The sequence below is a fragment of the Poecilia mexicana genome, unplaced genomic scaffold, assembly GCF_051168715.1.
Source record: "Poecilia mexicana isolate PSO_F unplaced genomic scaffold, ASM5116871v1 scaffold_11, whole genome shotgun sequence".
In the NCBI taxonomy this organism is placed as follows: Eukaryota; Metazoa; Chordata; class Actinopteri; order Cyprinodontiformes; family Poeciliidae; genus Poecilia; species Poecilia mexicana.
This window is the reverse complement of record NW_028263380.1, coordinates 24,703,813-24,825,708: the sequence shown is the minus strand read 5'-3', so window position 1 is coordinate 24,825,708 and position 121,896 is coordinate 24,703,813. Positions and strand designations below refer to the sequence as shown.

Genomic DNA, 121,896 nt, shown 5'->3' with positions numbered 1-121,896 from the left:
AATTTTGTCTTCACAAATATTGTGAAGACAAAAAATTGCTACAATGTAGGAAGAACTCAGCAGAATGGAATATAAAGAGAAAGCAAAATGTAATAAACTTGAAGACTGCTTTTGAAATCTGCAAATAATTTTCTGTTTATTCATTTCCGACAAAATTCCCCTAAAAATGTATTTGAAAAGCTACGAGTGCGGGTAGATGGTGGAGCCAAGAAACAATTAAACTAAGGTAACAAGGAATAACTAGAGACAAGAAATAAACATAACTAGAACACTAAGATTGTAAAACAGAAATAAGACTGACTTAAACAAAGAAAGAGACTACGAAACAGAATAATTGAACGTAAATTAAGGTATTAAAGATACCTTAATTTACTAAAACGTTTAGTCATAAATCAGTTTCATATTTCTGGAATGCAAGTGCGGGGAAACCGATTTTATGTTAAAACGGCCTGCCATACCCCAATTCTGTTTAACCCCAGTTACCAGTGACGCTTACTGCCATGACGCTCCCTTTGCCTCAGGTGAAAGCTGAGTACCGCCGACCTGTACACAGGTGTCCTTCTTCCTTGTTTTCAGAGTATAATCGCTCGGAAGGAAAATCAAGAAGCTTTAAAATGAATCTATAAAAAGCAACATGGCCGAAAAAACGGCCTTAATTTTTTTTCTTATTCTGGTAGGAATACAAGGTTCTATGGCAGGTGAGTTGGAAAACTTAAAGATCTAGTTATAACAACTTTATGTTAACTTAATTGATAACAGTTCCTGGAATCGGGTCTTGAGTTACAAACATTTTATTCATTCATTTAAAAGAGAATTGAGTAAAATTAAATTAAGTGTACCGGCTTTTAAGTTATTTTCGCTATTACTTGACCATGTTGTTATTGCAACCATTATGATTTACCATTGTCCAGACGATTGTCTAACGCTACAAACAAAATGGCAACATATTTAGTCATAGCAGTGGATAACATGTAAAATGGAGGCTAGTGAGTTAGAATGCCGCTGAAGGAGGGGCACTCCAACTCCTCCTTCATGTTGTTTCCTGTAAGAAACATGACTGCCTGAATATTTATATTTCAAGCATACAAGGTTAAACATATTGACTAATCGTGATTAATCATATCTCCAGAGTGTGATTAATATAATATTTTTTAAATCGCTTGACAAACTAGTTTTAATCTGAATTTATGGACAAATAAGGAAAGAAAAGACAAAAAACTATATATGTTTGACATGTTTTAAGAAAAAAATTGACACATTGAGTTTGTGTTCGGTATGAGTAAATACAGAATAATGTTAAATGTGCTTGCAGTAATCCACTCTCTGAAGTATTTCTACACGGCATCTTCAGGAATAGAAAATTTACCATCGTATGTGTCTGTTGGATTTGTGGATGATGTTCAGATAAGTTACTGTGACAGCAGAACAAATGAAAACGTTCCTAAACAGGAATGGATGAATGAAGTGAGTTCAGAACATCCAAACTACTGGAAGGAGGAAACACAGACATGTCTGGCTAAACAGGAAATCGTCAAAGCCAACCTAGAAATTGCCAAACAACTCTTCGACCAGATTGAAGGTTTGCTCTTGATTCTATTATCATGTCAGTGATTGTTTTACGCATGATTTTAATTATTGTGCATCTGAAGATATTTACCTATGTGTTTAATCCAGTAAATTTCAGTCCAATAAGTATTTTTCTGTGTTCCTCTGAAATTAATTCTTGAAAACTATTTCTATTCCAGTTCCTGTCTTAAAACCCATAACACTACATTACTGGAACATAAAGCAGTAAATATTTAAATATTTGTGGCTATTGTCCCATTATAAGTAATAAACACATGATAAATTAAACATACAAAGTTCGAGGGGGCCATAAATGCAAAGTTAGCTTTGTGCTCAAAGTGTTTATCTTTTTCATTTACTTGTTCAAATGTTTAGGAGTTTATTTTTGATAAAGCAGTATTAAACTGAAACAGGCTTAAGACAATTTAATTGAATGTAAACTCACTGATGTCTCTTTGTCTCAGGAGTTCACGTCTTTCAGCAGATGTATGGTTGTGAATGGGATGATGAGACTGGAGAGGTCAGAGGTCATGATGTGTTTGGTTATGATGGAGAAGATTTAATCACACTGGACCCATGGACACAACAATGGATTGCTCTAAAACCACAAGTTGTCAACACCAAACACAAGTGGGAATATTATACAGGACATGAGAATGACTATTTAACTGGAATATGTGTTGAGTGGCTGAAGAAATATGTGAACCATGGTAAAAATGTCCTGATGAAAACAGGTATTACAAAACGTCATGTAGCTTAAAATACACAACTACATTTATGTGTGAACCATGTTTTGTATGAACACACCTACATCACATTTTCCATGCAGTAATTGACATTTGCAGCAAGGTTTTATTTCATTGTCATAGCAGTCATCATCTTTTTCCTTCCACATTAAACAACCTTGTTCCAAAATCCATCTACCAAGTTTTCACTGTATATTGAAATATTCACTGTTTATATAAATTAGTTACATAGGAACTAAAAATGGTTTCTTTATATATCCTCTAGTTCTTCCATCAGTGTCTCTTCTCCAGAGGTTTTCCTCCTCTCCAGTCAGTTGCCTTGCTACAGGTTTCTACCCCAACAGAGCTGAAATGTTCTGGAGGAAAGATGGAGAGGAGATTCATGAGGGTGTTGGTAAAGGAGAGATCCTCCCCAACAATGATGGAACCTACCAGATGAGCGTTTATCTTGATCTTTCATTTGTCCCATCTGAGCAATGGACGAGGTATGAATGTGTGTTTCAGCTTTCTGGTGTCAGAGAAGACCTTGTCACCAGACTGGAGAAAACCAAAATCAAAACCAATGAAGGTGAGAATACAAGAAATGTGAAAAATTTAGGATATACACATTAATGTAGAAATGCTTTAGTTCTTGAATATATTAGTGCTGTACAATGTTTTGTTTTTTGGAGTTTAAACTTTTAATTGTACTTCTATTGCAGTCTCACATACTTCTGTGTAACTGATTTTCAATGGAAACTTGAAAATGTTTCATTCAAATAATCACAATAAACATTCAGTCATATTTAATAAAATTTAATATTATTGAATGTTTAGTTTATTTCAGAAACTTAGTTCACAAGATGAAACACGTTATAGATAATCTACACATAATTCTGTTTTCAAGTTTTTATTTTTTATTATGTTGATTTTCTGCTTCTAGCCAATGTAAGCTATAAGCTTAATTTAAGATTAAAATATTTAATCAAAATAATAAAACATTTTTAGCAGAAATGTGGGCTTAATTACAAGTATGTTTAATACCTACTTAAAGAGATCCAAGATTAGTTAAACGTAATTTTCCTATAAACTAAAATATTGCTGTTTGTGATACGCCAAAACTCATAATTACTTCAACAATGTACATCTTTTGGGTTACTTCAAGCTGCAGTGTGAACGCAGCCTTAAAGCCGTTTCTACGAGTAAAACTGATGAAGGCTCTAACAGGTGATTGTTACCATAACAACCTAAAAACAAATGCAGTTACGACAGTTTTTATCCACAAAGAGCCTAAACCTCGCTGCTGCTGGCTAGTGAGCGAAAAAAGCTGGGAAAAACATAAGGGACACTGAACACTGGAAGCTCTTTTTTATGTAATAAGGGATCTATTCCTTGTGCTGCCAGGAGTTATTGCTAGTGCTTTGGTCCAGTCTTCGGTCTGAAGACTGGACCAAAACACTAGTTGCCAAAGTAACAGACTGAAAACTGGACCTTAAACAGCTGTTACTGGACCAGACATAGAGCTTTAGAAGTACTTACCAGATCACACAGTTGGACCAGAGGTACAGGTCATTCATTGTATCATTTATGAAGCTCTAGGCAGCAGCAGCAGTGAAACACAAGCTCATACAGCCAGATCTGTGCTCTTCCTCTATTTGGTCCTTCTCCTCATCATCATTATCTCTTCTGATTTCTACAGTATGATCAATTTCAATGCGCTCTGGTTCAATTTGAAAAGGCTTAAAGACATTACTCATCACTGTTTTGGGTGGACCGAGTTAGATCTGTTGGACCTATAGAAATAATTTACCCAGAATGCATTGCAGCGTGAACAACATGGCAGTGATCATGTGACCATATATTTTTTAAATGTATAAGAACTAAACAGCCTATAGTATTATTACTGTATTGTTTTTACATATAAAATAAATATTTATTAAATAAAGTCTATTGTTGCAACTAATCATGGATCCCTTTAAAAGTTATTTTCAAGGGGCACTTTTAATTTGAAATTAATCTCATTGGAACATATACAGCATTCTAGTTTATTGAATATAATGGTATTCCATAACAAAGATATTAATTAAATTATTAACGGCATAGCAGCATTTAATGACTTAGAGTCTGAATATGGAAACTTACTCATTGAAGCTCTTTATTTCAGTACATGGGAGTTTGTTTAATTTGGAGTGTTTTAATTGTTTATTTTGTTCACAGACAATTCAACCTTCATGCACATCATTATTATCGTGGCAGTGATAAACTTTGGATTCATTGCTGTGACTGGATTAATTCTATTCAAAAAGAAAACTGGTGAGAAATCAGTTGTCTTTTTGTTGTCTTAAATTGTAGATTTTGAGTTGAGCTGATAAAATACCAGTTAACTTAAAATTCTGAGTCATTTTGGTAACAATGTAAAACTGATATAATGAGAAAAGAAAAATCTGAAACTCTTTTAACAGTTATGGAAGCAAAAGCATTGAAAGTCTTTCAATAAGTTGCAGAAAAGTACAAAAATTGTTGCTTTTGTGTCTTAATGATGTTTAAGTTATAGATTCCATAGAGGTCTTGTGTCTGCAGGAGTTACAACAATAAGTACTTATTTTGGGACATTTATAGAACCACAAGTAGTTATTGCGCACATCATCACATTCAACTCATTACAGTTGAATGTGATGAGTTGAATGTCCCAAAAGGTCACAGGACAGACTGAAGACAAAAGTCAAATACAATTTAAATATTTTGCTCAAAAATGTAATGAATAGGTTGGTGATTCCACAAATGCCTGAAAATGCAAGTATGTCCAACACAGACTGAGACCTAATTCACTAAATGCATTTCAAATTTAATTAACTACAGCAACAGTGAGTAAGAATGAAGTGGTACAAAACTACGACAAGGGAACATAATTAGCATCTCATAGACAAACAAACCTTCTGATAGTTTATGGAAAATGGTAAAAAAAATGTTTTTAAAAACAAAAAAATGTTGAATGTATGGCAAAGAGGGAAGAAACTTCCCAGGTCAGAATAACTCATGAGCTCTAATTGTTTTCAACATTAATAAATAATTTTATTTAACTACAGTAAAGCTGCTAAAGGCTCTCACAAATACTCAGATAATCTAAAACTACTGAGGTAACAGTAAGTTTAAATTATGATATCAGAACTTGTCAAGGGTAATTAATGACTTAATATTTTAGTTTTATAATTTGTGAAAATACTTGAGTGCTTAAATTATTCTATTTGTTGCAGAGATAGCAATTTATCTTATAAACAAATCATTTATCCATCTTTTTTGTTTGTTTCAGGGCGTAAACCTGTCAGTAAGTATTTAAAATGTTTTGTCAGATTTTTGTACTTAACTAAGTATTAAGTGTCTCAATTTGCAATGTTTTCTGAGGCCCATAGTGCATTTTCAAAACTCATGTGAGACTGGATAAAATGAAATCTCAGTAATAACTTCCTTCACAATGTACTGTAAAAAAAAATTGCATTGATTTTTCTGCAGCTGAACTACATCAGAAAGACAAATAATAAGACAATAAAAGCTGGGTAGCTCTTGTCCCTCAGCCCACTTGACACGTTGAGAGGCTATGATACCTAAATTCTGAACACCATGGAGTGCATCGCAGTTTTCCATGTCTGGCATATAACCATTCATTTTAGCTATTAGCTATATTGATCCTGTGTTCAGACAGAGGGATAATCAGTAGCTTAGCATCATGACCTGTTTGTTCTGAAGATCCTGCAGCTTCCACTTCATCTTCCTAACATGAAACATATTTACCAGGTTTAATGTTTGTTGTGAATTGACATTACAGACAAACAAGGTAATTAGTCCAAGTTTGTCGTTTATTGAATGTTCAGAAACTACAGCAGGAGTGATGCGTCACAGCAAAGGTAAACAAAGGTAAAATAATCCAAACAGGTGATCAACTCAAAACCACTCCTACCTTTTTACTCTCCGTCTTGCTCTATCATTTATGTACACCCGTTGCCATGGCAACCGCCTGAGCTCCGCAAGCCAAGCAGAGATTTAGTTAAAAACATAACATTCAGTCTGTTACGGTATTACGGACTGAATATCGTAATTGGACGGATGGCTGCCATCCAATTTGTGATTATTAATCACAAATTAATAATTTTGTGATTATTAATAAACGCTCCCTGAATACTGCGGTGGTTGATTAGTTATTTTGGTAATGGAACCAAAACGCACAGAATTGCGCAACACCTTGTTGAAACAATAATTACTGAGATCATTATTGTTGTTGGGTCATTAATTTGAACACGTTTTGTTGATTATTTATTCTATAATAACGTTATGAACGTTTTGATAAGGAGTCAGAGGAGGACGTGCTGGTCTCAGCCTCCTGGCGGCGTTCAGTTTGTCACCTAATGCCGAGATCGACTCAAAACCTTCCGCGATCGACCTATTGTTGCACCGCTGCTCTAGCAAAGCACGAACAGTTCAGAAACAATATGAAATGGGGAAAAAAAGCTATTAACTGATTAAGTCGTGTTTTAGGTTGTTCTTGAAAAACTAATCAGTCACGGCTGCACAGTGAACCCATTGATTCTTTACAGCAGACAGCCGCTCCCCCCTCTTGCAGGTACTGCGTACCCCCACTAAATCTTTTAGGGGTACGCAGTATCCGTCCGAACCCCCCTACTTTCACCCCTAATTAGGAGTTTCAGTATTTTAACCCCATATAGGGTTTCTCTCGGTATATTGTAAGCCTGGAGGGCCACCAGGCTTTACTAGTGCCCCCACCAGGCATAGCATTATTAATTTATTAATAATGCTATGCTTTATGATTCATAATTTTATGATTTCATAATGCTTTATGATTGTCTTCTTTTTTAAGACTTTATAGTTAGTGTTTAGGTATTCTTACAGTATTAATCTTCAAGTCTTCCAAAAATGCATAATTATCAAATATTTTCAAATTTTCTCTCAACTTTAAACATTTTTTACTCAAAAACATGATGGACAGCTGGATGACTGTCCTAGTGCCCTGAGCTCCCAGCTTAGCAAGTTTTCTGGGGGAAACCCAGAAAACTGCCATATATGAAAGTACACTGTACATTCATTTGTGAATCTGTAGATACAGGTCTGTCTGATTTGGCAAGAACCTTCACCAAAACTCAACATAATTCTGGTGTAATTAAATGTACTTAAATATGGGTTTGGTTCCCATGTTCCATAGGTGGTTCAAGTTTTGTTTATCAAACATTTACAGAACGCAATGGAACTGCCAGAAGGAAACTACAGAACTTCTCCCCTTGAAGACATATGGGCCAGTGATCCAGAGGAGACAGACATCATGTGAACTAAAGAGACTTTGCATCTGGACATAACCACCACCGCCCCCAATGCCTTCACTTATGACTGTTCCCAAATCCATGAAGCCACAAGTCAGCAATGCCAACATGTGTTGTTCTAACACTCCTAGAAAACATTAAGAAGACTCTGCTGGTTCACAGTCTAGTGCTATAATATGCAACCACTTTTCATCCCTTGGACCTTGAACATTTAGTCTAGGGTTTTACATTTGGTTACATTCCAGTCTTTTTCAATGGGCTATGCTATTGAAGCACCTGAATCTATTTTTGACCCAAATTTTGTCATTTTTTGCTATGTAAAAGGTGGAGTAGCATAAAATAGAGAGCAGTTTTCAATATATTTAAAGATACATTTTTATACATCAAACAGTGGGGTAATAGTGGCGATGGTGGTAGGAACTTGCACTGCAATTAGCGAGTTGCTGGTTTGATCCCCACCCTGCCACTTCCATTATGTCCTTGGGCAATAATCTGGCATTTTGAATTGGAATGACTGATTTCACTGTAAAGCATCTTTGACTGTCCTGAAAAGTGCTGTATACGTCTGATGTCATTTCATGTAAGTGGATTATTAGCAAAATGTATAACAAATCTAAAAGGTTGCTTGCAGTATACTTCAGCGTACATTTTTGAACAATAAAGGATTCTGGGATTCACTTCTAGAAAACTAACAGTATGCCTAGATGATTACTTTCAGTATATTTGAAAGTGCACTTCTTAAAAGTAAAAATAAGCTTTAAGTTTTAGTAAAAGTAAACTCATAGCATAGATCAAGGGTACAGGTATAGTGTACACCTCAAAATATACTTTAATAAACTTAAAGTGGTACAAATTAGTCCTAAGAAAGCATGCTGCTTGGGAAATATACCTTTCAATACTTGAGTATCCTTAATGATCTCATAAAGGATAGTATTGAATACTTTTTGGAAGTATTCTTTCGAAAAATACTACTTGTTGGTAAGAAAATTACCAAAACATTGCTCATTTGAAAACAAACAAAAAAAACTACATATAGGTAAGAGTATAATTGATGCTTAAAATGTTATCAATTTGGTATTTTTGTTATTTCTAGAAAATCCAAGCTATACAACTTCCTGCCTGGAACTACCATAATATTCTAAATTATTCAGACAGAGTGATGTTGGTGTAACAGGACTGACTGAAAATGTTTTCAATTGTATAGGTTTATTTTGAAAGAAATGTGTAGCACAGATGAAATATACTAACAAGCAAAACAATATATAGAAAAAAATTCCCTTCTCACCCTCCACGGGTGGTCTCTCTCTCTTTCATCCTCTGAGCTCGGGTCCTCTACCAGAGGCCTGGGAGCTTGAGGGTTCTCCTCCAGTATCTTGGCTGTGCCTAGAACTGCACATTTCTGGACTGAGATGTCTGATGTTGTTCCTGGGATCTGTTTGAGCCACTGCTCCAGTTTGGGGGTGACTGCCCCGAGGGCCCCGATGACCACAGGCACCACTGTGGTCTTCACCTTCCAGGCCTTCTCCAGTTCCTCTCTGAGGCCCTGGTATTTCTCCAGTTTCTTGTGCTCCTTTTTTCTGATGTTGTGGTCACTTGGTATTGCTATATCCACCACAACGGCTTTCCTCTGTTCTTTATCCACCACCACAATGTCCGGTTGGTTCGCCATTACCATCTTGTCTGTCTGGATCTGGAAGTCCCACAGGATCTTAGCTCGGTCATTCTCCACCACCTTTGGGGGTGTTCCCCACTTTGACCTCGGGGCTTCCAGTCCATATTCTGTACAGATGTTCCTGTACACTATGCCCGCCACTTGGTTATGTCGTTCCATGTACACTTTCCCTGCCAGCATCTTGCACCCTGCTGTTATGTGCTGGACTGTCTCAGGGGCCTCCATGCACAACCTACACCTTGGGTCATGTCTGGTGTGGTAGATCTGAGCTTCTATTGCTCTGGTGTTTAGGGCCTGTTCCTGTGCAGCCAGGATGAGGGCCTCTGTGCTGTCCTTGAGTCCAGCTTTCTCCAGCCATTGGTAGGATTTCCTGATATCAGCCACTTCAGTTATTTGTCGGTGGTACATCCCATGTAGGGGCTTGTCCTCCCATGATGGTTCCTCCAGCACCTTGTCCTCTGTTCCCCATTGCCTGAGACATTCGCTGAGCACATCGTCCGTTGAGGCTTTGTCCTTGATGTATTTATGGATCTTGGATGTTTCATCCTGGACAGTGGCTCTCACACTCACTAGTCCTCTGCCTCCTTCCTTACGGCTTGTGTACAGTCTCAGGGTGCTGGATTTGGGGTGGAACCCTCCATGCATGGTTAGTAGCTTCCGAGTCTTAACATCCGTGGCCTTCATCTCTTCCATTGGCCAGCTAATTATTCCGGCAGGGTATCTGATTACTGGCAAGGCATAGCTGTTTATTGCACGGATCTTGTTCTTGCCATTGAGTTGACTTCTCAGGACTTGCCTTATTCGTTGGAGGTATTTGGCTATGGCTCCTTTCCTTGTGACCTCATCGAGGTTGCCATTTGCTTGTGGTATTTGTAGCTGTGCTCTATGTCTGCTATTGTTCCCTCTGGGAGTGAGACCCCTTCTGTGCGGACAACCTTCCCTCTCTTTGTAACCATCCGGCCACACTTCTCTAGTCCGAATGACATCCCAATGTCAGTGCTGTAGATCCTGGTGGTGTGGATCAGTGAGTTGATGTCTCGCTTGCTCTTGACGTACAGCTTGATGTCATCCATGTAGAGGAGGTGACTGATTGTGGCCCCATTCTTAAGTCGGTATCCGTAGCCAGTCTTGTTGATGATTTGGCTGAGGGGGTTCAGGCCTATGCAGAACAGCAGTGGGGACAGAGCATCTCCTTGGTATATGCCACATTTGATGGACACTTGTGCAAGTGGTTTGCAGTTGGCTTCAAGGGTGGTTTTCCACAGCCCCATCGAGTTTGCAATGAAGGCTCTTAGAGTCCTATTGATGTTGTACATTGCTAAGGATTCAATGATCCAGGTGTGTGGCATTGAGTCATAGGCTTTCTTGTAATCAATCCAAGCGGTGCACAGGTTGGTGTGTCGAGTTTTGCAGTCTCGGGCGACTGTGTGGTCTACAAGGAGTTGGTGTTTGGCTCCTCTGCTATTTATGCCGATGCCCTTCTGTGCCGTGCTCATGTATTTATCCATGTGCCCGCTTATCTTAGCCACTATGATGCCTGACATGAGCTTCCATGTTGTAGAGAGACAGGTTATCGGCCGATAGTTGGATGGGACTGAACCATCTGGGACTGACTTAATCCTCCTGGCTTCATTCTCTCTTGTGTATCTCTTTAGGCGTCTGGCCAAGGCTTGGAGCCTTTGTTTGACAGTTTCGAGTGCTTCAGGTATGGGCATCTGGCTGTACTTCTTGGGTACTGATCTTTTCATTGCACCCCTTAGGAGCTCTGACAGTTGGCTCACTTCCCTCCTTGTTATCTTGATCTTAGCCTCTAACCGTCTTTTCCATGGTGGATATTGGGTCTCATGGTTGCTCTTGTAGCCAAGTATCTCAAGGATCACTGATGCTGAGTTGTATATCAGTTCATTGGTTTCAGTTATGGTGTTGGTAGGGATCGTTCTCAATGCTGCATTCACATCTTCAATGAGGCTTTCTGATGGTACTTCACTCAGCCGTTGTAATTGGCGTCGGGGTTGTCTGGTGTTCATTCGGGCCATGATTCTCTCTCTCAGGTCAGTTGCTGTCTCGTTCAGCTCAGATGGTTCGTTCATTACTGGGGCTACATACCCAGTCTCTGGGCGGGTAGTTGTAGTTAACTCCCTTCTGACCTGGCGTCCTGGCTCCTCCCCTTTGTGTTGTACCTCGTCAATCTCAAGTTGTGATAGCAGTTGCCGTTTGCGGATGTTGGAACACTGAGCTACTAGTTGTTTGGCAGTTAGTGTCGACTGGGGATGTCGAAGTAACTATTCCTCCCACAGTCTTTGCATGTAGCCCCTCTGGCTAGGGTTACTTGAGTAGTAGCATTCTAACAGATCCATGTTTTCATCTCTCGCCCATTTCCGTCTTGTTCCAGTAGCCCATTTTTCATCAAGGTGTGCATGGAGGCCCCTGAGACAGTCCAGCACATAACAGCAGGGTGCAAGATGCTGGCAGGGAAAGCGTACATGGAACGACATAACCAAGCGGTGGGCATAGTGTACAGGAACATCTGTGCAGAATATGGACTGGAAACTCCAAAGGTGGTGGAGAATGACGGAGCCAAGATCCTGTGGGACTTCCAGATCCAGACAGACAAGATGGTAATGGCGAACCAACCGGACATTGTGGTGGTGGATAAAGAACAGAGGAAAGCCGTTGTGGTGGATGTAGCAATACCAAGTGACCACAACATCAGGAAGAAGGAGCATGAGAAACTGGAGAAATACCAGGGCCTCAGAGAGGAACTGGAGAAGGCCTGGAAGGTGAAGACCACAGTGGTGCCTGTGGTCATCGGGGCCCTCGGGGCAGTCACCCCCAAACTGGAGCAGTGGCTCAAACAGATCCCAGGAACAACATCAGACATCTCAGTCCAGAAATATGCAGTTCTAGGCACAGCCAAGATACTGCGCAGAACCCTCAAGCTCCCAGGCCTCTGGTAGAGGACCCGAGCTCAGAGGATGAAAGAGAGACCACCCACGGAGGGTGAGATGGGAATTTTTTTATATATATATTTTAGGACTTTTAATGTTTCATTGTAAAATGTGATGTACAGTGATGACAATTAACAAATGCTGTTTGAAGTGTTCATATTTTTTATTTAGTCTTTTATCTCATATATCTTTCATTTCCAATTATTTGAAGGACTTATTTACAGACCTTTCATTGTTTGCAGAAGGTTTTTTCACAGAAAATCTTGTGCATTTCATTTAAAGATATAATTTTAAAGGGACAGAAGGACATCCATTCAGTGGAATACCCACAGAATTGAGGAAGTGATGCCGTTTCATCCTTCAGTACAAAAACAAAGTTTATTCATGAACATGCAGGCAAGAAAAAAAGATTTAGTTAATATTTAAGTGTTCAATTTAGCAAAATAAACTAAATTATGTTCTCTAAAGGACAAATGAATCTTGAATCACCAGTAAGCAAACTGTTAAACAAGAAAAAAAAGAGCCTTTAAAGAATGAGACAGGGCATTATTGAGGAGTATACAGGAGCATCTCAAAGTCTAGCTTAGAGACAGCAAGGAGAAGTTCAGGAATATGCTGGTGAGTAAACTACAAAAGAACACTTATCAGATATGTGTGGTCAGGGACAAAGAAAATTATAGTCTTCAAGCAGGAGGATCAGATAGATAAAAGTCTGAAATTAGCAGATGACCTGAAGACATTCTTCAAAATGTTCAGTTAAGGAACAAGCTCATCGTCCGCCTCTGCCGCCCCCCAGCAAACAGACATCCCATCCTCCTTTGACCCATAGCTTTCCTAGTTAAGAGGTAAAGCTGACATAATTCTTTTCCTCAGCTTCCTTGCTGACAAGCATATAGAAAAGGAATTGGATGGAACAAGGAAGAACTAAAGTGGTTTGTGGTCTCTGGGGGAGATGGACTCTGTAGCTTCAACTGAAATTTAATTGATGTGATGGTCCCCCACACACTTTCAAGGTGGCACTCTGCTCAATGCAAAAACAACTACGGCCAGAGTTGAAGGGGGCCGGACTGGTCCCTGAAGTGCAAAAATAACTATAATAAATGTAAGATCCAGAAAGAGCAGAAGAATCACTCATAATGACAAGAAGTTCAGATTATTAATGAGAATATTACTCCTTCTCTCCAACCTGTTATGTGACACATAGCAAACAACTGGAATGTAAATTTGAGCAAGTGATATTTATTAACATGTGATTATAAATATGGTCATATAAGCACTTGTGCCATGTGCATAAGTACAGCAACGACTCTGACTGTAATTTAGATTTTTTTAGTTCAAACGCAAGAAGAAATGTACAAAATCAGGGCCAACTAGAGACCTTTGGAGGGGCAGTTGCAGAAAAAGGGGGCACATTGAAGAAGATCTGAAAACACTGGTCAACAACATAGCAACAACCATATTAATAAAAAATCTAATATTTAATTGGATCATACTATGTCATTGTCATCATGTGGGGACAATGCAAATCAAATAAATTTTCCCTAATAGGTGTAATTTTGCTGTTTCTTCTGCTGACAGACCTGGAGGGTTAAGGTGATCTGAGACTGTAGCTGTTAAACAGACCATAGGAGAGAAGCTGGTTATAGAGCTATGAAATAAGCAAACTTGCTGGTATTTTACAAAATAAACACTAATAATATATGACTGTTTAACCATAGCAACTTGGCTGCAGACTGCTTTAAAGATTGAAAAAGCTCAGAGGGATAACTCTACATAATTTTTTGATTTTAGCACTTCTGAGAGAGATTATTGTCATTCAATTTTGTCATTCAACAAGATCTTGACCATTAACCTGGCCCCCCTCTCACTGATTTCACTAATTCTACATTTAAGCACTGTAAGTGATTTAGCTAATGCTTAGAACAGATAAATGTGTGGATGTGCCAAAACTTTCTCCAGCTGAACAGAAACAACACTGAAGTTATTATCTTTGGACCTAAAGAGGAGCGAACTAGAATCAGTGCACAGCTTCAGTTATTACAACTGAAAACCAGCGATCAGCCCGAAACCTGGGAGTAGTGATGGACTCTGACCTGAACCTTCAGAGCCACATTAAGACAGTCACAAAGTCGGCCTTCTATCACCTGAAGAACATCTCCAGGATTAGAGGACTAATGTCTCAGCGTGATCTAGAGAAACTCATCCATGCGTTTATCTTTAGCCGCATTGATTACTGCAACAGCGTCTTCACAGGTCTGACTAATAAATCAATCAAACAGCTGCAGTTCATCCAGAACGCTGCTGCTCGTGTTCTCACTAAAACCAGGAAGACAGAGCACATAACACCAGTTTTAAAGTCCCTACACTGGCTTTATAGATAGATAGATATATCTATATAAACATGTCTATATTGTGTCCCAGCTATCAGTCGAAGCTGACGTTAGCTTCTGAATGTAGCACCTAATTCGGAAAATAGGTAATTTTTCACTATCTTGAGCTTTTTTAATGTGTTGTACTTTAAAAACTATAACACCTAGACATTTCAAACCTAACTGTATTATTCTGTACTCACAGCAGAATAAATAAAACATTTGTGAAACCTTCTAATTGATTTGTGAAATTTGTAAAATATCAATAATAGATTCCAGAACGCCTTAGATCTGAATTATTAAATTAGTATTATTTGTTATTTTAACTTTCCGTTGTCTTTCTCTTTTTTAATCTTTATTATAGTTGGAGTTGGACAGGAGTTCTGTTGGATGACTTCCTGGAGGGATGAATAGGCCGAGCTAATGTTGCCATCAACTTTTTTCCTGCTATTAACTTTTTTTTTTTTTTTTACTTTTCTTTATATGTAAAGTATTTCTATCAGTTGCCCTTTTTCCATTTTGTATTCAGTACTTGCTCTACTTTTTTTTTATTTATTTTTACCTTAATGCTTACCTGGTCAGTTGAGGTGGAAATGTTCATCCTCTTGGTTACTGACAAATGTCAGAACCACATGGACTGAGCTGGTTACGTCAGATCAATCTGAATCTTCATTTCTCATTAAAGAACTTCTTGTAATTTTAAGACATTGTTATAAAATTGCACCATTATTCTGCTGTAACAATGACTGCATTCTTGCAATTGTATCCTGACCGTAATGCTCCCTTATAGAACTTAGAACAGATGATTGAAATAAAGGCATGTTTTGAAAATATTTTCTGTGATTTTATTATAGAAATTGAGGACGGGAGGAATAGATTAAAATCAAATCTGGTATGAAAAAAAGTCTTGTAAGTCATATCATCCAGCCTTATTCAGTATATTAAATTATATGACTAACTACATATTACTTAATATTCACATTTCTTTGCTGGTATTACCTAAATGTGTTGCATTTTAACATCTCACTTTAATTCCTGATCTACATGCAAATAATTGATCAAATGTAAACACAGAGAAAAGGGAAAAAAGGTTTGTGAAATGTAGAGTATTACAAATGAGATTCAATTTTATTGTATGTACAAACAGCAAAATGAACAGTGAATATATAATATACTTCCTAGCAGCTAATCAGACATCAGACTTGTTTGCCTTTACTGGTAATGAAAACTCATCACTCTGGAGGAGAGGAAGACTGGCTCAGCCCCGTCCAGGATGACTGCAGTGTCAAAGTCTGCAGTGTCTACCTGCAGACTTTGTCTGCCAACAAAGTCTGCAGGTAGATTTTTGCATATCTGGTGCTTCAGTTTCAAGATCATAGTTTAACCAAGTACTATAAATAAAAAGTTAGTCCATGTTGTGATGATCCGGCAGACCGTGGACTGATGGATGCCGTCAGCTGGTCCAGGTGCTTGGATCCAATGGAAAGGTAATCGGCACAGCGATCATGGCTCAGAAACACATCACGAGGTGTTGCGATGCAAACCTGAAAAATTAAAAAGAAAAAAAACTAATAAGCTTCCATATTTAGCTGCACACCGTAATCAAAACTAATAAATCCTCAGCTCTTTGAGAGTTTGCTTGAAAATAAATTGACAGTATCTCAGGAAATTAAATGTTTAAGTGAAATAGTTCTGGTATCACAAAGAAACTACAAAAAATGTTTCAGAGGTGTAACAACACTGAAGCTACTGAGTAAGAGTGAACTAAAATACTACTTAGAAATGCATGTTAAAATCTGAATACTCATTTGAAAGTGTGCAGCTGAAATTAATTTAAACTACTGGCAGGCAAAACAAAAAGCAGCGGGAGGACATAACTTCATAACCTCATTTTCTAAGCAGAATCTCAGAGGAAAAAAGGAGAAATTACGTTGTGTAACGCAAGAACAGATTAAAGCAGCCAAGTGGAAAAATTCACTCTAACGTGGATTATAATTATGAAACAAACAGCAAAGGTAGATGTCATATTTTCGGGATTCTGGAAATACGTGATTTGAACCATTTGTTCTGTGTGTGTGTTTTTTTAAATGTGGATCGGTGCCACTTAAACGGCTGTAAAGCGAAGGTTTTGGACCTTAATCTGACTGACTACTTGTGTGGTTTGGATCGAGCTGTGTTGCTGCCCTTGGTTGTTCTTAAATTACCGTCCTCGGTATCAGAGGGGCATGTTAAATGTATTTTGTATAATTGTCATATAAACAAAAGCTAAGGAGTTGCCTAAAAATAATTTCATACTCCGTATAACTCAAACGCACATAAACACACGTATTGACTTACCTTGTGCCGAATCGGTGCCTCAGCGATCTTATGTTGAAATGGCCTGCCATACAGTGACGCTGTTTAATCCAGTTACAAGTGACGCTTAAGGCGATGACGCTCCACTTGGCTCAGGTGAAAGCTGAAGAACAGCGTCACACCTGTCATTCTTCCTTGTTTTCGAAGTCCAGTCGCTCAGAAGGAAAATCAAGGAGCTTTATAATGGATCTATAATAGGCAACATGGCCGAAAAAACGGCCTTTATTCTTCTGATTCTGGTACAAGAGTCTACTGCAGGTGAGTTAGAAAACTTAAAGATCTAAACAACGTTATATTCTTGTGACATTTAATTGATGATAGTTCCTGGTATCGGATCCGGAATTTTCAACATTTTACTTGTTCACATAAGAGTTGTCTAAAATTAAATGTCATGAACTGGCTATTAAGTGGTTTTCGTTTTTATTTAATTCTATGTTGGTATTACAACAATTTTGATTTCACAATATCTAGAATAACTTAGGCTACAAACAAAATGGCAGCACATTAGCCCATAGTGTTGTTAACTATGAGCAGGTTAGGTCACCTAGTGAAAAGGACTCTAGTCCATTTTACATGTAGATGATTACCTCTTTAATCATTGTACACGTAAATGATTAAAGAAGTACATTAAAAGACAGTTGGAATCAGTTTAAATGTTCAGAATAAAATATTTAGAAGGTAAAAGATAATCTTAAAAATGATTGGCATAGTGTTAATCCTAAACAAAAACCCTACCCAGGCTCAAGTGATTTTACTGTGGTATAATTATTTTAATAATGGAGAAAAACAAACCAAATCTCCGGTCAGTTCTCTACCAGCCACTTTTTAAAAATGACATTATGTTTAATCATGTTGTTGTAGGTTTACATATGCCATTTTCAGGTGATGATGTTTTCTTCCTAACCTGTCCGCTGTGTTGCTTGGCCTTCATGATGCTGTTTAATGATGTTTTATTTAATAAAAAAATTGATTAACTAAAAGAGGCCTGCCACTGCACAATTAAGAACAACTTTGTGTTGTAGTGTCATTTAAATGCCAGTAAAAGACATAAACTTGTTGCTATACTAAAGAGTTGATGTGGAGATAAAAACGAGTTAAGTAATTGTAGTGGCACTTTAAAATTCTATAGTTGAAGTATAAGTAAAAAGAATCATAAAACAATTACTCAGCAAAGTAGTATTTGAAAAAAGAATGACATGAGTACTGAGGAGCTTATTGATTGTAGTGTAAATCTTAATTTATGTTTCAGAATTTATGGAATCAGACTGATACAATCGTAAAATATTAAGAAATGTGTTTTTTTCTTACAGTAATCCACTCTCTAAAGTATTTCTACACGGCATCTTCAGGAATAGAAAACTTTCCATCATACTTGTCTGTTGGATTTGTGGATGATGTTCAGATAAGTTACTGTGACAATACAACAAATGAAAACATTCCTAAACAGGAATGGATGAATGAAGTGAGTTCAGAACATCCAGGTTACTGGGAAGAGGAAACAAAGACATGTCGGGTTAAGCAGCGAATTGTCAAAGCCAACTTAGAAATTGCAAAACAACTCTTCAACCAGACTGAAGGTTTGCTCTTGATTCACTTTGTACATATCACATATTATTTAAGTTTCCCAAATTGTACATTTTCATGTCAGTTATTGTTTTACGCATAATTTTAATTATTGTGCATCTGAAGATATTTACCTATGTGTTTATTAATCCAGTAAATTTCAGTCCAATAAGTATTTTTCTGTGTTCCTCTGTATTCTGAAATTAATTATTGAAAACTGTTTCTATTCCAGTTCCTGTCTTAAAACCCATAACACTACATTACTGGAACATAAAGCAGTAAATATTTAAATATTTGTGGCTATTGTCCCATTATAAGTAATAAACACATGATAAATTAAACATACAAAGTTTGAGGGGGCGGCGCAGTTGGTAGAGCTGTTGTCTTGCAGCAAGAAGGTTCTGGGTTCAGTTCCTGGCTTGGGATCTTTCTGCATGGAGTTTGCATGTTCTCCCTGTGCATGGGCGGGTTCTCTCCAGGTTCTCCAGCTTCCTCCCACAGTCCAAAAACATGACTGTCAGGCCTCTCTAAATTCTCCCTAGGTGTGAATGTGTGTGTGCATGATTGTTTGTCCTGTCTGTCTTTGTGTTGCCCTGCAACAGACTGGCAACCTGTCTAGGGTGTACCCTGCCTTTCACCTGGAACATTAGCTGGAGAGGCAGCAGCACCTCCTGACCCCACTAAGGGACAAGGTGTAAGAAGATGGATGGAAGTTTGGGGGAGCCATAAATGCAAACTTAGCATTTTGCTCAAAAGGAGTTTATTTTTGATAGAGCAGTCTTAGACTGAAATACACTTGGGACAAATTAATGGATTGTATTTTAAATTCACTGATGTCTCTTTGTCTCAGGAGTTCACGTCTTTCAGCAGATGTATGGCTGTGAGTGGGACAATGAGACTGGAGAGGTCAAAGGTTTTGATCAGTTTGGTTATGATGGAGAGGATTTTATCATACTGGAATCAAAGACGCAACAATGGATCACTCTAAAACCACAAGCTGTCAACACCAAACGCAAGTGGGACCATGATAGAGATGCAGTAGAACATGAGAAGTTCTACTTAACTGGAATATGTGTTGAGTGGCTGAAGATATATGTGAACCATGGTAAATATGTCCTGATGAAAACAGGTATTACAAAACGTCATGTAGCTTAAAATACACAACTACATTTATGTGTGAACCATGTTTTGTATGAACACACCTACATCACATTTTCCATGCAGTAATTGAAATTTGCAGCAAGGTTTTATTTCATTGTCATAGCAGTCATTATCTTTAGTTACAAACAATTGATGTTTATCTTTATAAAGGAACTAAAAATATATATTCTTTATATATCCTCTAGTTCTTCCCTCAGTGTTTCTCCTCCAGAAGTCTCCCTCCTCTCCAGTCAGCTGCCTCGCTACAGGTTTCTATCCCAACAGAGCTAAAATGTTCTGGAGGAAAGATGGAAAAAAGATTAATTATGGTGTTGGTAAAGGAGAGATCCTCCCCAACAATGATGGAACCTACCAGATGAGCATTTATCTAGATTTTTCGTTTGTCCCACCTGAAGACTGGACGAGATATGAATGTGTATTTCAGCTTTCTGGTGTCAAAGAAGACCTTGTCACCAAACTGGAGAAAACCAAAATCAAAACCAATGAAGGTGAGAATACAAGAAATGTGAAAAATTTAGGATGTACACATTAATGTAGAAATGCTTTAGTTCTTGAATATATTAGTGCTGTACAATGTTTTTCTTAGCAGTAAAAACATTAATTGTACTTCTGCTGTAGTATCATATACTGTTGTGTAACAATTTCCAATGGAAACTTGAAAATGAAACAGTGAAACCATTACAATAAACATTGAGTCATATTTAATAAATTAGAATTTTATTGAAAGTTCAATTTGTTTCAGTAAGTCAGTTCATGATGTGAAATACATTTAATAGATAATTTACACATAAATCTGTTTTTAAGCCTTTATTTCTCCAAATTATGTTTTCTTCTTCTTGCTAATGCAAACTATAGACATTTAAGATTAAAATATTTAATCAAAGTTATAAAAATTTTTTATTAAACTGTTAATTTTAGCACATAGAAGTTTGTTTAATATGGAGTGTTTCAATTGTTTCTTATTTTGTTCACAGACAATTCAACTTTCATGCTCATCATTATTATTGCGGCAGTGATAATCTTTGGATTCATTGCTGTGACTGGATTCATTGTTTACAAAAAGAAAAATGGTGAGAAATCAGTTGTCTTTTTCTTGTCTTTAATTGTAGATTTTGAGTTGAGCTGATAAAATACCACTGTTAAGTTAACTTAAGATGCTTAGTCATTTGGTAAAACTGATATAATGAGAAAAGAAAATTCAGAAACTCTTCACAGTTATGGAAGCAAAAACCTAAATAATTAGAATAAAATGGTTACTTTTGTGTCTTAATGATGCTTAATTTACAGATTCCACAGAGCTCTTATCTTGGGATATTTATGGAACCATAAGTAGTTCCTGCTCACATTAACACATTCAACTCATTACAGCATTGATGTCATAGACATTAAATTAGTTTCAAACAGAAGGTCCCAGCACAGATTGAAGACAAAAATCAGATAAAATTCTAATATTTTGCTCAAAAATGTCTTGCAATGTTCTGAATAGGTCAATGAATCCCCAAATGCTAGAAAATGTAACTATGTCCAAGACAAACTATGAGCCCATCAATTTTCTTCCGCTTATCCGGGATCGGGTCGCAGGGGCAGCAGCTTCAGAAGGGAGGCCCAGACTTCCCTCTCCCCAGTCACTTCTTCCAGCTCCTCCAGGGGAACCCCAAGGTGTTCCCAGGCCAGCAGAGAGACATAGTCCCTCCAACGTGTCCTGGGTCTTCCCCGGGGCCTCCTCCCGGTGGGACGTGCCCGGAACACCTCACCAGGGAGGCGTCCAGGAGGCATCCTGACCAGATGCCCGAGCCTCAACTGGCTCCTCTCGACGTGGAGGAGCAGCGGCTCTACTCTGAGTCCCTCCCGGATTACCGAGCTTCTCACCCTATCTCTAAGGGAGAGCCCAGCCACCCTACGGAGGAAACCCATTTCGGCTGATTGTATCCGGGACCTCGTTCTTTCGGTCATGACAAAAAGCTCATGACCATAGATGAGGGTGGGAACGTAGATCAACCGGTAAATCGAGAGCTTCGCCTTTTCACTCAGCTTTCTCTTCACCACGACTGACCGGTACAGCGCCCGTTTCACGGAGACGCTGCCCCAATCCGCCTGAGGGTGTAGAGCTGGTCCAGTGTTCCACGACCAGGACGAAAACCACACTGCTCTTCCTGAATCCGAGGTTCAACTATCCGATGGACCCTCCTCTCCAGGACCCCTGAATAGACCTCACCAGGGAGGCTTAAGAGTGTGACCCCCCTGTAATTGGAGCACACCCTCCGGTCCCCCTTTTTCAACAGGGGGACCACCACCCCAGTTTGCCAATCCAGGGGAACTGCCCCCGATGTCCATGCGATATTGCAGAGTCGCGTGAACCAACACAACCCTACAACATCCAGAGCCTTAAGGAACTCCGGGCAGATCTCATACACCCCAGGGGCCCTGCCACCGAGGAGGTTTTTGACCACCTCGGCGACCTCGTCCCCAGAGATTGGAGAGCCCAACCCAGAGTCCCCAGGCTCAACTTCCTCAACAGAAGGTATGTTGGTGGGATTGAGGAGGTCTTCAAAGTATTCCGCCCACCTGCCCACAACGTCCCGAGTTGAGGTCAGCAGCAGACCATCCCCACTATAAACAGTGTTGGTGCTGCACTGCTTCCCCCTCCTGAGACGCTGGATGGTGGACCAGAATCGTATCGAAGCCGTGCAGAAGTCTTTCTCCATGGCCTCTCCAAACTCCTCCCATGCCCGAGTTTTTGCCTCAGCGACCACCCGAGCCGCATGCCGCTTCACCCGCCAGTACCCATCAGCTGCTTCTGGAGTCCCACAGGCCAAAAAGGCCTGATATGACTCCTTCAGCTTGACAGCATCCCTCACCGAAGGTGTCCACCACCGGGTTGCCGCCGCGACAGGCACCAACAACCTTGCGGCCGCAACTCCGATAAGCCGCCTCGGCAATGGAGGCACGGAACATGGTCCATTCAGACTCTATGTCCCCCACCTCCCCCTGAACGTGTTCGAAGTTCTGCCGGAGATGGGAGTTAAAGCTCCGTCTCACAGGGGACTCCGCCAGACGTTCCCAGCAGACCCTCACTACACGTTTGGGCCTGCCAGGTCTGACCGGCTTCCTCCCCCACCACCGGAGCCAACTCACTGAATACATTTCAACTTTAATTAACCACAGGAACAAATCAAAGGATGTCAGGAAGTTTGTAGACAAACAGGGCTGCAGATCAGTACTACAAATTCAGTCTGCTCTACAAATCTGGTGAGGCATTTTGAAGTTTAAAAATGATGTTAAAGAGGTTTTAAAGGACAAGTAAAGCTTCCATTATTTACAGGAGTGACAAAATGCTATATGTAGTATTTAAATAATACCAACTCATCAATATCCCATGTATGACTCTGTACAAATTTATTAAAAGGTGAAGTGGCAGGTGGGTAAAGAATAATAAAACTAAAACATCTACAAAACTGCAACAAGGCAACATAATAACATAGGCAACAACAACAACAACATAATAATAATAATAATAATAATAATAATAATAATAATAATAATAATAATAATAATAATAATAATAATAATAATAACCAGCATCAGAAATAAACTTTCTGATATATTATGGAAGAAAGTGAAAGATATTTAGCAGGGTATTTATTGAACGTATGTAAAGCAGGGGAAAAAATATCCCGGGTCAGAATAACTTAATTGTTTTTAACATTAATAAATAACTTTATTTAACATTATTATAGTTGTTGTAGACATAACAATTTATATAATCCATCCATCCATTTTCTTTACACCCTTGTCCCTCAGTGGGTTCAGGAGGGGTGCTGGTGCCTCTCCTGCTAACGTTCCAGGCGAGAGGCGGGGTCACCTGGACAGGTCGCCAGTCTGTCGCAGGGCAACACAGGACAAACAACCATGCACACACACACTCACACCTAGGGGCAATTTGGAAAGGCCAATTAACCTGACAGTCATGTTTTTGGACTGTGGGAGAAAGCCAGAGTACCCACAGAGAACCCACCATGCACAGGGAGAACATGCAAACTCCATACCGAAAGACCCCAGAATCCAGAACCTTCTTGCTGCAAGGCAACAGCTCTACCAACTGCATCACTGTGCAGCCCCAATTTACATAATAAACAAATAATTTATCAATCTTTTTTTTGTTTGTTTCAGGATGTATACCTGCTGTCAATAAGTATTTAACATCTTTTGTCTGATCTTTGTCTTCTTTGTCTCATTTTCCAATGCTTAATGTTTTGTGTGGCCCGCATTTTTAAAACTCACGTGAGAATGAATGAAATCTCAATAATACTTCTTGTCACACTGCATCATGAGAATTGCAAGACTGATTTTATGCAGCTGAAACACATCAGAAAGAGTGATTTCACATCTTTGTTATTTAACAGTGATTTAAAAGTTTATGATCTTATTACTAGATAATAAAAATGGAGGAAGGCAAATGAAAGAAGACGGTGGTGTAAGTATGAAGAAGAGGACAAGAATCATATGCATGACAAAAACAGCAACCCCTGTGCACAATTTACAAGGACAATTTTTTGTGTAGTTGGTATTAAAGTAGAGCATTGAATGCATGTTGTGTTCATTTCCCCCTTAAAAAACCACAGGTCACCAAACTCAGACCCAGAGATTTAGTTTCACTACTAAAGATTTGGTCTGACAGGGCCAGTAATAGACCTCGCTTAAGGCTTCAGTTAAATTAGAAAAAACTGAAAAAAAGGTCAAATAAAAAATTACATTACACACAAAATGTTTTTGTTTTCTAGTTCATCAAGACAACAATACTTCGAAATCAAACTTAGAGACTTCATCTTTAACTAGTGGAAGTTCAGCCGACACCCAAGGCAGTTCCTCATCAGATAAAAAATTGCTCAAAGGTAGGATCCCATTTTTACAACTTATTTCTTTTTCAGTGCCTTGTACGTATAACATGGAACCATGTATAAATAATATTTCTGCTTATTGAATTGTTTCAACAGCAAAAAAAAAATGAAAAACAAAAAAACTAGCAAATGAGGACTTTGGACACCAAAATCAGAGTTTTCCTGGATTTCTACATCTAAATGAAGCATCTGATGTACATCTTCAGTGATCTCCATATTATTTGGCCTTTCTATTCAGATATTGTCTACAAGATGTATTGAAAAGGACAATTTCACATTATTTTTCCCACAATAATGACATAAAGGAGTTGATTCTGTCCTGCTCTGCCAGCTGATTTTTTGTTTGAAAATGTTGAGGCAAAAAAAAAAAAGAAAGATAAAACATTCAGTCTGAAGCATGAGTTGTTTGCAAGTGGTTCTCCTTTTGATAAACATTTAAGTTGTTAAATTGATAAAGTTGTTAAATTTGTATTAATTCTCCTAAGGCTAACTTTTTTAAAACTATGTTTCAGATGTTAAATGCTTAACCTGTTGTTCACAGGTTGTCATTCACAATGACAGGGGTGTCAAACTCCAGTCCTCAAGGGCCACTGTCCTGCAGTGTTTAGATGTGCCACTGGTAAAAAACAGTGGAACAAAATGGCTTAATTACCTCCTCCCTGTGTAGATCGGTTCTCCTGAGCCTTGCTAATGACCTAATTATTCTTTTCAGGTGTGGTGCAGCAGAGGCACATCTAAAAGTTGCAGGACACCGGCCCTTGAGGACTGGAGTTTGAGACCTCTGTCACGAGAGGACCCAAATTTGGGTCCTCTCGTGAATAACAGGTTAATAATGTATAGCTGGTGAGGCGGCACTTTTTGGGGGTTTGTTTTTTCTTTCAGCAATGTGAAGTCAAAAATGTGTACAAGTAGTACAAATTTTAGAACCCACATTGACCCACAAATCTTTTGTATAGATGTTTATTATAAACTGAGCTTTTTTTTTTATTTGTTTGTGGTTCTTTGTTTTTTTTTTTTTTACTACTATAACTACTGTATACTTACTATTCCTTGTATTTGAAATCAATTAAATGCTTTTATAACAATATTTTGTTATATTAACATTTTTAATCCAGTTTTAATTATTTAACCTGAATGAGATTTTCTTTCTCAAGAGAATCCTGGCTAAGTCTGGCATCAGCAGAACATTCACAATAAAAACAGAAAAAGATACCAAATAAATGACAAATAAATTAAAAGATTCCTCAGTTAAAACATCTTTAGACAGATGATCTTTCTCATAATGGTTTATTGACACTGTTAAGGTAATGGAGGGACGTGTTGCTGAGTTTCCTCCTTAAAATAACAATATTTATAACTTTTTGCAGAGTAAACAAGCAAATCTGCATGTCTTATTCGCAATATTTTTTTTCTTGGTTCTCAATAGAAAGTACACCTCTTAGACATTCTGCTCACAAAGTAGCACAAATATGCAATATTATCTGGATACTAAGTTAGTCTGGATTTCAGCTTACTTTGAAAAGAGTCATCGATGGCAGTCCACCATGACTGTTTATCAAAACCAGGTAGAAATATATAAATTCCTTATCTATTTGTAGGGATAGATAAGGAATAGCATCTTTCAACTTTTAGATACATCCATGTTCCAGAAAACCTGAATCAAATGGTTGTTGCCTGGTTATTTCTCCTTTGTTGACCAACAATAGTCCACTGGTAGCCTCTAGGTCAGGGGTGTCCAAAGTCAGTCCTCAGGGCCATCCTGCATGATTTAGTTTTCTCCCTCATGTTCAACTCACATGGATTAAGTGATAGATCATTAGCAGGTCTCTGCAGATCATTAGCTGTCTGAGGAAGTAGTAACTACCACCAGGGAGAAAACTAAAACATGAAGGATACCTGCTGTAGAATAACAGTATAAGTTATAGCCATTATCAACCCAGGGTTTGACCAATCTGGCATGAAGTCTGTTTGTGATTTGTATATTTGATTTAGCTCAAAGTAGAACTGCATATTATTTCTTCCTTTTTAAAAAAATAAACACTTTCTTGGTTGTGTATAAGCAAGTGATTTCTCTCAGATCAACAAAAGATGCTGCACAGAAATGTTTTTCAGAAAGCTTTACATCTGTAGGTTATTACTGAACGTAAATATATAATATTGGTGCGGCAAAGGAAAACAGGCGTTAATAAAAGATGAATGGTGGAAGATATTCAGATGACTGAGAAAATATGTTCAGTCTTTTAATTATTCTGAAAAGGAACTGAGGAAAGGTGAAAACTAAACAAGAAGACAGGAAACAGATTCAGACTGGTCTCCAACAAAGTGTAGCTCTTCCTAACCTCCTCTCTGACATGTCTGCATATAAACTGGTTATAGGTGGATCCTCGGCCTGATCATGTAGGTAAAATCTTAGTGAGGTCAAGTTATGGCCCAGACTTCATAACCAGTCAGCTGTGTGAAAAAACATCTGATGCCATGCTACCTCTGGATCTTCTACTTATTAAACACTTCAGTTTTCTTCACTCATCCTCAGACTGCAGAGTGACTGTAGAAGAAGAGACTTGTTCCTCTCCATAAAACCTTAATGTCTGCTGCTTACAGTAATGTTAAGGAAGAAATATTATCTAAAATAGTTAACTTGAGAAAACAGTTGGCTCTCTCTCTTCCTTTAGATCCCAGGTCCTCTCGGCGGGCCACGTGTAGCCACAAGGAGAACAACAATGCGTGTTGACGTCACAGAGTTACAGAATTTAATCCAATAAGAAACAACTTATGAATTAACAACAAAACTGCAGAACAACAGAAACATACATTCATTACCTGAGACAAAAAGATAAAAAGAAAAGGCAAAGACGCGTCTTTGGAGAGAGCTGGTGCAAAAAAGGCAAAATAGTGGCAGCAATCTGACTCATTACTCCCATGGACAAACTTTTATATGTAGGTGTGTCTTTCCTTTTTAATATATTCAATTAAGGCGTACCTCCGCTTGACCAACTGGAAGCTATTTTGGACACTCAGAAAAACTTAGAACTTCCCCTAATGTACTGCTGTGAACAAAGGCCATTTGCTCTTTTGTTTAACCAACGAAGAGGAGAGCCTCTTCCTGAACTCCTGCGGTTTTAAAACCATCTAAATAAAAGATATACAGAGAAAAGGATTTCACAGATATGTGTGAAAGCCGAAGTCTCTCCCGCTATCTCTCCCTACATAGATTCTCAGGAACAGACTTAAATTCTGTAATTAGTTTAAGGAAAGTTTATGTTAACAAACCCAGTTTTTGCTCCTCTGCACTCAGCACCCCAAAAGATTGAGTCCTGCCTTAAACCAAAAATAACACATAAAACCAACAGAACAAAATGAGGTACAATTCCTTTTTCTAACCTATGAAACATAATATTCAATCCTAAGTATACAGGTTAACACAATCATTTTCCAAAACCCCATTTAGCATAAATCCTGAGTAATTTTCTAATACTAAACAAAACATTTTCATTTAATTCTAACATTCAGAAATAACACAGTTTTCAAATCCATTTATCATCGTCTAAATTAATTCTACAACTAAATAATACAAGTTCCATCAGAGAATGCTACCTATAACTAAGAAAAATATCTTGTAAATTAAATGTTAGTGGTTTAAAATGTTCACACAACCCAGATGTTCACAGAAGGATTCTGATCTTCCTGTGAACTCGGCAAGTTCCTGTTTCCCAAGGTAATGTAAATGATACTGGCCTCTACTTTCCTGCATATGTTAATCCATGGCCTCCTGTCCTATGTGTTACAACCACAGGGGTCCAAGGAGAAGCTCTACAGATCACCCCATTTTCCTTGGTAGTTTTGAATACTTACCCAGCCATAGTTTAATTTTAAATCACTAACAGAAACCTGTTCAAAGTTTAAAGATTTGTTCAAAAAGATTAATCTGTATTAAACACTAAAAATAATCATTTTTCTCAACAGTCCCCCTTTTGAGGTCTGAGACATACAGACCTCACAAATAAATTGATTAAACCTTTTAATAGAGGAACCAAAAACTATTTAGTACACTAAAAACTAAAAACATTAGCCTAATTATATAACAGTCCCCCTTTTTAAACCGGACCTCTCCTTTTTTCAGCCAAAAGCATGTCCAGCGCCATCCGATTTTGAATTGTCATTAAAGAAGTAGGGGCTAACTGATCCTTCAAACCTCCAACAGCGTCCTTAGTCAGGTTTGCTAGCCTCAAGAAATTATAGTAGACATAATTAATCCTATCAACATTCAATTCAATTCCATGATATTTAGTGAGGCACTTGTCAACAGGAGATCTCAAGGAACGCTTCACACAAGCAGTCACATTTCCGCCAGACAATCTGCGCTCGACAGAAATCGGTCGGAAATCAGATGTCTGAGAGGAAATGATTCCACCCGTGGATCCTCCTAAAGCCCATATTCCCAGCAGAATGAGTCCAAAAAGCACACCTAGCAAAAGCTTCCACTGCCAGTTCATGTGTCTTAAGCTGAACTCCATCACCTGAACCTTTCAATTGTAATCCTGCTATCCAACAATTTAATGCTCACCTGGTGAACCACAAAATTTGAACAAGTTAAAACTAAAACTGAAAAATACCTATTTTAAAATATAAGAAAAAATCATAAAACCCAATTATCTCAAGACAAACAGAAACACGGTACAAATAACAACCCAAAACATAGAATGCAAACATAAAACAACACTATAAAAATTACAATTTTTTTTTTTTCAATAATAGAGTCTCAGAGTTTGTGTCTTTTCCTCTTTGTTAGTCCGTAAAAAATATGAATTCTTCGTCAGAAAACGATACAAAAATACGCGCAAAAAGAAACGAAAGTTCTTTAAGAGTTCGCAAAAAGACGAAAACACGCAATAAAGAGACGATAAGTTAATGATGATCCTCTTGTAGCCTGATCCTTCGTGTATCCGTTTTCCTCCTCGGTTTTAAACCTCAGGTTTCCACCTGAGTGTCCGTTGCTCACTGAAAATTGGATTATTATGCCAATATAACAGTGAGTTTAAGGAGAGGGTGCAATCTCCTTTTCTCAGTAGAAGGACATCGGAACAGGATTATTATGCCTGTCCGAGCCTTTTAAGCCTTGAATTTCAGGAATATGAAGTGGTCGTGGCAGGAATCCCTGCTACACTCCTGCCTGGAACTGCAGATCTTCCTCCGCGCTGGGATGGGCCTGCAGATGCTCCTCGACCGCAGGTTGAGACTGTAGATCCTCCTGGATGCCTCGTAGCGTGCGTTGTGGCTCCTCAGCTGCTGTACACTGACTCCAGTGAAACCAGGTGTCTCCTTTCCCTTGCAGACGGACCGCATGAGACGTCCTCTCCACGACTCGGTATGGTCCGGTGAAGCGAGATTCAGACCACTTTCTTTTGATGACCTTCAGGCGCACCCAGTCAATTCCTGGAACTGGTCCTGAGCCTGGACGTTCCTGTGTCGTCTGATATTTTGCAAACTCCGCTGCCAGGATCTGTAACTCATTAAAGAAATCTTTATGAGATAAATGTGCAAGTTCACCTTTCCATCCTGGAATGCGGGTTGCAGGTCCTGGAAACATCCTTCCCGTCTGTAGCTCATATGGAGAGAACCCTGTTGATTGGTTAATGGACATTCGGACAGACATCAAAGCAATAGGCAAAGCATCTACCCAATTTAATTTGGTATGTGCACATACTTTAACCAATTTTTGTTTAATTGTTTGATTTAATCTCTCAACCTTGCCTTGTGATTGAGGGTGATATACTGTACCGAATGAATGCTTCAATCCGAGCATCTACTCCACTTTCTGCAGATTCTTGGTTCCTAAAATGAGTGCCGTTGTCTGATCTTACCTTCTCTGGAAATCCATGGGTCGGAATGTAATGATTGATCAGACACTTTATAACAGCCTTGCTGTCCTCCTTTTTTGCTGGCCACGCCTCTGGCCAACCCGAGTATGCATCCACACACATTAATACATACCTGTATCCTCTAACGGGTGTTATCATGTCTGTAAAATCAATAATAATTTCTCTTTAAAACTTTATTCCTAATTATAATTTATTTCCTTATTTTAAGTCTCCTCCAGTAATTTTCCTTTTGTATTATAACTTAATAACCTTAGCATTTTAAGAAGCTGCTCCTTCAGAACTGTATTTTGTCAATCCTTTGGCCCTCTTTTTATATAAGGCCTACATGAGAAGTTAATGTTTCCCATTGTGTTGGACCCAAACCTTAACCATATTTTAGAAGCAGTTCCATAATTGTTAATTTGTAAATCTCAAATTTAGACCAATTTAATTTCAATCATCATATTTTCTACTTTAAAACCTTAAAAATTATCAGCCTGTTTTACGAGTAAAGTTAACCGTGTCACTAAATATCAAAAATGATTTGCTTTATTCCAATCATAGTTTTAAATCTTCCTTAGTAGATGAAGCGTAACACACAATGCAATTCAGCTATGATTAAGAAAAAAATATGTAATTGTTATAGTTAGTCCCTGCCCATTCTTTTCAGGCAGGAAGGGAAAAACACATTAGCATTTTGTGAGACAAACAGAGTGAATCATGGAGGAAGTTAATGCATTTCCGAGAAATGCAGAATCGTAACCGTTGGGTCACACGAACCCTCAAGCTGCATTGTAAAACCTCCGACACCAGGAGATGGGGTGTCCTCAACACTTAGCATTTCACTGCATGGGTTCAGGACGTGAAGGCAACAGGGTGCATCAGTGCTATAACTAAATTAAGGAGAAAAAATGGCATCACTCACCACAAAAATTTAAAAAGAACTTATTCACCACTACCAAGTTTTGTTGTTGTTGGCATCCATTTCGTCTCCAACCTGCAGACTGAAGGGAACCCCAGGAGTGGGCTTTGGCGCTCAGGTCACATGATCAGAGGTGAGAATCCAGGATCAAACATGAGAATACACAACAGGACCACTGCTGAGCGACTTGCCAGGCCCCAATTCTTTATCTGCTGAATCAGAAGGTGTCCAGAGTAGCAGTCATTCCTGCAGTGCAGAAACATCTGGATACAGTCCCTCTTTGATGAACTTTGGTCAGCCTTTCGTGGTCGACAGAGCAGGACGTAGAAACCAGCAGATCAGTCATCCTCTGAAACCCCCATCTGGGTTTGGACAAAAGGCTTTGATCTTTGTGGTCCCGACTCCCTGCTGATTCCAGGCCGTAGAGGACTCTCACAGATAACGCCTGAGTCCCTTTTGTTTTCAGCCAGGTGTGAAAAGCAACACTCAAAGCAGACATCTGTTGCCAGGTCCTGTGAGCAGCACTTTGCCCCCACGCGTCAACAGTTCATCTTCACTGACCTTAGTAATCGTTCAATAGCTTTTGGCTTTCATACAGCAGTCCAGCAGAAGATGGGCACAGTTCAGCATCATCATGTCCTTGTTCAGCAGCAACAACAGCCTGATGTGGTAATCAAGAAGATCCTTTCTAATCACATCGTCCCATGATCTCTGAGCTTGAAAGACCCTGCCCCCAAGATCGCCATCAAGTCAGAAGGAAGGAGAACTGCCAGAGAAAAATAATAGAAAGTAATTAAAAATCAAAACTTATGTATGCCACATTTTGTTTACTTTCACTATTAAAAATAAAATTTAATTTTATCTCGTGATGCATCCTCCCATGTGGCTCTAGATTTGTTGTTGTTACAGCACAAACGGCCAACTGCCTCAAATCCTGAACTGCAAAAAGAATAAACATATAAATGTATTAAAACATTCCACCATCAGATGTGCCAGAATTAAGTAAATAATGACACTTACTGTTCAAAATCAATAGACGTCAATACCTCGATGATATTCACTCTGTTTATGCCGAATATCAACTACAAATTTTAAAATCACAACCTCACAAACTCATTAAAGAATTAGAACAAAATCTAGAATGTCCTAGTACTAACACTTATAAAAGTTGTGATTGAATTGCACTTTGTCAAATAATTATGAATTTCATATTGTTCTACTAAATACCAAACATTCTTATCATTGTCCCACACTTCAAGACAAATTCCTATTTTAAAATTTCAGAAGTTATTCACATTTTATTTGAATTCCATAGCAGTTTTAACCAAAATTTTCTTCAAAATTCACAATTTACACCCAACTGTATATAATCAAAATCAGCAGTGATGCAGAAATCTACCAACAATTTTAAATGAAATAAAAATGACATAGATGTTGTTTAAAGCTGTTCAATTCTAGATGATCAAATCTAATTTAGTAGAAGCTTCTATATAACATACACCATATTTTAATCAAGCAGGAAGGCAATATGACTCTACATTAAAGAAATCCATAATTCACTATTGTTGAATGAAAAAAGTCAAAATTATTGATTAACTAATTTACAATTAACCGTATCCAAAAATTTACCAGGAATTAGGGTCTACTTTTCCTTCTCCCCCTGTTGATATAATAAAATTATCATTTTGAAAACAACATTGAATCTATGTCACTGTTATATAATAATTTGCTGAAAAACCATTTCTTCATTTCTCCAAATCTTCCATCCAGTATTCAAAATAGACAGGGATGTTTCAAATTTCAAAGTTCTATTTGTAATATCTTAACTTTATAATATCCCCCTGTGTTTGTCTTATTTCAAAAAGAAAAACAATTTCCAGGTGGAAAACAAAAATCGAAGAACTTTCCCCCATTGTGCTAAAATTTCAACATGTCCAATCAGTTACCCATGTGACATATAAACCAAGTTAATTTAGTTAGAAGTTAGGTTAGTTTGTTAGTGTTGTTAGTCAAAGTGGATGAGACAGTTTCCTAATAACTACATTTACCTTCTTTAAGCCAAGGCTGAATTCTTGTCTCGTATTAATTCTACTGCACAAGCAGATGATTCAGCTTCAACCAGATTGTGATACCAAAATATGTAATCCTCACCTTTAAAATTGTCCGCAAAGCAGTAGTAAAAGTATATTTATGAAACAAAACCTTTACTGTCCCTAAATAGTTTAAAATAAGAAAAATATCACACAGCTACTCACTAAAGTGACGTCATATTTACATAGCGCTTCCTAAAACCCATCAATGGCCATCTGTATACACATTCACTCTCATTCACACTCAAGCAGACTCTTTAATACCCCATTGTAAGAAAGATGCAGGATGTTACCCCAGATCAAGCTGACCAAACTAAGTGAGGTGTGATCTGCCCCCAACACTGCCGTGAGAGCAGGAAGAAGACCCCATTCTCAGTATTTGAAGGGAGCTGTATATTAGTTGACCCATAATGTAACCAATATATTTTCGAATTCTTCAGAAACTCTGGGAAAACACATTAAATAGTGTAATTCACCCACAGCAACTGAAAAGATTCCCATGTCCACATGTAATTTGTTCGTCACACTCCAATGTGTAAAATAAAGATATTCGTGAACCATAAAGTTAGAACTCCCCAATTTGTACTGGTTCCATCTTCCAAACACATATTTACCCAAATTTCAAACCACAAATCGTCCTATAGAAAGTTTTAAACACAATTATTATAAGGCCATGCCTGAAAGAAACATAATTATCCAGTAGTTCAAATGTAGTTCAGTTCTGAGTGAACCCATTTCAAAAACTCCATTTTATACACACAACCGTATTTCATGATAGCCCACTGTTATTAAATGGCTACCCAGTAACTAGACCCCCTGTAGGAAAGTCCCAAAAACCGTTCATGTGGTCATGTAATATGCAAAATGGGCTGCACACGAAGATCGTCCTACAAGAAACAAAGTCATTCATTAGTGTTCCAACATGTCCTACATTAACAGTGCAGAAAACACTGTCAAGCAGAAAAACATCCATATGTTCTCGTTTTTTTCTCTTGTTCCAATCAGTGAGGGTGTTCCATCCAGTGTCAGGAAACCTAGAAATTGAAGTGATTGTAAATGTTACAATATTATAAAAAAGCAATGAGATCATTCCAGTGCTCCAGCCTGGAACTGATGCCACACATTTCTCCCGCTGAGAAAGTAAAAACATCTGTAAATCTGTTAATTTGTACTTTTCATTACAACATAAAACACAGTTCCAAAAGAACTCCCAAAATGCAAATGGAGTGGTCAATCAGGCCCCCGCTGTGAAACTAAAGACTGCAAGATCTGTAGAAGAAATCTCTGTCCCACAGAAACCATGTGCTCCAACAGGCCATGTGTTAACATAAATTTAGCAATATAACATACAGCAAAAACATGTAATAACATTTCATAAAATATTCTCATTCACCATCCATGGAATCAATGCAGCATTCAGCGGTTGTGGTGCTGGTGAGTTTAACAACACACCTTCCGCAGGTGCTGGCAGTTTATGGGGACATTGTTTGATCCAATGTCCCAGTTCACCACAAAAACGGCAGGGGCAGCGATGCATACTGCTCCTTCCGCCCCACAGTGAAAAATAAAAACCTTCACATCCAGCCGCAATCAAAAACAATTAACAGTAAACACACAAAAAGGTTAGTGAGACGCACAAAGACACAAAAACAGGAAACTCATTCAGACGAAAGAAATCCCTACGGACACCGGTGTCATAAAATAACAAACGTGTGGGCCTCACTCTTGTCCCTTCGTAACGCTAGTCGTCACAGGTGGATTACACACCCAAAATTGTTCCAGTCCTTCCGAGTCGAGTGCAGAACTCGAGGGGGACCGACCCTTCAATTTAACGTACTCTTTGAACCTCAACGAAGCAGTACAACCAGTGCCAAATCCGAACAACACTCAGCCAAATCCGAACATGTCCCTTTAGAGTGGATCAAACTCTCAGGCTGATACAAGCCTGTTCCTACAATATCAGTCCTTTTACTCCTGGCAACTCAATTCAGAGTCCCAGAGTAGGGTGATTCAACCCGCTTCAGTCCTTTTACTCCTGGGAACTCGATTCAGAGTCCCAGAGTAGGGTGATTCAACCCGCTAGGCCTATTAATCCCAAACCAGTCCAATTATTAGTCCACTGGAGATGAGTTGTAATCCCCTGGCCGATTCAAGCCAATGCTAATTAATACACAGACACCCAAATTCTTTTAAAGAGGTACGGGACGACTCTCAGGGCCAAGAATTCAAAAGAAACCCAGCTTTAGCAGAGGTAGCGCAAAATCCTGCTGCTTGGAACAGCCACGAACCCCCGTTTATGTGTATTATTCAAACTACAGACTCTTTGAGGAGGGATTTTATATACCGCTGCAGTTTCTAAATTCTGTGATGCCGCACACACCAAGAGCAATCAGTGACGGTCCAACGACACAGCGCTTCAGACAACCAAAAAACAATTAAATAGTGTCTTACCACACCGAAGCGTTGGGCCGAAACGGATCAATCAGGGCCAAACAGCCGCCCGCCGAGACTCTAGAACCGGCACGAGGCCCCAAATGTTAAGGAAGAAATATTATCTAAAATAGTTAACTTGAGAAAACAGTTGGCTCTCTCTCTTCCTTTAGATCCCAGGTCCTCTCGGCGGGCCACGTGTAGCCACAAGGAGAACAACAATGCGTGTTGACGTCACAGAGTTACAGAATTTAATCCAATAAGAAACAACTTATGAATTAACAACAAAACTGCAGAACAACAGAAACATACATTCATTACCTGAGACAAAAAGATAAAAAGAAAAGGCAAAGACGCGTCTTTGGAGAGAGCTGGTGCAAAAAAGGCAAAATAGTGGCAGCAATCTGACTCATTACTCCCATGGACAAACTTTTATATGTAGGTGTGTCTTTCCTTTTTAATATATTCAATTAAGGCGTACCTCCGCTTGACCAACTGGAAGCTATCTTGGACACTCAGAAAAACTTAGAACTTCCCCTAATGTACTGCTGTGAACAAAGGCCATTTGCTCTTTTGTTTAACCAACGAAGAGGAGAGCCTCTTCCTGAACTCCTGCGGTTTTAAAACCATCTAAATAAAAGATATACAGAGAAAAGGATTTCACAGATATGTGTGAAAGCCGAAGTCCTCCCGCTATCTCTCCCTACATAGATTCTCAGGAACAGACTTAAATTCTGTAATTAGTTTAAGGAAAGTTTATGTTAACAAACCCAGTTTTGCTCCTCTGCACTCAGCACCCCAAAAGATTGAGTCCTGCCTTAAACCAAAAATAACACATAAAACCAACAGAACAGAATGAGGTACAATTCCTTTTTCTAACCTATGAAACATAATATTCAATCCTAAGTATACAAGTTAACACAATCATTTTCCAAAACCCCATTTAGCATAAATCCTGAGTAATTTTCTAATACTAAACAAAACATTTTCATTTAATTCTAACATTCAGAAATAACACAGTTTTCAAATCCATTTATCATCGTCTAAATTAATTCTACAACTAAATAATACAAGTTCCATCAGAGAATGCTATCTATAACTAAGAAAAATATCTTCTAAATTAAATGTTAGTGGTTTAAAATGTTCACACAACCCAGATGTTCACAGAAGAATTCTGATCTTCCTGTGAACTCGGCAAGTTCCTGTTTCCCAAGGTAATGTAAATGATACTGGCCTCTACTTTCCTGCATATGTTAATCCAAGGCCTCCTGTCCTATGTGTTACAACCACAGGGGTCCAGGGAGAAGCTCTACAGATCACCCCATTTTCCTTGGTAGTTTTGAATACTTACCCAGCCATAGTTTAATTTTAAATCACTAACAGAAACCTGTTCAAAGTTTAAAGATTTGTTCAAAAAGATTAAACTGTATTAAACACTAAAAATAATCATTTTTCTCAACAGTAATTAAGGTATTGATTGCCGTTTCCTTTGTTTTCTTCTGCTGTTTACATTGTATTTTATGTGTAATGTAGTTCTGTTTTCACTGTGTTCATGTGTAAGAATCCTACACAAACCTACTGGCATGATAAAGCTACAGTTGACCTCTGACCTCTTTTAACTGCTACTTGATTAAATATGAAACCAAACTGTAGATTTAAAGTTCATTTAATCTCCACTCTGCTCCATTCTGCTGCACTGCAGGGTCTTTCTTTTAGCAGCCCACAGATTATAAAATTTGTCATTATTACATTCACATCAATAAGGGGATCTCTTATTATTATTATTTTATTATTATTATTATTATTATTATTATTATTATTATTATTATTATTATTATTATTACTATTAATAATAATAATAATAATAATAATAATAATAATAATAATAACACATTATTGCACAAATATATTCATACTTAGGTAAGCGCAAAAATAATTTTTGAAATCTTCACACTAAGATTATTCGCACAAAAAATGAATAAAACCATTAAAAACTACTCAACATTAAGGTTGATTAAGGTATTTCTTTATTAAGAAATACCTTAGTAAATGAAAACAGATGTTTAGCATTTTAAAAGCATTAAGAAAATATATTTAATGGATGATTTAAAATGTTTAAAACCTGATGGAAATATCTGGTCAAACTGGAGCCTTTTTTGAAATTATTCTATTTTTTATCTTTTGAACTAATGAGAAAATGATTGTAATTCAAAATGCTTTAAATTAAATTCACTACAACAACATACACAAACAGAGGACTAATTGTATTTGGTTGCTACGTTGTTCATTTTTCAGGTGTTTAGTTTACTTGAGACAAAGAACTCTGTCATAAATTGCATAGTGATGAATGAATCAGCAATTTAACTGTAAAGTATTACACTTTTTAAGAGTTATAGATATAATAGATAGAAAATTAAGCGTTTTATCAGTTCTGTAGTGCTCATCTTTTCTTGTTCTGTAGATTGATCGAGTAGACCTTGTTTTCTCTCACCCAATAATCACTAGGGTTATTGTCTGATAATAGACATATAAGATCAGCATTTCTAAAATTTGTCTCCTTAAAATGTTGAGCATTTTTTATTTTGGAAAATAAAATATAAGAAGGGGAAGGGAATTTATATATATATAAATTCCCTTCTCACCCTCCGCGGGTGGTCTCTCTCTCTCTCTCTCTTTCATCCTCAGCTCGGGTCCTCTACCAGAGGCCTGGGAGCTTGAGGGTTCTGCGCAGTATCTTGGCTGTGCCTAGAACTGCACATTTCTGGACTGAGATGTCTGATGTTGTTCCTGGGATCTGTTTGAGCCACTGCTCCAGTTTGGGGGTGACTGCCCCGAGGGCCCCGATGACCACAGGCACCACTGTGGTCTTCACCTTCCAGGCCTTCTCCAGTTCCTCTCTGAGGCCCTGGTATTTCTCCAGTTTCTCATGCTCCTTTTTCCTGATGTTGTGGTCACTTGGTATTGCTATATCCACCACAACGGCTTTCCTCTGCTCTTTATCCACCACCACAATGTCCGGTTGGTTCTCCATTACCAACCGGACATATATATATATATATATATATATATATATATATATATATATATATATATATATATATATATATATATATATATATATAATTTGTTTTTTTATGTATATAAATTTTATATATAGAGAAATTCCGATTCACCAAAAAGGGGAGTGGTTATATTGAAACCACGCAAGTAATTTGCGTTTGATACTTTCTCCAAAAAATTCTGTATCACCAGAACAGAAAAAAGTCAGGTTCCATCTTTCCATTAAAGTCGATCTGACAACGTCAACTCAATTTACTTTCACTTTCGTTACCAAACCTCTCTAACACTGTTTAACCCAGTTACAAGTGACGCTTACGCCCTGACGATCCCCTTGGCTCAGGTTAATGCGACGTCCAGGTGCATACCTGTGCTACTTCCTTGTTTTCAGTCTCTTCGCTCGGAAGAGGAATCAAGTAGCTCTAAAGTGGATGTGCAAAAATTGACATGGCCGAAAAAAACACCTTAATTCTTCTGATTCTAGTAGGAATACAAGGGTCTGTGGCAGGTGAGTTCAGAAACTTAAAGATCTAAAGATCAGCATTATTTTAACAACTTTGTGTTATTTTGAGGTTTAATCGATGACAGATCCTGATAATGTATCCTGAGTTTTAAACATTTTACATATGCATTTAATAGAGAATTGTCTAAAATTAAACAAAGTGAGCCATGTACTAAATTGTTTTCTTTGTATTTAACCATTTTGTAATTGTAACCATTATGATTTGACATTTTCTACCCTAGCTCGTTGGATAGGCTACAAACAAAATGGCAGCACGTTAAGTCACAGTACCGTGGTTACTTATGGCTTAGGCTACATGTAAAATAGACGCTAATGGGTTTATCAGGTTTACTCCACAGTGCAATCAACATTCTGAATAAAGTTTGCTAAAATTAGGTCTTTAAATTTTCACCAAAATCTGAAATTTATTTTAGATTTTAATGCTTTTTGAGCACAGTATGAAAAGTATAACTCATGATTTCACATTTGCTTGAAGTTAACAGAGCTCCACATTTTATGTAAAGGTAATAGAAAAACTGTAAGTCTTTAACAGTCTTTCACAAGTTGATCTCAAAGGACTATTATAATGTGGAAAACAACTTACTTTGACAAGCAAAAGATTAGATGAAACACCCAGCTTTTAAAAAGTATTATAAGACAAGTACTATGTACTCAACATTATATAAGTGTCCACTGTAAAAATATAGAAGTACTATCAAAAAGATGAAAATGTCATGTGTTGCGTTAGCGGTGGCAGATGCTGTGAACCCAGGTTGTGATTAAGAAAATGATGATTTTAATGATGATTTGCAGCAGACAGTTCAAAACCAGACAGTCCAGCACAGAAGAACAGAAAGCAATGTTCACTACTGGTAGCACAAAGGATGAAAAAGGCAGCCAAACAGAACAGACAAAATAACTATACAGCTTCGACATACGACCAGGTTGACAAAGACACAGGTGACATTAAATACACAGAGGGTAACCAAGGGAACAAGACACACCTGGGAACAATCAGGGGCAGACAGGACAACACAGAGACTCCACAGAAAACTTAAGAAACACAGGAAAACTCAAATCATGAAAAACCTTCGGAATAATCTTTTAATGTAAAGTTTGGTTATCATTATTATTCTTGATGTTGTTTGGTTTAACTTGTAGAAATTTTTTTAATCATTTTGTTGTTTTGTCTTTTCCCAGTGTCCCACTCTCTGAAGTATTTCTACACTGCGTCCACCCAAGTCCCAGACTTCCCAGAGTTTGTGGTTGTTGCGTTAGTTGATGATGTTCAGATTGCTTATTATGACAGTGTGATTCGGAGAGCAGAGCCCAAACAGGACTGGATGAGGGAGATCACTGATCAGGAGTACTGGGAGAGAGAGACGGGAAACTTTCTGGGTAACCAGCAGATCTTCAAAGCCAACATTGAAATCTTAAAGAAGCGCTTCAATCAAACTGGAGGTTTGTGCTGATTTCACCTTTTATTAATAATTTTTATTGTTGCTAATGGGCAGAAAGACACACTGTTGCTAAACACACACAAACTGGATGGATGGATGGATGGATGGATGGATGGATGGATGGATGGATGGATGATGGATGGATGGATGGATGGATGGATGGATGGATGATGGATGGATGGATGGATGGATGGATGGATGGATGGATGGATGGATGGATGGATGGATGGATGATCCAGTGGGCGGCGCAGGTTGCTACAATCGATAGTAACCACACATACACACTCACTAAAAGGAAACAAATGTATAACACAGTATAACACTTTCATTCTATTGGCTGAGAGGTTGCCAGGCAACAGTACTGTTTTGTTCCACTGTGAGCAGTAAGCAGAGGTTTGCAAGCAGAGCCTTGATCTGAGCAGAAACAAGTTTTGAGCGCTAGGAGAAAGGTTTGAGAAAGCTCAGTGAATATTTGGAAGAGAGCAGAAGTTTTGAGTACAAGCATTACAAGTTTAAAGAAGAAAGACATGAAGTCCTTCTTTCAAACTGAAAATGTAAGCACAAGTATTAAAAGTTTTGAGAAAAAAAAAACATGCAACATTCAGACAGAAAACGTGTTCTCCAAAATTCCCCCATACTTCTCCATGTTTGGTTCTGGGGATAAAAATAAGAGGAAACGACTCGAAAGATAATCTTAGCAAATAAATGATTAATATTGCACGCTGAAAATGCAAAGACAATATATTTGTGACATATAGTCCTGTCAACTAATTACAACTAAAGGTAGATGTAAAAGAAACTGTCAGTGTTCTAGAGATATTAACACAAACTCATGGTTTCAATTTCATATGTTTTATTTTTTGCATGAACTGTCTTATTGCACTAGATCACACTGTTAGAAGCAACTGGCTGTGTTGTAAAGTCACTGGTGTTTCTGTCTCTTTGTCTCAGGAGTGCACATTGTTCAGCACATGTATGGCTGTGAGTGGGATGATGAGACTGCAGAGGTCAAAGGTTATGATCAGTTTGGTTATGATGGAGAAGATTTCATCACACTGAGCCTGGAGACAAAATCCTGGATCGCTCCAACCCGACAAGCTGTCATCACCAAACAGAAATGGGACAATAATGTAGCTTTTGTAAAGAATGAGGAGTCCTACTTAACTCAGATTTGTCCTGAGTGGCTGAAGAAATATGTGAATTATGGGAGGAGCTCATTGATGAAAACAGGTATTACAAACGTTATGTAGTTTGAAATACACAACTACATTAATGTGTGAACCTTGTTTTGTATGAAAATGTCTCCATCACGTTTTTCAAGTAGTTATTGGACTTTGCAACATGTTTTTACTACGTTGTCGTATCATTATCATTTTCCTTCCACATTAGACGACCTTTCACTTTATTTTGAAATGTAATTGGTGTAAATAAATGAGTTGCAAAGAAATTATGTTTTTATTTATTAAAAATGTTTGCTTTATTTACTCTGCAGAGCTTCCCTCAGTGTCTTTGCTCCAGAGGTTTTCCTCCTCTCCAGTCAGCTGCTTCGCTACAGGTTTCTATCCTGACACAGCAGAAATGTCCTGGAGGAAAGATGGAGAGGAGATTCATGATGGTGTGGAAAAAGGAGAGATCCTATCCAACCATGATGGGACCTTCCAGATGAGTATCAACATTTATCTGGAATCTGTTCCACCTGAAGACTGGACCAAGTACGAATGTGTGTTTCTGCTCTCTGGAGTCGAGAGAGACGTCATCAGACTGGAGAAAACCAGAATCAGGACCAATGAATGTAAGTAGTTTGTATAAATTGCCTCATGTATATATAGACAAATATATACTGATTACAATGTTATGTCTGCTTTTCTTGTGTTTTTAGATTTACATTCAGTTTTAGTGTTATTCTACTATTACTATCTACTTCAGTTGTTTGAGCTTCTTTTATTGTTAATCAAAACCCGTTTTTAACAAAAACTTTTATTAATTTTGAGGTTTTAGGTTTTGTTAGACTTTCTATAACCATTCAGTGCATTATTTAATTACCATCTTTATAAAATTTGCAAAATCTCTGTGTATTATAATTTACTTAACATCTAACAATTATAGTAACTGAAAGTAACCAGAACAAGCAAAAGATGAACAAAGCTAAAACCTGGTTTTAGTGTTTAGACAAAATGGGATAAAAAGGATTAACAAAACTTTTCCTCCGCATGAATGTGACCTGGTTTTTCTTCTCAACAGTGAAAAACGTCTCAACAGTGAATAGAAACAGTATGATCATCCCTGTTGTCGTGGTTTTCCTTTGTCTCATTGGTTTGATTATTGGATTCTTTCTTTACCAGAAGAATAAAGGTGAGAGACGGATATGGTGTTTTCCTTTCTTGTGTATTGATTGTTGTTCTTTACCCAGTGAGAATTGGCCTTGGTTAAATGTTAAAGCTTTATATAAACCTAACTTAGAGATGAGTTAATGCCATGTCCATGTGTAACTTTGAATAGACCTATATACTTCATCTAGGTTTAGACCACAAAAACTGAAAATTATATTTAAAAAAATACTATAAACCCTCAAATCAAAGACGGCTTAATTTGATTCAAGATGAATAAACTTAATCCTTTTTACAGTTGTGATATAGTGAAAAAAATGAGAATACTGGGAAATATGATGAGATATTAATTGTCCTGTACTGGAAGGTGAAGACATGCATTTCATTCTAAACATGTAACATTGTTCATCTCTGGGACACAGAACTCGTCTCCTTACTGAGCAGTGTAACGGTTGGCCTTTCCCTTCGTGTCTTTACTTGCATAAATGAACAGATTAACGAGGCATTTCAAGCATCAGAACCACAACCATAATTCTCTTGCTGATATCTTGGCTGATTTCTTTTGACCTTATCATGTCAAACAAATCAGTGCATTTCAGGTGTGGCTTTGAAATAAGTAAAAACATCCACAGGTGTGACTCCAATTAACTCAAATGTATCAGTTAACCTATCAGAAGTTTCTAAAGCTATAGTATAATAAAATCACCTGACCTTCCCTCATTGTTTAAAGAGACAGTGCTCATTCTGTATGTAAACTGTTTACTCTGAAGATGTTAATAGATTAATCTCTGACATATTTTGTCTCTCAATATTGTGATATTTAGGAAATAGAAATAATTTTGGCAGTTCTGACCTGAAACAAGATAAACTGGGTTTGCTATAACAATAGACAGTTAGGGGACAAAGGACTGTCTTTTTATTTGATGTCTGTAAGATTTTTGGCTTCAACTGTTGGATAGTAAGATGTATTTTTAGCAGAACATTTAATGAATGTGAAGTAGAACATGAATTCCAAGTCAGAATAATTCATATTAGATTTTAATCGTTTTCAATATAAGTAAATTTATATTGAACTTTGTCTGAAGAGGAGCAACTACAAATTGTTCTCAATTATCAGATAATTTAAAAGTACAGAGGTAATACTAGGTATTTATACAGATATTGTGAGTCAAATATAATTAACTTAATACCTTATTTGTAGAGTTAGTGAACAGATTTAAGATAATTATATTAAACATAATTATTTAATCTGTTGCTGTCAGTATTTAAAATGTTTGATCACATTTTCTTTGTCTAATTTTGTAGTTTCCTCTGGTCTTTGTGATGTTTGGCACTTATTGTGTTTTCAAAAATTGTCAGACTAATCACATTCTAACACCTGTAACTCTGTGCAATAGGAGTTACAGGACTGTATGAGATGCTGCTGGAGCCAAACCACGACGGAAAAATTTATGATTAAAGAGTTTATTATAAATGTTTGCAATCTCCTTACTTAGGTCAAAAAATAAAATGGGAGAGAGGAGAGTAAATGAAGGGAGACAGTGTTGGAAGTACGAATGCCTGGGCAAGAATTAGATGTGTAGAAATAACAACCACACTGCACAAAGCTTTCAAAGTTTGATATTTAACACTAATATTTTTTACGTGGTTTGTTTTTGGGAGAGAAATAAATCTGTGTTGTGTCCATTTGTTTCTGCTGAACAACCACAGACCACTGAGCTCAGGACCAAAGATTCAGTTTCACTAAAGTTTTTTAGTGAAACTAAACAATAACAATGTGAACTTTGTCAAAGAACCTGAAAAACTATACAAATGTACTTTAAACACAAAATATTTATTTCCTAGGTTCTCAAGACACCAAGATGTCACCATCTTGCCCGGAGGCTTCATCTTTAACTAGTAAAAGTTCAGACGACAGCCAAGGCAGAACCTCAGACAAATCACTGCTGTAGCAAAAAGGTCCCATAGCTATAACTTGATTCTCTTTCACTGTATTGTATACAAACATTGTATAAATATTTCTGCTCATCTGTCTCAAAAGAAAAAAGAAACAAATGTGAACTTTGGACACCAAAGCACCAAAACCAGAGATTTCTTGAGTCTCTGCATCCAAATAAAACATCAGATGTAAATCTTCAGTTATCTATTTTATATTGTTTAGCCTTTCTTTTCAAATATTCTTGCTATTTAGTTTCACATTGCTAAATCCAACAAAAGTTTAATATTTAAAAATATATTTGGCTGTAATTATGGCAGGAGGGATTTGATGACGTTTTCTGCTGTTCAAGCATTTTGTTTAGTTTTAACAAGGTTAAAGCTTTAAAAAAGATAATTTACAATATGTGTTGTTGGAAAATGGTTCTTTATTTGATAAACATAAAAAAAGTAATTTATGATGTTAAGTTTGTATTTTTACAATAGTGTATTTTCTGCCATTATGTTTTTAAAAATATTTGTATTCTTGAAAGGTAAGTTTTTGATGAGGTGGTAAATTTTTTCAAATACAAAAATGTAATTTAATTAGAAAGTAGAAGATAATGGGGAAGATACTGAACAGTTTCTGCCTCTAAATAGAATGTACAGAGTTATTCAAAGAAAGTAAATATGAATGACCTGTGTATCTAGAAGTTGTAAAACATTATTAATTGATTTTCTTTAAAATAGAAAATATTGGACTATCTGCCCCCAAGCAATGTTTTTTTAACTGTCTTTGTTCAGACTGATTGCATCTAGTTTTACCCTCTGCTGTTATCTGTATGCTGTTTTTGTGTCCTATATTTTTATCTTATGTGTTTTTATTCATTTTCCACTGTAAAGCACTTTGTGTATAATAAAATGTAGACAGGTGATTTAATTTTCAATTAGCTCTTACTCTTATTGAACTTCTCTGTCCTGTGGAAACTGATATGAAATTGAAATGTAATTGTCTGAAACAGTTGTTTCTTATTAAGAACCAACAAAGGAAGCAAATTAATTATTGATTTTACTCAATATTGTCTCAGATCAGTAAAGATCCCAGGTCGTTATTCTGCTAATGAGATTGTTTCAGATCACTTATTGGACATTATAATGGCGACGGGGGTTCTGTGTAAAGAAGAAGGGAGATTTTAGGATTCGACTCCAGCATCCTCTAGTATCCTCCAGTAACATGTTTATGTCTCCTGCAAAGCACTTAAGGCACAGTTGCCTATCAATCTATGTATCTGTGTATGAACTTCTGCTTTTGTGTTAGTGATTGGGCGAATGCTGCTATGGTAAAATGCTCCATCAGACCATTCACATTATCTTATACTCCACATGTATAACTGAAACACAGAAATGTGACTGAGTAGTTGATTTTAACCGATCTGAGCCATAAATACTTCAGTTTAAGCCTAATTCTGTTACTCCAACCTAATTATGATGGATCATCATAATTACGTCCAAAAACCATGAATCCCATAGTACTTTGAGGAGGAGGTTCTTGATGCAATCAAAATAAAAAGAGTTTTCCGGTTTCAAAAATAATTTTCTTGTAAAAATAAAAGAAAAATCTCTGAGTTGACTTCATACATAAATTCAAATATTAAAGTTTTGTGGTAGAAAAACAGTTTCACTCCTTCACCAAACAATCAGATCAACCACAGCAGCTGCTTCTGCTTGTTAATCACAGCAAGAGGCTGACCTGACAAGGAGGAGGGCCAAAGCAAAATAAATCAAAAATAAAAATAGATCATAACTTTTTACCATTAGCATAATTTTGCATAAAGAACTATCATTTAGCAAATAATAAATTAGACTAATTCTTAATCAGGGCCAGTACCAACTGTAGCACTGAAACTGTAGTTCATTATCAAATAACAAAAACTTCCAGTAATTCTCCAGAATGTGTGGAATTTAAATATTCTGTTTGGCATCCAGTATGAGTGTAGTTGATTAAATCCTAAGTCTTTTTTGAAAATTAGAAGAGCTTTAAATTTCTGCTTTTCCAATATTCCTTAAAGTGTTGCCATGGTGACACTCATTGCTTGTTCTCCAAAACTGTCTTTTTCAATTAAATTCAAATTTGCTGTAGAAGCATCTATCAGAAATGGTTCTGTTTCACTTTTCACAGGAAAATTAGTCTCAAACACATAAGACTCAGCACCGACACAGTGAAAGTAGAAATTAAATCTGGCTGTGGGTGAGTGGAGCAGCTCAAAATACATTAGTTCTGTCTTTATGAACTCACATGTGACATAAAACCCCCATAAATTAAATAAAAAGTTAGAAATATGAACATTAACTCATATTTTGCAGGAATTCATCTCTGCCATGCAGAATCCCCTGATTAGATTCTGGATTACAACAGAAAATCTCCTGTTCTGCACTTTATTTAATTTATATACTTTAAATACTTGATAAAGTATTTTTGAGTCTAAATTTAATTGAGTCCTACAACAATTAAACTGCTGTAAAAAAAGATGCTGTGATGTTGAAGATGATGATGACTGCAGGATGAAACTGGATAAGGAAAAACACAAACTGTCAAATTATAACAGCAAAACAACACTAGCAACAGTATTAGCTCTTAGAAAGTAAATGATTCTGATCTCAGAAACTAGAGGCAGATTTATAACAAAATGAAAACAAATCTAAAAGCAGGAAGCAGAGCAGAGTGAAGGTAGAGAAATCCAAACAATCTTCGTAATAGAGGAAGACAGAAACATGAAAGCTGCTGAAACAGAGAAAAAAAAAGTTCATACCGGTCTTTACAAATCTGTACAAAAAGTGAACAGAGAGACTGGTGATCAGTGGAAGATCAGGCGTCGCTAAGAAATATATCAGGGAGGAATCAGGTCCAGGTTGTGGAAGTTTTTAACAGGCAGGGAGTGAGAAAGACAAATTGTCATGCGATACAGAGAAAAAAAATCACTTTCTTCCTACATAGAGATAAAGTTCCTGCAGAGAAGACAGAGACTGTTTCTGCTGTATCTGATGTTTTATGCACAAAACCTGGATCTCCACTGTCTGCACTCATTTCTATGTGTTTTACTGTTTTATGCTTAAGAGTCAACAGAATGACCTTTGGTAACTGTTACTCAGTTTATAGTCCAAAGCTGTGAGCAGACCTCAGCTACAGTTCATCCAGTCACTCATAAACTCACATTGATGAACTGAAAACAAACATCAGAGACTCACAAGTTAAAATAGGAAACTAAAGAATAACTGCAGGAAAACAAAGACATGCTAATAATAAAGTGCTAAAGGAAGAACTATAGCACTATATGTTCACATGTTCTGCTTATATCTGCTAACATTACTGTTAATAACTTTTAGTAATTATAATGTGTAAAGCATAAATTAATTCCTTAGAAAGCTTTTTTAGCAGGCTATAAGTGACAAAGGTACGTAGAGTCAACATGTGGACTTCATTTTCCTCTCTGAATTATAACTGTCTTCTAACTAGTAATATTATGTTCAAGCCAAACAGAAATAAAACAAAAATAACTGTTCCTCCAACATTTATGATAAAACCAAAAAGAAAAGTTCCCCAGATTTATGATAATATCATCTTCTTCCAACTCTTGTCCAAACAACAGAGTCAGGATTTACTGTCACCTTCATTATAAACGTCATCATGTTGTGTAACCCAGGTGAGTGACGCTGACAACCCGGATTCTCTCATTGGTTCCTCTGAAAGGTGAACTTTACATTCCCAACTGTTCTTCCTTCTGTTTTCCAGAGTCTCTTCAGAAAGGAAGAGGAGGAAAAATGTTTTCAACTCTTTATAGAAATGTAGACATAAAATGGCTAAAATGAGCATCTGGTCTATTTTCCTGTTTTTACAGGGAATTCAAAGCGCAATATCAGGTGAGTCAGAAATATATAAATATATTCAGCCTCAACTTGTGTAGTTCTGAAAGAGGTTTCTGATGTGTGTTTAATATTTAACTCCTTTTGAGAAAATTGATTGTTTATAAATTAAAAACATTTTCTTAAATAGTTTTCTTTAAAAATCTAATTATTTTTCATCACATTTAGTGTTTTTGTGTAATTATTTAGGATTAATCAATGCATCTGTGATTTTTTTCTTCCAAAATAGAAACATATTGCTCTGCTGCACCATGTACATTATATGTGTAATGGGCTCTTATGAGTTAACCAGTTTACAGTGTTGTGTAGAGCAGAGTTTCAGTAGAAATATTTATTCTTATCGGTTCTGTTCTGCTGTGACTCTACGCAACATTTACGGTCCAGAGAAATAAACTCGTGGTGCTTTCAAGTGCACCTTGAACCAAAGGTTAAAGGTTTATTATATTACATTCTAACAATTACTTCCTGAAAAACACCCGATAATGTTCAAGCTATTTTACAAAACCAAACTTAAGTCATTCTGTCAAAGAACCGAAGCTGTTTTGGAAGCAATAAGTGGTCAGACTAAGATTTGGTTTAGATTTTTTTTTAGCTCAATTTGTTTCTCTGCATTGGTAAAAGGAACCAATCTGAAATATCCACAAAGTTCTGCAGAGTGGTACCTTTCTAAAAGTACTGACTGTAAATCATAACTGTTAGCTTTTTATTGGCTGTCACTAATAGTTTCCTATGATATGAATGAGGGTAATTCAGACATGATTCTAACATTCAAGTCGTTGAGAAACTGGAAATTGTAGTTAAAGACTGACTTAGTGACTTAGACTCATGTAGCTGCCAGTTACAGATTTCTTTCTTTTTATAATCTCAGTTATAAAGTATAATTTATAATATTAATACTAAAATTAAAAACATGTCTTAAATGTCGAGGCAGGCATATTTCCTTTCTCAAAAAATGAGAACAATATTTCACTACCCACCAGTTAATTTATGCATTTATGCATTTATTTAAGACATTTAACCAAGAAATGAATTATCCATTCATAATAAAAAGTAGTTCTTACATATATGTATTAAGTGTAAATGCAGCACCTTATTACCTATTACCAACACAAATACATGCAAATACACGACTTGTTTGGTGAGTATCAGATTGAAAAAGGATATGAAGCAATACCCATTTTCAGACTGAAACCTGTAGAAACCTGTCATAACCTGTAGATTATGACAGGAATAATCTTTCTATTTAATATATATATATGTGTGTGTATATATATATATATATACATATATATGAAATGAAATGAAATGAAAAGTAGCAATGTATTTCATAAAAGTTTTTTTATTTTAAAAAGGTACTTTTAATTTAAACAACAATCCCCACCAGAATATATATTAAAGTTTATTGAAAAGGATTTTAATTAGATTAGAATGTCCTTCTATAGTGGAAACCCAGGGTCTGTTGAATTAACAGTTAAGATACTTAAAGTTTAATTTTCACTTGCCATCTGGTATAAACCCCTGATTAAACAGGTTGGTGTTTCATTTTCGGTGAGGTTGTTTTAAACCAACTTTAAGAAACTGGTGACTAATTTAGGGAACTTTGTAGCTGACCTGCTTCCTCATTTTGTCAAACTGGCTTTAGAAGAAGGGAGGAAATCACAGGCTGTTATTCAAAATGTGGAGTCAAAATGGCTGCAGTGAGGATATTAATCCTTCTGATTTTACTGGAATTAAAAGAAACAGAACCAGGTGAGTCACTAATCTATAGATCAGACATCTCTAACAACCATTTACTGATGCGCTGTCCTGAAAGGTGAATATTTAAGTCCCTTACTTAAGGAATCTGGTCTAATGATAGATGAGGTAATTTTTTCTATATTATTATTGGTAAATAGTGGCATATTTAGTCAAAGTGGGGAAGTACAGCTGAAGTTTATATGGCTGTCTTTTAAACACCTTTCTTGTCCGAAGCTGGTGAAATTTTGTCTTTTTTTATTCTGAATATTCAGTGTCTCCTCATAAATATGTACCCAACCTGTCACTGTGTTGTCCTGTCAGATTAAAAGACTTGCTACTGATTTCCAAGGGGTGTGACCTCCAGAAGTTGTCAGATATTTTCAGATAGAGTAAAGCAAATAGAGTGAAGCATTTTCTCTCAAGAAGACCAGACTTGTAGACATGATTAAAAGCCAAACATCAGTGTTTCTATAATAGTCCTTGTGTCTTTCTACTATACTACATATGTAAAAGTTTTACATCTTGCTATGCTTTTGTTTTGTCTTTTAGTATGTTTTATAGTGTTAAAGACTCATTGAAGAGTCTGAATGTTACAGAGTTCAGAATTTGCTTATACATATCACTTGCCTCCATCCAAATAAATGATAAAGAAAGAAATAAACATATAAGTCCCAAAAGGACCTGATGTAGTTTTGGTTCCTCTCTGGTTGGCAAAACAGAAACATTTCTATAAGGAAGCAGAAAATCTAAAGTGAATGTAAACACATTCATTCAACTCTAATTATTTTTCACTCTTAAGTCATTTAGGTTAATTAACTTATTATATTTTAATAGAAAGTCCACGTAAATCCAACATGCAGTTTTCAAAATGAGGATTTAAATTCTTAAGGGGAAAAAGCTTTCCAACCCAATCTGGGTTTAATTGAAAAGCTTTTTGCCCCTAAATTTATTACCATTTATGCTTCTGTAATTGGCTATAACTGCCACTGACCATTTGCAATGACTAAAAAAAACAGATTTTTATCACTGTGAAGGAGTTTCTTTGCAGAATTGTTTTAATTCAGGCAGAATGGGGGATTTTCAAACATTTAAGTTCATGCCACAGCATCTCAGTTGGTTTTAAGTTACTACTTTGAGCAGGAAAGTCCAAGACTTTTGTTTTTTAGCACTTTTAAAAGTGGACTTCCTAATCTGGTTTGCATTGTTGTCTTTCTGCATAAAGTTGAGTTTAAGTTTACAAAATGATGGACGGATGTTCTTTATGAAGGAGAAAGTAGAATTAATGGCTCTAATCAACTACTGACAGTCACCCAGGTAGAAGCAGCCCAAGACCAACACACCGCCATCATTATTGGCTTGTTCTTCATGAAATGGTATTTCAGAAAGGTTCATTCAATGCTTATTCATTAGTAAGCAAGTCAGGCAATTATCTTTTTGTTTTTATATAACTTTTTTCCTTACAAAGACGCGAAAGCAAAAGTAGGGGACAAATGATTTTTCACAGCAATGTATGCTGAAAACCTATTTATCAATTAGAAACCAAACTGTTCTTCCTCTGTAAAAATATTCAAAACTTCTAAAGAAACCTAAATGCCTTTAATGCAGCTGGAAGCTACTGTTTTTATGTGTTTGAAATGAATTTTTAAATACTGGATATTTTTGTGAACATTATTAACATGGGACACATTAAACACACATTAGTTAATGGTTTTAATACTGCTTCAATTTTAACCCACTTATGTTGTGAGTCTTTTATTACAGCGATCCACTCTCTGAGGTATTTCTACTCAGCATCTTCAGGATTACCAGACGTCCCATCGTACATGTCTGCTGGTTTTCTGGATGATGTTCAGATCAGTTACTGTGACAGCAGAAACAACAGAAACATTCCTAAACAGGACTGGATGAACAATGTTAGCTCAGATAATCCACATTACTGGGAGGAGGAAACTCTAACATGTCTGGCTAAACAGGAAACTCTCAAAGAAAACATTGAAATTGCAAAACTGCGTTTAAACCAGACTGGAGGTTTGTTCAAGTTTCACTTCTTACATGTCACATGATTTACTTTAATTGCTTTTGCTAAAGTTTCATTAAACTGATTTTTAAATAATGTTTCCAAACTCCTTTTACACTCTTCAGAAATGTTTCTGAATAAGGAAAAAAAATTTTCTTGACATTAAACTATTGACATTTTTACAGTAAACATTAAATTTAGACATGAGAAACTGTGTTGTAAACTTACTGACTGGTGTCTCTTTGTCTCAGGAGTTCACGTCTACCAGCACATATATGGCTGTGACTGGGATAATGAGACTGGAGAGGTCAAAGGTTATGATCAGATAGGTTATGATGGAGAGGATTTCATAGCTCTGGACCTGAACACATCATTATGGATCGCTGCAAAGCCAGAAGCTGTGGTCACCAAACACAAGTGGGATAAAAATAAATACGCTTTACAATATGAGAAGTTTTACTTCTTAAAAGTTTGTGTTGAGTGGCTGAAGAAGTATGAGAGAAGTGGGAGGAGATCTCTGATAAAAACAGGTATTACATCCAGTTTCACATACACAACTACATTTACATGGTCTCGACTCTCAGGTAAATGTTTTTTGTTTTGTGTTTTTCATGTTCCTCAGTTCTTCCCTCAGTGTCTCTCCTCCAGAAGTCTTCCTCCTCTCCAGTCAGTTGCCTTGCTACAGGTTTCTATCCCAACAAAGCTGAAATATTCTGGAGAAAATGTGAAAAACAGATTCATAAGGGAGTGGAAACAGGAGAAATCCTCCCTAACAATGATGGGACCTTCCAGATGAGCGTTCACATCGATCTGTCATCTGTTGCACCTGAAGACTGGAGCAATTATGAATGTGTGTTTCAGCTCTCTGGAGTGAATAGCATCATTCATAGACTGGAGAAGACAAGAATCTTGACCAATGAATGTAAGTAATTATTTAAAATGCCACATTTATTTATAATACTTGTTAATTAAAAAAATCTGTCTACCTTGTTTGTGTTTTTAGATTTACCTTCAGTTTTAGGGCTTAGAATCAAAAGCAGTTTTTCTTTCTGAGGTTTGTTTTAGATGGATGTACTGCAAGATAAATGTTAAAACAAGTGATTTGCTGCTAATACAATCTACTCCAGTTGTTTATGCATCTTTTTATTATTAATCAATGACAAATTCAACAAAACCTTTCCAGTTAATTAATGTTCATATTTCAGGTTATATAAGATTTTAATTAACAACATTATAACACTTGAAAGTTGCTGTAAATTATTAATGAAATAACAACTTACAAGTATAGTTACTGAAAGAAAATACATTGAGGGCTGGAAACTGGAACAAAAGATGAACAAAACAAAAACCTGATCATGGTGTTTAAATGAACTGGGATGAAAGATATGAAAGAACCTGTGACTGTAAACCAGGGGTGTCCAAAGTCGGTCCGGCATCCTGCATGTCTTAGTTCTCTCCCTGGTTTAACACACCTGGATCCAATGATGTCTCATTAGAAGCCTAAGAGGAACATTGACCTGCTGAAAAGGTTGTTACTCCAACCAGGGAGAGAATAAAACATGCAGGATGCCGGGCCTTCAGGACCCGCCCCTGGTTTACATGATTGTAACCTGGTTTGTTTTCTCAACAGCAAATATCATCATTGTGATCATCCCTGTTGTTGCTGCTGTGGCTGTTCTTGGTCTCATTGCTGTGATTGGATTCATTGTTTACAAGAAGAAGAACGGTGAGTTGGTCAATTTCTTTCTTTGTTTTTCTGTATTTTGATTGTTGAGCTTTAACAAGTGAGAAACAGACCTGCTTAAACATTGAAGCTTTATATCAACTTTAGACAGTGTCACACTGATGTTTAGCCATCATTTAGACCTACGGATTTGTTCTGGGTTTAAACCAAACAACACTTTCTAGTCTAAAAGTAATCTAAATTTAGATTTAGGGCCATGCAACACAAATGTGGAAGTGACAGAAAACTTAATAAAACATTCATAGCTGCATTTGAGTTAGTATGAAAAAATTTGATCCTTTTTTCAGATGTGATATTATTGCAATTAGGTTAAGTTTGCATAAAAAGGATCAGCATTTTCTTTATTTGAGAACTAAAACTTTAAAGGATAGCGGTAAATATGATTATAATATTTGTACTTGAAGACTGGAACCTGCATTTTAATTTAAATCATCCTTAAACATTTGAGCTGCACATCCTGCTGTTTGCTGAATATGACCAGATATGAAGTGCCATTAGTTTTCTTAAAAATTCAAATGTCAGTTAATCAGCATCATAATTTCTAAACTGAGCTCCTCTGTGACTGAGTTTGTTTGTAACAGATTATTCAGAGCTCATAGATTATCTCTGAGGCAGGTCAGAAACTGATCATTTCTAATTGTAAAAACTGTTCTCAGTTCACACACAAGAATAAAATCAGACCTGCTAAATCTGCTGAATTAATAGATTACTAGTCCAATTAATGACATTCTATAGTATTACTGGTAGGAGACAGTAGCTAAGGAATAGTCTTTTTTTTAATTATGATAAATCTGATGATGTCAGCTAAAACCAATTGTTGATGTCAAAACGTATCGCATTCAAACCAAATATCTACCAAATCTAGCCTAGAGGACAATAAATTATTTGGATGCAGGTTCATCTAAGAATGATCACTGGGTTGTATCTGTAGTAGAGAATGGCAGAATTGAAAGGATTTTTTTAAGGCAAAATTTAAAGTTCTTTCTATTTGTTTCAGCCAAACGTCCACCTTTTCGTAAGTAAAGCCTCTCACTATTTAATCTGTTTTTATCCTCAACTCTGTAATTTCCTAAAGTTTTTCTATTTTATATTGCATCCTCAGAATATTTTCCATACATTTTACATCGATTTATAGCAGAACATTTATTCACACGCTTTCTGACGTTGCAGCTGTGGTGAACGGTCTGCCTCCAGAGGAAACCCAGTTTCTGCCACACGCATGAAAAAGCAGAAACAGACAAATACAAACAAGTGAGTCGCTGAATGTTGAATAAAGCTTATTTTATTAAACATAAGACCTGCATGTAAAAACATTTTAATACCTGTAAAAGTTGGAGGAATGTTTGAAAAAAGAAAAAAACATTGACAGTTTTACATCGGACATTTTTAAATGTAAAGCTCTATTCTCTTAAATTTCCACTTTTGGAGGATGTGTCATGATCCGTGTTTATTTTTGAGATTTTCTGTGTTCAGTCCCGTTTTCCTGTAAGTCTCTGTCCTGTCCTCCCCCTTGATTGTTTCCCAGGTGTGTCTCATCCCCTTGATTACCCCGTGTGTATTTAAACCCACCTGTTGTCCTTGTCTCTTGTTGGATCCTTGTCATATGTCATGTGTTGCCTGTTTCTCCATGCTGTTCTCCGTTGTTCTGAGCCTTGGACTGTTATCATTAAACTCATCATTTTCACCATAACCTGGGTCTCTGCGTCTCTCCTCACCACCTACCACCACTACTTACGACAGAAGGATCCGACCACACTTCGGTGAGGAACCTTACCAACAGCATGGACACCAGAACTAACCCTTGGTGGGGTACACGTTTGGTGCTGACGTCGCCATGCACCGTACCGCCCATGTGAGCTTCACCTCCTGTGCCATGGGTGGCCCCCGGACTGTTTCTCTGTGTTTAGGTCCCTGTTTGTATTTAGTTTTGTTTCTGGACTCTGGCCCTCCTGCAGTCACCCCTCCGCCCACCCTGTTGGGTCGTTTTTTGTTTGGTTCTGTTTCTGGACTCTGGCCCTCCTGCCGTCACCCCTCCGCCCACCCTGTTGAGTCGTTTTTGGGTTTTGGACTTTTCTGTTGGGCGTCTGGTAGCCGCCCCTTGAGGAGGGGGTACTGTCATGATCCGTGTTTCTGTGTGTTTATTTTTGAGATTTTCTGTGTTCAGTCCCATTTTCCTGTAAGTCTCTGTCCTGTCCTCCCCGTTGTTTCCCAGGTGTGTCTCATCCCCTTGATTACCCCGTGTGTATTTAAACCCACCTGTTGTCCTTGTCTCTCGTCAGATCCTTGTCGTAAGTCATGTGTTGCCTGTTTCTCTGTTGTTCTGAGCCTTGGACTATTATTGTAATGTTTTAAAGAACAGAGGAGGCTCCGGCCATTTCCGTATCTCTTTATTGTTGTGCTAGACCCAAAGTAACCACAGAGTGCCAGCTTGCACGTGTCACAAAAAAGGACTGTACCAACTCAGGTAAACTGGGGAGGAGGAATACACCACATTATCCCCCTTTTAAAATGAAAATAACATTTTTATCTAATTAACTAAAATATACTAAGGTCACTTATTCCAGCTTAAGTGCATTTCCATGAAGAACCAAACAATAACCCAAATATGTATTTACTCGATAAATCAAGACATTTTTCTTTCTCTTTACCTCTGCATCTAACTCAAATGTAACCCTTAATACAACATGAATAATAATGGAACATAACATGCAAAACTATTGTGCTTAGATGAACACAAGGCTATTCAAGATATCGTTTTGGTGTCTTCCGTGGTCATGTTGAATGCCTCACCACCACTGAAGGACCTGGGGAAACAGGGGGTTGCAGCACAGAGTCCAGAGCACTTTGTTCAGGTGTAATGCTTACATCACTTTGCTCTTGTGTTGGTGTTTCAGAGTCATCGGTATTTGCCAAAGCTGCCAAAGCTACAGCTTTGGCACGAAGCTGATCCCCATGTCTTCTGTGCACAGTGTTTGAGTAGTGCTCTTTCACTTTATAAGAGACTGGACCAGTTTGTCTTAGAACCTGTCCAGGTATCCACTTGTGAACTCCTCCCCCAGTGTTGCGAAGATACACAGCATCATCCACAGAAAAGGAACGGTCCACAGCTGTGAAGTCATGTTGAGCTTTTTGCCGATACTGTTTCCTGCGAACAGTCTCCTTGGTGTCAGGTTTGATGAAATCCAGTCTGGTACGAATGTGTCTGTGCAAGAACAATTCTGCTGGAGACTGACCCGTTGTACAATTTGGTGTAACACGGTACTGCAGCAAAAACAATGAAAGTTTGTCCTCAATGCTGCATGAGTGGTTTGCAAGCTTTTTCATGCCTACTTTGAACGTCTGCACATACCTTTCAGCCAAATCGTTTGTGGCAGGATGTCCTGGTGCACTTGTGTGCAAAATGCCATTTTGTGTCACAAATGTTTGGAACTCTGCAGAAGTGAAGGTGGTGGCATTGTCTGTGACTATTTGTTCAGGAAGTCCATATGAAGCAAACAGTCTCTTCAGCTTAGTCACTGTGGCTTGTGATGTAATGTGTGGCATACGAAATACCTCCAACCACTTTGAATATGAATCGACCACGATCATGAACATGCTATCGAGGAAAGGTCCAGCAAAGTCAATATGCAGTCTTTTCCAGGATTCACCTGGGAACTACCAGGGATGCAGTGGAACATCCTGTGGCATCTTCTGTTCCATCTGACACGTTTCACATGTTTTGCAGACCTGTTCCAGGTCATGATCCAGATTTGGCCACCAAACATTTGCGAGCTAAGGCCTTGGATTTCACAATTCTTTGGTGACCAGAGTGAATCTCATTTAACACAGCCTTTCTCATTTTTGAGGGTATAATCACTCTGGTTCCCCACAAAACACAACCCATCTCTGTTGAAAGCTCATTCCTCTTGTTGTGATAAGCCTTTAAACTCTCATCTGTAACAGTAGGCCAGCCTTCCATGACATACTGGTAAACCCTTGACAAGTCTATGTCTGTACGTGTGGCCCGGGCGACCTGGATTGCATTTAGTGGAGCTCCTCGCAAATGCTCAGTTAGCAGTGAATGTACTGTTGCCGAACTCGATGCTGTTCCGGTGTCGCTCGTTTCTGGCAGAGGACAATGAGAGAGCCCATCTGCATTGCTGTGTTCTGCTGATTTCTTGAAAACGATGTGGTAATCATATGCTGACAATATGATAGCCCACCTTTGAATGCGTGCTGCAGCTAGGGTAGGTAGGTTCTTGTGCTCACCAAAGAGTGTCAGCAGGGGGCGATGATCTGTTGCTAAAGTGAAATGCCTACCCCATAGGTACTGGTGAAACTTTTTTACTCCATAAATCAGTCCTAGAGCTTCTTTTTCTATTTGAGAGTACTTTTTTTCTGCTGGGGACAGCGTTCGGGAAGCGTATGCAATTGGTCTCTCCTCCCCACTTGGCATTGTGTGCTGTATAACTGCACCAATGCCATATGCAGAAGCATCACATGCTAAAGTGAGTGGCAGGTTGGGGTCAAAGTGCGCCAGGACCCGATCACTTGTCAGCAGACCTTTGCACCTGTTGGACGCTGCCTGCTCTGGTTCAGTCCATCTCCAAGTCACACTGTCTTTCAGTAACTTGTAAAGTGGAGCTAGGGCCGTGCTTTGCATTGGCACAAATCTCCCATACTAGTTAACAAGCCCCAGGAACGCTTGAAGTTCTTTCGTTCTTTCACATTAGTAGGAGCGGGAGCATCCTGTATCACCCTCACTTTTTCCTCTGAAGGGTGGACTCCATGTTCATCCAGGACATGTCCCAGATACTCAATTTGTGGCTTGTTAAACTCACACTTGGAACGTTTCACTCGCAAGCCATTTTCCTGAAGGCGTCGCAGAACCTTTTCCAGGTTGCATAGATGTTCTGCTTTTGAGTGTCCAGTGATAAGCAAGTCATCCAGGTAGACCACCACTGGTAACCCTTTCATTATGTTTTCCATAATGCGCTGAAAAATAGATGGAGCTGTGCTGATTCCAAAAGGAAGCCTGTTGTAAACAAACAGTCCTTTATGAGTATTGATAGTTGTGTACTTCTTAGAATCTTCATTCAACAGTACTTGTTGATAGGCTGCTGCCAGATCTATCTTCGAGAAGTACTTTCCCCCACTGAGAGTCGCTAGAAGTTCCTCCAAACGGTGGAAGGGGGTATGTATCGGCTTCAAGGGCTTGGTTCACCGACACTTTGTAATCCCCACATAAGCGGATGGAAGCGTCCCTCTTTAGCACTGGCATTATGGGTGCTGCCCACTCGCTGTCTCACAGGTGTAATGATGTTACATTTTTCCAGTCTTTCAAGTTCTTTCTCCACCTTTTCCTTCATTGCAAATGGGAGAGGCCTGTGTTCACAAAATTTAGACGGCACCTCAGGTCTGACCACGATGGTAGCTGTAATGTCTTTCAATGTGCCCAACTCATCCTTACATACATCACTGTAAGCATCCAAAAGCTCATTGAGCAATAAGTGTTTTAGCTGACCCATGTATCTGCTGCCAGTTAAGCTGGAGTTTTGTCAACCAGTTCCTTCCACACATTGAAGCACCATGTCCCCTAATCAACAGTGGCAAATCTATGACTTGGTCTTCATACTCCACTTTTGCTACAAAGTGTCCTAAAACACTTATACATCCTCCATTGTAAGCTTTGAGCTTCACTTTAGCTGGCTGCAAAGGCAGGTGAGAGAACTTCTTCAAGTATGTAGGATATGAAATGACACTCTTTGCTGCTCCTGTGTCAATTTCCATTTCCAAATCAACATTGTCAACTGCAAATGTTGCTTTATATCGTTCATCATCCTCAGCATTAACAGTCAAAATGGCTAACTCCTCTTCAGGGTCTTCCTCAGCTGTCACATACTTTGTCTCTCTGCTGCTCCTGTTTGGCACAATCTTTTCATGACTCTTTTGCACTTTAGCTCGACATGCTTTCCTAATATGTCCAATCTTTCCACAATTATGGCATTTAGTCTCTTTGAAATGACATTCATTTGCACTGTGATTTTTTTTTTCTCCCTTGCATATGTAGCACATATTTGTTTTTACGGGCCTCACCTTGTGAATGTTTGCCTCACTAGCCCATTCACCTTCGGCGCCTCTCAGCTCTCGAGTGTCTCTGTCTGCAGTCTCCATATTGAGAGCAATCTCAAAAGCTTTGGCGAAGGTCGGTCCTCCGAAAGCAACCTCCTCTGGCATGCTTCGTTTTTAATTCCACTTACGAACCAATCCCCGAATCGCTGAATCCAGCGACGCACCAAAATCACAGTTAGCTGCTTGTTGTTTTAGCTCTGCGACATACTGGCCAACAGTTTGACTCGCCTTTTGGTTGCATCTATTAAAACGGAAACGTTCAGGAACCAATAAGGGCTTGGGTTCATAGTGTTCTTTCAAAATGTCCACAATATCGCCAAAAGTCTTGTCTTTTGGTTTTTCGGGCTGTACTAAGTTTCGTAAAAGTCCGTATGCTTTAGCACCCATTACACTTAGCAACACCGCCACGTGCTTTTCTTCGTCAATGTCGTTAGCTTCCAGGTACTGCTCTAGCCGCTCAATATAAGCTGTCCACGGCTCAACCTCCGGTCTGAAGTCATCTATCTTGCCAACCTGAGCCATTGTACTCACTAGTACTGACACTTGACGTCTTCTCTCCAAAAAATATCCTCGTCGCCAGTTGTAATGTCTTAAAAAACAGAGGAGATTCCGGCCATTTCCGCATCTCTTTATTGTTGTGCTAGACCCGAAGTAACCACAGAGTGCCAGCTTGCACGCGTCACAAAAAAGGACTGTACCAACTCAGGTAAACTGAGGAGGAGGAATACGCCACAGTTATCATTAAACTCATCATTTTCACCATAACCTGGGTCTCTGCGTCTCTCCTCACCACCTACCACCACTACTTATGACAGGATGGTTATTCAGTTTTACTCCTTGGAAAAGATAATGGATATGACCCAACTATTTTCTAACTGAACATTCTGCCTTTGTAAAGCATACATAAAAAAGGTGCATATTATTATTATCAGTAGAATGTTTTTATGGATCATATAGAATAACTCAACGTTGATAAAAACTGATTTGTAATTTCCATTTCCATAGCAAAACTATTCAGTAGTGTAAAATTCTTCAGTTAAAAGAGAGATTGCTGGGTAAATGAAGGGAAAAATGACCAATTATAAATATGTATAAAACAGTTTAGAAGATTCGAAAACTGAACGAAGAAGCTTTAACATGGAGCTTCAAAAGATGTGGTTGGATTTTAATTAAGCCTTAGGAGTCTGGGGTCTAAATGGCCATCCCCGCGAGCAGTCTCTCTTCTCAGTGCGTCAGAGCTCGCTCTGAAGCCATGTAGCCATAGCTAGCAAAACTACTACCAACACTGCACACACCACGAACTCTAACACACTTATAGTGTAAAAAACCCATTGAAACACTCTTAGTAAAATCCACAGCATCACTGCGCCCTAGTCTCTTCCCTTACCCAAAACTCTCCACAGCGTCTCACATCACGTGTCTCCGTTCTACCTAGCAACAGACCAACAACATATTTTCATTGGTTGTTTCGACATGTAAATAAATAACAATGGCTCTCCTTGTGTATTTGTCTCAATAGAAAAAAGAAACAAATGTGGATTTTGGACACTAAGGCACCAAAACCAGAGAATCATTGAGTCTTTCCAGTCAAATTAAACATCAGATCTACATCTTCTGTGTTCTGTTTTATATTGTTTAGTCTTTTTCTTCAAATATTCTTGCTGTTTAGTTTCACATTGTTAAATCCAACTAATGTTAAATATTTAAAAAATATATTTTGCTGTAATTATGTCAGAAGGGACTCAACTCTGATTCTGCTGTTCAAGCTGTTTTTTTATTTAAAAAGATTAAAGCTTTTTAAAAAGATCATGTACAACATGTGTTGTTGGCCAATGTTTTTTATTTGATAAACATTCAAAAAGTTATTAATTTCATGATGTTATTAAATTTGTATTTTTACAATAGCCTACCTTCCGTCTCATGATGGCGTTTTAACTACAATAAATTAAACTATAGAAAGACATCATCCTGATGCTACTAGCATGCAGAGGCACTAGCATAGATTTTTAGCTTAGATCACTCACTGTGATCGTTAGCAAGTGTTGATGATAATATTAAAGCTAAAACAGTCTCATAATTCGCAAATGCACATGTAACACAACGTGGTTACAGGTCATGAAAAAATAAATTTAAACTGACAGCTTATTTGTAGAAGACTATTTTGCAAACAGTTGACAGACACTTCATACAAAATTCAATACAACATAGTTTCGGCTTTTTGGGGGAGGAGGGTGGCCAGGGTTAGCTGGACTGATTGACACTAAATTTATTTATTTTTACAAATGTGAGCAAGGTCTGGATAGTGGTTGACCTCTGATGACCCCTGGAGAACATTTTGCTTAATATCTTTAAAATGGTAGCGGCACAAACAAAACAGTTTGCTGCATAAACCAGCACAAATGTTTGACATCACTTTTATCTGTTTGTACAGCTAGCATAGTTAGTCAGGGCTTGCACAATCGCTGACTTTGCGTAAAAGCATTTGAATGAGAAGTTGCAAAACTGAAGCGATTTGAAGAAAAACTCATAAAAATTGGTGAAACTGAATGGAAAAATACATAATTTGTTTTACTGGGTAAATATTCCAATTGATATTATTTATCAATATACTTTATTTTTTCCAATGTCTAGTCATAATCCAATTTTATATTTCTGGAATTTAAAATCATTCAATGTGTCTTTATGTAGAATTATGAGTGGTCAGAACAAATTAATTGTAGTCATACAACTCAATGGTAAATCTCAATGGCAAGTCGTTTATACCAGTCAGAATGTAATAAAAATATTTCAAAGAAGTATTTTGTCTTGTCAAAACATAAGAGACATTTTAATTTACTGACTAATATGTCAAGTAATAAAACTATTTCAAATATCCGACGTTTACCAATTCTATGTTAGGACGGCCTGCCATACAGCACGCCTCCAGGAAGTAGTCGTTTCTCAATTGTCTTTATTTATTGAAAAATTGTAAGCTTTACAAACACTCGTACGAATACAAAAATCTGACAGGTGACACAGAAACATGGGAAAACAGAATATGTTTCTGCCGAGAATCCATACCCTTTAGCGCAGGACTATCGCGATTCGCTGGTTTTTACCAAGCGACGGCAAATGCAGCTGAATGACAAGATGGGAAACTTTGTGTTTCTGCTTCTCCTGGGAATCCGCAACACTGCAGCTGGTAAGTTAGCAGTACGTTTTTATTTTTCGATGTGGATGCTATAAATAATTTTAAAAGGGAGAATTTTAAGAGTTACGAAAACTTTGTAAATCAGAAGTTTACTACTAGGCTATCGTTAACTTCTGATTTACAATAGCTCATAACCGGTCAGTTCAATTTACGTTTTCCAAACACATTTAACATGCAAGCATTTGAAAAAGCTGATGTTTAACATTTGTTATTTACAATTTGGTAGTCCATTTCTGCAGTATGATGCAGGAAGCTAGAGCACAAAGAAACAATGATAGAGGAAGAGAACTCAGAAATATGGTAAAGTGAAGAAAAAGACAATGGGCCATAAATAGAGGTTACATTTAGGTAACTGTAGATTATTTAATTTATTGTTTCAGAAAGGAATAACGGGTACTTAAGGCAATTTTGTTGTAATATTCTACATATGTCATATAATACCCATATCAGCTTATTATTCAGAAAATATAGTTTACAAAATCATAGCCGAAAGTGGCCTATGTAACAGAACTCCTAATTTTAGAAAATATTTAGATCAGACTGAAGATAATTCTGTTAAGATGTCCAGTTAAGTGTCTTTTCATAAAATTAAGCCAAAATGTATCTCATGTAAAAATAATGCAGATGTTTGAGGTGCTTCTTTTTAAATAGGGCAAAATTACATTAGAAACTATCAAAAATTATTAAATCTAGAAAAGTATTTTGCTGGTTTTTTTATTTTTTTCTTGTTTTGGTCAAATTTTGTTCCAACTCCACATATGAAAAATAGACTGATTTATTTTTTCTAAACTTGAATAAACTTAATAAACTTAAATTGAAGCTTTCTGTAAAGGTAAAATAAAAATCCCTAAACATTTTGCATTTGAAATGTAAAACCCTAAAAAAATAGGTAATAGGTCTTTCTCTGAATTCGGTGCCTTTTGTGTCCCACAGGTTTATCTCAAAAATTTTCATATAATGCAAACCACATTTTTTGAGAAAATCAAGAAATGGAAATATCTGTGTGTCTTGGTAATATACAATGCAAATATATTTTAAAAAGCATGTTTTAAAAATTTTATGGGTTGTTGAAGTGTAGAAGTCAACCAAATGAGCTTGTCCCCACTGACCAATGTTCATTTTTCACAGAATATAAAACAAATAAAAATAACCAGTAACTGCAAGTAATTTGTACCATTATCAAATTTTTTAGGTATACTTTAACCCAAATAATAGAAATATAAGAAAAATACATGAAATATGTATAAAATAGCACTTTTTAATCCTGTCCCTCAAGTTTTGTTCAACCCCGTAACAGCATACCAATCCCTCCTTTTTGTAAATAATGGTTAAGTCCCATTTCCTCTGTGCCCTGGAAGTGACATCAAGTCTCTTCCTGTTCATACTGTACAGAGATTTAAGTGAAAGTTTATTACCTATTTACCTATTTACCTATTTTTTTATCCAAATACCGTCGTCGTCAAGCTCAACCTTTCAACCCTGTTACAGACGTAAATTATATTTATTGTTGTTGGGGAAAAAGTAAAGAATGGTCTTTGAAAAGTATATTAATTTCTTGTTTTCATCATATCATATGTTGCTCAAGACCAGCCAGAGAGTGCAACCCCTTTACAGTCTGGTTAACCTTTGCAATAGGTTCAGCCCTGTAACGTGATACACTGTATTGATTTTTTTTATAGTAACAGCAAAACTAATACTTGTTGGACTGCATGTAAAGTTTAAAGAATGATTCAAAAACATGAAAAAGCCTGATTTAATTTTTATTTTTAAATGTATTTTCATGGTTTATGAGAAGCGCTTTTACATCAAGTTGCAATATTCTAAGTCTAATTATAATTCAGAATTAAATAAAATATACTTACAATTAGTTATTTTAATCAAGGGACAGGTGATCTCAAAGGAACTGGAAGAATTGGTTTAATTATGTTATAAAGTTAAACTCATAGAGGAATGAAATTGTCCCGTTACGGAGTTGAATTTAAAGCAACCCAATAAAGAAATGCATAATACTGTTTGGAATTTTATGCATAAGGTGGGAGACATATTTTCTTGGACGTTCAAAGACTCCTTCAATGATCCAGTGATCAAAAACAAAATGTTTTGTGGTATATTTTTAAGAACCTGAGATCCCAAAATGCACCGAATTCAGAGAATCACCCTAATATCTGCTGATTACTACTTAGAGCACTATAATTAAGATGAAGATAATTAAAGATAGCAGTTTAAAAATACAATTGTATAAGAGTATGTATAAATACTTTACTCATGAAATGTTATATGTTTTTTAAATACACCACTCAAAAATCACCAACTTTGAATGATCCTTTAATGTAAAGGTTAGTTATTATTATTATTATTATTATTATTAGATGTAGTTATTGTTACTTGGTTTGTCTAAGTTTCAGAAAATGTTTAATTATGTTATTGTTTTACAAATTCTCAAATCATTGTCTTTTTTTCAGAGTCCCACTCTATGAAGTATTTCTACACTGCAGCCTCTCAAGTGCCAAACTTCCCAGAGTTTGTGGCTGTTGCTTCAGTTGATGATGTCCAGATGGTTCACTATGACAGTGACAGCGGGAAAGCAGAGCCCAAACAGGACTGGATGAAGGAGAACATGGATCAGGAGTACTGGGAAAGGGAAGCTGAAAAGTTTTGGCGTCACCAACAAACCTACAAAGTCAGCATTGAAATCTTGAAGCAGCGCTTCAACCAAACAGGAGGTTTGTGTTAATTTGATCAGTTACTGATCATTTTTGTTGCTTGTGGGAAGTAGGACACACCATCATACACACACAGAGACATATAGTAATCCGATATGTAGAGACTCTACTGATCAGTGTAATAAAAATACTGTAGAATCATGGCTGAAATTTACATTGATTAATGCGACTTTTCTTTTATTAGCCAATACATTCACCTGTTAAACCATTTCACCACTGAGATATTAACCAGTAATAATTGTTAAATGATGAATAAAATTATTTAGTATCAAGACATAAACCTAGAAATGGGGATTTTAAAACACCAGTTATATCAACATCACAATAGTTATCAGTGATACTGAACATTATGTGTATTGAGAAACCACCATTCTCAGCATTATGTTCTATATTTTAACCAGTTCTTTTTTTTATTCAATTTACTGCTAAAGAATACCTAAATCTGAGTTACCCAGATTCCAGACTCCCTTGTTGAAAAGGAAAGAAACCAGCTCTATTTCTGAGGACATCACAAGGTTTGACAAATGATGGGGCCCTAAGAAAGACTGATGGAGGCCGAGCACACAGGGTGTTCACGCATCCTTAAAAGGTTTTAAATTCATGTGTCTAAAAATAAAGACTTTGAGTTTCTTAAAGTTGTCACAGAATTCAAGTTGGTCTTCAACACATTAATCATTGGTCTTACAGTTTGTTGTGGCAGGACTGTTTAATATTCTACGGAGCAGCAGTTGGTGCAACACAAACTCTGAAGTCTGAGGTTTACTGGATTTTAAACATGGTGGTCTTACAAAAGAAGAATTGTATTTCAAAAAATGTGGTTCTATTGAGGAAATTACTGCTGAGAAATGGAGAAGTAGTAGAAGATGGAGATAAATGGGAAGCGAGAATCACAGCAGATGCAGCAATAATGGCAAATATGGAAAAAGATTAGAAGGAACAGTAACTAATGTTTTCAGCTGAAGTAAGAATGGGACAATATCTTAATCTCAAAAGTAGCACCATTTCTTCTTCAGTAATTTTCCATCCAACACACAGGATGTGATCGGAACATCAGTGACAAAAGTTGAACAATTTTCAGCTTGCTTGTATCTCGTCGCTATCCTGTGTGAACACATCTACGAGTTGGACATTTCACAAGCACTGATTTCACCCGTCACCTGGCTATGGGAGGGCAAGCAACTTTTTCCTTACTGCACAAGTTCCATAGGAAATTAATGGATAAGTTGAGAATATAACAATCTCTCCACATTGAGTTACTAGTGGACATTTTCTTCATTGAGAAAAAGATCATCAGAGAAACTAATAGCTTTAAGTACAACACCCTATTCTAACACACTGACTCAAATTATTCAGATGTGTTTCTTTGTGAATATGAGGTAAATTTAGAATGACAGACTCGGGCCCTAAAACAATCCGCCTCCAGCCTTTGTTTATCTGGGGAAAGTGATTCATGCATGAAATTCAATGTGGACCAAATAAACCCCAGTGTATTTGAACTCTGCAAAAAGAAGCAGCTTAACCGAACTTCTTCTACCATGGATCCTGATAAAATATCTACACTATAACAATTAACAATTACAAACAAATCTTCAAATTCAAAGTTTATTTTATATCAAAACAGTGGGAAACTCTTAATATTCATTGTTCATAATGGGAAGCAAACAGTATTTGATATTCTTAACGTCTATCTTGAATTTGGACTTCTGGTACCTCCATCAGTGTTTACTTGATGCTCAGATTTACTGTGTCTTTAAATGTTGGCTTCAATTTGTCTGCAAATGTCTTGTTTGTGGAGAATAAATGATATCTGCTGTATGAGTCATTTTTTCAATTTGAAGCTTTTTTTTAACCCAATGTAGCTTCAATTTAGACTGTAATTGTTAAAATTATGTGAGGTTTTAATGACTTCTGTATCACCCTGTGTTCCCAGGTATGCATGTTTACCAATGGATGTATGGCTGTGAGTGGGATGAGGAGGCAAAAGTGAAAAAAGGCTTTATGCAGTACGGGTATGATGGAGAAGACTTCATAGCCTTTGACCTGAGCACAAAGAAGTGGATCGCTCCAACACCTCAAGCTGTCATCACCAAAAACAAGTGGGACAATAACAGAGGTTGGATTGCTCTGGCAGACAGCTTCCTCAACCAGAGGTGTCCTGATTGGATAAAGACATATATGATCTATGGCAGGACTTCTCTCATGAGAACAGGTAGAACCAGGTGACCTATTAGTTCACTGAAGAAATATTCATTTATCTGTAATTTTAATGTTTTGGGAAACATCTTTTTTCATTCAGTTGTTTTTATTCTTTCTCTTGACGACTCTAATTTCTTACTTTCTATTTGGCTCATTTATAAGAGATTCCTTCATCTTTAGTCTCAACATTACATTTGAAAGAGTTGACAAGTATCATGAGTATTTCTAAACAGCGTACCTAACTTGGTAATAAAAGTAAAACTAGAGTGTTAAAATCAAAGTGTCTGACAGAGAAACTCCATTAGATCAACATTTCTTTGCTTTTTCCCACTATAGAGAAACCTTTGGTGTCTCTCCTCCAGAAGTCTTCCTCCTCTCCAATCTGCTGCCATGCTACAGGTTTCTATCCTAACAAGGCAGAGATGCTCTGGAGGAAAGATGGAGAAGAGATCCATGATGGTGTGGTCAAAAGAGAAACCCTCTCTAACAATGATGGGACCTTCCAGACGAGTGTTGATCTGGATCTGACATCCGTTTCATCTGAAGACTGGAGCAACTATGAATGTGTGTTTCAGCTGTCAGGAGCCAATGAAGACATCGTCACCAAACTGGAGAAATCCAACATCTTGACCAATGAAAGTAAGACCTTTATCAAAGTTGTTGATGGACCAAAAATTACTTAAAATTATTGAAGTAATTTAGTTGACTTTACAATATTTTTGCAGACAATTTAATTGGTTAAAATATATACTGTTTAATCTATTATGTCATTTTAAGTTTTGGTTTTGTTACTAAAACCATAAAATATCTGAAATATTTTAACCTGTCATTTACTTATAACTAATGCTAAAACCAAGACTGTTTCATTAAAAGAATCCCTTTAAGAAAAAAAGGAAAGTGAAATAATTACCAATTATAGGTTCAACCTTCTGTAACAGCAGAATAGCAGACTTGAGCATTTTATACAGACTATAAACTAATTGAGGTAGCATGGTACATGTTTGCTGTTTGGTTAAGAAAAAAAGTCCAGCAATGTTTTGGTTTGTGACTTATTTCATAGGGAACTGGATCACGGTAATCACCACTGGAGCAGTGATTATTGCTGCCGTTGTCGCCGTGGTTGGAGTCATTTTCAGAAATCCAATCAGTGAGAAACTATTCAGTGAGTTTTTTTGTAATTTAATCCTAAATCTATGTTACTATGCAGATTACATTTTTTACACTGGTATAAAAATCATTATAATACAAATTAAAATTTAAGGTCAAAGTGAAACTATAAAGTTATACTGCTTTTTACATAAATGAACACTTGATTACTGCATGTCCAGTTTAAGGATAAAAGCAGTTAAGAAACAATACTGTGGGTTAAATGTGGGAACTGAAGTTGGTTACTCTACAAACTAAATATATATTTTTCGTTTTACAGAAACCAAACGACCTCCAACTTGTAAGTAAAACACATTACATAATTTTCTATAAAATTTAAAATGCATGATCCAGTCCAAAGATTTATTAATAATGTTGTTTTTTATGTTGTGTAAGATCAGCTAACACTTTATTTCTCCTTCCACAGATATCAATAACCGTGAAGTCAAAGAAATAATGATTCAAAAACAAAATGGAACATAGGCAGCATGCACACAGTGAGTTGTTTCATGTAAAATAATGTATGTGATGGTTTTTCTTTACATTGCTGACAGTGTTTGTCTTAAAGAACTAGACATATTCAATATTTGACATCAGTTTAATTTATAGGTGAAGTGTTTTGGATGAATTTGAGTGACAACATACAGAAGTGTCATAAATCTTTACATATGCAGACAAATAATATTAACTTCACTGGAAGAAACAGTGGACCAAAGTGAACAAAAATATGTGTATTATAGATACTTTAATGAATCTTTATTTTTTACTTGTTTCCAGAAAACAGAATTTTTATGTCTTACTTTCTGTTTTAATATTTTATTTTCATCTCTTTGGGCCAGTGGATAAAGTTTGCATTAAAACAATGAGCATCGCTATATTGTCTTCTGCAAACAGGGAGATTATGTGATCAATCTTATTGTTTAAATCAGATTGTTTTTAAACAAGGATCAAACATTGACAAACTGAAGAGCGAGTTGAGTTTCATAGTTTGAGGTTTAATTTCTACTGATAAATTGTTGAAAGTTTGTCTACTAAACAAAAATCTTATAAAATGTAGGTTTTTGGAAATCTTTCCATTACTTTTTAGAAAGCAAGTTCTTTCTGTTGTCAGAGGTTCCTGTAAATACTTGAATAATAATTATTGATGAGACAAATTAAAATAATAAAATACAGTCACATATCACTTTGTCTTGTAAAGAGTAATTTTCTTTGGGATCTGATGAGTTAAACATGTTGCAGTTATATCTTTAGGTCATTTGGTGATGCAGTGCTGACCATTCATAATGTTTAAATTTATGATTAAAATTTAATGTCATGCTCATGGTGTTGCTTGCCGTTACCCACTGTTAGAGATGGGCACCTGCATAAGAATAAGGAGGCAATTAAAAGTTAATAACTCATTATTATTACTGAGTTACTACTACTAATAATAATAATAATAATAATAACTATCAATAGAGAGGAGTCACTCCATTGTTGGGGTGAATTCTGTGTTGGTCTGTTATGTTTGGTAAGTTAGCATTAGCATCAGTCATTTAACCGTCTGTTATTTTTCTTTTTGTATGACTTCCAGGTCATACTGCACTGTACATGCCAACGATGTTCTTCATACTAATATGCTAATTTATGTTTGCAGTGTTTTAAATCAGAATAAAGTGGCGTAATCAACGAATCCGTTATGCTTAAGAACACAAAAAAGCAGTTGCATTATTTGTTCATAATGTAGATATTTTGCTTGTTTTTGTTACATTGTGAGTTTTTTATCTATTCATTTTATTTAATGTGCCTCTCTAATTGTGATCCTCAAAGCATTTCTTTTGCTGTATGTTCTTCAGTATATTTGTTATTAAACTTGTGTTTTGAAAAGTTTTGTGTTTATCTTATGCTGACTTTCAAATGTTGTCTTTAGTTGTGATTAATGAAACAGTGACAAGGTAATATTGTTTTAATTTGCATTTGAATGATAAATTAAAGTTCTGTTTTTTCTAAAGCCAATGACTTTGCAATACGGAAACTTTACAATGCATCATGCTTTTGTTTGAGACCAAAATCTTACCATTTAGTTCTTCAGAGGGTTCAATCCATCACGTCCTTCAATATTATGACTTCTGTTTCAAAGTAAGTAATTCTGGCTTCTGGTGTTCAGTGCGAACTTGTAGGTGTATTAAATCACCTGTCAAAATGTTAGATATTTTGTGTACATCTATCAAAATGTTTTTAGTGCCGTGTTTTCTTAATCGAAACACAAAAAGCACCACCTGATAATCAGCTTGAATGATGAGACTTGTTAGTTCTTTAACCCTTGTGTTTACAAATGGGATCCAACGACCCCACACACATAAACTTGTATCGTTTGCCACAGTCCTCCACGTTTCCCTCTGTCCTCGCTCGCACAAGGGTTAGGAGATGTTGAGTAATGATGATTAATCCTCCTTCAACCCAAGGGAGAGAAGTGACAACTTGTTGGAAAAGGTTGATTGAATTGTGAATGGGAACCACATGGAAGTTAAAACCATCAAGTTAAATTGAACAAAATGAGCATGACAACAAAAAAGGAAAAAAAGGGGTGGGAGGTAAAAAAAAAAAACTATCTCCAAATAAATTTATATCAAACTTTGGAAAAACAAGTAGAGAAAAAGCAACAGCAATTTAGCACTCTGAGTGAAATTAAATTCAGCTGAAATCAATTTAAAAATACTTGAGAAAGGTTGAAAAATGTGCAAAAATAATAAGCAACAAGATTGCAATAACATCTAATTCCACTAATTTCTTCAAATGTGGACTTAGTGCTTGTTAAAAAATAACATTGTGCTTTGGCTCATGACACTAATATTGATAGCTGTGACCAGCAGGATAAAGTGGATCAAATTTACTGGAGGTGAAAGACCAAAAGTAAATAAATAATAGTAACACAAAGCAATAAAATCCTTGGTTGGTTTCCTTTAAAGATACCCCACCATGTATTAGAATAATGTACTTGAATAAAGAAAGAAGAAGATATTATATCAAGAGTAAGATTAGGTCTCACCGGTTTAGAAATTACACTTAAAATAATCTCCAAACATGCTACAGGCTGTCGTATTCATTGTGGCCAAATAAAAACAATGGAACACATTTTCTTCGAATGTAATAAATATGCACATGACAGAGAAGTATTATTTAGAAATTAAATAAGAATAAGAGAAAATTAGAGGTATGGGACTCCTTTAGAAACTCATTTGGGATGCAGTCTTTGGCAGCTTTTTTAGCTTCTTAAGAACAGGTACTTTGGAGATGTTTCCCTCCGGTGAGTTGGGGGTTTTCTCACCTGCCCAGAAATCTTCCCAAGGGAGGCGTCCTGGGTACATCCTGATCCAGAAGTTCAAAACACCTAGTTTCTGAAGTCGGTCCTTAACGGCCATTGTCCTTCATGTCTTAGCGTTAGCTCATCACGCCTGAATCAGATGACGGCTCTTTAGCAGGTCTGTGTGGAACGTTGACCTTTTAACTGGTTTTCGCTAAAAATAAAAGCTGCACATTTTTCTTCTCTTGGCTCATCATGTCGTTTCACATAGGTATTTCAGGAAGGTTCATTCAATGCTTATTCATTAGTAAGCAAGTCAGGCAATTATCTTTTTGTTTTTATATAACATTTTTTCCTTACAAAGACGCGAAAGCAAAAGTAGGGGACAAATGATTTTTCACAGCAATGTATGCTGAAAGCCTATTTATCAATTAGAAACCAAACTGTTCTTCCTCTTTGTAAAAATATTCAAAACTTCTAAAGAAACCTAGATGCATTTAATGCAGCTGGAAGCTACTGTTTTTATGTGTTTGAAATGGATTTTTAAATACTGGATATTTTTGTGAACATGATCAGCAAGGACCCATTAAACACACATTAGTTAATGGTTTTAATACTGCTTTAATTTTAACCCACTTATGTTGTGAGTCTCTTATTACAGTGATCCACTCTCTGAGGTATTTCTACTCAGCATCTTCAGGATTACCAGACGTCCCATCGTACATGTCTGCTGGTTTTCTGGATGATGTTCAGATTAGTTACTGTGACAGCAGAAACAACAGAAACATTCCCAAACAGGACTGGATGAACAATGTTAGCTCAGATAATCCACATTACTGGGAGGAGGAAACTCTAACACAGGGGTGGCCAATCCTGGTCCTCGAGGGCCGGTGTCCTGCAACTCTTAGACGTCTCCCTGGTCCAACACACCTGGATCCAACAGCTGAATCACCTCCTAAGTGCCGTCAGGTTCTCCAGAGTCCTGCTAACGACCTCATTATAATGTGGATTATCTGAGTTTATAGAGCCTCAGTGAAAACATGTTTATTATTATTAATGCTTTGGTGCAAAAAACTGATTGAAAATCAATTTATTTACTGCATGTTTATGTCTGTTAAGGCTAAGATGGAACGGGAATAAAAGCAGCACTTTAAACCATTCAGACGAACATAGAGACACAATCAGATGTCTTATTACCCCGCAATAATAACTCAGAAATAGTCCATGGAAAAGCCTTACATAACCTTGTATTAAAGCAGAAAGTACAGCGGCCACCATAAGAAAGGCTTGTAGTATTCAATTATGCTGCAAGAACTGATCAGTCGATTATTGCAAGGGAAAGCAAAACCTTATGCGAGGGAACGCAAAAGAATAAAAAAATCCCCATGTCCCCTGCAGGGCTCCGTAGGTTTTGATTCAACAATCAACTTTTCATTACTTTTTATCATCTGGATCATTTTGGATTAACCACAATTTCAAAATTTAGAAAACTTGAACAGGATTTACTACAATAAATACAGAACTTCTTTAAAAGACAGTAATTATTTCAACCATTTTGTTTATAAAGAAAAATAGACTAGTTTCAAACCATTTGTTTTTGTGTTTATCATTTACACATGGCTCTGACTAAAACCGTTATGCCTAGTGTGGTCTGGTTCTATAATATCTATTTTCTTCATTTTTCAACTGAATTCTCAATAAGTTAAAAACCAAAATAATCAAGGAGTTGGACTAAATTTAAAGTTGTAATCAACAAAATTATTTCACAAAAACATAGATTTTTATCTCTTATATGTAAAACTAAGAATAAGGTTTGGAAACCCACGTTTGTCAGTTTGTGTTTCTTTATATTTATTCAGTTGTAGAATTATGTCAGACTGCAGCTAAATGGGTCGAAACTAGTAAATATGTTAAGATACATAAAAAACAGCATGCAAAGTTTTCTTGTTGTGAAGTAAAAATAAATGTTCTTTATAATACCTGGACAGAGACATCACTATCTGGGTTTGCTTTTAACTGAAAGACAAAAGTAACAGATTTAAATATTTTAATAATTACAAATCATATTTACTGCACCAATTTTATCAACATACGTGTTTTCCTAATATTGTGCAGTTCAAATACACACTAGAAACTATTTCACACATTTACTGACGCAGGAAAGATTTTTTTACTAATCATTTACATTAATTTTTCCTTTTTATCACCACAGCAAATTCCATTGTTATAATCATCCTAATTATTGTTGAAGTTGTTGTTGTTGCTGCCATTGCTGTGATTGGATTCATTATTTACAAACATAAAAAAGGTGAAATCCAAACATTATTCTTTTCTTTAGTAACATGACTTTGATGTGGTGCTTTGATGCATCGCAAAAAAATTTAATATTTTTTCTGTGTAACCCAGACAAATAAAATAGAAAAAAAATTTGACTGTATGAAGTAAAATTTTATATAATTTTAATTTCAGCCAAACTTCCTCCACCTCGTCAGTAAAATTAGTCTATTCTATATAATTTAATCTGAACTAGCTCACAAAGGAATTATATATTTACTAAAGTAAAATTTAACCAACACCTTGTGTTTGCTTGTTCAGCTGTAAATAAACCTGATGTCCAACAACAGATGTTTCCTTTATCCTGAAGAACATGAAGGCAGGCAAACAGAAAGTTATTTCAAATGTTAACTAGTTGACTTTAAAACTAAATTATCATGAACTGTTTGTTTATTTAACTAAGCTTTTGGGTTTTATTTTTCATCATTAAGGAGAAACATAGTCTACCATATGATGATAATAGATCATATAAATAGGAATGTTTTCAGAAACCTTCATATTTTTCATTTATGTAAATTTAACTGACAAAGCTTCTCTTGAGAAACTGCTGGTTAAATCACATGAAAACAAATGTTTATGGGAAAATAAATAGTGTTACAAATGTTATACCTTTTAATTTCCCAAAAAATTAACTTTTTTCTATATTATTTTCTTAAAGAGTTCCTTTTATATTCATAGATTTTTGTTTTCTGGTTAATGGTTCAACGTCAAAATCAAGAGAAATCAAGAGAAATCAAGAGAATCTTTCGTCACAAATAAACAGTAAAATTTATTTTTGATAAAATCTTCAAATCAAAAGATATAAAACATGTTTAGTTGATATTCTAAGTAACTAAGGTGTAATTCAGCCTGCCAATATTATTAATATGACTCCAGTTAGCTGCACTTTTTTGAGCTTGAAAATATTTTTTCCATGGTAATTAGAAATGACCATAGTATATACATCTTACTTAGCTTATAAAAACAAAATGAAACATTAGTTTCCTTCCTTCACAGCAACTGTATTGTAAATAGTCTGTTTTTGTATCGCCTCCCAGTTCTACTGAGAACTCAAAGCACTTTCACACTCACAAACGTCGACACAATATACCAATAAGCAGATCAATAACTTATGATTACGTATCAACAGGAGTATCAACATGTGAGATAAGAAAGCTGCAGTCACCCTGTTGCTCAGATACAAAATTTCAGTCTAAAGCATATTACAGTTTTTCTGAATTTTAAAGCTGGCAAGTTTAGATTTTAATGGTGTTTGACTTTTTCATGTTTCAATTCACACTAATTTTTCTACAGTGGATTTACACTGTACTTTATTAGCTGAGATTTATTTTATTCTTGAGTTGCTGGTTTGTTTTTGAAGAGAAAGATGATGTTCTGACATCACTGCTGTTTTATTTTATATGTAAAATATTGCCTTTTCTGAAATAAAATCCAATTTGTTTATACACTACACTCTGTAAATCTGGGTATTTATTCATAAAGATTCTCAGTCCTCAAAGCATTCTCATTATCTTACCCTAAAGAACAGTGAGAAGTCTTTCTGTGTTGAGGGTCTGTTACTATCCTGGCGCTTTTGTGTGTGAATTTTAAGACTCGTCAAGATCATCTTTTTTCTTTTTTTTTTTTTTTTTAACCAGGATGATCAGTAACCAATCAGACCTCTTTCTTGTTTCAGCCAATCATATGAACGGACCCCACGTGGTGGTATACCTTACAAGCCAATCATATGGCTACAACATCGCCGTAGCCTTGTTGAAGTACAGCCTATTTAGCCCTCAGCCTGGCTTTTGGCAGAGGAGCGGTAAGTAAAATATCTATCTTAACATGTTTAGCTACTTATTGTTATGATTATTAATGCTAATCGGTTTAATTGTGCAGCTGTCAACACAAGCTAGCGAGCTAAGTGAGTGAGCTATGCTTCCGCATAGTCTGTTCCACTATGGGGGGATTTTTCTGGGATCAAATCTTCACTTGTTACCTTCTCTGCTCGCGCTGGAAACAAAGTCGCCTGGCAACCTCTCGGCCAATAGAATGAAAGTGGTATACTGGGGCCTGTGTGGCCATACACATGAACTTATGTCTAAGGTATAAATTCATAGACATATAAATTTATGCCATATACAGCATAAATTCTTAAAAACCTACAGCTGCATCCATCCAATCATCCAGCTGCCTGTCTGTCTGTATTATCTAATCTATGATGGATAGGTTTATAGATATATACGTTTTCTCTAGATAGATAGCATGTCTTGACTAAGTGGTAACAAGGTCCATTTTCTTTTGTTGGGTGAACACACCTGCCTAACATCAGCAGGCTGTTGATGATCAGTAGCGCACTGCTGGCAGATATTTAGTGAGGAAGAGAACACAGACTTGCTGTCTGTCCTGTAAGTCTGTGTAACGAAGCGGAAGGCTGAAGTTGTTTCTCCCTACATCCAGTGGGCGGCGCAGGTTGCTATAGTAAACACAGGCACACCCACTAGGAAACAACCCTCCCCCTTCCCCCTCCACCCAGCATGGAGCTTTCATTCTATTGGCTGGAACGGTTGCCAGGCGACGGTACGTTTTGCTCCACGAGAGCAGAAAAGGGCAGTTTCTCAATACTCAAGAACGCAAGAATGTTCTTGTGTTCTTGGTAAGTACGTACCCTCATGAACAGTTGAAAGTCCGTTCTTACCGAGGTCACAAGGACTATATAACAAGATTTTAAAAAGTCCCTTTAGGAGGATTTGATCACAAAAATTGTAACGGGTTATTTATTTGTATAATATGACAGTGACAAGTTTGGTGTTTTTTTTTTTTTTTAATTATTCTTTCCAAGACTTGATTTTGGACAATTCATGAAAAATACAGCTTCTGCGAATTTCAATAAATTGTCCAATTTAACACAAGAATTACTTTCACATTTATAACTGGAAAAATTTTTAACAGAAATGAAATATACTTAAAGAAATATAATTTCTAAGTAGAAACACCTTCAAATTAATGTGATTACGTTTTTATTGCTGATTATAAAAAAAACTTAAGTTAATAGAAATTTATCACCGCAAACTACTTTTTCAAGCTTCTGTTACCAGTGAAGCTTGAGTCACCTTCATCAGATTATTTGCTTATGAAATATTTATCTCAAATGTCAACAATAATAGATGATGGCCAGCGTGAGTCATGCAGTCGACTGATTACTGCCTTATTCCCTAGATTTGCAGGGGATCCATAAGTAGGGAAAGTTAAAAAAAATTAGATTTAATGTTTTACCAACCTGCATCTGGCCAGAGTTGCTGTTACACAACTGGATGATTATTTTTACAATAACTGCTAAACACTGATTAATAAACTTGTTTCCTTTATTATCATAATCAGGTATACTCTTGTAAGGTACCAGCATAGAAAGAAACAAAAAAATGTAGGAATGTCTTTATTAGAATAACAAAACAACAAGCAGATAATCAGGCAATAACTCCAGGAAATTGGTTCTGAGACTGTCTAATTGAAAGCAAATATTACCATAATTTAATCGTTTTTTGTTTGTTTGTTTGTTAATTTAAGAAGATGAGGAGACAGTGAAGAGGACAACATGGGAATGAAGAGAGCCGCCCGTTAAACCGGCAGCTCCCTTGGTCTGTTAGTGGAGCTATGCTACTCCGAAAACTCCACTCAGCGTTATATATTTGGCAGGCACAATAAAGTGTCAGTGCATTTAATAGATCTTAACACGCTGAATAGTAATCACATTGCCACGTATTTAAATTTTAGGCATACAGCTATTAAAACTGCATGTATAGGAATGTATAGTTTAGCATATTTAAATAATTTTGGTGGAATACAATATTTTAATATATCCTCCTGACCAGTGTTGTATAGTAACGAAGTAAAAACACTTCACTTCTTTACTTAAGTATATTTTGGAGTACTTCATACTTTCCTCGAGTATGAAAATTTTTTATAACTTTCACTTTTACTTCACTATATTTCCGAACTTAATTGCATACTTTTACTCCGATACATTTTCAATGTGTGGTTTAGTTACTCGTTACAAAAAAGCGAGAAAGAGAAACGCCAGTGTTTTGACCCCGCCTACTGATTGACTGCAACAAAGTCAGTCGCCTACTTGCCTGGGCTTGTTCATCACCACCAATAGGATACACCTGTTTGGCTTCTCCCATTAAACTCAAAGCAAGTCTCGTGATCAGCAGCAGCCACATGTCCCTAATGCCACACATAATGACCAGCTGTGTGCACCAATGGTTTGTGAAGTGGAGTAATCGTGACAGCTTTTTTTTCTTCATGTTGGCTGCATTTTCTGTACTGATTGTTTATTTTTCTCATTTTCAGCGCTGACCTTATTTGAAGGGAAAACTTAAAGCTTACAAAAACTTTGTATTTTCTGTCCTGGAGGGGATACTAAGAAGCTGGTTCAGTTGTAAATCAGGTTAAGTTAACCTTGTGGCATAGTGTGGTATAGTTAAAGCACCTAATTTTCTTAACTAAATGATGCCTGCAGGTATATCTATTAGCAGGTTTAATTTTGCCTGCACTTAGTTGTGTACATTACTTTAAGTGTATTTGACAAGTTTACCAAAATATAAAAAGTCATTCAAACTGCATGTTACGACTGGCTCAGGGTCGTAACAAAAACATGAAACCATGCCGTGGTTAAAGTGCACAAAAAGAAGTCTTTATTAACAAAACAACAATGGATTGTGGAAATCAGTATCAGTGGTGTAATGTAAATGCTTGGATGTGTTGTATGAATGCATATGGAGATGTTGTAGTGCCAAAACAAAGACAAAATCAAAGGTGCAACAAAAGGGAAACTGAGGCCGGGCCACCAAACATCTCCGACAGCAGAGTGGACGCTGCGGGCGACCAGCGACACTGAAGTCGGGGACAGCCAGGTTAAAATACTCTGCACGCCCAATCACCGGATCCAAGTCACCTGCAAGGGGGAGGAGCATAAGGACGGACACCAAGACACCTGCAAACCGGCCCACAAGGCCCAGGGCCGCAACACCCCCACCCATAAAAAAGCAGGTTCCAAAAGGGAACCCTGCTGCTGTCTAACTCGCCATGTGTGAACAAACCCAGCCACCATTAAGATGTTGCTTTCACCACCAGTTGTACTTAGCCAGGTTGATATGTAATGCACAGGTTCTCCCCTCCTCACTCCAAACCAGCAACTGGTGCACTCAGAAGCTCTTTTAAGGATAGGAAAAAGGAAACAAAGAGAAAACAAGCACAAAACAGGCTACTAAACTGGAGCGCGAGATAACGCGTCAGCTACGACATTGTTTTTCCCTTTAATATACTGAATATCTAAATTGTAGGACTGCAGAAACAACGACCAGCGAATCAATCGCTGATTTGGACACTTCAGGGAAGACAAGAAGGTCAATGGATTATGATCTGTGAACACCACAATGTTAGCGCCACCACTTAAATAAACATCAAAATGTTTCAGGGCTAAGATCAAAGCAAACGTCTCTTTCTCAATCACAGAATAGTTCAGTTGGTGTTTATTGAACTTCTTTGAAAAATAACTCACCGGCCTGCCAATACCCAGATCATCAGTCTGTGTAAGGACAGCTCCGGCACCCACGTGACTGGCGTCCACGTAAAGCTGAAAAGGACGGTTAAAGCGTGGTGCAGCCAATACAGGAGCAGCACAGAGGAGTCTTTTCACCTGCTCAAAAGCCTGCTGACAAAGAGAAGACCATTCAAACTTTATATCCTTGCGCAGCAAATTTGTTAGCGGAGCCACCACAGATGAAAAGTTTCTGCAAAAACATCTGTAGTATCCTACCAGCCCAAGAAAACGCATTAGTTCCCTTTTCGTAGCTGGAACAGGAAACTGCTCTACCGCCTGAACCTTCGCTGCAACAGGGCGGACCTCACCGTGGCCGACCACACGACCTAAAAAGGTAACAGTCGCCCTTCCAAATTCACATTTGGCTAGGTTGATTGTTAACCTCGCCCCCGCCAAACGAGTGAAAAGCTCCCGGATTCGCTCTACGTGCTCTTCCCACGTGTCAGAGTATACCACCACGTCATCCAAGTAGACCGCACACCCAGTCATGTCACCAACCACTCTGTTCATTAATCTTTGAAACGTCGCTGGCGCATTTCTCAGGCCAAACGGCATCACTGTGTAAGAATACAAGCCTGTAGGAGTAACAAATGCTGACACTTCACGTGCGCGTTGTGTCAAAGGCACCTGCCAGTAACCCTTTAGGAGGTCAAACTTGCTAACAAAGTTAGCAGAACCCACCTGGTCAACGCAATCATCCATTCTCGGCAGCGGGAAACAATCTGGTTTTGTCACAGCGTTAAGCTTGCGAAAATCCGAGCAGAAACGTAGGGTGTTATCAGGCTTGGGGACCAAAATACATGGAGATGCCCAACTGGACATACTCGGTTCTGCAATCCCGGTACGAAGCATGTAATCTACTTCCGCATCCAAATGCTTACGCTTCTCTAGATTCACTCTGTAAAACCGTTGTTTTATTGGTTTAGCGTCTCCCACATCCACATCGTGTTCAATCAGATGCGTGCGACCTGGCGTGTCCGAAAACAAACAAGGAAATTCACCAATCAGCTCTGCTAACTGTTTAGCACGATCTGCAGGTAAGTGAGCCAACAACGTGTCCAATTTATCCAAAGTTTCAGAGTTTTTAAGACGCCCATGAATCAGAGCGCTGTCCAACTCATCCGTGCCGCTGTCATTCCCCACAGGTGACAGTGCGCTGTCCGTGGTGCTGAAAGTGTCGCTCCCCCCAGCCAGGCTGTTTACGGCACACGCCGGGGTAACGCCATTACACTGTGGGTGAAATAAATCCTCCTGAGCATAATATGGTTTCAACATGTTGACATGACACAACTGGCTTTTCTTTCTCCGCTCTGGCATTGATATCAAGTAGTTCTGGTCGGACACCTTCTCCAGAACTGTATATGGACCAGCGAACCTCGCCTGAAAAGGAGAAGTCAAGACTGGGCACAAAGCCAACACTTTATCACCAGGTAGAAATGAACGAGTCTCAGCACGGCGATCAAACAAGTTTTTCATATTCCTCTGCGTTTTAGTCAGATTTTCTTTAGCGAGTTCACGCGCCAGATACAAGCGTCTTCTGAAACCATTTACATAATCCAATAAGTTTGTCGGTGGGACGGGTTCTTTAAGCCCGTCCGCCACCACAGCCAACGGACCCCTCACGTTATGTGCAAAAACCAGTTCGTTTGGGCTAAACCCGGTGCTTTCCTGGGTTACCTCTCTGGCAGCCAGCATCAGCCATGGCAAACCTTCCTCCCAGTCGCCCGCCAGTTCTGTACAGTAAGCTCGCAGGAGAGATTTCAGAGACTGGTGGAAGCGCTCCAACGCCCCCTGACTCTCTGGATGATACGCTGCTGCTTTATTGTGTCGCACCCGTAACTGCTTCAAAACCTGACTGAACAAATGTGATGAAAAATTCGTTCCTTGGTCAGACTGAATGACTTTAGGGATGCCAAACACCGAAAAGAACTGGGTAAGTGCACGTACAACTGACCTAGAAGTTATTGAGCGTAGTGGATAGGCTGCTGGATAACGTGTAGTTTGACACATTAGTGAGCAGATATGATGAACCAGCCTTTGAGCGAGGTAACAGACCAACGCAGTCAATTATTAAATGCTCAAATGGCTCAGATGCGGCAACAATTGGGCTCAATGGGAACGGTTTCAAAACCTGATTGGGTTTAGCAATGAGCTGACAGACATGACACCTCTTAATGTAAGACGACACGTCCTTTTTAAGACGCGGCCAGAAAAAATGTCTGAGAACCCTGTCATACGTTTTACGTACACCAGAATGGCCAGACTCGTCATGAGCAACTTTTAACACTGTGGAGCGGAGATTAAGGGGAACCACAATTTGAAATACTGGCTCACCCACAATGTCAGCATGAGGTAACCATTTCCTCACCAACAACGAATCCTGCAGGAAGTATCCACATGCACAGTCCGTGATTTCAGTCAGCGGACGCACCTGATCGAAGAGAGTCTTCAGAGAAACATCAGCTTGCTGCTCCGCCACGAACTCGCTGCGAGACAGAGACATAGGGAGACTGGACAATGGAAAAGTTATTTTTTTCACACATTTCTCCTCTTTCCCGCTCTGAGCACGCATCATGGCTCGAGTAACTGCGCATGCAGTAAACACATCCGGGAATTCCCTGTTATTCTCGTCAGTCTGAGAAATGACTCGTGTAATCGGCTCCGATTTAACTAGCCCATCCAACCGCACAGTGTTCGCCCACAAACGTGTCCCAGCTAAACCGTTACCCAAAATCACAGAGACTCCGTCAATCGGCAAAGCAGGGCGCACAGCCAACTGCGCGTCACCAGTAAACAGTTCGCACTCGAGAGACACTTTATGCAATGGAGCAAACAGCACGTTCAATCCTATTCCCCGAATCGGAACACAGGCACCCGTCTCAGATTCAACCGAGAACGGCAAAACATCAGCTCTAATGAAAGAGTCAAACGCGCCAGTATCCCTAAGAATCTTAACTGGAACTTTTTCTGGATTATTTGGCAGTGACACATACCCATCACGAATGAAAGGCTGATACGAGCCGCCTACTTCAGAAGACCGAACATTCGTCGCGTCCTTCAAAGGACTCTGCACCGGTGCAGCCAAACCAACACCTTTAGGAGCAGTCTGGAACTTTTTCATTTCAGCCTTGAGCTGATAACAGTCTGCCTTAATGTGTCCGCGTTTGTGACAGTAATGACAGACACGATCATCCCGAACAACCGGACCTTTAAACTGCCTGGCCCCATTTGACTTAGCGACAGCATCAACCCACTCAACACGGTTCCCGCTTCGCCCAAAAGAATGTCTGAAACCAACATGATCTGAAAAATCCTTATGAGTCAGCACGTATTCGTCTGCCAACACTGCAGCTTCAGACACGGTCTTAGCTTTTTGCTCATTAATGTAAGTTGCAATGTTTTCCGGCAAGCCATTTTTAAATTCCTCCAACAAAAGTAGATCGCGGAGCTGATCAAAGTTTTTCACATCTTGTGCAGCGCACCACCGATCGAACAAGGCCGTTTTTACCCGCCCAAATTCAATGTAACTCTGATTGTCGGATCTTTTATAGCGGCGAAACTTCTGTCTATACGCCTCGGGTACAAGTTCATAAGCTTTTTCCACTGCACTCTTCACTTTATCATAACTCAAACTATCACTAGGTGACAGCGAGGCATAGGCTTCCTGTGCTTTACCAGTAAATACACACTGCAAAAGCAACGGCCAAACCTCCTTAGGCCACTTGAGAGTCTTAGCCACACGTTCAAACAAGACAAAATACTTGTCTACATCCAACTCTGAAAAGGGTGGGATCAAGCGAATGCATTTATTAATGTCAAATTCCGCCGCTGCAGAACCGCTGTCCTGATCAGCAGAACCGCGCGCCGAGTCGCGTTTCAAAGCTGCCTCCAATTCCAATTTGCGCATCTCAACTTGATGCTGCATCTCTAAACGACGCATCTCCAATTCCAACTCCATCTTACATATCTCAGGATGAATCGCCCCAATTTCAACCTGGGTATTTGGTGCAGGAGGTGGCAAAACCTTTTGTTCAACCAACGCGTCACATATTCGCCCTTTAATAATTCCCTTTTTCTCTTGTTTAACCACAGGCACTTCAAAATGAGCAGCAATGGCTATGAGATCGTTTTTAGTAGCACTATTAAACATCTCCAACGACGGATCAGCTATAAAATTTTCCAAATCGAACTCCATTGTCAAGAGGAAAAAAAAATTGATCACGCGTCACAGAATGAAAAAACGCCAGCTAAGCGCCAAATACAGTGTGAAGTGAAAGCAAATTGAAACAAGTGCACATGGGTCCAAAGTAACCATGTCCCCACTATACTTTACCTGCCTGCCACGACTCACCTGATCAACTGATTCCTGGCTCTTCACGTGGATCGGCGGCGGGTTTATTAAGCACCAAACCAGTAAGAAATTAATCTTACGGACTGCCCCCGAGATCACTGCTTGCACAGTGAACGCCAACCGCAAACCCCCACGACACTATCAAAACAAACAGGTGAAGTCTAAAGCGACAGCACCTCTTATCCTAGCAGGAGACACAGCCACTAAAACAGAACCATCACTGATGCACAAGCCCAAAGCATTTCACTCACCTGAAAATTGGACCAACCTACCAAACACGCCACAGCTGCCCACAACAAGCAAGCGGGTTAACAAAGCCGCGTCCAACCCACACGATGACGTCACTGCTCACTCCTACAAACACGAAAAACAATGAGTGAAATACATCACACAATCAAACCAGCAAATTTACGAACTTAGCTTTTGACGAGCCCCCCATTTGTTACGACTGGCTCAGGGTCGTAACAAAAACATGAAACCATGCCGTGGTTAAAGTGCACAAAAAGAAGTCTTTATTAACAAAACAACAATGGATTGTGGAAATCAGTATCAGTGGTGTAATGTAAATGCTTGGATGTGTTGTATGAATGCATATGGAGATGTTGTAGTGCCAAAACAAAGACAAAATCAAAGGTGCAACAAAAGGGAAACTGAGGCCGGGCCACCAAACATCTCCGACAGCAGAGTGGACGCTGCGGGCGACCAGCGACACTGAAGTCGGGGACAGCCAGGTTAAAATACTCTGCACGCCCAATCACCGGATCCAAGTCACCTGCAAGGGGGAGGAGCATAAGGACGGACACCAAGACACCTGCAAACCGGCCCACAAGGCCCAGGGCCGTAACACTGCATTTGCCTTGTTTTACTTTTTACTTATACTTTTCATTACATTACTTGAGTACATCCATTTTTACAGTAATTTCCATACTTAAGTACAAGACATTTCAGATACTTTAAGACTTTAACTCAAGTAACATTTCAGTCAGTGACTTGGACTTTTACCAAAGTCATATTTTGGAGAGGTACCTATACTTTTACTTGACTCTGAGATTTCAGTACTTTATACAACACTGCTTCTGACTACCAGTAGTTCATTTTTGTCCTCTGTAGAGGACATTTCTAAACTTGAATATCTCCCACCCCCTGCATTCTACTGAATTAATTCCTTTTGGTATCTGGAGAGGACATTTAGGGCTTTTCAATGATACCACATATGAAGGGGTGGGACTTTTGTTCGTATCTTTTTCTAATACATAAAAATTGCGTTCATCAGTAATAACACATTTTATGGGAAGAGACAAAGTAAGTGCATAAAACCTTTTATTACCTTACAAAGAATGTGGGATTTAAAAAAATGGTGATTGGACAATATTTTTTTTCCTGGTACATCATAAATACATACATACATACTTATCTGTTGTGACAACAATATTTACATGTTTGTTACATTTTTACACAATCTAATAGCCTGGAAATAAGACAGTTTTGCAGAGCTTTTTCTGGTGCTGCCTTTCTGCAAACCATCCTCATCTCTTTATCTTTTGGAAACCTTTAAAACCAAAGCGTGATATCTGGGAGTGTCTACACAAAAATTCATATACTGTTATTTAGTGAGTCCATTGAAGTTATTTTGTACTGGCTGATCTGCACATAACTGTTATAACAAAGCAAAGATAAAAAGGCAACGGTTGAAACTAAGGAGCCTTGTTGCCTTCTTAAGCTGAGCTTTCAGAAAAACGTTACACTCACTATTTTTTATCTTCATATTTCAAAGAACATAAAACTCCAAATTTGATTAAGATTTGTTGATAATGATAATTAACCAAAGCTACTGAAATTGTGAGCAGGCCTGTTTGAAACATATTCCTGTCATCAAACCTCCGGCTGAAGGCCGATAGCTAACATTTGCTGTCATTTCGCTGGTGGGCATAAATACAGTACAGCAATATTACATTCACAACATACTAACAATAATATGTCATTCTTACTTGTGAAAAGTTATCTCCCGGTCCCTGACATCAACAGTTCTTAGATTTAAACACGAATAAGCCGAGCAGAACTGAGGCATCTTCTGCTGTTTTGGTTCAGCAAAGTACGAGGGTATACCGCTCCAAGATGGCCGCCGTATTTCCTGCGCCGGAGCAGCCAATGCGGGGTCTATCTTTATATTATGTCTATGGATACATCGATGCATCCTTGATAAAATGGGCAGAGCAAGAAGACATCCAGGTACTTTGAACGATCTTGCTGTCGATGACGTTTCACAAGGATACGAGAACACAAGAACAGACAAGAACTTATGCTAATAAAACTAAAATAAAATATGTGTGCATCGCTAGCTGTGGACTGATCGGTTGATATGAGAGCATGGATTGCCTTGCTTGCGCTTTTGACCTTTGAGACTTCCTAACTGCATCATCTCCCTTTGGATATGGGAGAACGATGCGTTCAAGGCAGAAGAAAAGCTTGGATATCTGAGCTTTGTGAATCTTTGAGACTATTTTAGCTCCATGTTCCTGAGAGTGTTCTGCATGTGGGCAAAAAGTTTACCCAAAACCATGACAAAAATGGGTTAATTTGTTACAAAACACGTTTGAATGATTATACATACAATGAATTCCAACTCTTTTGTGACATTTTTTTTACATACAGTGATTTATTTATGAAGCCCAAGCACAAATTCAAGCTGGGTACTCTCTACAACCTTACTTGCATCATCCAATCGCTTTGTTTCCGCCGCAGCCAAACAGCCACAGGTCCTCGCTCCGCCTCAGCCAATCAGTGCTCAAGAATCCATTTATAAGGTTCCTCATACAAGGACCTCCCAGGCTTCAAGCCCCCCTCCTTTCTGCTTCCCTCTCCACCACAAGTATCCGGGTCTGGGGGGAAGACGACCTTAATCCTCACCCTCAGCTGTCCATCCAAGCTGGGGGTGATTCTTGGCTTCTGCCGGGTCTGAATGGCAAAGAAATTTAACCTTCAAGTCAAATAAAACTGTCTAAGTTTTGCTTTTTCTCTGCATGAATTTTCATATTTAGTTTTAGCTGGATACAATTATTTACCAACTGTGCCACTGTGTGTGGGCTGCACAGTGGCGCAGTTGGTAGAGTTGTTGCCTTGCAGCAAGAAGGTTCTGGGTTTGATTCCTGGCCCCGGTCTTTCTGCATGGAGTTTGCATGTTTTCCTTGTGCATGCATGGTACTCTGGTTTCCTCCCACAGTCCAAAAACATGACTATCAGGTTAATTGGCCTCTCCAAATTGCCCCTATGTGTGAGTGTGTGTATGCATGGTTGTGTTTCTGTGTTGCCCTGCGACAGACTGGTGACCTGTCCAGGTGACCCCGCCTCTCACCCAGAACGTTGGCTGGAGAGGCACCAGCAACCCTCCCAACCCCACTGAGGGACAAGGGTGTAAAGAAAATGGATGGACAATTATTTGTTTTATATTGTGTTTAAATAAAGTCATTGGTAAATGACAATTCATCTGTCATAGAGTTACATTTTTAACTAATTCTAGTTAGAATCTTCATAAATAAAATGTGTTTTATTTTATGTAGTTTCATTTTTTTCTCTGTCGATAGGTAAAATAGTCTTAGTGTTGCTATACTGTCACAAAACTTGTTTGATTAAATATCTACCTGTGATGCTGTTATTATTGTGAAGTGCTTTGGTCAGCAGAGCCTGTTTCAAATTTACTATGTAAATAACTTTGGCTTGACTTGAAAACATCCTTCTCAGTTGTTTATTTTTTCTTAATTTTTGCTTATCTTTTAAAACATGATTTTGCTCACAAAGTTTAAAATCATAGTTTAGCTATTAATTTTTTTAATTCAACATTTTTTGAGTTGGTCTATGGTGTATTTTCTTAACAAGCAGATGTCTTTAATTTGTATATTTGTATTCAAAATTCAGGTTTGACTGTTTTTATATACTGATTAACTTTACAGTGAAGTGTGACTGATATTCTAAAACTATTATTAAAATATATATCAAATCCATATCAAAATGTCGTATTATTTATTTGTTGTAAAAAACAGAAGAAAAAGGGGAGGAACCTGTTACACTGACATCTGCCTAGCAACTAATGACAGTTATTTTACTTTTAAAGAACTGGATTGGCTGACAGCTATCAGTCGTCTCAGTCCTGTTAAACCAAACATTGTCTTCTTAATGTTGCTCAACAATCCATCAAACTTTCACAACTGAAAGCTGTTATAAAATTACAATGAACCAAAACTCATTTAAACTTTTCTTTTTTTTTCATTTACATTTTTACTCACTGCAGTATTTCTACACTGGATCTTCTGGACTCCCAGACTTCCCAGCATAGGTGTCTGTTGAGAATGTTGACAATATTAAGTCATTGTGACAGTAGAACCAACAGAAATACATCCAAACAGGAATAGATCAGTTTTACATTGGAGGATCCACAGAACTGGGAGAGTCGGACTCAGGTCTGTTTGGTGAACCAGCAGCTCTTTAGAGCAAACGTTGAAACAGCAAAGCAGCTGTTCAACTGAAGGTTAGTTCATGTTTGTCTATTAGTGGATGTATCTAATCAGAAGTGGGCCACAAAGCAACTCTGGACAGAATTTTGTCCCAATTCCAATTAAGTAATTATTTAATTAAAAGGCAGGAAATGAGCTGGAGACAAGATTATTTATCTGGCTTTCTCCAGTAACATTTATTTGGTGATATGTGGCCCTCTAACACATATAGCATGAATAACTTGTAACATAAATTTATGGCGACATCACTATAACTATTATTGATAGTTAACCATAAAATATAGCTTTTATCATCAACTACTACATTTATCAGTTATTTTATCTGAAATAAACATAGATTTACCTTTTGTGTCCTTTTATACTATTGCTTATGTGAATTTGGGACTCATTCTTGATAAACTACAAACTTGAAGTTTTGACATTCTGTGTGAAGTTGTCAAATTAACTGCTGAGCGCCCCCTGCTGGATACCTGAAGCAGCAGCACATAATAATTATGTAAAGTGCTTTACATAATTTTAATTATGTAAAGCACTTTGAAATGCCTTGCTGCTGAAATATGCTATAAAAATAAAATTTGATTGATTGAAAGTTTGTTACAATGACAGTGTGTTCATTCTGTTTTTATATCTTCTTGTGAACCTACTTGCATTGATTATCTGTCACTTCTCTGCTGTTGCACTAGAATTTTCCCAATAAAGGAATTTCTCATTCTAATATCTATAAAGCCAGAAAAAAAGATTTGTTGTTGGAGGTGTTTGTTGTTACTTCTAACCAGCACTTCCAAGAAAATATGTCAGAAGGAGTCGTATAAAAAATAATTTCAGTCATTAAGTTCAACATTTGCTCAATAATTTATATTAAGTTAAAAGAAAAGAATCAAACTAAATGTTCAGTTTGGTCTACTGAGTATTTGCCACCATTGGGCCACATCTATTTTATATTAATTTTAATCAAAATATCATGTTATATAATATAAAAATATTCTGTTTGTGTTTTACCAGTTAATGTACAGCTGTGAGTGGCATGATGAAACTGAACAAATAAATGGATATAAATAGTACGGTTATGACGGAGGAGATTTTCTAGTGTTTGACCTGAAGAGAGATGGATAACTGTAGACAAACACAAGTGGGTCCATGACACATATCTGATCGGACAAATTAAGGATTACCTCATCTAGATTTGCTCTCAATAGCCAAAGAAGGATGTGACTACCGGAGAAGTTATCTGCAAACAGGTAGAAATCACACAAAAATGGTGATTCTCTAAATAAAGTTACAGCTAAAACTGTAAACTGTGTTCCTTTACACAGGTCTTCCCTGAGTGTCTCTCCTCCAGAAGTCTCCATCCTCTCCATTCAGTTGCCACGCTACAGGTTTCTATCCTAAGAAATTTGATGTCCTGGAGGAAAGGAGAGGAGATTCATGATGGAGCATTCAAAGGAGAAAATCTCTCCAACAATGACGGGACCCTGGAAATGAGTGTTGATCTGTCATCTGTTGCACCTGAAGACTGGACGCAGTTTGAATGTGTGAATGTCTGAATAAAATTTTTTTAAAAACCATTAAATATAAACTATTACGATCAATTTATGGACAAAGGGTGAACTGTTTATTTTCAGTTGAAGTCATATCAGTAAAAAATATTCCACCAGAATCTTACAGAAAGTGATGTTGTGATGACCATGACCCTGTTCAAGTGACCTTGTCTCTCATCCGTTACCTGCTGGAGAAAGATAGCAGGTAAAGAGCTATCTCCCATTAACCACTGCCTCACAACCCCACTGGGGACAAGGGTGACAGAAAATGGATGGATGGATGGATGGATGGATGGATGGATGGATGGATGGATGGATGGATGGATGGATGGATGGATGGATGGATGGATGGATGGATGGATGGATGGATGGATGGATGGATGGATGGATGGATGGATGGATGGATGGATGGATGGATGGATGGATGGATGGATCCTCATGATGAAGGAAGATCTGATCTGGTCTAGTTGACAATTTTATCTTTCTGTTCTTTTCTCTCTAGATCTTTCAATTGATAAAGTGATTTTAAAAAAGTCTTATTGTACAAATCAAAAGAGAAGTTTTAAGCCTAACATATGTAGGAAATTGTTATGATAGATTTATACACCTACATTTACAGTCAGTTGTATAAAGTCATGCAGCTGAATCAAAATGATATTACAGCCACTATAGGGGGAGTTAACATCCCTTGTGCTCATTGTTCACATGCATGTAAGTTTTGGATTTTAAAACCTCTTCCTCTTTCTGTTTATATATAGATGAAAGATTATCTTTTACTTTCACTTTTGTTATTAACTCCAAAATGTAAGTTCTGCTCGGTTACAGGTGATGTCATAGCAAAGTATAAGAATAATAAACTACAAAACTGTTAAGTTTTATTTGTAAGAGCACTTGGCATCAAGATCTTTTCATTTTGAATTGTATTTATAGGCCAGAAGGTTTGTAAACAATTAAACTTTCATGAATTGGTTTCACAAATATAATTTTGAGAAGCAGATAATTTCTCATTGTTCTTTGTGTGATGAAGCTTTTCAGGGAAACTAATCTTCTGAGCTTCCTCGTCTTATTTGTGTTGTGGAAAAAGAGAGGAGGAAATCTGTTTTAAAAACCAGGGAACTGGAAAAATAATATATTTTCTTAATCAGTATTTATTTTAAGGTTTTACAGCATTTGAAGACTCTGTTCATTGAACACAGTGAGGAGAAAACAAGCCTCAGAAAACAGCCTACAGTTTAATAGAAAAAGTTTCATTCGGTTCACATAATCTGACAAACTACGTATTTGTCATTACAAGTAAAAGCATCTTCTTCTAGAAGGGAAATTTAATATTTAAGGACGTCATCAGGGTGCAAACTAGAAAAAAACTGAATAACTTTATTTTAATACAAAGTTCAGAGAAACAGCTTCAGAAGATTTTAACCTGAACATGTGCAAGAACCATAATCATGTTATGCATTGATTTACTCATAATCACAGTAACCTTACAATTTTACATCATATGTTGTGTTCAATGGTAAATTAATCTCTCAGAAATTAAGACTGAGTCAAAAATCTTCTGGACACAGAAATTATAAAGCAGAAGCTTTAATTCAGCCAAAGAAAAAAGTTACAGACAGAACAAGGCAGAGAAACAACCAACAGGGGTCAGTATTTAGCTGACGGCACAGGTTGGAGCATCTGCATGGACTCCATCATCATGGTTAATGAAATGAAGAAATATCAGATTTATATATCACTTTTCAGCCCTAAAAGGTTCTCAAAGATGTTTTATAATGAAATCAGTCATTCAAGCATGTTTTTAAAAAAGTTAACATACATTTAAACACATAAATACATCCTCTCAAGTTTCCATGGTAACAATCTCCACAAAGCAAAACCTCTCAAAATAATAATTAAATTTATGAGTAATACACATAATGAGAAAAATATGAAAGCTAAATGTTTTAAAGAATGACTATAAATTATTTATCACTTTTTCAAACAAATTACTCAGACTAAAATTTAACATTTTCACACTGACAACTTTGATGTTTTCCATTTGCTCCCAAACATCCTTAAATACAGAAAAACATTTTGTCTAGGTGTTCCAGTTAAATCATTTTTGTTTTACTCTGTCACCTGTAAACATTTCTTCATAATTCCAAATAAAAATAAATTTATTCTGAGAATTTATTTATATAAATGTATTCATATAATTTCATGTTCAAAACAAAACTAATATTTTAACATAGCAAGAGTTTATAAATCAGTAAGCATTTATAATTTTCAGCATTAACTTGCCTGTTTCTTGGTATTCTATCCATCAGTCTTTCACACAGCTGGTTTGTTCAGGGGAACCTCTAATCTGCTTCTCATTAAGTAGGATGAGGAATAATTGTGATAGATTAGGCAGAAACTGGAATAAAATGGCTGACATGCATGTAGCAGTTTAATGGTTATGAAAATTACAATCATGATGGAGAAGATTTGATCATATTTGAGGTGAAATATGAGGGTCACTGTAAGGCGCCTAGCAAACGTCACCAAACCCAAGTGGAACAATGACAGATCTCTGACTGTAGAAAAGAAAAACTACATCATCCAGAGCTGTCGCTACATGGCAGAAGATCTTTGATGTACTGCTGATGTAATGACTAACTAAAGCAATCAAAATATATAACAGCTGAGAAAAACTGAATTATTATACAAACACTATCACAAATGTCTGTTCACTGTTTCTTTTACTTTGCCAGATCTTCTCTCAGTGTTTCTCCTCTAGAAAACTCCAACTTGTTCCTTTTGTAACGTGGCAAAACTGGAGGAAATGTATCAATTTCAACAATATAGAGCATTATCTGTGTTCAGCATATTTTTAATAAAATGTCATCATATTTGAATAACTGCAATTCGATAAAAATCTCACATTTTGCTTGTCCATTATTTTGCTAGTAAGGATTTTCAAGCTGCGATAGACTGGCGAGGTGTTCCCCACCTCTCGCCCAGAATGTTAGCTGGAGATAAGGAAAGCCATCCCTCCCAACCCCACTGGGGACAAGGGTGTACAGAAAATAGATGGATTTTCCAGTATCTAGTAGGTTTAGTTTGTATCTCTTCAATTAGTCATTTAGACACAGTTTTATGTGAATCATAAATCAGAAAACCAATTGTATGTAAACTGATTTTAAGGCTCAAAAGTGTTATTACTTTGTTATAAAGTTGCATAATGCTTATTTCAAAGATTAAGACAAGTAGTTAGTACAATAAAATTGCAAATGGCTCATTAAATAAGTTATAGCTTAATGAGACATAATTGATATGTATTTGATATGTACTTTAGATTTTTGATTTTTTTTTTTGTTTTATTTGGTGATCTGGAGGTATAAATAAACTGAAGTGAATGACTTTAATTCGTATTTTATAAATTTTACTGTGAAATGTAAGGTTTGTGGATGAATAAAAATTAAATGATAGAAAAATTATAAAGTCAGTTAAGTGAAGCAAAAGCTTTATTCAGTGTGAAATGTTTCCTTCATTCGGTTTTACGGATCCTGGTTCCAAATTAATATTCAAACATTTATGCTGTAAGACCAAGCCCGTTTTTTAAGTGCTTTTATTGTAAACTCGTGTAGTCGCCTATATTTTTGAGTTTGAACTCTAAAAACGAAGAAAAAAACTTTTTAGAACCTCAGTCTAAATGTGTGATGTGTAAAAACCACTAGAGGGCGCACTTCACCACAGAAACGTACTGTACTCATAAATGAACGCGGTGATAATTATTCAGTATTTAATAGGCCAAATATTAAAGTCAGACGTATGATAATTAAAACATTCTAACTCAACAAATACAACTAGAAATTAATTATTTCTTGTTTTACCAGGAAGCTGAGACTAAAATGCAACTTAAAGTCATATCAGTGTTAGAAACAATTAGCAGTAAAATCCACCAACACTAGGAGAGACATGAAAATCTCTCTAAGGCGCTGAATGCCATCAAAACGCGTCAGAGTCTGAGGTCACCACCTGATACAAAACGCAGAAATAGTTTCAGTTTCGATGACAACCCCTCCAGGGAAATTTAACCTGGATTTAGGTGACGTTACAGACAGATGTTTTTTGTCATTGGTTCAGATTCATGTTGACGCCCCTTTTAGATTCTAGATGAGCGAAATGTTCTGTAATTTGAAGCTCAGTCTGTAAATGAGACTAACTGAGATGGTCCGCAGTTCGATGGTCAAGATGATGAAGTTTGTGTTTTTGCTTCTCGTGGGAATCCACAGCGCTGCAGCTGGTAAGTTAGAAACATATTTTTACTTTTATCTTGTTTGATTTGAATGGGTTAAATTATTATACATGTGACAATGTATAATAAAATAAAATCTAGTAAAGTTCTGGTTTAATGTGTAGACTAATAACCAAACAATAAGCTTAAAAAATGTCCCAAACACATATTTAAAATTTAGGCAGTTGATTTAGAAAAAAAAGCAGATTTAAGGGATTATTTGTTTTCTCTGTGTCATTTACTACTTAGTAGACCGTACATGTTTTACAAAACGATGCAGGGAAGTCGGAAATATATTAACTTGGAGAGAAAAAAACCACTGGTCCATTGAAATAGGACATTTGATTAACAATACATCTGTTGTTTAACTTAGGAACATTGCACCTCATGCGATGTCGTACAATTTTTTTATTTATTTGCTTATTTATAATATCAACAGTGACAAAGATTTTCTTTCTGTTTTAATATCAACTAATTTTTACCAGAAAACATGCTTAATGAAATCCAAGTTGAATGTGACGTTAATTTGTAACAGTATTATTGTTATTTTTAGAGAATTTTAGCATTTGACTGAAGGTCCTGTTAACATGTCAACTCTTCTATGAAAAGCAACCAAACTCCAGCTTATTTAAAAATGCAATAAAGACATTTGAGTTGCTTTAATTTAAACATAAGAGACTAGAATCAGGATTGAAACTGCCAGAAAGGATTAGATATACAGAAAATATGGTGCAGATTTTGGTCTGACCTCTGTATGTATAATATAACTTTTAGTTTTTATTTTAGCATTTGAAATCTTTCACAAGCTGCTGTCAGTGTGCATCTAGATTATTCAAAATAAAAAATAACATTTAGGATGTGCAAACGTAAATATTAGAGGAAACATCAGCTTCAAAAATAACAATGGAAGAAACCAAAAAATAAAAACCTCTGAAATTGATATGTTTTTAAAATTTAAACTATAATTAAACAGTAGAACCATTTAGTGGCACACTTATATGCAACATATTGATATATCCTAATAAAGCAAAGCTAGCTGTTTAAAAATAGAATGGTGTAAAACAATGTAATAAATATATGGCTCATAAAATGTTTTGTGTTCAGTAAATACATCCCTCAAAAATCATCAAAGCAATTAAAATCTTTCTGAATTTTTTTTTATATTAAGATTTAACGTCATTATTATAATTGATAAAGCTGCTTTTTGATTTGTTGAACTTGTTGAAAATGTTTTATTATTTTGTTGATTCATATATTCTTAAATCCTATTGTCTGTTTTTCAGTGACCCACTCTCTGAAGTATTTCTACACTGCATCCTCTCAAGTCCCAAACTTCCCAGAGTTTGTGGCTGTTGGGATGGTTGATGATGTTCAGATGCTTTACTATGACAGCAACACTGAGAAAGCTGTGCCAAAACAGGACTGGATGAGTAAGAACACTGATCAGCTGTACTGGGAGAGAGAGACTCAAATAGATCAGGGTCACCAGCAGAGCTTCAAAAACAACATTGAAATTGCAAAGCAGCGCTTCAACCAAACTGGAGGTTTGTGTTGATTTCACCATTTATTGATTATTTTTGTTGTTGCTAATGGGAAGTAGGACACACTCACGCACACACACACACGCACACACACACACACACACACGCGCGCACACACACACACACACACACACACACACAAAAGAACCTGATATGTCGAGACTTTTTGAGAATATGAATTAAAATTAAATGAACTTTGATTGATGAAACAGTTATTTTGCTCATTCAATCACTTATGTCATTTTACCAAGATATTAACCTGCATTAATTAACAAATAAGTAAAATAAATTATTTAGAAGATCCAAACTGAGAAATGGAGAGTTTAAACAACAGCAGTTACATCATTGTTATGGAAGTTACTGCTAACAATGAATATTATGCATATTTTCAACCATTTTCAACATCATGTTGAACCAAAGTGTTTTCATTGTATTTACCACTAATGAAGCTCTTCTGTGTTACCAGGTTTAAAATGGTGCAAATACCCTAAAAAACTAAACCGGGTCTTTTCTCAGGAACCTCCCTGGGGTTCACCACATAGCAGGGCTTATGCTCCAGTGCTGAGGGAAGCTGTGTTTACTGCACAATGAAACATCTTCAGACAAAATGTCTCAGAAGTTATTTAAATTAATTTACAGAACGTTTATAAGAACCTGACCCAGTTTCTATTTTTCCTCTTTCTTGGGAAGATTTGTTGAGCCTTTTCTTTCCTTCATTTTTAAAATGTTTATGGTCAAAACAACTTCAGGAGTTTTATCCATAAATGAATAAATATCAAAGATATAAATAGATATAAAAGTCATGATAAAAAAGAATGTATGCATATTTTGTTCTATAAATTTTAGTTCTAGGAAAACAAATCGTTTCACTCTGACAAGAAACAATAAATGTTCAGAATCTGATGCTGTAGTTTGATGATGTGCAGCAGAGAAACATCTAAGTTTGATGTTTCCTTCCGTTTTAGCTATGATAAAAACAAGAAACACTAACGATGTTCTCAGCATTTAGACTCTGTGGCATCTTTTAAAAAAGGTTTTTAAAAAAGCATGTCGTTAGTTTTTTATGAAAACCTTTCTGAGTCTCCATACAGAGAGACACGAATGAGAAACAGAGAAGGAATCCTGAGTAGAGATGTGGATCCAACCAGAACAGATCAGTGTTTTAAAAAAAAATAAAAATAAAATTTTAAAAAAGCTGGGAAACTTCAGAGAGAATTTGATGTTTCCTTCATCTAATTTAAACTCTGATGCAAACAAAAACAGTAAAATTGTTCCAAGTTTTTTAGCTTTTAGACACTTTGGATTGTTTAAATATTTAATGAATAAAAGAATCTGAGATAGTTTTTGTTGAAGGCCTAACAGCGTCTCCATCCACACCAATATGAATGAGAAACAAGGAAGGAACCCTGAAAAATGGAAGGTCTGGGTCAAACCAAAACCGATCAGATCAGTGGTTTCAGCCTCTCTGGTTCCTCCAGGTAGATGATCCGGTTCCTCTCTGGTTCCTCCAGGCTTCATGTCTCTCCTCAGTCCACAGACTGAAGCTCTGCTGCTGGACTCACCCTGATCCAGACTGGGAGAGGAACTGGACCAGCTGGTTCTCCTCTCCACACACCAGTTGGCCCAGTTTGAGTTACTGGTGGAGTTAGTCTTTGTTCCCAGTTTGGTTCTGGTTCTGCTGGTAGCAGAGCTGCAGGATGTTTAACAGTGAAGGTTATTCTGGGATGTTTGGCCTTGAAGCAGCAGAGAGATCAGAGCTGAGACCCGATCAGAGCAGCAGCAGCAGTGATGATCCTCCAGAACCAACCAGAGAGGAGATTCCTCTCAGCTGGAGCGTCAGAGTGACCCCCACCTGTTTCTGAGCCGATGTTCCTGCAGAGATCAAACCTGCAGATGAACTCAGAGGAAACTTCTAGAAAACCTGCAGCTGAAAGTCTGCAGAGGAAGAGGAAGGTCCTGACCCGATGAAGGTTCTGAGGAGCCTCAGCTGTTGTGATGTTGGAGGAAGAACCGGGTCGATCCGGGTCAGCAGGTCCGGAGTCTTCCTCAGTGTTTCTGCTCCATCATCTTCATCAGTTAGTGGAGGCAGAGAGGAGACGGACGCTGTTAGGACAGCTGTCTCCACATGTTGCCATGGAAACACATTCAGACCCTCTGATTGGCTGTGAGGGGAACCTTCAGTCTGATCAGGTACCAGACAGTACCCGGTTCTGCTGTTAGGACAGCTGTCTCCATCCAGTGGGTCAGCAGAGCAGCTGGAACGACCTGCTGTCAGAGGGAAGCAGAACTTTGAGCTGCTGGAACCAGAACCAGCAGATGGGATGAAACTCTGGTAGAATCAGAGAAACTGACTGACTTTATTTGGACATTTTTCACTATAACATGCAACAACTAAATGTTATTAGCTGGAATGTTAAGGGTTTTATTCACATAAAAAACGGTGAACATATTTGAACATCCATCTGATCTACATGCTCGTATTTCAGGAAACACATCTAGCTAAAACTAATGTTGATCTAAAAACAACCCAGTTTAACCAAGTATTTTATTCAAACTATAATTCAAGACAAAGAGGACGACGCATTTCGATTGCTAAACATATACAATTAACACACCATAAAACTATTGTGGATCCTGAAGGTCAGTTTTTAATAATTAATATATTTATGTACAATCAGACACTAACAATAGCCATTGTTTATGGTCCAAACACAGATTGCCCATTGTTTTCTTTACAATTCTTTCATAATTTTCAGATTCTCAAATAATAATAGGTGGGAACTTTAATACAGTATTAAACCATCTCTTGAAAAGAAACAAAATCTAATTATACAGAAATCTAATCATCAGAGGTAATTAAACAATATGTGTGTGAATTTGGCCTCAGTGATCGATGGAGATGATTACATCCCGTCTCCAAAGAATTTACTTTTTTCTCTCCTTTCCATCATTCACAGATGGATATGTTTCTAATAAGCAATTCGCTAATGGGAAACATAACAAAAACTAATAAACACTCGATTGTGATCACTGATCATGTTCCTATATCTGTCTCTCTGATTGTAGAAAAACAATCCCAAGTCTTTTAGTAAATGGCGCCTAATCTATCACTACTGGAAGAGCAAGAATTTGACAAGTACCTGAAAAAGGAACGGGCGTCCTTCCTGGAGATAAACGAGTCACGAAATACTGCGACGTCATTGATATGGAAACAGGGAAAAGCTGCATTAAGAGGCAGAATCACAGCATCTGGAGTCCATAAGAAAAGGGAGGAGAGAGAAAAACTCAGCTGGAGACAGAAATCAAGAATTTAGAGGAAATAAGCATTTTAACAGAACAAGCTGAAGACAAAACACGTCAGCTAAGATATGAACTAAATACGCTTGTAAACAAGGGAGCACATTTTTTATTACGGAAACTTAAACAGGATAATTTTCACTGTAGTAATAAATCTGGTAAATATTTGGCCAATCAGCTGAAGTAGAACAAAGAGAAAAATATTATTTCTGTTATTAAAGATTCAGCAGGGAAAGCGACCAGCTGCTGGAAGAAATAAATGATGTTCCTCGAGATTTTTATACCAAACTGTATTCTGAAGAAAATAATCCTTCCCAAGAAGAAATTAACTCTTTTTTAAACAATATCAATCTACCGCATTTGACAGATGAACAGATTGGTTTGCTTGAAGCTCCATTAACAGGAAAATAATCAACCAGTGCAGTTAACAATAAAGCACCAGGACCGGACGGTTTTCCAGCCGATTTCCATAAACATTTTAGGGATATGCTTAATCCGACATATCTAAAATTAATACAAGAAATAAAAGAAAATGGTATTATTCCTCAGAATTTAAATACAGCTGCTATTACAGTTCTTCTTAAACCTGCAAAGATCCTACAGTCGCCTCCAGCTGTCGCCTACTCTCATTAATAAATACAGATATGAAAATGATCACTGAGGCATTAAAAAGTCATTTCATCCTTAATTCATCCAGATCCAACTGGTTTTATTAAAAATAGACACTCCTCACCTAACATACGGAGATTGCTGAACTTACTGGCTTTAACAAATAAACAGGACTCAGCCATTGTAACTTTAGATGCTGAAAAGGCGTTTGATGAAGTGAATTGGTTATTTTTGTTTTCAGTATTAAGAAGGTTTAAATCTGGAGATTCTTTTATTAACTGGATTAAGTGATTCTATACATCACCAGCAGCGACTGCTACTGCCAACAATATCATTTCAAAGAACTTCATCTTGCAGAGGCACAAGGCAGGTTGCCCACTTTCTCCATCCTTGTTTTCCATTTTCATTGAACCCCTTTCAGCAGCAATTCGTCAAAATTCTCGCATTAAAGGTTTTCCAATTAACGCAACAGAACATAAAATTTGTTTATATGCTGACGATATCTTATTACTATTGCAAGATCCATATTCTTCAATGACTGAAGCAATCAGAATGATTGATCTCTTCTCAAAAATATCTAATTGCTCAATAAGTTGGAATAAATCTGCAGTTCTTCCTTTAAATAGTTTAAAATGGGATGAGACAATCCAAACTATACCGATTCCTTTATGCACCACTCATATTACGTACCTTGGGATTAAATTATCTCCTAAATTGTCAGATTTGTTTAATCTTAATTTCACACCACTTCAAGAATCAATACAAAACAGCTTGAAACAATGGATAAATCTACCACTTTCACCTGCTGGTAGAATAGCGACTATTAAAATGAAAATACTTCCCCAAATTAATATTTTCTATGTTACCCATCCAACCAACTAAACAACGGTTTACATCTTTAGATGGTATAATCTCCAGATTTTATTGGAAAAACAAGCCGCCAAGAATAAAGCTATCAACTTTACAAAACTCAAAACAATATGGAGGGCCAGATGCACCAAATGTTTACTATTGTTATTTAGCCAATCAGCTGCACTACATAATTAAGTGGCCCCAAAACCAGCAACACAATGATTTAAATGAATTAGAACAATTATTATGTGGGAAAATGCAGCTGTGTGATTTACCATTCATTAGCCAAGCGATGAAGAAACATGGCTGCTTTAAATCACCAGCTACTAAAGCCACTCTCTCATCTTGGTGGAAATTCAATATTATCAACTCAAAATTTAACACCTCAAAATAAACTCCACTTTGGAACAATCCAGATCTTACAATAAATTAAAAAACCTCTTTTTTAGCTTGTGTGTCTCTAAAGGCATTACACAATTTAAAAATTCATTTTGAAATAAATTCCTTTCATTTTCAGAATTGACTTAACAATATAAACTCGACAATACACAATTTTTAGAATATCTCCAATTAAAATCTCTTATGGAAAGTAAATATGACCTGGAAAAACTCATTATAGAACCTAATACACAAAACTACTTAAAATCACATTAGAAAGAGAACTCCATCGATCTGCAGACTGTTAAACAGGATCGACTCTACAGTTTCATACCTGCTTTAAAATGGCAAACAGATCTGAATATAAACCCAGACTGTGAATTCTGGATTAAAATCTGCAGTAACACCTCATATATGACAAACGCTGATCTTCAGCTCATTCAGCATAAAGTACTTCACAGAATTCACTACACGACTCAAAGAATGCAGAAAATGGGTTTGGCTCTCTGAATGGTGCAGAAATTGTTCACAAAATACCCCTGATACAAACTTTATGTTCATGCAAACCTGTTCAGCAATTTTGGATGAAAGTAATGAAATTCCTTTCCAGTCGGCTTGGCTGTCTCCTGCCATCATCACCTCCTCCTCCACCACCATCATTAATGACGTCCCAAACACTAAACAGCTTCCTGTAGCTTTAACTGTTGCTAAGGAAACAATTCTTTTCAATTGGAAAACAAGGACCACCATCAGTGGGACACATTGGAAAAATTTACTCATTGAACACATTTCAATGGAAAATAAAATAGATTTTTATGACTTTTACATATTCTTTAAATGACGTCGTCTATGTATTATAATCATTGTTTCCACCCTGCTTTGCTTTTTTCTCCCCTTTTCAGCTTCATTTCCCCTCGTTTCATGCAGCTCCTGTAACCAATATACCATATTCCACTCAGTAGAAATAACCTATCAATTCCATTCATTGATCCATCACGTGTCTACATTTACCTGTATTTCATAATTCATTGATGCGTTATTATTATTGCTAGTATACATTTGTTTTCTTTGTTGTTTTTATTTCCGTCTTGTTTTTGTTGATTTGTTCATTCCTGTTTTGTTTGTTTTATTTATGTATTTGTTTTTATTGCTTTACTCACTCATATCATTCATATTACCATTTCTGCTCACACACTCTCTGATACACACACACATGCACACACACACACACAGTTAATGATACTTTCTGCAACCTTTGTTTTTCTCTCTCTCTTTGTTGGCTCTGTTATGCTATTTTCCTTCATAATGTTACGTATTACACCTTTTTTTTATTTTGATATTAAATAAATTTATAGAAAAGTAAAAATAAACCAGTGGAACGGTTCAGATGGGGAAGGAGCTGCTGGGTCAGTGGTTCTGGTCAGAGTTAGGAGTTCTGTGGCCAGGTGTGTTTGTTTCCATGTGTGGAGTCTCTCCAGAACCTCAGAGCAAACAGAACCAAACTGAAGGAGGAGAAACAGAGACGGAGCGAAGAGAAGATCAGCTGAAACTTTAGTGACTGAGAGGAGCTGAAGGAAGATCAGAGATACTGATGGAGAGACTGGAGCTGCAGGGAGAGAAACATCAGAGGAATTTGATGTTTCCTTCATTTAATTTAAACTGATGAAAACTTGTGAAAATGTTCCAAGTTTTCAAAACTCTTAGACACTTTCAGATCTTTTAAATCTGAACAGAAAAGAAACATTGAAGTAGTTTTTGTTGAAGATCTCTCAGTATCTGCATTAACAGAAATATAAAGGAGAAACAGGGTGAGAATCCTGGAGAAGGACGATCTGGGTCCAAACAGAACCAGAACTGATCAGATCTGTGATTTCAGCTTCTGTGGTTCCTCCAGGTAGATGATCCGGTTCCTCCAGGCTTCAGGACCTGCAGCTGATTTGATTTTCTGTCTGTTTCCTGAAAACCTTCAGACTTCACAAAGTTTCCCTTCAGGAAAAAGTTCTGCTGCTCTTAATGTGAGCAGCGCTAACGGACCTGCTGGCCCGCTTCCTGCTGCGGCCGCTCCGACCCGGAAACGCTGCTGACCCTCATGAGTTTCCATGGCAACCTTTAACCAAACTGGGAAAAAACCTCATTGGTGGAAAGAAATGTCCAAATCTGTTCTGGTTCTGTTTCAGTTCAGAGATGTAGAAACATGACCCGGTTAAAGCCCGGTTCAGTCTCTCATTCCAGCTGCTAGTTTGTTGTGGATCAGAACCAATCAGTGCACCAGCAGAACCAGAACATCCGTTAAAGACGCAGCTTTTCTCCTCCGTCTGTCCAGAGACGGACAGAAACGAGACGGGGACAGGACACTTTGTCTCCTCCATGCTGGTAGAGACGAGTTGGACCTTCTGGTGCCGCAGCAGAACCAGCAGGTCACATGACAGGAACCAGAGAGGAACGTCCAACCCAGGCCCGGTTCTGCTCTCAGTTGCTGTGAAACACAGGAAACCAGGAGGAACCGGGTCCAGTGGACAGAAGACGTCCTCCTCCATCCAGTGTGTCAGCAGAGCAGCTGGAACGACCTGCTGTCAGAGGGAAGCAGAACTTTGACCCGCTGAAAGAAGATTCTGCTCCAGAACCAGCAGATGGGATGAAACTCTGGTAGAATCAGAGAAACGGGTCAGAAACTCTGGTAGAATCAGAGAAACGGGTCAGAAACTCTGGTAGAATCAGAGAAACGGGTCAGAAACTCTGGTAGAATCAGAGAAACGGGTCAGAAACTCTGGTAGAATCAGAGAACCCAGACTGTGAATTCTGGGTTAAAATCTGCAGTAATACCTCATATATGACAAACGCTGATCTTCAGCTCATTCAGCATAAAGTACTTCACAGAATTCACTACACGACTCAAAGAATGCAGAAAATGGGTTTGGCTCTCTGAATGGGGCAGAAATTGTTCACAAAATACCCCTGATACAAACTTTATGTTCATGCAAACCTGTTCAGCAATTTTGGATGAAAGTAATGAAATTCCTTTCCAGTCGGCTTGGCTGTCTCCTGCCATCATCACCTCCTCCTCCTCCACCATCATTAATGACGTCCCAAACACTAAACAGCTTCCTGTAGCTTTAACTGTTGCTAAGAAAACAATTCTTTTCAATTGGAAAACAAGGACCACCATCAGTGGGACACATTGGAAAAATTTACTCATTGAACACATTTCAATGGAAAATAAAATAGATTTTTATGACTTTTACATATTCTTTTAATGACGTCGTCTATGTATTATGATCATTGTTTCCACCCTGCTTTGCTTTTTTCTCCCCTTTTCAGCTTCATTTCTCCTCGTTTCATGCAGCTCCTGTAGCCAATATACCATATTCCACTCAGTAGAAATAACCTATCAATTCCATTCATTGATCCATCATGTGTCTACATTTACCTGTATTTCATAATTCATTGATGCGTTATTATTGCTACTCTACTTTTTTCTTTGTTGTTTTTATTTCCGTCTTGTTTTTGTTGATTTGTTCATTCGTGTTTTGTTTGTTTTATTTATGTTTTTGTTTTTTATTGCTTTACTCATATCGTTCATATTACCATTTCTGCTCACACACTCTCTTATACACACACACACACACACACACACACACACACACAGTTAATGATACTTTCTGCAACCTTTGTTTTTCTCTCTCTCTGTTATGCTATTTTCCTTCCTTATGTTACGTATTACACCATTTTTTTATTTTGATATTAAATAAATTCATAGAAAAGTAAAAATAAATCAGTGGAACGGTTCAGATGGGGAAGGAGCTGCTGGGTCAGTGGTTCTGGTCGGAGTGAGGAGTTCTGTGGGCAGGTGTGTTTGTTTCCATGTGTGGAGTTTCTCCAGAACCTCAGAGCAGACAGAACCAAACTGAAGGAGGAGAAACAGAGATGGAGCGAAGAGAAGATCAGCTGAAACTTTAGTGACTGAGAGGAGCTGAAGGAAGATCAGAGAGACTGATGGAGAAACTGGAGCTGCAGGGAGAGAAACATCAGAGGAATTTGATGTTTCCTTCATTTAATTTAAACTGATGAAAACTTGTGAAAATGTTCCAAGTTTTCACAACTCAGACACTTTCAGATCTTTTAAATCTTAACAGAAAAGAAACATTGAAGTAGTTTTTGTTGAAGATCTCTGAGTATCTGCATTAACAGAAATATGAAGGAGAAACACGGTGAGAATCCTGAAGAGGGGTGATCTGGGTCCAACCAGAACCAGAACCGATCAGATCAGTGGTTTTATCCTTTCTGGTTCCTCCAGGTAGATGATCCGGTTCCTCTCTGGTTCCTCCAGGCTTCATGTCTCTCCTCAGTCCACAGACTGAAGTTCTGCTCCTGGACTCACCCTGATCCAGACTGGGAGAGGAACTGGACCAGCTGGTTCTCCTCTCCACACACCAGTTGGCCCAGTTTGAGTTACTGGTGGAGTTGGTGTTTGTTCCCAGTTTGGTTCTGGTTCTGCTGGTAGCAGAGCTGCAGGATGTTTAACAGTGAAGGTTATTCTGGGATGTTTGGCCTTAAAGCAGCAGAGAGATCAGAGCTGAGACCCGATCAGAGCAGCAGCAGTGATGATCCTCCAGAACCAACCAGAGAGGACCTTTAATTAAACTGGGGAAAAACCTTATTGGTGGAAAGAAAGGTCCAAATCTGTTCTGGTTCTGTTTCAGTTCAGAGATGTAGAAACATGACCCGGTTAAAGCCCGGTTCAGTCTCTCACTCCAGCTGCTGGTTTGTTGTGGATCAGAACCGATCAGTGCACCAGCAGAACCAGAACATCCGTTAAAGACTCAGCTTTTCTCCTCCGTCTGTCCAGAGACGGACAGAAACAAGACGGGGACAGAACGGTTTTTCTCCTCCATGCTGGTAGAGACGAGTTGGACCTTCTGGTGCCGCAGCAGAACCAGCAGGTCACATGACAGGAACCAGAGAGGAACGTCCAACCCAGGCCCGGTTCTGCTATCAGTCGCTGTGAAACACAGGAAACCAGGAGGAACCGGGTCCAGTGGACAGAAGACGTCCTCCTCCATCCAGTGGGTCAGCAGAGCAGCTGGAACGACCTGCTGTCAGAGGGAAGCAGAACTGTGAGCCGCTGGAAGAAGATTCTGCTCCAGAACCAGCAGATGGGATGAAGCTCTGGTAGAATCAGTGAAACGGGTCAGAAATTCTGGTAGAATCAGAGAAACGGGTCAGAAACTCTGGTAGAATCAGAGAAACGGGTCAGAAACTCTGGTAGAATCAGAGAAACGGGTCAGAAACTCTGGTAGAATCAGAGAACCGGGTCAGACGGGCTCAGGGTTTTACTGCAGCTTCTCCTCCAGAACCAGCAGATGGGATGAAACTCTGGTAGAATCATTGAACCGGGTCAGAAACTCTGGTAGAATCAGTGAACCGGGTCAGAAACTCTGGTAGAATCAGTGAAACGGGTCAGAAACTCTGGTAGAATCAGTGAAACGGGTCAGAAACTCTGGTAGAATCAGTGAAACGGGTCAGAAACTCGGGTAGAATCAGAGAAACGGGTCAGAAACTCTTGTAGAATCAGTGAAACGGGTCAGAAACTCGGGTAGAATCAGAGAACCGGGTCAGACGGGCTCAGGGTTTTACTCCAGCTTCTCCTCCAGAACCAGCAGATGTGATGAAACTCTGGTAGAATCAGAGAACCGGGTCAGAAACTCTGGTAGAATCAGTGAAACGGGTCAGAAACTCTGGTAAAATCAGTGAACCGGGTCAGAAACTCTGGTAGAATCAGTGAACCGGGTCAGGAACTCTGGTAGAATCAGTGAACCGGGTCAGGAACTCTGGTAGAATCAGAGAACCGGGTCAGACGGGCTCAGGGTTCCAGCTTCTCTCTGACTCTTTCTTCCCTCAGCAGCTGCTGGATGAAGCTCTGGTAGAATCAGAGAACCGGGTCAGACGGGCTCAGGGTTTTACTGCAGCTTCTCTCTGACTCTTTATTCCCTCAGCAGCTGCTGGATGAAGCTCTGGTAGAATCAGTGAACCGGGTCAGACGGGCTCAGGGTTCCAGCTTCTCTCTGACTCTTTCTTCCCTCAGCAGCTGCTGGATGAAGCTGCGTTTCCAGGAACGACGACCTTCGTCTCCTTCAGACCCGTTTAACAAACGTCTCAGCAGTTCAGAGCAGAAACAGTTTGTCTGGTTAGCAGGAATCAGGTTTCTGCTCATTCAGGCGTCTGGCAGCACAAACAGAGAAATACTGACCCAGATCAGCTGGACCGGGTCGGATTGTTCAGACTGATGGCAGCTTGAAGCAGCTCAGACTGTCAGACTGATCAGACATGTTTTATTTGATCAGGTTTCCTCTGATCAGCAGGAAAACCTTCATGTTCACCAGCTGGTTCTGATTGAGCTGCTTTCTAGAGAAGGAGCTGCTGGGTCAGTGGTTCTGGTCGGAGTGAGGAGTTCTGTGAGCAGGTGTGTTTGTTTCCATGGTGGAGTCTCTCCAGAACCTCAGAGCAAAAAACAAGCTGAAGGAGGAGAAACAGAGATGGAGCGAAGAGAAGATCAGCTGAAACTTTAGTGACTGAGAGGAGCTGAAGGAAGATCAGAGATACTGATGGGATGGAGACTAGAGAGAGAGAACAGAGCAGGATGTTTCTTTCATTTAATTTAAACCAAGAGAAAAACAGGAAATAGTAAAAATGATTCAGGTTTTCACAACTATAACTCTTTTATCTTTTCAAGCTTTATTCAATAAAGAAAATTTAGTTATTTTTGCCCAAGACCTCGCAGAGTCTCTATATACAGTGACATGAATGAGAAAAATGAATCAGGAAGGAATCATTGAATGAATGATTATTCTTAATTAATCTCAGAGGGAAATTCAAGATCTGGGTCCAAACAGAACCAGAACAGATCAAAGAGATCAGTGGTTTTATTCAAGTGACCAGACACAGTGCCTTCAGGTAGATTGGCCAGGTTTCTCCAACCAGGCTTCATGTCCAAGTGTCTTTTTCAAAAGAAATTCACAATTGCTATTAAACAAATCAATGGTTTCATTTACAACTTTTCCAGGCATCCTAATTTTATTTTGGGTGCTTATATTAATGTACTTTTCACACAGAAACCAAATTATTTCCCAAAAACTACTAGGGTCACTCTGATAGTAATAGTCAATTGTTTATTCTTTTTGATGGATAACATAATTGTAGTTTGTAACAAGTCTTTAAACCCTCTCCTGAGAAATCCCAGCCCATTCTTCTTTGGCAAATCTTTTGAGCTCCTCCAGATTTGATAGTTTTGTTGCATGGACCTTGGTCTTCAGTGTACCCCACAGATTTTCACTGGGATTAAAATCAGGGATTTTTGTAGCCATTCGATAACGTTCACCTTGGTTTTCTGGAGGTAGCTCGTTCTTCATCAGGATTGATGTATGTTTTGAGTCATTGTCATGTTGGAAGATGAAGTGGTGGCCCAGACTTAGTTTTGCTGCTGACTGCTTGAGGTTTTCTTTCAAAATTGTCACATATTTTTCTTCATCATTTCTTTCAACCTTGATGAGATTCCCAGTTTCAGACTCTCTGAAGCAACCCCACAGCATGATGCTCCAACCACCATATTTAACTAGTGTTCTTTTGGTCTAGGGTTCTTTCTCCAAACCCTAGAGCTCTTCTTTGATTTCGTTGGCCAAAAAATGTGCCTCCAAATGCATTATGTTTTTCCAGATTGTCCTTAGCAAACTTTAATGTATATCTTTTGTAGAACTGGAGCTTTTCTTGTCCTGCATCCTCACAATCCATTTATAAGCAGGACTCTAGTGACTGTCTTAGTTGACACTACAATTCCTGACTTGGTTAGGTCATTACCAAGTGTTTTGGTACTTGTTGTAGAACCTTTGGACACATCTCTCACTGGTTTTCTGTCCAGAGTCATGGAAAAACTTTTTGCTTTCTACCTCTGTCAGACTTGTTATACACTGTGTCACTCTCTTTGGATTTCTTGATGATTCTTCTCACTCGACTTCTTGACACTTGGAAACACTTAGTGCTTATTTTGCAAATCAAACGATTAGCTTAGTACTCACCCACACCTCTCTGATCTCCTCCAGTATAGAAAAAAAACATATGTGTGTGTATTTCTCACTCAAGTCAAGTCAGACCAAACTTCTTAGCTTACAATAATTTGCTGGCATTCTGGCCCATTCCTCAAGACAGAACTGGTGGAACTCAGTCCATTTTGCAGACTGCCTCACTTGCACACAACTTTTCAGATCTTCCCACAACATGTCCTAAAACTGAGAGTGAGGCTTTGTGATAACCACACCAAGCTACGATATAACCACTCTGGTTGTATGCTTAGTGTTATTGTCCACTTGGAAGGCCAATCTGTGCCAAAGCTTTTCCTTCTAGGCTGATTTCTATAGATGTTGCTTCAGTATTTCCTCTTTAATGTTTCTTGTCATATCCACAAGTATAACACCAATTAACTGAAATGTGTCAATTAACTCTTCAGAAGTTTGTGGAAGGAAACCCAAAAGTTTTGACCCATGTCATGCATTTTGAATTCAGCACAAGTTACAAAAAATCTCTAAAAGCAAAATTCTCTTGCATTTAGGAAATAGAAGTAATTTTGGAAATTTTAACTAAGCTAAAACAAGAAGGGTTTGGCCTGATTTAACTTCAGACAATAAATTTGAAATATTAGCAATTTTTTTTTCTCTTTATGAGATGTCTGTACCGTTTGGATGACTGTTTTGTGCTTTATTAATGAAACCTGCTGTTAAAGCAAATGCACATAATCTGAATTTAATTTTCTGAATTCTCTTTCTGTGTTTAAGGTGTTCACATTAACCAGAAGATGTACGGCTGTGAATGGGATGATGAGACACAACAGGTTACTGGCTATCGACAGGACGGCTATGATGGGGAAGACTTTCTAGTATGGAACATGGAGACAAGCACATACATCGCTCCAAAACCTCAGGCTTTAATTACTACAAACAGATGGAACGGTAACAGAGCTGTGGTGGAACAAGAGAAGAACTACCTCACCCAGATTTGTCCTGAGTGGCTGAAGAAGTATGTTGACTATGGAAGGAGCTCTCTGATGAGAACAGGTATTATAACATGTTAATTTTTTGTATAATTTGATCTCATTATTGAATACCTTGTTTTACTAGAATTACCCAAGGGGAATTTTGTAACCCCAACCTACACTCTAAAAAGTGTTTTTGGCTGTAGTTCATCTAATAGACTTTTTTTTTTTACATTAATCTAACTTTATTAATTTGGTTTAGTGACAACAACTTACTTTTGTGTTCAATTAACTTAAAAGTTACAAATCTTAACAAACTTAAATTAACTTAATTAACTTAAAGGAACTTTTTATATTGACTTTACTTCAAACAATTGAATTCAATGCCAGTTTTGTATCCTACGTCTGACCAACTCAATTTATTATGCTCATCCAACTCAATTTACTTTTTAGTTTTTAGAACTTAATTCATTAAGTGTGTTTAACATGACAATTTTAAGTCACTCTTATAAGGAGAGCTTATAAAATCATTAATTTTTTTGTAATAAATAATTCAAATCTCTGACTAAATTACACAAAAAGGCAACTCAAATGTTTAAGTTGTTCCAAACTAAACTGTCCAAAATTACATTATCACTCACATTGTACCTAAAATACAACTAGAATTTAAATTATTTTAAAAGTATATTTTAACTATGGATTCCACCAATTAGTTGACCAGTCGACTAGTCGATTCTTTTCTCTGCAATGACTTTTTTCTGGGCGAGTTGACTAGTTGCAGTCACATGACAAAACAGATTTTTCCAAGGAAATGAAAGAAGGTGAACTAGTTGAGTTCGACAGAAACCTCAAATTACATAAAAATGCGAATAATTTACCAAAGAGAAACTGAAAATTTCAGTGTAGGTTACCACAACAGGGGTGTTGCATGGCGCAGTGGTTAGCACGGCGCCCCGCATATAGAGACTTTAGACCGGGGTAGTCAGGAGTCCGACTCCAGTCCTCTGTTCACTGGGCCCAGGCCTCTCTCCGCTCTCTCTGCCCCCTTACAGTCAGATTGCTGTCAAATAAACTAGTGCCGAAAAAATTCTTAAAAAGAAAAAGACTATCAGAGTAATGTGCGACAATGTGGCATGATGTTGGGCTTTTTTTTACCCATTCAACTGATCAATGTCACCCTGTGTGTTGAAGATTCTAACGTGGCAGCTTCATGCTCTTATAAAAATAGTATTGGACAACTAAGTCCAAATTTCATTCTGAGGACCTGATAGAGGTGATCTCTGCCGCCGTCTGCTCATGAAGAATGATCTGTTTATTGCTCTTTAAATTCTGCATAATAGACTTAGTAAAAGCGGGAGGAGGAGGGGGGTTCAATATTTGCCGTGAATATAGCTGATAAAGCCTCCAAGTAGTTGTGAAGGGTTTTTCCCTTTCGTCACTATGATGTCACTGCGACTTGTCGACATCGACTCAACTATTATCATAATTTAGTCGACCTTAAAAAATATGAAGTTGTTCAACTCCTAGTTTTAACATGTTGTTTTAGTTTTTCAAAGATCCTGTACACTGAAAAATGAATATAGTAGAACCAACTTTATTTAGTAAGTTGGTTTAACTTAACAAATTAAAGGGGGAAGACATGCAGTAAAGGTCATCAGGCTGGAGTCAAACCTGCTACGTCCACATCAAGGACTAAGGTCTCCTTATGTGAGTTGTGCTCTACCCTGCTCCATCACAGAATGCTGGTTTATACAGGATCTGTCCCTGACGAAGCTTGTGTCATGACATCAGATGTAGGATACGAATGCAACATTGAAATTAATTGTTTAAAACACACTTTATAGAGTATTTTCTAAAAAGTGTACTTTCAGAGTACACTTTTTTGAAACGATTAAGTTTGTGTGTCCTAAGTCTGATGACACAAGCTTCATCAGGGACAGATCCTGTGTCAACCAGCATTATGTGGTGGAGCAGGGGTAGAACACAACTCATATAAGGAGACCTTAGTTCTTGACGCGACCTCCGCAGGTTAAATTCTGCCCTGATTACCTTTGCTGCAGGTCTTCCCCTTTGTCATTACCCACTTTCTAAAAAGTGGGTACAATTGTACTATAAAATCAAAGTAATGACACTGGGTAATGACACTTGTCTAACTACTCTCAAATAAAGGCTTCCTGAGCCAAAAAAGCCTGGTGAAAGATCATTTATTAGTTTGGTTCTTTATTTGAAGTAAACTAAAGGATTTGAGTAAGACTGGCTTAAATTTGTCATTTTAAACACACTTAATGAATTCAGTTAAAAAAACTTAATTGAGTCAGATTAACTTAATAAATTAAGTTGGTTAAACTTAATTGAATTGCTTGTTATCAATTGAATCAATTCAATTAAGCTCATTCAACTAATTTATTTTAATAGTGTAGATACCAGTTTATTTAACATTTTGACTTCATGACTCGAGTCTGTGTATCTCAGGTATATTTTCATTTCTGACATATTTCATGGTTTGTTTGTGACATTAGAAGTCCCTTTTGAAAATTACTTTTAAGCAGGTATTTAACATACTTTTCATTTAGCCCACATTTGTATGTTGAATATTTTTTATTGGTTTAATGCAATATTCTAATTGTAAACATCATTTTACAAGTAGAAAATCATGATAATTAACAGAAATAAAAGCTTTGAAGTATAATGTATTTCAATTTGTGATAAAGTTCCTAAAGTAAATTGATTTTTTAGTAATATTATAATTTAATAGATAGGTCTGAATAATTGTACTTTGTGTGTCTTTTTCTCCAGATCGTCCATCAGTGTCTTTCCTCCAGAAGTCGTCCTCCTCTCCAGTCAGTTGCTTCGCTACAGGTTTCTACCCCAACAGAGCTGAAATGTTCTGGAGGAAAAATGGAGAGGAGATTCATGACGGTGTGGTTAAAGGAGAGATCAATCCGAACAATGATGGGACCTTCCAGATGAGTGTTGACATCGATCTGCGATCTGTTCCAACTGAAGACTGGACCAAGTACGAATGTGTGTTTCAGCTCTCTGGAGTCAAGGAAGACATGACCCATAGGCTGGAGAAAACAGGAATCTTGACCAATGAACGTAAGTAATTATATGAAGTTCCAGACATATTTACAAGTAAATATCTGCTGATTACAATGTTCTATCTGCCTTGGTTGAGTTTTTAAACATACATTCAGTTTTAGGATTTGGAATCGGAAGTTGTTGTTTTTTAAAATCATTTTAGACAATTGTACTATAAAATCAAAGTTCAAACAAATGATTTATTGCAAATATAGTATACTCCAGTTATTTTTGCTTCTACTTATTGTTAATACCAGATTCAACTACACATTTTCTGGTTTATTGATGTTGAATTTTTAGATTATGTTAAACAGTAAGGGTTTATAAAACTTGAAAATCCTTTGATTTATTAATTAATTAACCACACACAGTTATATTAACTGAAACAAAGCTAAAACCTGGCTGGAGTGTTTAGATCAACTTCGTGAAACTCATGACTGCATGAGTGTGACCTTATTTGTTTTCTTTTCAGCAAACAGCAACTATGTGAACATCTCTTTTGGTGTTATGGTTTTGCTTGGTATCTTTGGTGTCATTGGTGTCATCAGTGTGATTGGTTTCATCACTCGTTCTGGATTCAGTCTTTACAAGAAGTATAAAGGTGAGAGTCATATTTTGTCTTGTTTTTCATATATTTGGATTGTTGACCTTCATCCAGTGACAAATAGACTTTATTTAATTGGCATGAATCTTAATTTCTAAACAAAACTGCAATATCAATCAGCAGAAGCTCCTCTGTGACAGACTGTCAGTAGCACAGAGATTAATTGGTGTTAAAACTTTTTCTAAGCAGATTAGAAATGGATAATATCTAATTGTAAGTTCTCATCCATAGCAGCAATACAACAGCATCTGCTAAACTTATATATTAGTCTTTCAAGTCATGATATTGGAGTTCATACCTGCTGTGACATTTCTGGCAAGAAAAAGAGGAATAAAGAGTTTGGCAAGCTGACTTTTTGTCTTTAATTTTTTTAAAGCAATGTCAGCCAAAATGAATTCTAGATGTTCAAAAATTGATTACTGTTAAACTATATAGGTACCAAATTTAGCCCAGAAGATTAGGAACTACTTGATGGATGCTTGTTTTTTTTTTATCTAAAAATGAACACTTTGTGGCATCTGTAGAAATTGACAGAATCATTTTTAAGGCAAGATCTAAAGTTTTTACTTCTTTCTTTATTTCAGCCAAACGTCCACCTTCTCGTAAGTAAAGTTACTCACTATTCTGATGTGTTTTTATCTATAGCTCTGTAATTTCTGAAAATATTTGTTTCATGGTGCTGGAGATTTCTATACATTTTACATTGGTTAACAGCAGAACGTTTATTCATATGTTGTTGATGTTACAGCTGTGAACGGTCCGCCCCCAGAGGAAACTCAATGTCTTTCACAAGCATGAAAAAACAAACAGTGAGTTGAACAAAATTGTTCAAAAACATGAGACCTGTGTGTAACAATTTAACTAGTAAAAATTTGAGGCATGTTTGAAGATTGAAAAAAGGGTTTGATCATTTTAAATGAGACGTTTATTTTTTATACATTTTATGAGCCATTTTATGATCATTTTATGAACACTTGTCTAAAATCTTTGCTTTTGGAGGATGGTTATTCAGTTTTACTCTTCGGAAAACATGAAAATGACCCAAATATTTTGTTTATCAACTGAACATTCAGACTTTGTAAAGCATACATAAAAAATACAATTATTATAGCTATTAATAGGAAACCTTTTATGGATAACATGGAATATCTCAACATTGAAAACAGAAAACTATAGGATTTACTTGTATTTTGATTTCCAAAGAAAGACTGTTCAGTAGTGCAATTATGAAAATTATGCTGCAGATAAAGAGGGAGTTTGCAGATCTTAACAAACTGGGTAAATAACAAAAAACAGTCCCAGCTGGAAATCTGTTGGTTAAAACGGCTGAGAGGATTATAAAACTAATCAAAGAAGGTAACTTTAACATGATGCATAAAAAGATGTAGTTGGATTTTAATGAACTGATTTGAGTCTAAAGAAAATAAAATCAACAGAAAACTCAAAGCAGTCAGCTCACAAATACAAAGCAAAAGACAGAAACAGAATACGGACAGCTTGTACTGAATTTCTCAGCATTTCTTTGTCTTTGTTTTGTGTCTTTCCAGGTTCATCAGTAAAGATGGAATTGATACTGCACCACATTCTCTATTTTTGGAAAATTGTGATTCATCTAAAATTTGAACAGATTTCTTCAGTTTTGAAATTCAGGAATATTGTACATCCATACCTTAACTGGTTCGAATGCTGTTAAATCAAGAGGAAGTGATGTTGATATTTTTATTGTCTGGAAATATGTTGAAATTGCTTATTTTTCTTCTTTTTTTTTCTTTAAATAATTCAATTAAAACTCACAAAGCTCAAATTTTCATTCAAACACAGTTACTCTGCCAACTGGAGTTCATACCTGCTAAAATCAAACACATTTTTATCTCTGGAGATGTTGACTGCTCTGCCAGGAAGTGTAATATAGCATGTTGTGTTTTTGTGTGTTAATTTTTTTCTGATCCAATCAACTATCAATACATTACTCTACCTATCAGATACGAACTTGGTTAGGTGTTGCATCACAGTCATGATTACTCATCTAAATTTAATTTCTAGAGAGGTTTGTGTTCACGTAACTCTCACTTAATTTTGGTTTTGGGTAAAAGATATATTTTTACTTTTAGGTTAGTGTGTCTTGTTTATTATGCCTGTATTTACTTTTTATTTTGCTTTTAATTAAAACAACTCAAAAGAAATTATTCAAATAGTTCTATCTAATGTATGCACCAAAAAATATTGTGTGAGGAATATGTCTTTCCTGTTTTATAGGCTTTATGATCCGGGGTTTAAATAATTTCTTGTGTTGGGTTTAGTATATTGGTGTTCTGTTAAATCCATCTCTGTAAATTTGGTTTGCTTTTAAATAAATTTCCACCAAATCCATCTTGTCTTTGTGTGCTACATTATCATGGTCATCCACCACAGAACTGAAGGTAGAGCAGAGACAAGAAAGAAACTGAAGAGTTGTAGTAGGAGTACTGTACTCCCCTATATTTAGCACTGGCAAAAGTTCCTTTAATAACTTAGGAGAAAACACAGCTAAACAGATTAGCTCTGAGCCAGTTACCAGTCTATAGTATAGAAGAGAGCACACAGTTGCAGCCAAATCTCGGTTAATGACTGTCTGGAGAGAGATGGGGATCAACTCTGAAAGTCGTCAAGTGCAAAATCTATGGAAGAAAGTTAACCTGTTGGCAGCATTATCTCAGCTGATGACTCTGCAGGAAATTGTCACAGCTAAAAAGATTGGCTGACCTGATAGAGCAACTATTTAGAAGAGTAAATATATAGTAAACATATCCCAGAGACAATGGAAAGTTAAAAGCAAATTATATAAATTGACAAATAAGACAAGGAGCCTATTTGGCAGCATAACAGCAGAGACAGTTAAAACCAGATATTTATACTGAATAAAAAGACATATTTTTTTCATTGACATTAAATCAGACCAAACTTTTCTTGTTTTAGCTTAGTTAGAATTGCTGAAATTATTTTTATTTTCTTAATGCCAAAAAACTTGGTGAGAACATTTCTTAGATATTCTTTTTCATATCTTTCCTCAATTACTAGAGTTCTGGCCCATCGCTCCTGACGGAACTGGCGGAACAGACTCTATTTTGTAGACTGCCTCACTCACACATGCCTTTTCAGATCTTCCCATAACTTCTCCAGAGGACTGAGATCAGGACTTTGTGATGGCCACACCAAAACAAACTTTGTTGTCCTTAATCCAGTTTGTATCAACTTTGGCTATATAAGCTTATGGTTTTTCTCCATTTGGAAGACCAATCTGTTCCCAAGCTTTAACTTCCAGGCTAGTGTCCTTAGATGTTACTTCAGTATTGCTACATAATATTCTTTGATCACGATAGCACCTATTTTATGAACTATACCAAGTTCTCAAAACAGTAACATTGTAAGGATTTGGCTTCTCTGTGTATTAATTTAGGTTTATGTGTTGTTTTCAGTTAATTGAGTGTCTGTTGTCAAGAGCAGTGGAGTTTTGAAGATTGCTGAGTCCTTTGTGATGACTGAGGATCTGCATTTTCACATCCCAGAGGACCATCTTCTCTTTCCAGGGGATGAGGATGCAGACCTGCAGGAGGGTGTTGGGTTCCCAGCATGTGAAAGGTCTGACCTCGAGGAGGGGGTGTCGAGAAAAGTCGAGCTCATCCCACTTCCCCATGCTGGAGATTTTAGTTTAATAATAACAATAAATAAAGTTACGTTTAAAATTAATCACACAGGTGACATCGAGACCCAACAGTAGAGTCAGACTGTAAAAAAATAAATCTGGTTGTTATAGTGTCCTGCAAACTTTGCTTTAATTCTACTTTTTTTTCTCTTTAATCATAAAAGATCATAGTCAGGCAGAAAGAGAGTCATGAAACAGGAAGAGCAGGTTTCCTGAAAAAATAGGAAGTAAGTTTCCAACCTGAATATATATAAAAATAGTTCAGACTATTCCTTATTTCAAAATATTAAAGGGTTGAATAATGATATCTAAACATTTTGAGTAATTGGATAAAACCCAGAGTAAAATACTCAAATTAATAATAGCTTATAATTAGGCCAATAATTAATATTGGTTTAATTATAAGAATACTTACATTTACTCTTACACTTGTGGAAATACAAGTAAAACAGGTAACTGTAACTTTGGTATCAAATAATTAGAATTATGAATTATTCTTGGGGGGGTTTCAGAAAATGTCTGTAATAACTCACATTATGATTATAATAGGAGTAACTAATAAGTAATGGCTATAATATTATAAATGAATGCTAAATCAGAGGACTCAAAGGTTACAAATGTGATTTTGACATTGAACTGGAAATGGTGTAAAATGTGTAACTAATTAAAGGCAGTGGTGGAGAAAGTACTCAAAAAATGTACTTAAGTAAAAGTACAAATACACAGTCAAAAATGTACTCAAGTAAAAGTCAAAGTACCACATTAACATTTTACTTAAGTAAAAGTAAAAAAGTCCTGGCTTTTAAAAATACTTAAGTATTAAAAGTAAAAGTACTTGCTGAATACATAACCTAATCGCTAATATCATTAAGTGAACTGATCATATTTAATTTTAATACATTAGAAATGTGCCATTTTAATGAACAATGCCACAGATTAAACATGTTCTTATTGTGTTTATTCTCTGTAACAGTTTATACTTAGATATGTGATTCTATGAATCATAATTTCAGGGATGGAAACATCTTGTTTCCTGTCCTAACATAGCATGAATTTCATTAGTGACATTTATTTAGAAAGAAATCCAACAGAAAGGGGATGGAAAGAAGGTGGGTGAGGGAGAACATGCAACCAAGGAGCCACGTAGCAGAGTTGTAGTCAAGACCACTGAACCCGAGACCAAGACCAGCGCCCTGCGCTACATGACGCAATAAAATTAAGTTTATCAAAATTGGTTCTCAGATTGATCTGAAAGATCCACATTCCCATAAAAACACCTAGATGTTAAATACTTAGAGCTGAAATATATTTAACCAGTATCAATTAAAACTCATTTCATTCTGTTTTGCTTTCATGGCTGTGCTACAATCCGCAGAGGTCTCCTGCTATCCCTAGAAAAATAACACCCTGGACGGTTGCCCATATTGCCCATGTCAGAAACCACAACTGAAACATCGCAATTAACGGTAAATAATGTTCAACTATGAACACTGTCCAACGGTGCAACAAGAAACCAAGCAGAAGGAGCACCGTGACTGTTCTCACCCTCCCTCCCACTGCGATGTTTGCCACCATGACAGGAGACGAAATCAATCAATGAGCATGCTCTGTGTTCATTCAACTTTTACTTATTCGGCGATTAAATAAACGTGTGTATGTGTTAGCTACTGCAGTGTACACAAGAACAAAGAACGGCTCTCAGTGAGGCTTCAGTCCTTAGGACTTAGTAAAGATCCGTCCAGAAGAATCGGATCGTTCCTGAATGTCATATTACTATATTCCACTTTGGTCACAGCGTTGTCCCATATAGGCGACACCTCAGTCAACACACAATGGCATGAGTGACAACTTTTTTTTTCATCGCAGATGCAGCATGTGTCTCAGTCAGTAATTGTGCGGCAAAGCTAATAATGTATGAGGACCGCACTGGGGTAACTCGGGGGATTTTCATACTGTCCGACGCGTGCTTCAAATAACTCCAGGCCGCTTCTTTGTTGATGCAATCATCTATTTATTCCACTTTGATTGTCTTACTTTACACTGACTGACCAGGACAAAACCGTTCAGTACTACCAACAAATAACGGCATTAAACACGGTCAACAGAAATTATGACCACCCCGGCGCACCCGCTTCCTCAAACATAATAAACCAGCACGCCAGTGTGGCTCCCATTCATACCTTCAGTGACAGCCACGCCCACCTAGACACACCCACCACCTAAGTGTCAAAGGCATGCGCTCCCGTCACCTCAATAATCATTCATTTCATTCATATGGCTCTTACATTCCGGCCCCTAATTATTACAAAATAATTATCAGAAATGTTAACATGTAAGAGACAATCCTAAGAAACAAACAATCATAAATTGCTCAATATTAATTTATCTAAATCTATCCTTTTGAATAAGCAGTCAACTAGAAACGGAAGTTACTGGTAATGAGAAAGCAGAGAACAAAGGTTGTTAAAATATTCATGTTGTCTCCGCCTCCTGAAGCAAGCACAACTTGGTAATGGGTCTTTCCAGGTAGTTTGTCTTTGTCTTGATGCGAACTGACCGCACCAATCCTCCTTTATCAGGAACAATGTTCACAACTCTACCCATTAACCAAGAGTTGCGTGGAGCTGAGTCGTCCACAATGAGGACGACATCTCCTGGAAGAAAGTTCCGTCTTGTTCTTTGCCACTTCTGCCGCTCTTGTAGTTGAGGTAAGTACTCCTTTAGCCAACGCTTCCAGAAGAGATCCGCCATATATTGCACTTGTCTCCATCTTCGCCGAGCGTAGATATCACTCTTGGAAAACACTTCTGGTGGAAATGAAGGCATGGTCTTTAACAGAAGGAGATGATTTGGAGTTAGTGCTTCCAGGTCATGGATATCAGTAGAGGCTTTGGTTATAGGTCGACTATTGATGATGGCCTCAACTTCACAGAAAACTGTGTTAAGACTTTCTTCATCAAGACTCTGTGTTCTCAGAACAGAATTTAACACTTTCCGAACAGACTTAACAAGGCTTTCCCATGCACCTCCATGGTGTGAACCAGTAGG

The 121,896-nt window shown here is 37.3% G+C and overlaps 4 protein-coding genes across 7 annotated transcripts; all 4 read left to right on the top strand.

The window, feature by feature from the left end:
• Nucleotides 1–543: 543 nt before the first annotated feature.
• On the top strand, nt 544–25,669 carry LOC148156570 (uncharacterized). Its single transcript, XM_088009986.1, has 13 exons — nt 544–698; nt 1,313–1,579; nt 2,031–2,300; nt 2,578–2,880; nt 4,509–4,604; nt 5,602–5,616; nt 17,077–17,220; nt 18,273–18,539; nt 19,376–19,654; nt 19,872–20,174; nt 20,661–20,756; nt 24,468–24,578; nt 24,681–25,669. Exons 1-13 carry the CDS (start codon nt 635–637, stop codon nt 24,692–24,694), a joined length of 2,229 nt encoding a protein of 742 aa, XP_087866112.1. The 5' UTR covers nt 544–634; the 3' UTR covers nt 24,695–25,669.
• A 13,631-nt stretch (nt 25,670–39,300) lies between these two features.
• LOC106912044 (major histocompatibility complex class I-related protein 1-like) lies at nt 39,301–56,391 on the top strand. 3 transcript variants are annotated; one of them, XM_088010484.1, is made up of 12 exons: nt 39,301–39,449; nt 40,644–40,904; nt 41,855–42,133; nt 42,396–42,695; nt 46,238–46,249; nt 52,564–52,830; nt 53,071–53,349; nt 53,442–53,741; nt 54,450–54,545; nt 55,561–55,578; nt 55,734–55,814; nt 56,304–56,391. In XM_088010484.1, exons 1-11 carry the CDS (start codon nt 39,389–39,391, stop codon nt 55,784–55,786), a joined length of 1,926 nt encoding a protein of 641 aa, XP_087866610.1. In that variant the 5' UTR covers nt 39,301–39,388; the 3' UTR covers nt 55,787–55,814; nt 56,304–56,391. The 3 variants fall into 3 exon arrangements, with proteins under 3 accessions (XP_087866610.1, XP_087866609.1, XP_087866608.1); XM_088010482.1 differs by lacking the exons at nt 39,301–39,449; nt 40,644–40,904; nt 41,855–42,133; nt 42,396–42,695; nt 46,238–46,249 and adding an exon at nt 50,739–50,814; XM_088010483.1 differs by lacking the exons at nt 39,301–39,449; nt 40,644–40,904; nt 41,855–42,133; ... (4 more) ...; nt 55,734–55,814; nt 56,304–56,391 and adding an exon at nt 50,610–50,814 and having other exon boundaries at nt 53,442–53,749.
• A 7,207-nt stretch (nt 56,392–63,598) lies between these two features.
• Nucleotides 63,599–71,943, top strand: LOC106909533 (major histocompatibility complex class I-related protein 1-like). The gene is made up of 7 exons (XM_088010481.1): nt 63,599–63,855; nt 66,327–66,587; nt 68,518–68,796; nt 69,120–69,422; nt 69,844–69,945; nt 70,210–70,230; nt 70,357–71,943. The coding sequence occupies exons 1-7, from the start codon at nt 63,786–63,788 to the stop codon at nt 70,410–70,412; spliced, it is 1,092 nt and encodes a 363-aa protein (XP_087866607.1). The 5' UTR covers nt 63,599–63,785; the 3' UTR covers nt 70,413–71,943.
• Nucleotides 71,944–95,691: 23,748 nt separating this feature from the next.
• LOC148156569 (class I histocompatibility antigen, F10 alpha chain-like) lies at nt 95,692–117,536 on the top strand. Of its 2 annotated transcripts, XM_088010475.1 has the most exons (8): nt 95,692–95,794; nt 97,069–97,329; nt 111,285–111,563; nt 114,278–114,580; nt 115,035–115,163; nt 115,751–115,768; nt 115,915–115,975; nt 116,714–117,536. In XM_088010475.1, exons 1-7 carry the CDS (start codon nt 95,704–95,706, stop codon nt 115,962–115,964), a joined length of 1,131 nt encoding a protein of 376 aa, XP_087866601.1. In that variant the 5' UTR covers nt 95,692–95,703; the 3' UTR covers nt 115,965–115,975; nt 116,714–117,536. The 2 variants fall into 2 exon arrangements, with proteins under 2 accessions (XP_087866601.1, XP_087866602.1); XM_088010476.1 differs by lacking the exons at nt 115,035–115,163; nt 115,751–115,768; nt 115,915–115,975; nt 116,714–117,536 and having other exon boundaries at nt 114,278–114,588.
• Nucleotides 117,537–121,896: the final 4,360 nt, after the last annotated feature.

Coding starts and splice junctions, on each gene's coding strand:
- LOC148156570 (XM_088009986.1), top strand. CDS start 635: ATGGCCGAAAAAACGGCCTTAATTTTTTTTCTTATTCTGGTAGGAATA. Junction 699..1,312: donor AATACAAGGTTCTATGGCAG/GTGAGTTGGAAA, acceptor ATGTGCTTGCAG/TAATCCACTCTCTGAAGTAT. Junction 1,580..2,030: donor ACTCTTCGACCAGATTGAAG/GTTTGCTCTTGA, acceptor TCTTTGTCTCAG/GAGTTCACGTCTTTCAGCAG.
- LOC106912044 (XM_088010484.1), top strand. CDS start 39,389: ATGGCCGAAAAAAACACCTTAATTCTTCTGATTCTAGTAGGAATACAA. Junction 40,905..41,854: donor GCGCTTCAATCAAACTGGAG/GTTTGTGCTGAT, acceptor TCTTTGTCTCAG/GAGTGCACATTGTTCAGCAC. Junction 53,742..54,449: donor AAGAATCTTGACCAATGAAT/GTAAGTAATTAT, acceptor TTTTCTCAACAG/CAAATATCATCATTGTGATC.
- LOC106909533 (XM_088010481.1), top strand. CDS start 63,786: ATGCAGCTGAATGACAAGATGGGAAACTTTGTGTTTCTGCTTCTCCTG. Junction 66,588..68,517: donor GCGCTTCAACCAAACAGGAG/GTTTGTGTTAAT, acceptor CTGTGTTCCCAG/GTATGCATGTTTACCAATGG. Junction 68,797..69,119: donor GACTTCTCTCATGAGAACAG/GTAGAACCAGGT, acceptor TTCCCACTATAG/AGAAACCTTTGGTGTCTCTC.
- LOC148156569 (XM_088010475.1), top strand. CDS start 95,704: ATGAGACTAACTGAGATGGTCCGCAGTTCGATGGTCAAGATGATGAAG. Junction 95,795..97,068: donor AATCCACAGCGCTGCAGCTG/GTAAGTTAGAAA, acceptor TCTGTTTTTCAG/TGACCCACTCTCTGAAGTAT. Junction 114,581..115,034: donor AGGAATCTTGACCAATGAAC/GTAAGTAATTAT, acceptor TTTTCTTTTCAG/CAAACAGCAACTATGTGAAC.